General features: G+C 42.7%; 1 protein-coding gene across 1 annotated transcript; it reads left to right on the plus strand.

Moving 5' to 3' along the window:
* Nucleotides 1-33,834: 33,834 nt before the first annotated feature.
* On the plus strand, nucleotides 33,835-118,407 carry cacng3b (calcium channel, voltage-dependent, gamma subunit 3b). Its single transcript, XM_060902522.1, has 4 exons — nucleotides 33,835-34,045; nucleotides 99,728-99,811; nucleotides 113,537-113,677; nucleotides 117,775-118,407. The coding sequence occupies exons 1-4, from the start codon at nucleotides 33,835-33,837 to the stop codon at nucleotides 118,191-118,193; spliced, it is 855 nt and encodes a 284-aa protein (XP_060758505.1). The 3' UTR covers nucleotides 118,194-118,407.
* The last annotated feature ends 21,127 nt before the right edge of the window (nucleotides 118,408-139,534 follow it).

Consider the following 139,534-nt stretch of genomic DNA (forward strand, 5'->3'; position numbering starts at 1 on the left):
TTTCAAAAATGACCCTTGCGTGAGTGAAGTGACAAGTTTCAAATAGAAACGTGACAAACGGGCGATATTAAGTGTACATTACAATGTAAACGTACACTCAGAGGTTCCAGTTAGGCATTCTCCAGAGATTGTTCACATGATGTTTTGGTTTCCAAAAACAAACTTAAACACAATTGATTGTTTATTTAAACAACTTACCACTTATAAAATGATTGGAGCAGACTTTGCTGTGTTTGGAAGGCTGATAATCCTTGCGGTTGATTCTCGCAAGCCATAGATTTCTCCTTTATATGCTGAGTTTCTTTGTTTGCTCGCCTTCGTGCTCCCGTACAGTGGGAATTCCATAAAAGCTCCGCTTGACTTCATCATCTGACCTATTACGACAGCCGTGAATACAACAAGTTTGCACCATTGCTAGCTTTAAATAAATGTAAATAATATATAAATGAATGTAACTCGCGCGCTACAATGTGTGCTCAGTGACCCGTACGGTAAGCTTGCCCTCCAAGATGGCCGCCACCAGGGAATCCCCGACTCTGTGACGTCATGTGAAAACTATCTATAGTTCAAAGAAGAAGCCATATCTAAACATGATCCAGAAGCACAGACGTCTTCTCTAGGCCAAGGCTCATTTAAAATGGACTGTGGCAAAGTGGAAAACTGTTCTGTGGTCAGACAAATCAAAATTTGAAGTTCTTTATGGAAATCAGGGATGCCGTGTCATTCGGACTAAAGAGGAGAAGAACAACCCAAGTTGTTATCAGCACTCAGTTCAGAAGCCTGCATCTCTGATGGTATGGGGTTGCATTAGTGCGTGTGGCATGGGCAACTTACACCTCTGGAAAGACCTAAGACAGTTGAGCAACTAGAATCCTACATTAGACAAGAATGGGTTAACATTCCTATCCCTAAACTTGAGCAACTTGTCTCCTCAGTCCCCAGACATTTACAGACTGTTGTAAAGAGAAAAGGGGATGTCTCACAGTGGTAAACATGGCCTTGTCCCAACTTTTTTGAGATGTGTTGTTGTCATGAAATTTAAAATCATCTAATTTTTCTCTTTAAATGATACATTTTCTCAGTTTAAACATTTGATATGTCCTCTATATTCTATTCTGAATAAAATATGAAATTTTGAAACTTCCACATCTTTACATTCCGTTTTTATTTACAATTTGTACTTTGTCCCAACTTTTTTGGAATCGGGGTTGTATTTTCTACATTGCAGAACAGTGCTGAAGTCATCAAAACTATGAAATAGCATATGGAACATATTTGGAATTATGTGGTGAACAAAAAAGTGTTTTAAAAAATCCCCCAAAATATGTTTCATCTTTTAGGTTCTTCAAAGTAGCCACCATTTACCTTGATGATGCTTTGAACACTTGGCATTATCTTCACCACCTTCATGTGGTAGTCGCCTGGAATGCTTTTGTCTTGTCAGAAGTTAATTTGTGGCCTTCTTTATGCATTTGAGATTAAACAGTAAATATAAATAATATAAATAAAGTAAATAGCCCTATTCCACAATTGTATTAATCCATATTATGTCAAGAACCGCTCAACCAAGTAAACAGAAACAATAGTTCATCATTACTTTAAGACATGATGTGTCTTTTAATTCATAAAAATAAAGAAAAAAATTGAATTCGAAGGCATGTTAAAACTTTTGACTGGTACTGTACCTGTCATAGCTTGAATTGACGTGACATACATGACACTACTTCTTTTCAGGTCAACACTCTTTGTTCTGCTCGTCTGCTCTATTATTTTGTCGCCATGAAAGGAATTAATGATACTATAACTTCTAAGCTTCTCTCTGTGGCAGTGGCAAAAAAAGAGAAAGATTATGACACTTTTTTAATGACTATAATTGTACAGAATATGACCCAGTCAGACTCTGCTCTTTTCAGATTGACTTTTTTTTTAATGTGTCTTATTTCAGTCGACTTTATTAGTGCAAGTGTGAAAATGGTTCCATTCCTTTTACATAAGCTGTATGTAGCAGAGGTATGTTTGGAGGGGGTCCTGGGGTGGCACTGGCGCCCAGTGAACGTCCACTTATTTTGAGATTTGCTTTTTATCTGAATTCATTCGACATCTAATTTAAAATCTAGGAATATTTTATTCAATAGAATTTAAGCAGGGCGGCACGGTGGTGTAGTGGTTAGCGCTGTCGCCTCACAGCAAGAAGGTCCTGGGTTCGAGCCCCGGGGCCGGCGAGGGCCTTTCTGTGTGGAGTTTGCATGTTCTCCCCGTGTCCGCGTGGGTTTCCTCCGGGTGCTCCGGTTTCCCCCACAGTCCAAAGACATGCAGGTTAGGTTAACTGGTGGCTCTAAATTGACCGTAGGTGTGAATGTGAGTGTGAATGGTTGTCTGTGTCTATGTGTCAGCCCTGTGATGACCTGGCGACTTGTCCAGGGTGTACCCCGCCTTTCGCCCGTAGTCAGCTGGGATAGGCTCCAGCTTGCCTGCGACCCTGTAGAAGGATAAAGCGGCTAGAGATAATGAGATGAGATGAGAATTTAAGCAGAATTAACTTCTTGTTACAGCACAACAATAAATCGACTTGGATATCGTTATAATGCATGTGTTCATATCACAAGCATAATGAGTTTTTAATGTTGAAAAAAAAATTTATGATTTAATTCACTTTATTTCTTCATCTAAAACTGAAGCCATGTAACTTTGTGTCCTGTGAGTCTAAAATGGTACACTGAACGAAGTCATGTGAGTATGATGCTGATCTAAAACCACTTGAGAGTTTGGAGTTGTGCGACACAAAGCAAAAAAGAAGTGTTATTAACCAGTAACAGATACATTAATTTAATGTTTCTGTATCCAAACAGTTTTATTACATTTTTGGTTGTGATTTTTTTTTTTTTCGAGGGAAATGTTTGTTTCTGGTTTTCATTTTTATTTCTCAAACTAGTTCAGAGCTCTGGTGTTTAGAGAATGTGTTTAATATTTCATTCTCCATCTACATTTGCTCATGGAATTATGCAGTATTATCCATGGCATAAAATAATCCTCAAAACTCATCTCTTAAAGAAATAGAAGTTTTATAGCGGCGTTCCCCACACACAAAGTTCGTGGAGCAGAGCCCTATACTGAAGAGAATTCATCGACCTGATTTTTGATGGCTTGACCATCAAAAATCATCCATATATATGTGTACCACCACAGAGTCCCTGATTCTAAGTGCAAGGCAACGTATCTCATCAAGACTTGATGACCAGACAACGAAAATTGTATCTTTATTTACATAAGATAGATGGATTTTTACCCAGTGCTTATTTGTAATAAAAAGCTTTTTAAAAAATAGCGTGGGATTATTTACGAACACATTTTACGGAAAATATTCATGACAGTTTCATATAAAACTATATAAAACAGTTTTATTGGTCCACTAGTTTGTTGGTCAGTTGACAGTTTCTGTCATGTAAAGGCGGTAGATGGATCTAAGTGCAAGAAGAGTTTCATTGAAATCACTCGAGCAAGCAGATCCCAAATGTCAACAAAGGCAGAGTCAAAAACAGGCAGTGGTCGAGTGAGGCTCAGACAGGATATCAGAGGTAATACAAAACTCACAGTCCAAAAACACAAATAGGGTCAAAACTAGAAAAGTGATCTAATATATAAGGCTTGGTAATGTTAGACACAGGGTACAGAGCATATACTTTGTAAAGTCTGTGTGTTACTGAGAGCCCTTAAATGTATGCGCTGTGATTGTGCTCTAATCAGGAACAGGTGCATGGTAATTAGTCCTAATGGCACTACACATGCATCAACGCATGTGGACATGACAGATGTACATGACAGACAACTGTTTGATACAACCCCGATTCCAAAAAAGTTGGGACAAAGTACAAATTGTAAATAAAAACGGAATGCAATAATTTACAAATCTCAAAAACTGATATTGTATTCACAATAGAACATAGACAACATATCAAATGTTGAAAGTGAGACATTTTGAAATATCATGCCAAATATTGGCTCATTTGAAATTTCATGACAGCAACACATCTCAAAAAAGTTGGGACGGGGCAATAAGAGGCTGGAAAAATTAAAGGTACAAAAAAGGAACAGCTGGAGGACCAAACTGCAACTCATTAGGTCAATTGGGAATAGGTCATTAACATGACTGGGTATAAAAAGAGCATCTTGGAGTGGCAGCGGCTCACAGAAGTAAAGATGGGAAGAGGATCACCATTCCCCCTAATTCTGCGCCGACAAATAGTGGAGCAATATCAGAAAGGAGTTCGACAGTGTAAAATTGCAAAGAGTTTGAACATATCATCATCTACAGTGCATAATATCATCAAAAGATTCAGAGAATCTGGAAGAATCTCTGTGCATAAGGGTCAAGGCCAGAAAACCATACTGGGTGCCCATGATCTTCGGGCCCTTAGACGGCACTGCATCACATACAGGCATGCTTCTGTATTGGAAATCACAAAATGGGCTCAGGGATATTTCCAGAGAACATTATCTGTGAACACAATTCACTGTGCCATCCGCCGTTGCCAGCTAAAACTCTATAGTTCAAAGAAGAAGCCGTATCTAAACATGATCCAGAAGCGTAGATGTCTTCTCTGGGCCAAGGCTCATTTAAAATGGACTGTGGCAAAGTGGAAAACTGTTCTGTGGTCAGACAAATCAAAATTTGAAGTTCTTTATGGAAATCAGGGATGCTGTGTCATTCGGACTAAAGAGGAGAAGGATGACTCAAGTTGTTATCGGCGCTCAGTTCAGAAGCCTGCATCTCTGATGGTATGGGGTTGCATTAGTGCGTGTGGCATGGGCAGCTTACACATCTGGAAAGACACCATCAATACTGAAAGGTATATCCAGGTTCTAGACCAACATATGCTCCCGTCCAGACGACGCCTCTTTCAGGGAAGACCTTGCATTTTCCAACATGACAATGCCAAACCACATACTGCATCAATTACAGCATCATGGCTGCGTAGAAGAAGGGTCCGGGTACTGAACTGGCCAGGCTGCAGTCCAGATCTTTCACCCATAGAAAACATTTGGTGCATCATAAAATGGAAGATACAACAAAAAAAGACCTAAGACAGTTGAGCAACTAGAATCCTACATTAGACAAGAATGGATTAACATTCCTATCCCTAAAATTGGGCAACTTGTCTCCTCAGTCCCCAGACGTTTACAGACTGTTGTAAAGAGAAAAGGGGATGTCTCACAGTGGTAAACATGGCCTTGTCCCAACTTTTTTGAGATGTGTTGTTGTCATGAAATTTAAAATCACCTAATTTTTCTCTTTAAATGATACATTTTCTCAGTTTAAACATTTGATATGTCATCTATGTTCTATTCTGAATAAAATATGGAATTTTGAAACTTCCACATCATTGCATTCCATTTTTATTTACAATTTGTACTTTGTCCCAACTTTTTTGGAATCGGGGTTGTATATATTTGATCGTAACTATACAGTAATGATGTAAAGTGAAAGTGCTGATTCACTGCTGTCCACCAGGCACCCAGCAGAGTCACACCATAATAAATGCCGTGGTGTTGTTTCTGGCACATGGCATGCGGTGTCAAAGAAAGGAGTAAATACGTATTCGTAACTGTGATGCGCATCTCATTATTGATATCACTCTCACAAACCAATGCAGCAATTTATTGACGTGAAATACATGACACAACACAATTTAGTGGTTCATACGTGATAATATTCATATTATTCTATTCAGGTTGATTTTGTGCCCTGGCAGATATTTTGCTCAAACACTCATCAGGAGCTTTGCTTTTAGGCACTGCATAAATCCAGTATCTATATTTGTATCAAGGAGGACATGGAATTCATACATATAATATGTGAATGTGGGGAAAAAGGCTCAAAACATCTCATGTGTTTAAATCTGTTAATGGAAAAATTGTGCCATGATGAATAGATGAAGTAACTGATGAATGTAATTGTTGTCTTGGAGAAAAATGAGAGAGAGAATGATCTGTTCTTCACACAGCACAGGCCTGAAAGTCACTCTTAGGTATGACACATACATTTTTTATCTGCTCATTTATTTCCCAGTTCAGATAAACGTGTCAGAATTGCAAAGTGGCTCACTGTAGGTCATGCTTAATGAGGAGCACAAGAGTCTCACGGACTGTGTTGAGAAAATGCTATCAGAAAAAAAAATCTGCCACATCATATGTCATGGTAGTGCAGTGGTTAGCACTGTTGCTTTTAAGCAAGAGGGTTCTGGGTTTGAACATCATGGCTGGCTGTGAGTGTGGAGTTTGTATGTTCTTCTCATGCCTGAATGGGTTTCCTCTGGGTGCACTGGTTTCCTCCTATACTCTAAACATGCAAATTCAGTCAATGGTCTACTCTAAATTACCCATAGGTGTGAGTGTGAATTGCTGTCTGTCTCTCTGTGTTAGCCATGTGATAGACTGGTGACCTGTCCAAGGTGTCCAGATCTTGTGCAATGTCAGCTGGGATTGGCTCCAATGGATGGACCCACAATAGATAAGCAGTTTCGAAAGTGAATGAATGTCATATGTTATGTAAGGGCCAGGTTTACCAGAAGCTACACTGCAAAATTTGGTAAAATAAAAAATAGACAGTGAATATACGAATACATGTTTCATAGAGGTGGCACGGTGGTGTAGTTGTTAGCACTGTTGCCTCAGTGCAAGAAGGTTCTGGGTTCAAGCCTCGTGGCTGATGGGGGCCTTTCTGTGTGGAGTTTGCATGTTCTCCCCATGTCTGTGTGGGTGCTCCGGTTTCCCCCACAGTCCAAAGATATGCAGGTTAGGTTCAATGGTGGCTCTAGATTGACCGTAGGTGTGAATGGTTGTTTGTCTCTGTGTCAGCCCTGTGATGATCTGACGACTTGTCTAGGGTGTATCCTGCCTCTCGCCCATAGTCAGCTGGGATAGGCTCCAACTTGCCCATGACCCTGCACAGGATAAGTGATTACGGATAATGGATGGATGTTTCAGAGAAGTATACTTATCTGAAACATTAGCCTGACACTTCTCTGCTCCAAGCCCAAGTTGTAGAAGTCCATCCCTGAAGTGTATTTTGTTTTGGGTTTTTTTAAAAATGTTTTTCTGGATTTTTCTTCCATTTTTTCCAAACTTTGGTCTTGCCAATTCCTATCCACTAGCTTACTCTGCCGTTTGTCCCAAGCCATGTGAGGCCACTGACTTTACTTATCCTCTTCTTTCCGAGTGGAAAATAAGGGTTCGACACATCGATGCCATTCTGTGTGGCCTATTGCTGCCCTTTGAGCTTCACCCCATGTCAGGCCCATCTCTTGGAGCTCAACCTGAGCCGTTCTACGCCAGGTTGTTTTGGGCTGCCCAGGTTTATGCTTACCCGCCAGGGTCCAATGCAGTGCTATTCTTGGTATACATTCTTGTTCCATTCTCAGCCAGGTTTGTGGTACTCGAGTCCAGGTTTCAGATTCTAGTCCGACTTGTGCCCTAATTTTAAAGACTCGTGACTTGACTTGGACTTGAGCACTGATGACTTGGACTCAGACTCGTGCATTAACTGCATTCGGACTCGTAAATTGGAGATGAGGACTCTGATTTTTTCTTTATTTTTTTGTAACATGCCATAATAATTTGGCATAAGGTATTTATATCTATATTAATTTTTGTACTAATTTCATGCAAGAGTGTCACACCTACACGTCTTGGCACGTGCATCGGATAGACTTTTCGGTGCGTTCCAGACAGTGCATGCCAAGCAAACTCTCGCACGCGTACCTGCACAGGATTAAGACGCAATCAGCGCGCCTATATAAAAACTCTGAAAACACACAAAGTATTGAGTTGCGGTGCTGACACATTACCGAGCCTTATTTCCTTGTTTGGTTTCCTGATCCCTGATTTCCTGTTTCTCAACTTTGATTCTGACGAGTCTGTGATAGCCTGTTTGTGCCTCACTAGACCTATTGCTCATTTCACCGTTTTATGATTTTGCCTGTCATTCTGGATTGTTTACCTGTCTTCACTTGTATAAACACACCTTCTGCACTTACGTCCATCTCCCAACCATCTCTGACAAAATACTTTGCGCTCCCTGACAAAGAGAATGCACATTCACCTGTTCATACGTCATGTTCAGGAACAAACTAATGTTCATGGTGCTAAAACAGCCACCGTCAAATGGTGCGGTTAGAGTCTTGTTCTCGGACTCGACTCGGACCAAGAGTGGACTCAACTCGGACTCGACTTGGAATTTTTTTAATGACTTGGACTTGACTCAGACTTGAACACTGGGGACTCGAGACTGGACTCGGACTCGAGGTTTAGTGACTCGACTACAACACTGTTCTCAGCACATGTCCAAGCCATTTGAGGTGGCGACGCTTGATCTCCAGCACAATATTGTTGCACCTAGTCTTTTTGTATAGGTCTTCTTTTGATATTTTCTAGGGCCAGAAGATACGGCATATCTTCCTCAGGCAGCTGTTGTGAAAAGCATTGATCTTGTCTATGTCTTTTTTAACCACTCACCAACACTCTGAGCCATACAGAACTATAGATTTCACATTGCTGTTAGATAGTTTGAGCTTAGTCTTTAGGCTGTACTGTTCTGACTTCCAGATGGCTTGAAGTCAAGCAAATGCACTGCGAGCCTTGCCTCCTCTTGCTTGTATGTCCTTCTTTGCCCCGTTGTCCTTTCTAATCAAGATTCCTAGGTAAGTCAAGTCGTCTACATCTTCCAGTGGTTCATTGTCTACAGTGATGGGTGAAGGGTCGGCGGTTGGAGTGATGCGCATAACTTTTGTCTTTGAGGTATGAATGTCGAGACCTGTTTGTTTCGAATAACCATGTGAAGCCAGCCTGTGCTTCTTTCTGAACCACTGCTCCTGCAGCGTAACACACATAGAGGAAATCACTGTCTGTCTTCTTCCATATACATGAGCTCACAGATACCCATGATCAGCTAGTATCACTTTGCTTGACAGGGAAGAGAGAGTATGTCATCCTTCCCACACAGACAGCACAGACAATTTTGCTCTTTTGACTCCTGGGGAAAGATGGCTGTGGCGTTGTTGAGATCTCATTGGCTCGAGCAGACATAGTGACAAGAAAATATATATTTGTGGATTGAGCTGCACAAGACAACATGAGAAATATTTAAGAAATCCACAAATAAATGTTGGCCATTCCTCAAATGACACATAAGGGACACAGAGCTGCAAGTCACTGCAGCTGATCCAACAAATAAATGACAAGGTTATTTATTTGTGGATTTCACTTTTTTTTTATTTTTGAATCACGAACTGTTTATTATTAGCCGTCTCACTACTCACAAGTCACCAGAGTATTTTCTCCCAGTGTCACAGTAAATGTGTAAATCATTTGGTTCTATGAAATAAAGAGGATTTTTTTTTTTTTTTTTGCCATGCTTGCACAAACCGAGACACCTCTTGCCACATCTAATATTGCGGTTTGTCTCTGTGGTTGAGGTTTTAAAAGTAAGCAGCAAATGGGGTCAAATTTGGGTTTACTTACTTACTTACTTACTTACTTACTTACTTACTTAGGGGCTCCCGCGTCTTAAGACGCATGAGGCAGCCAAGGTTGTCCAGCTGTTTCTGTCTGCGGCTAGCCGTAACGCATCTCTCCATCCCTTGCCAACTTACCGGAGGTTCCTCTCAAAAAATTTGGGTTTGATTCAACTTTAATTATAGCTCCGAGGCATAAACTCCAAAGCAAAACTGCTGCCTTGTTCTCTTCTCTCTCTCTCTCTCTCTCTCTCTCTCTCTCTCTCTCTCTCGAAAAACAGTGGCTTAGCTGGTGCAAAATTATTTTGTTGATGAACATTGATATCTTCTTGACAGCCAAACTACAATGTTGAGTGTCTTGTCATTTCTCAGTAGTATTTCTATTAATTAGCACCTGATAGGTATGGAAATTGATTGAGGTCTTCAAACGGGAAAACAGTAATACCTCACTGTCCTAAAATGAGGATCTTACAACAATATGCACTCACCGACCACTTTATTAGGAACACGTGCCCACTGGTTCATTCTTGCAAATATCCAATCTGCCAATCATGCAGCAACAGCGCAATGCATAGAATTGTGCAGATACAGGTCAAGAGCTTCAGTTAATCTTCACATCAAACATCAGAATGGTGCTTATTTTGATCTCAGTGACTTTGGTTGCATGACATGATTGTTGGACACTGTCCAATTTTGGTGATCCTGTGCCCAGATTGTGCCCAGGCTGATAGGAATGGGACACAATGTGGTCTTCGGGTGCTGAGCTACTTTTCTGCTCACCACAGTTGTAAAAAGTGTCCATTTGAGTTCCCGTTGCCTTCCTTTCAGTTCTCACCATTCTTCTTTGACCTTTCTCATCAACAAGGCATTTACACCCACAGAACACCGGCTCACTTGATGTTTTGAACTGCTGCACATGATAATTCAAGAGGGTCAAGGGTTTCTGAAATACTCAAACGAGCCCATCTGCCACCAATAATCAAGTCACTGAGATCATATTTATTCTCCTTTTTCATGTGTGATGTAAAGATTAAATGAAACTCTTGACCTGTAGCTGCATGATTTGATGCATTGTGTTGCTGCCACATGATTGGATGAGTCTATAATTGCAGGACGATGCAGAAGTATAGGTGTTTCAAATAAAGTATATACAGGTTAAATGTGAAATGTAATGGTATGCACTGGCTGGATGTTTAAAGTGTTACTCGGTGTTCTTTATCCTGCCTAGCATAGTGCACATTCACACACAATGCAGTGGATCCATCCATCCATTATCCAGAACCGCTTATCCTGTGCAGGGTTGCAGGCAAGCTGGAGCCTATCCCAGCTGACTATGGGTGAGAGGCGGGGTACACCCTAGACAAGTCGCCAGATCATTGCAGGGCTGACACATAGAACCAAACAACCATTCACACCTACAGTCAATTTAGAGCCACCATTTAACCTAACCTGCATATCTTTGGACTGTGGAGGAAACCGGAGCACCCAGAGGAAACCCATGCAGACACGGGGATAACATGCAAACTCCATACAGAAAGGCCCTCATTGGCCACTGGGTTCGAACCCAGAACCTTCTTGGTGTGAGGCGTCAGTACGAACCACTACACCACCATGCCACCCACTGCAGTGGATGTTACATATTACTTTGAGTTAATTCAAATATTTCAATACTGTTCAAATGATGCCTTGAAAAGGTTATACATCCATCTATTATCTGTAGCCACTTATCCTGTACAGGGTCACAGGCAAGCTGGAGCCTATCCCAGCTGACTACGGGAGAGAGGCAAGGTACACCCTGGACAAGTCACCAGATCATCACAAGGCTGACACATGCAGACAAACAACAACCATTCACACTTATGGTCAATTTAGAGCCACCAATTAGCCTAACCTTCATATCTTTGGACTGTGGGGGAAACTGGAGCACACCCATGCAGACACAGGGAGAACATGCAAACTCCACAAAGAAAGGCTCTCGTCAGCCGCTAGGCTCGAACCCAGGACCTTCTTGCTGTGAAGGCCAATTTATGCTGACAACCCAGTCCTCGCAGATGGCGTCACAGACAGCGTCTGCGTAGCCCCCCCACCTTCGCAGACGCTCTGCGCGCACCTCCCAAAAATTGTGACCACCGCAGAAGCCTCGCAGACAGCGTCACAGACAAGAGGGCTCTGATTGGTCCACTCTACATCCGCTGTACACGCACTTCCGCTTCCCTACTTTCCCGGTTTGTTTTGTTTTCACGACCGCCATTTTTAAAAACACGAGCGAAGATGGAGCAGCACAAAGAGCGTAGTGGATGTTCATTATGTCTAACTATTACAGATATTTTAAGTTCGTTTCTTAGACAAGGATTTTTTTTTTTTTAAGCTTGTTACCTCGTTAACAGTTTCGGTGAGAATCTCCCGCCTTCTTCAGAAACAGTCACCAGATGTCGAGTGGTGACGTGCCTTATCAGCTGATGTTGCGTTACGGAGGCGTGAACGTCCCGCCCAATTTGACAGGTAGTTCACGCCTCCTGCTGTCAGGTCGCTCCTCCAGGACGGCGCTCCAGGTGTGCGACAGCGCGTACGCTCCCTCATCCCGGTTCATCGTCCTCTGCGCCCGCTTACGTATCTCCACTGCCTCTAAAATCCAACGCTGGTATCTATTTTCTTCAGCGTGAATGACTCTGGCCTCTTCCCAATTCATAATGTGATTTTGCCGTTTGCAGTGGTCTGAAATGGCTGATTTTAGGTTTTCTTGGTTTGCTTTTTCTTTTTCGGATCTTGTGAGTCTTTTTGTTGTTTCTTTTTCACACTCTATTTGGTGTTCTTTCCTTCGAGTATGGAAGCATCTGCCCATTTCACCAATATAGACTTTATTACATGAACGGCAAGGGATTTCATAGATGACGTTGCATTTATTGTCCAGTTGTATTTTGTCTTTGGGGTGAACTAGCAGCTGTCGGAGGTTCTTGTATGGTTTGACCGGGGTGTTGATGTGGTATTTCCTCATGGATCGTTGGATGCGTTCTGTGACTCCTTTTATGTATGGTAGTGTGACAAAGCCCCGGTTTGTTTTTTCGGTGTTTTTTCTTGTTTGTTTGTTTTTTTCTTTTATTTGTGTCTGTAATTTCCCTTTCCGAATTGCCCACGGTGGATATTGGCAGTTTTTTAATGCCTCTTGGATGTGTTGGTCCTCCTCCTGTCTGTCTTTCTCCTCTGTGATGCTCTGTGCTCGGTCGTATAGTGTTCTGATTACTGACATTTTGTGTGCGATGGGATGTTCAGATGTCCAGAGAAGATATTGGTCGGTGTGTGTAGGTTTTCTGTATGTTGTGATTCTAATGTTCCCTTCTTCTGTGTGGTGTATTTTTAAGTCCAAAAAAGCTATTGTGGGTGGCACGGTGGTGTAGTGGTTAGCGCTGTCGCCTCACAGCAAGAAGGTCCTGGGTTCGAGCCCCGGGGCCGGCGAGGGCCTTTCTGTGTGGAGTTTGCATGTTCTCCCCGTGTCCGCGTGGGTTTCCTCCGGGTGCTCCGGTTTTCCCCACAGTCCAAAGACATGCAGGTTAGGTTAACTGGTGACTCTAAAATTGACCGTAGGCGTGAATGTGAGTGTGAATGGTTGTCTGTGTCTATGTGTCAGCCCTGTGATGACCTGGCGACTTGTCCAGGGTGTACCCCGCCTTTCGCCCGTAGTCAGCTGGGATAGGCTCCAGCTTGCCTGCGACCCTGTAGAAGGATAAAGCGGTTAGAGATAATGAGATGAGATGAGAAAAAGCTATTGTCTTGTCCGTTTCCTCTTCGTGTGTGAATTTGATGTTGCCTGTCTTGTCTATGGAGTTTCAATGATCCGTGAGTTGTTGTGTGTGGCCTGTTTTGGTTATTTCGAGAATGTCATCAACATATCGTTTCCAGAAAATGGGTTTGCAGTCGTCCGGTGCTGTTTCTATGGCTCGGGTTTCCAGATCAGATCCTCCATAAAAAAGTTACATAGAGTGGCAGATAGCGGGTCCCCCATTGCAAATCCCTCTTTTTGTCTATAGATTATGCCTCTAAATTGGAAATATGTGGAAGTGGAAATGAAATGTAATAGTTTTGTTATGTCCTGTACTGTAAGTTTTGTGTGTTTTTTCAGGGTTCTGTCTGCTTTTAACCGGTTTTCTACTATGTTGAGAGTGTTTGTGACCGGTGTTTTTGTAAAGAGGGATATGACGTTATGCGATACAAACATTTCATCCTTTTTTATCTTGATTTCCTTTAGTTCTTTCGCCAGTTGTTTTGAGTTTTTGCAGTGGTATTCCGTGAGTCCGAGGAGTGGTTTGATTATGTCTGCCAGTGTCTTGGAAAGGTTGTAGGTAACTGATCCTATACTGTCTACTATGGGTCTTAGTGGTGCTCCGGGTTTATGAATTTTCAGTGTGCCGTATATCCGGGGGGTGATGTTTGCTGTGGGGATGAAGTGGTTGTATGTTTGTTTATCGATTTTGTTGTCGTCCAGTAACGGTTTGAGTAATAGCTTTAGTCTTTTTTTCTTTTCCTCCGTCGGGTCTTTTTTTAATACTTCATATGTGTTTGGGTCCGTGAGCATTTCATTCATTTGTTTTTCATATTGATTAGTGTCCAGGATAACCGTGGTCCTCCCTTTATCAGCCGGTAATATTGTTATTTTCTTGTTCTTTGTGAGTGTTCTGATGGCTTCCATTTCCTGTTTGGTTATGTTTCTGGGTGGCGGTTTAGCTGAGGTGAGGATACCTGCTATTTCGTTCCTTAATGCGGTCTTCTGTCCTTGGTCCTGTATCATATTGCACGCTAGTTCCGTGGCTAATATGAATTCTTCATGCGGGATTTTATTTAGTGTGATGGCATAGTTTAGTCCCCGTGAGAGTATAGTGTGTTCTGCTGTTGTTAGTGTGTGTTTAGACAGGTTGCAAATCCATTTTTCGTTTGTTTGCTTGTCCTTGCATTTATTTTGTTTCTTATTGATAAGTCTGTTCAGTTTTTTAATATGGCGTGTTTTTGTTTTTGAAAACTCTTGTTCTTGTATTGCATTCAGATGTTCTTCCATATTTTTTTCCATTTCACTGCTGAATTTGAACCGGCGTTTGAAATCTTGTTTTCTTTGTGCTATTTCTGTGTTTAAATTGTTGATTTTGTTAGTCGTGCATCTGATTCTTTCTCTTACCAGAGTCATTCACGCTTTTTCGATGGTCCTTTCTGCGTTTCTTGTTGGAATTGGATTTTTTATGTAGAGGCTTGCTGGAATGACGCCTTTGTCCCGGCAGCGGAGATTGAAGCGGAGATGGTTTCTTTGTCGCGCCAATTTTTTTCCTAGCTTTTCCAGGTAGCGTACCTCTTTGGCACAATCTTCTCCATAACTTATTTTTAATATGTAGTGGATGTTCATTATGTCTAACTATTACAGATATTTTAAGTTCGTTTCTTAGACAAGGATTTTTTTTTTTAAGCTTGTTACCTCGTTAACAGTTTCGGCGAGAATCTCCTGCCTTCGTCAGAAACAGTCACCAGATGTCGAGTGGATGACGTGCCTTATCAGCTGATGTTGCGTTACGGAGGCGTGAACGTCCCGCCCAATTTGACAGGTAGTTCACGCCTCCTGCTGTCAGGTCGTAAAAAAGAAACAACAAAAAGACTCACAAGATCCGAAAAAGAAAAAGCAAACCAAGAAAACCTAAAATCAGCCATTTCAGACCACTGCAAACTGCAAAATCACATTATGAATTGGGAAGAGGCCAGAGTCATTCGCGCTTAAGAAAATAGATTCCAGCGTTGGATTTTAGAGGCAGTGGAGATACGTAAGCGGGCGCAGAGGACGATGAACCGGGATGAGGGAGCGTACGCGCTGTCGCACACCTGGAGCGCCGTCCTGGAGGAGCGACCTGACAGCAGGAGGCGTGAACTACCTGTCAAATTGGGCGGGACGTTCACGCCTCCGTAACGCAACATCAGCTGATAAGGCACGTCACCACTCGACATCTGGTGACTGTTTCTGAAGAAGGTGGGAGATTCTCGCCGAAACTGTTAACGAGGTAACAAGCTTAAAAAAAAAAAATCCTTGTCTAAGAAACGAACTTAAAATATCAGCACGAAGAGCGGTTGATCAAGGAAGTGAGGAATTACGTACATCTATACGACTCCAGTTCTAGTCATTATAAGTAACCGGAGGATAAACACTCCACTAACCACACCCACCAACTACTCCTAGCGATTTCGCGACTTCGCGCCCCCTTGCGTTGTGGTGGTGAATAACATCGCGCACGCCTATTACTCCCCGCTCAACGATAAATCACAACTGTCTGCGAAAAGCTATCTGCGAAAGCCTTGTCGCAAGAGCATGCAGAGGCCCTGAGACGACAGCGCTAACCACTACACCACCTTGAAAAGGTTATTTAAATATAAATTTGAAAATACATATGATTTTGCCTGAAATGCCGATTCTTATTAAGAAGAGTTCTTTTTTTTTTAAACTGTAACTTATCCTGTAAACAGTGGCAGCTGTCCACCGGTAGTGATGATGACTGCTTCATTAGGATGTGCAGAACACAGATGGGCTGCGAGGCCTGCACCAAAGCGACAGAGTCACCTGCATTGGCAGCATGAACGGCCCGGCCAAGCAGCCACGGAATGTCTGGCCTCGTGAGCTCTTGCATACTATCCCCCTCTCCTAATGAAGCCCCTTACACAGTAAGGCAAAACAAACAATATCGTGCCCCACTGTGCTGTCTCTCTGGACCTCCAGACCTGATGCCGAGTGGTGCACAAAAGTGCCACAGACCTGATGGGTATGGAAGTTGCCCCGCAGTGACAACTGATTGGCCATCCGTTGGCCATTTGAGTGGCTCTTCCGCATGCCATCTGGTGGTGTGCCATTGACCCTGTTGGGTTCATCTCCCACATTGCACCGAAAAGCACCCTGCTGCCAGTGCCTTATTGATGATGTACTATTTAACCCATAGCTGGAGCCCAGGCAGGTGCTATCGCTCTGGGTCAGAGCGGCTCTGGGAGCAATGGTGATTAAGGAGTAACTCCACTTTCCCCAATACTCAGGTCCTCCCAGACTTGAGACTCACCACCGGTTGCAGTTTAAAGTCATACCCAGGACTATATCTTGTAATAACTAGGACATAAAACCCATGTTTGAGTGGGTAATGAAATATCGATGAAAAGATCTTGACACAAATCTTGTTGCTGTTGCAGCTTAAATTTTTGCTGCAAAATTTCAGTATACATTGCTACAAAAAATATGTATCAATAATCTACTAGCTAATCAAATAATTTCATTAGATATCCATTTCGATATTTTTGCAATAACCCAATTCGTCTCTCATACCCTTTTTCACCCAACAGGGAATGGGCTCCGTTCTTGTTCCTGCCACAAATTTTGAAACGTTCAGAGCATTTTGACCAAAAATAAATTGGTTTGGAACCTAAAAAGTTGGTTTCTATCTAGAACCAAAATATAGCTGGTTTTTTTCCAGTGTGAACTATGACGATATCAGTGGGCGTGGCATTAGTTTGGAGAGGAAATGGAGCGCAGCAATGGAGAATGCAATGGAAAAGGATACATCTACAGAAAAAATGGACAGAAAACAAATATCTGCAATAACAGAACAAAAGCTTGGAGGTAATCAGTGCACTTTGCCATCTTGCTACTACTGTTTACACCCACTGTGAATTGTTCAACATCCTCCATTCGTGATGCATCCTTGATTACAATGGGTCGGCTCAAAACTGGTGAAAACATGGGCCGATTCGCTAGCTGACACCAAGGTTCAAAGAATCCTGGATGGAACCGGTTCAAGAACCCGTTCCCTATTGGTTGAAAAGAGGTATCAGTGTTAAACTGGACATTCCCTGACAGTGCATTATGGGTAACGTAAACACTCCCTCATACACTAAAATTAGCACCATATAAAGATAACCATAAAATAACCATGATCACAGAAAAATGTTCGAGCAGATTTTGTGTTTTTGCAACTGCGATGGAGCCTTAAAATGGACAACGTTCTATCGCAAGAGCACGAGTTCAAGTGTTTAAAACCGAGCTGCAGTTCATTTACATCAAGCACAGTGTGTGAGTCCTTAATGTGATGGTAATCAGTGGATCAGAGAGAACAGCTGTTTGACTCACCATGTGTCACCATGTATTGATGTGTTAGATGCTGACATGCTGAGTTGCCATCCTTCAGGAATTTTTGTAAACGTCTGAGAAAATGGTCTGATGTGTCTGATTTGAATCAGCCACATGTGAAATCAGCATTCACATAGAGAATGTAGGCCTACCTTTCTAATATAGCTACAGTTGAGGTCAGAAGTTTACATACAGTGATATGAATGTCATCTTGAATATGAATGCCATGGCAATATTTGGGCTTTCAGTAATTTCTTTGAACTGTTCTTTTTCTGTGGCAGAATGATTGTACAGCAGACATCTTTAATTTAAAAAACAACAACAACACTAGAATTTGGTGCACAAGTTCTAATTTCCTTTGGGTTTTCTGAACTCAACACAGGGTCAAAAATTATACATGCAGGGTCAAAAATTTACATACACTCACTTAGATTATTTTCAGAGGTGCTGAAGCTTCCAAAATGTCTCTTATTTTGTCAAGGCTGAGGTCTCTTAAGTTCCTGTTAGTGATCATGATTGACTACAGCTGGTAGCTTCTCTGTGCCTTCATAAAAAGGGTTTGTTTACAGCACTCACTGGATTGACCAACACACAATACAATGGGAAAGTCCAAGGAGCTCAGTGCAGATCTGAGAAAGAGGATCGCAGATATACATAACTCCAGAATGTCTCTTGGATCCATTTCTAAACAACTGCAAATTCCAAGATCAGTTCAAACAATTGTATCCAAGTTATTGTGAAGTGTAGTCACTTTGCCAAGCCACTTTGCTTCAAGAAAACCCAAACTGTCACCCTCAACTGAAAGGAAATTGGTTTGGATGGTCAGGAACAACCTGGGAACCACCATGGCACAGCCCTGCCATAAACTGGAAGCTGATGGATCACTGTCTACAGTTCAGATCACCATGGACTAAGAGGCTGCTATCCAAGAAATAACCCCCTGCTCCAAAACTGACACATTCAAGCTTAAGTAAAGTTTGAAGCTGACCACACGGACAAAGAAAAAGCCTTCTGGAGGATAGCTGTATGGTCAGATGACACAAAGATGGAGTTGTTTGGCCACAATGACCACCATGTACAGAGGGACACTGTACCAGCTGGTGGTGGTGGTAGGATCATCATGCTCTGGGGCTGTTTTGCTGCCAGTGGAACTGGTTCATTGCACAAAGTGGATGGAATAATGAAGAAGGAGAACTACCTCAGAATTCTTCAGCATAAACCATCATAAACTTGAACATGACTTGGGACTTGGGCGTTAGAACAGGACAATGAACCCAAACACGCATCAGAGCTGGTTGTGGAGGATAAAGCAGGCTAACATTAAGCTTAAAACAAGTCCTGACTTCAACCCTATTGAAGATATATGGACCGTGCTTATAAGTCGAGTTCACGCCAAGAAAAAAAACAAAATTAATTTAACTCTACCAATTCTACCATGAAGAGTCATGAAATATCCAACAAGAATTCTGCTAAAAGCTTGTTCATGGTAAACAAAAATACTTGGTCAAGGTGAATCTTGCGAAGAGACATTTTACCCAAATATTAAGTGTGCTGTATGTATATTTTTGACCATGTATGTATAATTTTGACCCTGTGTTGATTTCAGAAAACCCAAAGAAAACTAAAACTTGTGCACCAAATTCTAGTGTTTTTTTAAATTAAAGATGTATGCTGTACATTCTGCCACAGAAAAAGAACAGTTCAAAGAAATTCCTGAAAGCCCAAATATTGCCATGACATTCATATCCAAGATGACATTCATGTCACTGTATGTAAACTTCTGACCAGAACTGTACATACAAGGCTTGTACAACCTCGATTCCAAAAAAGTTGGGACAAAGTACAAATTGTAAATAAAAACGGAATGCAATGATGTGGAAGTTTCAAAATTCCATATTTTATTCAGAATAGAACATAGATGACATATCAAATGTTTAAACTGAGAAAATGTATCATTTAAAGAGAAAAATTAGGTGATTTTAAATTTCATGACAACAACACATCTCAAAAAAGTTGGGACAAGGCCATGTATATCACTGTGAGACATCCCCTTTTCTCTTTACAACAGTCTGTAAATGTCTGGGGACTGAGGAGAAAAGTTGCTCAAGTTTAGGGATAGGAATGTTAACCCATTCTTGTCTAATGTAGGATTCAAGTTGCTCAACTGTCTTATGTCTTTTTGTCGTATCTTCCGTTTTATGATGCGCCAAATGTTTTCTATGGGTGAAAGATCTGGACTGCAGGCTGGCCAGTTCAGTACCCGGACCCTTCTTCTACGCAGCCATGATGCTATAATTGATGCAGTATGTGGTTTGGCATTGTCATGTTGGAAAATGCAAGGCCTTCCCTGAAAGAGACGTCATCTGGACGGGAGCATATGTTGCTCTAGAACCTGGATATACCTTTCAGCATTGATGGTGTCTTTCCAGATGTGTAAGCTGCCCATGCCACACGCACTAATGCAACCCCATACCATCAGAGATGCAGGCTTCTGAACTTAGTGCCGATAACAACTTGAGTCGTCCTTCTCCTCCTTAATCCGAATGACACGGCGTCCCTAATTTCCATAAAGAACTTCAAATTTTGATTCGTCTGACCACAGAACAGTTTTCCACTTTGCCACAGTCCATTTTAAATGAGCCTTGGCCCAGAGAAGATGTCTGTGCTTCTGGATCATGTTTAGATAAGGCTTCTTCTTTGAACTATAGAGTTTTAGCTGGCAATGGCGGATGGCATGGTGAATTGTGTTCACAGATAATCTCATCTCATCTCATTATCTCTAGCCGCTTTATCCTGTTCTACAGGGTCACAGGCAAGCTGGAGCCTATCCCAGCTGACTATGGGTGAAAGGTGGGGTACACCCTAGACAAGTCGCCAGGTCATCGCAGAGCTGACACATAGACAAACAACCATTCACGCTCACATTCACACCTACGGTCAATTTAGAGCCAACAATTAGCCTAATCTGCATGTCTTTGGACTTTGGGGGAAACCGGAGCCCCCGGAGGGGCTCCCTTCCCTTGTATTAATAAACACACCTTCTGCACTTACATCCGTCTCCCAACCATCTCTGACAGAATACTTCACACTCCTTGATAAAGAGAATGCATATTCACCTGTTCATACGTCATGCTCAGGAACAAACTCATGTTCATGGTGCTAAAACAGCCGCTGTCAAATGGTGCGGTTGGAGTTTTGTTCTCAGACTCAACTCAAAATTTTTTTTAGTGACTTGGACTTGACTTGGACTTGAACACTGGGGACTCTAGACTGGACTCGGACTCAAGGTTGAGTGACTCGACTACAACACTGCTACATCCCAACACTTTTCTTGATGTAATCTTTCCTATTAAGTGCAAAATTCCCTATAGTGATAAATACAGAATATCTGACTATAATTCATATAACTCTCCAGATGTTAATGCAATGCTGTTGCACTTTATGTAACACCGCAAGCACTGAGGTGTTGAATGAGCTCTTACGGCACTGGATCCCTACAGTGCGGAATTATTTCAGCTTTAGTAAATAAACAATGTAGGTGGTAATTCAACACCATCAGAGGTTCATACATAGAGGATAAATCTGAGTTATTTTGACACTGTTTTGACACTCGAATCATTGTAATACTTAACTGAACAAAAGTAAACACTATAAGTTATCAGGCCAAACACTTTAAAGGCTACATACATACATACATACTAATTTTCATACCAAGTGTTAATTCTACACTAAGGCTTTTGGTGTGCAATCCTGTGTTGAATTACCTCCTACAGCATTACATTACATTAATGGCATTTAGCAGACACTCTTATCCAGAGCAGCCTGGGGAGCAGGTGCCTTGCTCAAGGGCACTTTAGCTAGTCCAGGGAATCGAACTGGCAACCTTTTGGTGCCAAGAGCTGCTTCTCTTACCATTCAGCCATGGCTTCCCAAACACCTTCAGCATTAAAAATGCTTACACTCAAAGAAGCAACCTCCTGTAGGTGGTATTTCAGCAGTGTACAGTCTGAACTGCTATTTGACACTGTAGGTTCAGGCGTTGAATTAACACTAAAACGTTAATTCTTCACTGTCGGCGTTGTCATCAATGTATTTGCTGGCACTGTGGTTATTAATTTAACACAGTTTTATTTTTATTGTATTTATTTTTGTATAGTCTCTGTGTATGAGGGAAATCTTACTGGCTCTCTGAAATCCAGAGTCTGATTCTTCATGCATGAGTTCACAATATCTTTGCATATGAAGGCTTAAGTAGCACTCTGAGAGAGTGAGTGGGAGAGTCCATGTGGGATGCCAAACGGTGCGTAAACATGGCAAATCTATACACCAATTTTACAGCTGGAACTTTTTTTTTGGTATGATGTCTATATAGTACAGATCATAACTACTGAATGAGCGCAACCTATTGGCCTGCCTGATCCATCCTGATGTCCTACTTCTGGCTGGAGTTCTCATCACATAGTTCCTGTAGTAGATGGCCCCATATGGACAGTCTAAAGATACGCTTGGAAGATGGCTCTGGACACTTACAGTTTTGCTACGATGGGTGAGGACTACAATTGCCATGATAACTTTCGGACTGCAGTTGTCATGAACAGTTTTGCACTCAAGTTTCCATCAATAAACAGTTGATAACTTCAACAAAACAGACTTCATGCTAAAATTACAATGAATTTCCTGGTTACACAATTATACTTTGTGATTATATAGGACACAATTTTGAAGGAAGTTATTTAGAATCACGCCATCTGTTATCACCCAAATGAAAACGGGTTCCCTTTTGAATCTGGTTCCACTCAATGTTTCTTCCTCATGTTGTCTGAGGGAGTTTTTCCTTGCCACAGTCGCCTCAGGCTTGCTCACTGCGGACAAATAAATTTATCAGGGATAAACTTTGTTCATTTGTTTATTTTTCTGTACAGCCGCTTTGTGACAATGCCTGTTGTGAAAAGCACTATACAGATAAACTGACCTGAATTATCAATTATCTCAAACCACAGACCAAATACTGACCTCGTATGAAAGGGTCATGATTGAACAAAACACTGAACACCACAAATCACCACTCCTCAATGGCCAGTCATTGGTTAAAACAGGTTAATGACTAATCACAGATCACCTGAATCTAATGATTGTCTATTATCTACTGATTAATGTGGCCCAGTGACCAATTAGTGGCCAACACAGGTTAGTGACCAATCATGAAACAGGATCACCTAATGAATAATTCTTGATCACCACAATGCAATGACAAATCACTGATCACCACCACTGACCATTCGCCATTCATCACTGCTTGATGGCTAATCACTGATACCCACAGTAGAATGAACTTAAAACACTACTACCGACTGACAATCCAGTGACCAACTACCAATCAGGCCTGAGTTTCCCAAAAGCATAGCAGCACAAAGATCATCATTAAATAGTAGATCGAGCATCACAATGAACACTCTCTCTCCTAGTTAAGATGCTCTTAGGGTTAAGAGGCTGTTGGGAAACCCACCCCAGTACTTACCACAGATCTGATCACTGATCACGACAGAATAATGACTCACAAAACTGCTGAACAAAACGACTTAATGACTGATCACAAATGAGCAATCACTGATTATTCCCGCTCAATGTCCAATCACTGATTAACGCAGTTTAATGATCAATAACTAAGCACCACTCCCCAATCACTAATAATCAGAAAGATCCCAGATTTATGACCTTTATCCTTCACCGCCGCCAGTCTTTAAATGCAAATTTCTCCCTTGTCACTTGTCAAATGCTATAACTATAATTCTGGTTGTGATACATGGAAAAGAGAAACACATTTCAGTTCACGAAAGCATGTAGTTTTTAGAAATGTGTATAGTCGAAAATGTAAAGGGTTTTCCCAGGCTGCCAGACAAATCTACAGATTAGATAAGATTAACAATGAGGTGATTCCAACATGCAATGATTTACCATGCTTATACCACAGCACTATTGAATTAACAAATCTGATTGGTCAGAAGGTGTTGATCAACTATAACAGCACAGCTCTGAGAGCATTTCCAGCGATGATTGAAATGATAGTTAATATTAATGAGCTTATTATGCTATCATTAATTCACAGGGACCTATATAGTGGTCAAACTCTCAAGGCGAAAGCTAATGAAAAAGGACATTTTTAGAAATGTATTATTTAAGAAAATAAAAATGTTGATAATTATTGATTTGTGAGGTTTTCTATTCAGAGATGTTTGTGGAACATTTATGCAAGTAGTCTCTGGTGTCAGACCTTTGGAACAGTCAGTAAGTTTTTAAGCACAATCATGTCTTCAGGACAGAGGAGGTTTACTCTTTCTGGTTTCCTGATAACATGGCCAGCTGTTTTTTTTTTTGTCTTATTAACTTAAAGAGTGGCGGCATGGTGGTGTAGTGGTTAGCGCTGTCACCTCACAGCAAGAAGGTCCAGGTTCGAGCCCCGTGGCTGGCGAGGGCCTTTCTGTGTGGAGTTTACATGTTGTCCGCGTGGGTTTCCTCTGGGTGCTCCGGTTTCCCCCACAGTCCAAAGACATGCAGGTTAGGTTAACTGGTGACTCTAAATTGACCGTAGGTGTGAATGGTTGTCTGTGTCTATGTGTCAGCCCTGTGATGACCTGGCGACTTGTCCAGGGTGTACCCCGCCTTTTGCCCATAGTCAAAAGGATAGGCTCCAGCTTGCCTGTGACCCTGTAGAAGGATAAAGCGGCTAGAGATAATGAGATGAGATGAGAACTTAAAGAGTCTCAATATAGAGGATGTGCAGTCACGTGACCCGTCCGTGCTTACTCCGCCATATTGGACGGCTTCAGGATTGTTTACCTTGCGCGAGCGTAATGGATCCAGGGAGTAATCCCCAAGAAAATTCAGAAAATACCCCATCTACATCGCGCGATAACTCGTCTAAGTTTGTTCAGCATCTTGAAGGTGACGTGAGGCAGCGTTACGTGGAAAAGTGTTCCAGGTTGGGGATTGCAGATCCGTACAACTTGCCGCAATCCTTGTTCAGGGAAATTTGGAGCTGCGGTGCCGGTGATTTGCCCGATCTGGCCTACCACGACATTTACAATTTTCTTGTTAATCGTGAATCGTGTTACACTGGCAAAGCCCTCAAAGCTTACAAGAGCCTGGAAGCTTATAAATATTTTTTTGCAGGATGGGTATCCCAACTATACATCTGGAAGGTTCCGAAGAAGAATGTCTACTTGATAACCTCATGGGTAAGTGGCATTAAGACGTTTATCCTAAAGAGACTATGCAGGACGTTTTATCTTAAGAATGTTCGAAATCTAAACTCAGTTCCAGATAATGACAGGGTTGTAAATATGTATGTTTTTGTCTGAAAAAAAAAAATCACAAATCACCGACTATGCAGTTATCATTCAATCCGAAAATCAACTTAACAGATGTACTAGGAGTATTGAATTAGAAGATTACACCTACCTAATATGAAGTGTTCACTACAAATTCAGCTGGTAGAACTGGGGTTCCAGTTTGCTCTTCGCATAGCAGACACCCATTTTGCGCGTCTCACCTCATCTGCGGGGAATCTATAAAATGACAGGCCCTCCTTTTAGCCCTGTCTATTGGTACAACCAAATGCTGAACAAGATATAACCATTCTCGAAAGATCTACTCCCACACACTTGATAATTAGAACGGGTTCGTCTAAGTTCTATGCGCGGCCATGCTGTCCAAGATGGCAGATAAACAAATATCACGTGACCTCGTGACGTCACGTGCATGCTCTCCATAGAGAGGCTGGTGAGGTAGTGACTGTTTCTAGCTACAGTAATGTTCATGATAACAGGAACAATGTTCATGATAACAGGAACAAACTTGTCTCTTTGACTTTCAACAACATTAAAGCTAACTATTAGCAAGGAATAGCACACAACAAACGGTGCTGTTTCACAAAAATAATGTGAAAGCAGAGTGCTGCTACCAACACCCCCAACATGCCTCATTTTTGTATAACAGCACAGTCTGGAGTGTGTTATGCTGCTCATACCACAGCAATTTGCGAATGATTACAATGTTAAATTTATGAATGACACACCGCACTTTTTAACAGTTTATAGTTAGAGTTAATATTAGGGAATATCTGCAAGACAAATTAGTTCCTGCTGTTCTCAACGACATTATAGCTGTGATAAAGTTATTCCCTCACCAACCTCCCTCTCTCTCTCTCTCTCCAAAAAAATAAAAGACCCTACAGCCAGTGTTGTAGTCAAGTCACTAAACCTCGAGTCTGAGTCAAGTCCAAGTCATGAAAGAAAATTTCGAGTTGAGTTCAAGAACAAGACTCCAACCACACCAAATGACGGTGGCTGTTGCTGCCTTTATGTGAAAGCATCTCTGCTACTGTGTTGGACTAACATTACTGCTCGACTGCCCCATTTTAGTTCATAGGCTACAGATAAAAAGCTTGTTCATCGCTCAGCAAGCCCCGCCCACTATCAGCAGGGCAAATAACATGAGAGAGGGTTAACACGAGCTAGTTCATCAGGTAGCAAGCAAGTTCCGCGATCAACAGGGCAATGAACATAGCGTGTCACTTCCTTCTCTGGGTGGAGTCTTGCCAAATGACGATTGAAGTTCGAGGTTGTCCCCGTCATCTCCTCGATAGTTCTTCTACATATGGAACACACAGCAGTGCATTTTTTCCCACTGCATGAGAAGTCTGTATAAGCAAAGCGGACAATCCTAGGGGCTTCTCTCCAGGCATTTTAGCGCCATTAACGTTAGTTTGTTCCTGAACATGATGTATGAACAGGTGAATGTGCATTCTCTTGCACGAAATTAGTAGAAAAATGAATGTAGATATAAATATCTAATGCCAAATTATGATGGCATGTTACAAAAAAATAAAGAAAAAATCAGAGTCCTCGTCTGCAATTTCCGAGTCCGAATGCAGTTAATACATGAGTCTAAGTTCGAGTCAGTGCTCAAGTCCAAGTCAAGTTATGAGTCCTTAAAATTAGGGCACGAGTCGGACTCGAATCTGAGTCCTGGACTCGAGTACTACAAGCCTGCCTACAGCCTGTCATTTTTCCGAGGAACCAGAAAGCATAAACCCCTATGTTTTGAAGACTTTTCTGAGCTGGGAAACTTTGTGAATAAATAATTGCTTATGACCAAGATTCCTTCTATAAATGTGAAATAAATGTCTCTAAACACATCCCCACATCAACAATTAGACATTTTACTTTGGTAATTCTTAACTTTTTAAAATCAGTTTGTTATTAGTCTTACATTATGTGGCAGACAAGTCCCTGGGTTTGATATGTTACTATACTATACTATACTATACTATACTATACTATACTATACTATACTATACTATATATAGGACCAATCACATATAAGAATGAGCGCATTAATATGAACCTGTCATTCATGTCACACCCAGAACTACTGTCCAGGCTCTGCTGTAATACAAAAATAATGCACATTTTCCTCTCAATCAGATTCAAGCATTTATCTATGCTGTGGAATAAGTAAGGGATAATGTAGAGTGAGCCAGTTATTATTGCGAAATAAACCCTGACAGGGTGATGTAGGAGACAGAAGCAAAGCAGAGGGGTCTTGAATCATGCTGAAGAGGTTTAATTTGCAATAATGATTGGTCCCCTGTACATTATACTGCTTATTTGCCCACTTATTACATGGCTACTTCCCAAAGAAATCAATAATTTTACACAAAATATTGATTTAAAAATGATTTTATTGATTTTCAAATGCTTTTATTGCTTCCACTAAAAAATAGTCATGAGATTCTACAGTTGGAACTGCATCCATAACAACATAAAATCTGTAGCTTTCTTGAGATTAGCCTAATTAGCATTATAAGTCATCTCATCTCATTATCTCTAGCCACTTTATCCTGTTCTACAGGGTCGCAGGAGCCTATCCCAGCTGACTACGGGCGAAAGGCGGGGTACACCCTGGACAAGTCACCAGGTCATCACAGGGCTGACACATAGACAATCATTCACACTCACGGTCAATTTAGAGTCACTAGTTAACCTAACCTGTATGTCTTTAGACTGTGGGGGAAACCGGAGCACCCAGAGGAAACCCACGGGGAGAACATGCAAACTCTGCACAGAAAGGCCCTCGCCGGCCACGGGGCTCAAACCTGGATCTTCTTGCTGTGAGGCGACAGTGCTAACCACTACACCACCGTGCCGCTCTGTTATAATTCATGTTAAAGTGAATATTAAAATTAATATTAGAAAAATCTTCCATGATAGTTGGAATCTGATGGAGTAATATTTTTCCCCTGCAGGCTGTTGCAAATGAACTGATGTTGTTAATTTGATTATTAAAGCAACAGAATTGACCAGATTTCTTTCTGCTGACTGATATGATTGGATGTAGTCTTCCTGTGATCAGAATGGTGTCCATAGCAACAGTCTGTTTTTCATATGTTTCGAAATAGCAGGCCGTAGAATGCTGTAATTGACTAATCAGAATCGAGTATTCAACCAAGCTGTGTCATAAACAGTTATAATGAATGTGTTGTTGCTCTTTAATCATTTATTAATTGCAATTGTTGGCAAGTCACTGTCATATAAGATAAATAAAACATGCTGTTCAAGGAAAACAATCCATTTCAGTTTGGTATTTTCTTGTCACAGTATATGCTGTCATACAGAGCCCTGCTCATGACATGAAAGGAATATTAAAAAATCATGGCCAGGTTTGATGAATTTGTTCCCACAATATCTCTGCATTCCCTCGATTTAATCATTCATGGCCACATTTTACACATTTGTTCCGCCATTTGAGTTAAATCATGGCCACATTTTAATAACTCATTCCCTTATTTTAGTTAAATCATGACCATGTTTTAATAATTTGTGATCATATTTGATAATTCGTTCTGAATAGTATAGACTGCTCTTTATTAATGCATTGCTCTCATTTAGACCACTCTTTATTAACACATTAACTCTCGTTTAGGCCACTGAAAACATCTGTATCAGATGGTATGGATAGTACAGAGCCTGTATGGCCACAATTTAACTAAAATGGGGTAACCAGTAAAATGTGGCCACGAATTAGTTTTTTAAAAAAGGCAATAAATTGTTAAAACCTGGCCACAATTTTATGAAAATAAGGGAACGAGTAAAATGTGGCCACTAATTAGTAAAATGTGACAATTAATTATTTATATATCAGTGCTGTAGTCGAGTCACTAAACCCCGAGTCTGAATCCAGTCTCGAGTCCCCAGTATTCAAATCCGAGTCAAGTCCAAGTCATGAAAGAAAATTTCGAGTTGAGTCCAATTTGAATCCACTCTTGATCCGAGTCGAGTCCAAGAGCAAGACTCCAATCGCACCATTTGACGGTGGCTGTTGCTGCCTTTATGTGAAAACGTCTCTGCTGCTGTGTTGGACTAACGTGACTGCTCGACTGCCCCATTTTAGTGAATAGGCTACAGATAAAAGGCTTGTTCATTGCTCAGCAAGCCCCGCCCACTATCAACAGGGCAAATAACATGAGAGAGGGTTAACACTAGCGAGTTCATTGCTCAGCAAGCAAGCCCCGCTATCAACAGCGCAATGAACATAGCGTGTCACTTCCTTCTCTGGGTGGAGTCTTGCCAAATGACAATTGAAGTTCGAGGTTGTCCCCGTCGTCTCCTCAATAGTTCTTCTACATATGGAACACACAGCAGTGCTTTTTTTCCCCACTGCACGAGAAGTCTGTATAAGCAAAGCGGACAATCCTAGGGGCGTTCTCTCCAGGTATTTTAGTGCCAGTGACGTTAATTTGTTCCTGAATATGACGTATGAACAGGTGAATGTGCATTCTCTTGCACAAAATTAGTATAAAATTAATGTAGTATAAATATCTTCTGCCAAATTATGATGGCGTGTTACAAAAAATAAAGAAAAAATCTGAGTCCTCATGTCCAATTTACAAGTCCAAATGGAGCTAATTGGACATGAGTCTGAGTCCAAGTCCAAGTCAAGTCACAAGTCCTTAAAATTAGGGCACAAGTCAGACTCGAGTACTGCAAGCCTGATATATTAGCAGAGCCTTTAGCCCGCGCAAATGGAGCCCCATAGGCATAGAGTGTGGATACATAAAGAAACCCATCGAGTTGTTTTTTGATGGTTTTGGTCATGTGCGTGCCTGCCACCATACCAGTGTGAGTAATTACCCGTCCTCCACACTGCCTCGTGGCCAGTGTTATTAGTAATTACCAGTCATACACACCGCCTAGTGGCCAGTGTTAGTAATTACCAGTCATACACACCGCCAAGTGCCCTGCGTTAGCGGAGCTCTGGCCCACGCGAGCGGAGCCCCATAGGTATAGAGTGGATACATAAAGAAACCCATCGAGTTGTTTTCTGATGGTTTCGGTCGTGTGCGTGCCTTTCACCACAGGAAACCCAACAACTAGTGAAGTGAGTCATAAAGTGTGAAGTAGAGTAGTACTTGGGACAGTGTAGTCGTTTGTAACTTGTCGCTGTTGTCGCCCAATGTTTTGTACAACATAAGGAAACAGTATCATAACTATAATGGGAAAGAAATAAAACAAAAGAGGCTGGCTATGATAGAAGAAAATTCTACAACCCAGAAACAGATGGGAGCTCCTCTTTTAGCCAGTGCCTAAATCCATCCATCCATCCATTATCTGTAGCCGCTTATCCTGTCCTACAGGGTCGCAGGCAAGCTGGAGCCTATCCCAGATAATGATGGGCAAGAGGCGGGGTACATGCTGGATAAGTCGCCAGGTCATCGCAAGGCTGATACATAGACACAGACAATTATTCACACTCATGGTCAATTTAGAGCCACCAATTAGCCTAAAGCCAGTATCTCACTGGGCTGCGACAGCTTGCGAAAAATTGTGAACATCATTCGAAAGAGAGTTTCAAAAGTGTCTTGAAACATTCGTGGGGCTTCTCAATTTCCTCGCATGAGTCGCAAAGTGTTGCTCCTTCAATGCTGAAATTTTGAACATGTACAAAAAATTTGTGCGACAAAATTTCTCTCAAAATAGCCGCAAATGCGTCGCTGGTGTCACAAAGCCGTCACAAACCCTTCTCAAGTCAGTTTCCCTGAGACAGGAAGTGTAAATGTATCTCACTGGGCTGCGACAGCCTGCGACTAGTTGGAGATACAACAATTGCGATAAAATATGCGAATATCAATTCAGTGTGATTCCAAGTGAAAATTGTCGCTAATTCACATATTTTATCGCAACTGTTGTGTCTCCAACTAGTCGCAGGCTGTCGCAGCCCAGTGAGATACTACCCTAACCTGCATGTCTTTGGACTGTGGGGGAAACCGGAGCACCCGGAGGAAACCCACGTGGACAGCATGGAAACTCCACACAGAAAGGCCCTCATCTCAAACCCAGGACCTTCTTGCTGTGAGGTGACAGAGCTAACCACTACACCGCCCTGCCTAAATCGATATATTACTTGAATCCATCCATCCATTATCTGTAGCCGCTTATCCTGTCCTACAGGGTCGCAGGCAAGCTGGAGCCTATCCCAGCTGACTATGGGCGAGAGGCGGGGTACACCCTGGACAAGTCGCCAGGTCATCGCAGGGCCGACACATAGACAAACAACTATTCACGCTCACATTCACACCTACGGTCAATTTAGAGCCAACAATTAGCCTAACCTGCATGCCTTTGGGGGAAACCGGTGCACCTGAAGGAAACCCACGCAGACACGGGGAGAGCATGCAAACTCCACACAGAAAGGCCCTCGCTGGCCTCGAACCCAGGACCTTCTTGCTGTGAGGTGACAGTGCTAACCACTACACCACCCTGCCTAAATCTATATATTACTAAATTACTTGAATCCATCCATCCATCCATTATCTGTAGCCACTTATCCTGTCCTACAGGGTCACAGGCAAGCTGGAGCCTATCCCAGCTGACTATGGGCGAGAGGCAGGGTACACCCTGGACAAGTTGCCATTTCATCGCAGGGCTGACACATAGACAAACAACCATTCACGCTCACATTCACACCTATGGTCAATTTAGAGCCAACAATTAGCCTAACCTGCATGTCTTTGGACTGTGGGGGAAACCGGAGGAAACCTATGTGGACATGGGGACAGCATGCAAACTCCACACAGAAAGGCCCTCGCCGGCCGCTGGGCTCGAACCCAGAACCTTCTTGCTGTGAGGTGACAGTGCTAACCACTACACCGCCCTGCCTAAATCTCATCTCATTATCTCTAGCCGCTTTATCCTGTTCTACAGGGTCGCAGGCAAGCTGGAGCCTATCCCAGCTGACTATGGGCAAAAGGCGGGGTACACCCTGGACAAGTCGCTAGGTCATCACAGGGCTGACACATAGACAAAGACAACCATTCACACTCACATTCACACCTACGGTCAATTTAGAGTCACCAGTTAACCTAACCTGCATGTCTTTGGACTGTGGGGGAAACCAGAGGAAACCCACGTGGACATGGGGACAGCATGCAAACTCCACACAGAAAGGCCCTCGCTGGCCGCTGGGCTCGAACCCAGAACCTTCTTGCTACACCACCCTGCCTAAATCTATATATTACTAAATTACTTGAATCCATCCATTATCTATAGCCGCTTATCCTGTCCTACAGGGTCGCAGGCAAGCTGGAGCCTATCCCAGCTGACCATGGGCGAGAGGCGGGGTATACCCTGGACAAGTCTCCAGGTCATCACAGGGCTGACACATAAACAAACAACCATTCATGCTCACATTCACACCTACGGTCAATTTAGAGCCAACAATTACTGTAGCCTAACCTGCATGTCTTTGGACTGTAGGGGAAACCGGAGGAAACCCACGTGGACATGGGGACAGCATGCAAACTCCACACAGAAAGGCCCTCGCTGGCCGCTGGGCTCGAACCCAGAACCTTCTTGCTACACCACCCTGCCTAAATCTATATATTACTAAATTACTTGAATCCATCCATTATCTGTAGCCGCTTATCCTGTCCTACAGGGTCGCAGGCAAGCTGGAGCCTATCCCAGCTGACTATGGGCGAGAGGCGGGGTATACCCTGGACAAGTCGCCAGGTCATCACAGGACTGACACATAGACAAACAACCATTCACGCTCACATTCACACCTACGGTCAATTTAGAGCCAACAATTACTGTAGCCTAACCTGCATGTCTTTGGACTGTGGGGGAAACCAGAGGAAACCCACATGGACATGGGGACAGCATGCAAACTCCACACAGAAAGGCCCTCGCTGGCCGCTGGGCTCGAACCCAGAACCTTGTTGCTGTGAGGTGACAGTGCTAACCACTACACCACCCTGCCTAAATCTATATATTCCTAAACTACTTGAATCCGCACTGGCTAAATTCTCTGCATTTTTGTCCCTTTTGGCCTTCCATATGAGAGCGCTCCTAAAGCCGCTCATCCTTCTGTGGAGTCACATTTGAGGAGCAGCAGCAGGACAGAAACATCATCAGATCTAACAGCGCCGGGGTTCATAGCAGTAAACCGTTTATCACAGGCTTTTTTTTTTCTTTTCCTTTCACTGAGGGAAACATGGCAGCGCGTGAAAATGACACGGATATCATTTGTCTGTCTGAGACTCCTGGAAAGGAAAACGGCTGCTTTCGGCAGGGGGGAGAGCTTTTCTTGCTGGATTAACAAAGTGAAGGACAATTTGATGAATTAACACATATTTTTATTGAATAGTTTCACGATTTTAGCCGAAATCCAGGACAGAAAACAGCCAAACAGCAGGTCGGAGCTTCTCTGTGACTGGGATTCTCTTCTCATTACTTGAGTGTCAAATGTTCCACTAACTGCATCTGGCTTTGAAAGAACTGTTTTCCTCAAATATATACATCTATTCTTATTTATTCCGCAGCTTGGAGACAATTTGAAGCTTTTCTGACCTGCAGGTGTCCTGAGAGAACGAAGTTGAGTCCTAGAAATTGAAGAAAATACCCCAAATGATGTGAAACACATCTGTAAGAGGGTCACACAGGTCAAAAATCTCACAGACAGAGTGGACAAGTTCATCACTACTCATGACAGAGAAGCTACATCACATCATATCACATCGCATCGCATCGCATCACTGTCTGTAACTAGAAGCACGATGTTGAATTGATCTGTTCTCAAACCAGCAGCACATTGAGACGTGACGTTTGTGTATGTTTGAGTTTTGCATGCCGAGAGATGCTGCTGTGTGACCGAGGCGTGCAGATGCTCATCACTACAGTGGGCGCGTTTGCCGCCTTCAGCCTCATGACCATCGCAGTTGGCACAGACTACTGGCTTTACTCCAGAGGAGTGTGTAAAACCAAAGTCAACCATGAAAACGAAACAAGCAGGAAAAACGAAGAAGTGATGACCCACTCGGGATTGTGGAGAACCTGCTGCCTGGAAGGTAAACCATTCTGTTGACACCTTGGCAGTGCTTTCAACCATTGCCCCAGGCCAGCTCTTTCTGTTTAATAGCAATTCCATGTATTTTATTTCAATCTGTCTTCATTCCAGTACAAATCAATATAACAGTGTGTGTGTGTGTGTGTGTGAGAGAGAGAGAGAGAGAGAGAGAGAGCGTGTGTGTGTGCAGACAACATTGTTTCATATTTTCATTACAGAGATATGGGCGGCATGGTGGCGCAGCGGGTAGCATCGCTGCCTCACAGCTGCAGGGTACCCGGTTTGATCCTGAGCGCAGGTTACTGTGTGGAGTTTCTCAACATGTTCCTCCTGTGTCTGCATGGTTTTCTCCCACCTCTCAAAAACATGTGCCTGAAATTGCTCATTAGGGTGTGTGCGTGTGCGCGCATGTGTGTGTGGTGCTCTGCAATGGACTGCTGTCACATCCAGTGTATGATCCTGCTTCACGCCCAGGCTCTGGATCCACCACAGCCCTGACCAGGATAAAGCAGTTATTCAAGATAAATGACAGAGATGTTTCCAGCTCATTTGGAGTAAAAAAAAAAATTTTCACCTAAAAATGTGAAATACGAAGCAGAATAAGGATGTTCGTGCCATTCAGTTCCCTGAACTCTTATTTTCAGTCCATCCATACTCTTGAACTTGGGTGTGTATTTGAATCTGGTTGTGTATTTAATGCCAATTCGTGACTGATCCAGAACACATTTTACACATGAACACAGGACATCGTAGGTGGGGCCAAACAATTTCAGTGGCAATTGATGTATAGGGTAATAGTGCACAAATATTATCTGGGAATGTCATCAAGAAAGAATTATTGAAGATTTTTTTTATATTTATTTCATCAGTTACATAAAAAGGATGTTATATGGTATCAGGGTCAGACCTCCAGGGTGTCTGGTTTGATCCTGAGCTTGGGGTAATATTTGTATCGAGTTTCACATGGCCTCCCTGTGTCAGCATGGGTTTCTCTCCCAAAAACACATGTAGCTACAGTTGATTGGCTACGCCATAGTGTCCCGAGGTGGGAAAGAGTGCCACGCAAAGTACTGCATCCCATCCAGGGTGCATCCAAGCCTTGCTCTCAGTGTTCCCATAATAGGCTGTAGATACACTATGACCAACACCTGACTAACAACAAATGTACCAAAAATTTTGGAGTAAAGTTTATAGTATCAGGAGATACTACACCACAAATCTGTCCATTGTCAATGCTACTAAAATATACAGCGTCTTGTAAAAGTATTCATCCACCTTGGTGTTTGTCCCATTTTGTCGCATTACAAGCTGGAATTAAAATGGATTTTTGGGGGTTCACACCATTTGATTTACATAACATGCCTACCACTTTAAAGGTGAAAATAGTTATTTCATTGTGACACAAACAATAATTAACGTGAAAAAAACAGAAATCTGGAGTGTGCATAGGTATTCACCCACCCCCCAAAAGTCAATACTTTGGAGAGCCACCTTTTGCTGCAATTACAGCTGCAAGTTTCTTGGGGAATGTCTCTTTTATCTTAGCACATCTAGCCACTGGAATTTTGCCAAAACTACTCCAACTCCTTCAAGTTAGATGGGTTGCGTCGGTGTACAGCAATCTTCAAGTTATGCCACAGATTCTCAATTGGATTGAGGTCTGGGCTTTGACGAGGCCATTCCAAGACATTTAAATGTTTCCCTTTAAAGCACTCCAGTGTAGCTTTAGCAGTATGTTTCAGGCCATTGTCCTGCTAGAACGTGAACCTTTGTCCCAGTCTCAAACCTCTGGCTGACTCAAACAGGTTTCCTCCAGAATTGCCCTGTATTTAGTGTCATCCATCTTTCCTTCAGTCCTGACCAGCTTTCCTGTCCCTGCAGATGAAAAATATCCCCACAGCATGATGCTGCCACCACCATGCTTCACTGTAGGAACGGTGCTCTCAGGGTGTTGGGTTTGCGCCACACATGGCATTTCCCATGATGGCCAAAAAGATCAGTTTTAGTCTCATTTGACCAGAGAAGCTTGTTCCATGTGTTTGGGGAGTCTGCCACATGCTGTTGGGCAAACTCCAAATATGTTTTCTGAAACAATGACTTTTTTTCTGGCCACTCTTCCATAAAGCCCCGCTCTGTGGCGTGTACGGCTTAAAGTGGTCCTATGGACAGATACTCCCATCTCCGCTGTGGATCTTTGCAGCTCCTTCAGTGTTATCTTTGGTGTCTTTGTTGCATCTCTGATTAATGCCCTCCTTGCCCGGTCTGTGAGTTTTGGTGGGCGGCCTTCTCTTGTCAGGTTTGTAGTGGTGCCATATTCTCTCCATTTTGCTATAATGGATTTAATGGCGCTCTGTGGGATATTCAAAGTTTGGGATATTTTTTATAACCCAACCCTGATCTATACTTCACAACTTTATCTCTGACCTGTTTGGAGGCTCCTTAGTTTTCATGTTGCTTGCTTAGTAGTGTTGCAGAGTCAGGGTCCTTCCAGAACAGGTTGATTTATACAGACATCATGTGACTGATCATGTGACACTTTGATTGCACTCAGGTGGATCTTAATCAACTAATCATGTGACTAATGAAGTGAATTGGTTGGACCAGCTCTTATTTAGGGGTTTTGTATGAAAGGGGGGGAGCGCAGGTGGCCAAGTGGTTAGAGCGCTTGACCGCTAAGCGAATGGTCCCTGGTTCGAGCCTCGGCTCGACGGGGATCTGGGGCTCGCTCCCTGTCCATCCAGCAGTGAATGGGGACACTGGGGAAGTTAAAGGCGGCGAGGAAAGGAACTGGCCACCCTACCTCACTATGCCGATGGCCCAGGACAAGTGCGCTCTCTAACAGGCACTCCCCCAATGTACGAATCGTATATGGGACTCCCCTTTGCTTTTTTACGAAAGGGGGTGAATACCTATATACACTACAGATTTCAGTTTTTTCATCTTCATTATTGTTTGTGTCACAATAAAAACAAACCAAAAAAAACAATTTTCACCTTTAAAGTGCTAGGCATGTTGTGTAAATCAAATGGTGCTAACCCTCCAAAAATCCATTTTGATTCCAGCTTCTAATGCAACAAAACAGGACAAACACCAAGGGGGATGAATACTTTTGCAAGACACTGTAAAACACGCTTTGTTTATAAAGAGACCCGCAGCTGCACTGTTTAACTGCGTGGTATCTTGTGATATCTATGATAGAACCGTTATAGCTGAGTCATGTTGATGCATCCACACTCGAATGCGCAGATCCAGTGATCAGTCAAAGGGGCTTAATCATAGCTAATGTGGCACTCTGTCAGTGCATTTGTGTGCATGAAAGATTTTTGTAACTATATTCTGATCTGCACTACTTTGTGTAACATTCAATTCTAAAAGCATAAAGCAGTCTGGACGCCTGCTCCCTGAAACTCTACATGCAAGTAATCTGCAGTATAAGTAATGATTTAAAGTGCAGCTTCATGAAAAATGCAACCAAAAGATGATGTTAAGCTGTATTATATATTTTAGAACTCATTTCTGACCTTAAACAAAAGCAATGTTCTATTACGAGTGCATTTTACAAAAAAGTTGGCAGTCGGGTTGAGTTGTGAGTCAGTGTTGTAGTCGAGTCACTATACCTCGAGTCAGAGTCCAGTCTCGAGTCCCCAGTGTTCAAGCCCAAGTCATTAAAAAATTTTTCAAGTCGAGTCCACTTTTGATCCGAGTCGAGTCTGAGAACAAGACTCCAACCGCACCATTAGACGGCGGCTGTTTTAGTGCCATTAACATTAGTTTGTTCCTGAACATGACATATGAACAGGTGAATGTGCTTCTCTTTATCAGGGAGTGCGAAGTATTCTGTCAGAGATGGTTGGGAGATGGATGTCAGTGCAGAAGGTGTGTTTATTAATACAAGTGAAGATGGGTAAACAATCCAGAACGGCAGGTAAAACGGTGAAACAGGTAGTCGGTCGAGTGAGACACAAACAGGCTATCGGAGACTTGGCAGAATCAAAGACAAGAAATAGGAAATCAAAGCTCAGGAAACCAAACAAGGAAATAAGGCTCGGTAATGTGTCAGCAACGCAACTCAATACTTTGCAAAGTAAGTGCGTTTTCACAGTTTTTATATAAGCGCGCTGATTGCGCCTTAATCCTGTGCAGGTGCGAATCGTTTACAGCGTGCGCGCGAGAGTTTGCTTGGCACACGCGCACTGTCCGGAGCGCACCCGAGAGTCTATCTGATGCACGTGCCAAGGTGCGCAGGTGTGACGCTCTTGCACAAAATTAGTACAAACAATAATGTAGATATAAATATCTGATGCCAAATTATTATGACATGTTACAAAACATAAAGAAAAAATCCAAGTCCTCGTCTCCAGTTTATGAGTCCGAATGCAGTTAATGCATGAGTCCAAGTCCAAGTCATCAGTCCTAGTCAAGTCACAAGTTTTTAAAATTAGGGCACGAGTCAGACTCGAGTACTACAAGCCTGTTGTGAGTCAAGAACTGGAACGTCAGGTCAACCTGGGAGTAAGGGTTATTCATTCTCACGTTTTCAAAACATGTTTTAGCTGGTCCATCAGACACAAACATGCTTATCTACCTGATACTCGTGAAAGATTATAGAAAATCAGGCCTCATCGAGGTACAGTTTTCAAGACCAGATAATGCTGGGTGCTTTACCAGGAGACGATAAAATAAAGAAAGGTCCAAAACCAGTGGGGGCTGTGGAAAGTCAACAGATTATTTGTCGAAATGCAGCACTTGTTCAAAGCCAGTGAATTTGTGGCCGGTTTTTAGTTTGTTGTTTTGAGTTTGAGTGTTTTCTCATTATGAAGAAGTAAATGTATCATACAGATTGACAGTGAGATCATTCTCAACGTGCATTCCAACTGTATCTTGTCAAATCTAGACAAAACTAGAAAAGCACTCGGAGATCGCAGACCTCCGCCAAGAATCCTTTAAAAAATTTCGGGATCCAGACGGTGAACCGGATCACCGCCAAAATTTAATGGATTGTTACTTGTGCCCAGTCACACCTCTGGAAAAAATTTCAGAGCAATCCGTTCATAACTTTTTCCGTAATGTTGCTAACAGACAAACCAACAAACAAACTAACAAACCAACGCTACCGAAAACATAACCTCCTTGGCGGAGGTAATAAGTTTAATTCGCACAAAGCTTGTTTCCATGCATTGGGTTTAAAAGGATAATTTCTGAAAGTGTCAATTATAACGCTTTAATAATCTTTTTACTTTGAACTTCTTTTCATCGCTGCATCACATCGAATTTAAACCCATGCAAATCAAACACATAGACCTGACAAAGACTATACGGTATTTGTTATCGAAAACCTTTATGCCATTAAATCTTGTCAAGGGAACGAACGCAGTGGGATTTCTAAAGTTGTGATCAGCTCCTTTAAATTTATGGGGCTTTCTTATTTGTCAAGAATTTGAGCTATTAAAATGACCAAAGTACACACCTCTAGCTTGTACAGGCAAATAAATAACATCGGCTTGTCTTTGGATTGGTGACCTACTGTCACCAGTGATTAGGATTATCAGGTCAGCACTCAGCTGGTCATGTTTGAACATCAGGACGTGAAAACAGGGGGAAAACGCTGCAGGAGTAGGCAGTTTTTCATCGTCATGAACCACTGAACAAATATTCACTGGCGTCTCATTTATATCAGTATACAACCCATGACAAGGACAGAGATGACAGCCTGCCGCCATCACGTCTGAGACATTTGGATAATGAGGCAAAGGAAGCTTATAGAAAAAGCTCATATTGAAATGTGCATCTTTGCTCGAAGTGTCTGCTTCCTGACAGATGAGGTCTGGATGAATTCATTGACAGCCTTGTTTAGAGAAGTGCAGGATGCAATACTCATTTATTCTAACATAAGCCAAAAGCATGACATGGCCAGTGTATTTTTCAAATCAGATAGTCAGTGCTTGTGACGGCATATACAGTCCACCTCCCACCTCTGAATGAGACTCACTGTTTGAAAAGCCTGAGCTCTTGCCCCAAAACAGCAAAACCAAGTAAAGATGTTCACATCACTCAGACTACGTGTTATATTATCCAGGCTTGTCGAGACACACCTTGTCCGACTCGTGCAGTAAGGACTCGTGACTTGACTTGGATTTGAGCAATGATGACTCAGACTCATACATTAACTGCATTCGGACTTACAAATTGGAGACGATGACTTGGATTTTTTCTTTATTTTTTTCTAACATGCCATAATAATTTGGCGCAAGATATTTATGTCGACATTAATTTTTACACTAATTTCATGCAAGAGAATGCACATTCACCTGTTCAAGCTCAAGAACAAACTAACGTTAATGGTGCTAAAATGCCCGGAGAGAACACCCCTAGGATTGTCCGCTTTACTTATACAGACTTCTCGTGCAGTGGGGAAAAAAAGCACTGCGATGTGTTCCATATGTACAGGAACTATCAAGGAGACGACGGGGACAACCTCGAACTTCAATCGTCATTTGGCAAGACTCCACCCAGAGAAGGAAGTGACACGTTATGTTCATTGCCCTGTTGATAGCGGGGCTTGCTTGCTGAGCGATGAACTAGCTAGTGTTAACCCTCTCTCATGTTATTTGCCTTGTTGATAGTGGGCGGGGCTTGCTGAGCGATGAACAGGCTTTTTATCTGTAGCCTATTAACTAAAATGGGGCAGTCAAGGAGTAACGTCAGTCCAACACAGTAGCAGAGACGGTTTCACATAAAGGCAGCAACAGCCACCGTCAAATGGCGCGGTTGGAGTCTTGTTCTCGGACTCGACTCGGACTCGAGGTTTAGTGACTCGACTACAACCATGATGGAATCTGAAAGTATGCGAACGGCAAACATCAACAGTAGCTTAGTCAGGATGCACATAGTTTTGAACAAACCAGAAATGCTCGTGAATGAATTACTCAGACCAGAATAGGTTGCCTTTTCAGGTTTCTTCCTTATGCCATCTCAGGGAGTTTTTCTGTCCTCCTGGGAATCTCTGAAGGTAATATGAAGGTAACATGAGAACATCACTGTCATGTTGTATCAAAAGGTTTGACGACATCTCATAATCTGCAACTAGTTGTGCTTCATATGTGAAGGCCTTCAGTAACTCCTGCCGATGTACATACTGTATATCTCACAAGATTCAACAACTCAGGGCTACTTTCTACAGTTACCATTATCTCAAGCCCACTTTTGTGATATGCCCTCTCTCTGCCGACCTGACCATTATTTTATAAATATGAATCGTGAGACCGAGAATCATTTTTAAAACGTAATGATACACGATAACACATAAGTTATGGTTTTGTCTCTCTGTGTATCTGTCCTTCTCTCTGTCACTGTGTGTGTGTGTGTGTGTGTGTGTGTGAGGGAACGAGAGAGAGAGAGATGGAGAAGTGTGTGATTAATGCAGTAGGTCTCAAGGGAGTGAGTTTTGGGGAATCGAGTGGAGGGGGGAGGGTGCAGGGGAATGAGGGAGCAAAAGCACAAAGAACGAGTGAGGATAAGAAGAATCCGCCCTCGGGGAGAGCAGAGCCTGTCACACACACTCACATCACTCACTGTATACACACACACAAACACATACACACACATCACCTTGGAAACAGGCCTCTCCCGCCTAAAAGAGACTGAGAGAAAGAAAGAGAGAGAGAGAGAATCATTCATCCCCCTGGTCACCAAGGCTTATCAAGATATTGAGAAACAAATATCCTGGTTTCTTCTGTAGTGTCTTCCTCACACTTAATGTCACCTTACAAATAATTTCCAAGGGAAACACACCCATACCCATCATCAGAATGTTAGGCAGGAGTACCATGGTGTGAATGCCATGCTGTGGAGCTGCCGAGATGCATGAAGCATGATGTGGAGTGGCATGTAGGTAGGACGGACGGCAGAGAACGGGAGCAGCAATCAGCACAAACGCAGAGCTTTGGAAGAGGGCAGAGCAAACCTCTTTATCATTATCAACAGAGCATGCAAAGTGAACAGCCTGAAACATGGATTGGAAAACAGGTACACACACCAAAGAAGACTAGATGCTGTTCTTAACCCTTGCCCAAGAGACACGGGTTGGAGTGCTGCCGTGACTGGGGAAATGGTCTCATCTATTGAACAAACCAGCTTCCTGCAACAAAAAAAATCTCAGCTAGTGCTTCTGGAATGAGTACTATTAACTCTTCAAGAATTCCTCAGGGATAAGATGAAATGGATTTGAGAACGGTAACTGCAGAAGTGTTAATGGAGCTCTTTAATGGCATGTCAGTGGTCAGTCAGCCAAGGCCATTGGACTTTACGTTACAACACTTTAAATGGTGTTTAAACCAGAGATTTTCTCTTCTGGGTGGTGTAGTGGTTAGCACTATCACCTCACAGCAAAAAGGGTCTGGGTTCGAGCCCAGCGGCCGATGGGGGCCTTTCTGTGTGGAGTTTGCATGTTCTCCCCGTATCTGTGTGGGTTTCCTCCGGGTGCTCCGGTTTCCTCCCACAATCCAAAGGCATGCAGTTAGGCTAATTGGCTGCTCTAAATTGCCCAGAGATGACTTGCAACCACGTGATCAAAATGTGCTATGTCATGAGCGTCCGCCATGATGGTGGATATACAAGCAACTAGGATGGCAGCCGCTGAAAGCGTGTCTGTAAACAATGCTGAATTTTCTCAGTATTCCCACGATTTGAACGGTCAAACGAAGATTTGATACAAAGAGAAGATATATATGTGTGGTTTTGACGAATATTATTTTAAAAAGTCAGACTTTTCTGAAGATAAGACGCTTCTACCGACCATCGAGTACCCAGATATCGCATTCTATCTGGTTTGGCTGCCGAAGAATCAAGTCTGACCTTGGATGAAACATAGCCCATTTTCTGAGTGGGTGCCCAGTCTGGATTGTTTCTAGCGTATAATTTTTCTGGCGAGTGAACCACGACAAGAGAACACTCATTTTATCACAAAATTCTAGCAACACAAAATAAAATTCTTCCATGATATTATCGAGAAAGCTTTTGAATCTCACCTGAGATAAAATGATTACCGCAAACACGAGCTGTTTTGGTTTTAGCCTCTGTTAGATCAGCCCTGCCGATGTTGTTCAGCCGTGCTCATCTCCTCTCCTCTCCGTACCAGTCCTCAGGAGTTTCCTCGCCCTCTTTCTGAATCACAGACGGAATTCTAAAAAATCGGAATGTGCCACGGTCACGAGTATTGTTGTGACCACGACTGTATACAACACAAAGATATGGAATAGCTAAAAGAGTGCTTAAAGCAGTGGAAAACCAAAGAGAGTTGTGCACGTGTGACTATATTTTGTTTGGAATGTCGCTTGACCCCGCATTTGTATATCCACCAACATGGCCGACATCAGGGTTTCTATTTTGCTTTGACGTCACTTGCAAGTGAAGGAGAGGTGTGAATGGTTGTTTCCCAAACCCAGAAATGGGAGGGCTGTGGCAGGAAGGGCATCCGGCGTAAAACTCTGCTCTTATGAATATGACATGGATCAATTGGGTCCATGTGGACCTCGACGTGGCAACAGTGCTGGACAAAGCTATGTGTGGAGTCAAAGTTATTCAATCCATCTCAAGTAAGATGTGGAAGGAAGTGGATACACACTCTAGGCAGCGAAATAGCAGTCGTCAAAAATGTTTTCACAATGCATAAGGCAACATCTGCTGGCAAAATCCCCAGTGTGTCTCTCTGGAGGGGCTGAAATTTATCATACAATTACAGAGTACATAAATTGGTTTGTATACAAGGACAAAAACCCAGACATGGACAGGTATTTAATTCTGGACAGAATAAAATCCCAAATTGAACACTGTGGCAGCGGGGGCGTGGTCAAGTGTCGGTCTGTGACCGGAGGGCGGAGTCAGGGAAGGTAAGTGGCAGAATCACTGCACCTGACGTCAATTAACCTGTGTTTGTGTGTCTTCCCCAGTGACCGCGCCCTATATAAGTAGGGAGAGAGGAGGAAGGGAGCTCTCTCCCAAACCAGACAACTAATGTGTGTGTGTCTGGGAGTTTGTGTGTGACTGAAAAGTAACACAATAAAGAGTTTTGACAACTCAGTTCTGGCCTGCCGTACTTCTGTGCTCCACCCACCCACTCAAACTCTTACAGTGGTGCCGAAACCCGGGACGGAGCACAGAGGAGAACAGCCCCATGGAGTCCTCCCCCTTTGCAGACCTGGTCCACACCCTCACCACGGCCCAACAGAGCCAGCATCAGGCGTTGGTCGCCCTCCGAAAGGAGCTAGAGCAAAGGTTTGAGGCCCTAGTGCTGGCGCAACAGGAAGATCGTCAGGCGTTCCAGCACCTTCTCGCGTCGGCGGGGTCCACCACCTCCACCGCCGCGGGCTCTCCCCACCTCACCCTAACGAAGATGGGCCCGCACGACGACCCCGAGGCCTTTCTCACGCTATTTGAACAAGCAGTAGAGGCCTCGGGCTGGCCGGTGGAACAGCGCACGGCGCGCCTCCTCCCCCTGCTAACGGGTGAGGCGCAGCTGGCCGCGCTACAGCTTCCCACTGACAGCCGGCTGGTCTACGCGGACCTGCGCTGGGCCATCCTCCAGCGTGTGGGGTGCACCCCCGAACAACATCGACAGCGCTTCCGTGCTCTGCGCCAAGAGGAGCTCGGCCGCCCGTTCGCATTTGGCCAGCAACTCCGGGACGCCTGCCGGCGGTGGCTGAGGGCTGACAACCGCAACGCCGAGGGAGTCGTCGATCTGGTGGCACTGGAGCAGTTCATCGCACAACTTCCCAAAGGGACCGTGGAGTGGGTCCAGTGCCATCGCCCGGCGTCGCTGGATCAGGCCATCGAGTTGGCGGAGGATCATTTGGCGGCTGTTCCCACGGCAGGCTCACAGATCCCCTCTTTGCTTCTCTCCTCTCTCTCTCTCTCTCTTCCCCCCCTTCTGTATTTCATCCTCGCCTGGTTCCCCCACCGCAGAGGCGGGGGCTGGCTCCCTCACAGCCGGCCCGCCGCACCCGCAGTGCCCTCCCATTTCCCGCTTTCATGTCTGTCTCCCCCCCCCCCCCCCCCCCTCAGGTGAGTGAGCCACAGAGCGCCGGTGCAGAGAGAGAGCCCGGGCCAGTTTGCTGGCGCTGCAGGGAGCCAGGGCACCTCCGGCATCAGTGCTTGGCAAAGGAGGTGGGCGTGGTGGTCCAGATCCCCGACGCGCCAGGAACTGCCCTCGATCGGGCTGGAGCGTATCGCATACTGGTGAGTGTCCAAGGGGATACGTATCAGGCTTTGGTGGACTCTGGCTGTAATCAGACCTCAATCCACCAAAGCCTGGTGCAAAACGAGGCATTGGGGGGAGCACAATTGGTGAAGGTGTTGTGTGTGCACGGGGATGTTCACAACTACCCTTTAGTGTCGGTCCACATTCTATTTTGAGGGGAGAAATTTAGTGTAAAGGCGGCGGTTAATCCTCGCCTTACCCACTCGATAATTTTGGGGACTGATTGGCCAGGATTTGGGGAGTTAATGACTCATTTAATAAAGAGTGGGTCCTGCCGTAGTTCAGCAGGGGGAGGTCCCAGTGTGGCATTGGCGGGAGCAGCTGTCACAGAGCCATCTACTTCATCTCCACGTCAGAGTGAGGAGCAGCAGGCTCCTCCTCCCTCTCTTGGGGAATCCCTCGCGGATTTCCCGTTAGAGCAGTCACGAGACGAGACTCTGCGGCATGTGTTTGACCAAGTGAGAGTAATTGATGGTCAAACGCTCCAGCCAAATGCCACACCGTCCTTCCCCTATTTCTCTATTATGAAAGATAGATTATACCAAGTGACGCAGGACACTCAGACTAAAGAGCAGATCACGCAACTTTTGATCCTAAAGAGCCACCGGGAATTGGTATTTCAGGCAGCTCACTTTAATCCCATGGCTGGACACTTGGGGCAGGATAAGACACTAGCCTGAATAATGGCCTGGTTCTATTGGCCAGAGATTTGCGGCGATGTCTGTAGGTGGTGTACGGCATGCCGTGAATGCCAGTTAGTAAATCCTGTGGCCATTCCAAAAGCGCCTTTGCGCCCTCTACCATTAATCGAGACCCCGTTCGAAAGAATTGGGATGGATCTCATCGGGCCATTAGATCGGTCAACATGAGGGTATCACTTTATTTTAGTCCTGGTGGACTATGCAACGCGATACCCGGAACCAGTGCCTCTTCGCAATATCTCAGCACGCAGTATTGCAGAAGCACTCTTCCACGTCATCTCCCGAGTCGGAATCCCCAAGGAGATTCCGACTGATCAAGGCACTTCGTTTATGTCACGCACACTGAGCGAACTGTATGGGTTATTGGGAATTAAGCCGATCCGTACCAGCGTTTATCACTCGCAAACGGACGGTGTAGTCGAAAGGTTCACCCGCACACTCAAGAATATAATTAAAAAATTCATGGGGGCATCGTGGCTCAGGTGGCTAAGGCGCCATACCATAAATCCGGGGACCCGGGTTCGATCCCGACCCGAGGTCATTTCCCGATCCCTCCCTGTCTCTCTCTCCTGCTCATTTCCTGTCCTGTCTCTACACTGTCCGATCCAATAAAGGTGAAAAAAAGCCCAAAAAATATCTTTTAAAAAAAATCGTAAGCGAGGACGCATGCAATTGGAATAAATGGCTCGAACTCCTGTTATTCGCAGTGCGAGAGGTCCCCCAAGCCTCCACGGGGTTCTCCCCATTTGAATTATTATACGGGCGTAAGCCGCGCGGCATCCTAGATGTACTGCAGGAAAATTGGGAGGAGGGACCTTCACCGAGCAAAAATGAAATCCAATATGTTATTGACCTGCGCGCAAAACTCCACACACTCGCACACCTAACCCAGGAGAATTTGCGGCAGGCCCAAGAACGGCAAATCCGCCTGTACGACAGGGGTACGTGCCTTAGGGAGTTCACACCGGGAGATAAAGTACTCGTACTGTTGCCCACGTCGAGCTCCAAATTGATCGCCAAGTGGCAAGGACCCTTTTGAACACGGCGAGTTGGGGACGTTGACTATGAGGTGAGGCGAACGGACAGGGGTGGGGCGCTACAGATTTACCACCTCAACCTACTCAAACTCTGGAACAAGGAGGTCCCCATGGCGTTGGTGTCGTTGGTTCCAGAGAAGGCAGAGCTGGGGCTACAGGTTCAAAAGGGAACATTGACATCGCGTACCTCTCCGGTCCCCTGTGGAGACCACCTCTCCCCGACCCAACTCACAGAGGTTGCCCAGTTGCAGACTGAATTTTCGGACATGTTCTCGCCCCTGCCCGGCCGCACCCGCCTCATAGAACACTACATTGAGATGCCCCCGGGGGTGGTAGTGTGCAGCCGCCCTTACAGGCTACCTGAACACACACAAAAGGTGGTTCGGGGAGAACTCGAGGCCATGCTCGAAATGGGCATCGTCGAGGAGTCCCACAGTAACTGGAGCAGCCCGGTGGTCTTGGTTCCCAAGGCCAACGGGTCGGTCCGGTTCTGTGTGGACTACAGAAAAGTCAATGCGGTGTCTAAATTTGATGCGTACCCAATGCCTCGTATTGACGAGTTGCTGGATCGACTAGGCACGGCTCGCTTTTATTCGACACTGGATTTGACAAAGGGTTATTGGCAGATCCCCTTGACTCCACTATCCCGAGAAAAAACGGCCTTTTCCACACCTTTTGGCTTACACCAATTCATCACACTTCCTTTTGGGCTGTTTGGGGCGCCCGCTACGTTTCAACGGCTTATGGACAGGGTCCTCCGCCCCCACGCCACCTATGCGGCCGCATACTTGGATGATATTATAATCTATAGTAATGACTGGCCGCGGCATCTACAACACCTGAGGGCCGTCCTTGGGTCGCTGAGGCGAGCGGGTCTCATGGCCAACCCGAAGAAGTGTGCGATTGGGCGGGTGGAAGTACAGTATCTGGGCTTCCACTTGGGCAATGGACAGGTGCGTCCCCAAATTAATAAGACGGCAGCGATTGCGGCCTGCCCGAGGCCCAAGACCAAAAAGGGGGTGAGACAGTTCCTGGAGCTGGCTAGCTATTATTGTAGGTTTATTTATTTATTTATTTATTTATTTTTTACAAAACTTTATTTATCCCCGAAGGGCAATTAGAAGGGCGAAGAGCAATACATTAAAATAAGAGCAAGAGAATAAAATCACAAAAAGAATAAAATCACAAAAGTGGGCAAAAAACCAAACAAACAGCATATAATGTACAATGGCAGGCCTGCTGCCAGTACCAAAGTAAAAAAAACCCAGCAGATAAAATATGGCAAATAAATAAAAGGAAGCGTGGATAAAATTAAAGTGACAATATGATTAGAGTGACATTGTAGTTAAAATGACAAGGTGATATTGTAATATGTGGCAGATCACAGAATCCATGGACACATGTCTGCCCGGGGGCATTTTGAGTTATTGACAGATTCAGAAAGTACAGTTTCTAAGCTTTCCAATGATGCCTTCCATGTGGAGATCTGACAATATTTGAAGAATGTGTGGCCTTTTGAAAGTGTATACTTCTTAAAACAGAAAAGGGAGAAAATCGCCCTCAAAGTTTTCCATCTCAGCTACTCTGGGTGTAGGGCGGGCACATAATGGTGCTCATTTGCATGATATTAAGGAAAGCCCTACCCCCTACGAGCTAGCACGATACTACTTTCATGTAAACAAAGATCACCACGTCAATTTTCCTTCCATGCAAAGTATGCCCAACACAATTATGAAGTACAAAAATAAGTCCTAAAGTATACTTTAACGTTTTGTGGTTGAAAAATTACTCACACTGTAAGAAAGAAAGATAGCACGATGATGACACAACTAACACAACACTATTCATGTAAAGCCTCGGTCACAACCGGCCGTATGTGCTCCTACAGCCGGTCTACACGCAAAAAACCCAAGAAACACACGGAGAGCGCGCATGAAACGCACGAGAGCGCGCGTGTGAAAAGCACGAGAGCGCGCGTGTGATGTGCTGATTTTCGAGCCGCAGACCGGCCACAGAGGTTCTTTGTCATGTCAAACAAACTCTACGGGCGCTTACGTTTTTTTCAGGTTGCAAGACAAACTTACGGCCAACGCGCGTCTTTCTCCGTGAACAAAAAAAAACGCAGCGATTTGGGAAACGCCAAAAATCACACGGCCAAAAAATCGTACGTCCGGTTGTGACCTAGGCTTAACCAAACCACAACACTCTCCGTTACATGCAAAAATAACCACACAGCCTTAGATTAATAAACTTACCCCATCAGAAAGAGAAACGTCACCTTGCACACACCAATGCCTCCGATGGAATGTAATCCTAGAACGGTCCGTGTATCATCCGATCATTCAAGTATTCCATTCAATCTGGAAAACGAGGTTGCGTTTTTTTTTGCTAGAAATGGTTATCTCCGATGTAAATACCGTGTGTCTGTTTGCTTCGCGGTGTTTCAGCTCCTCTGCGCTCTGTTTAGTAACTCATTCCATAGTGAAATCACACGCCTGTATGCAGTTAAGTAGCCATGCGCTCAGCTCGGATCATACAGCTGATTCGCGGAAAAAAAAAACAAATGACTTAAATCATCATGCGAATGGCCCATATGGTAATTTACCCACACCCCCCAGCAGGCTACAGTCCTGACAAAAACGAGATAATTTGCAACAAAAAATGTATGCTTTTCCAACAAAACAATCTATTATCTGAAATACTGATTGCATTCTTCAAGATCTCAACTTGCACATGATGGAAAAAACCAAAAATCACAAATTTCGAGAAAAAAAAATGCTTCTTTTGCGATTATCTCGGATTCGTTTCGGCCGACATGTGTCCCTGGATTCGGTGAGGGGTCACATATTGCACATCAGGACATGTGATATTGCACTAGAGTATTGTACAGAAGACTTAAGTTATTGTAACTGTCTTAGATTTCTTAGAGTTCAGGAGGAGAATAACACTTGGAACAAAGGTTGCTCTCCTCCTCTGGGTCTTACAGGCCGGACAGCGGAACTTGCGACCAGATGGCAGCTGCTCAAATGCCGGGAACAAAGCATGAGTCGAGTCCTTAAGAATTCGACAAGCCAGGCCGCTAGCCTGCTGCTCGTACACAGCACTCAGGTGGCGAGCAGGAAGTCCAATAATTTTAGAACGCACCTTGACAATGTTATGCAGGCGGTTCCTATCCTGTACAGTAATGGAGTAATACCAACAGCATATAGAAAAAGCTAAAACACTTTCAATGAATGTGTAATAGAATGTCAGCAAGATGTTCTGACTGACAGAAAGAGTTCAGTTTCCTTAGTAGGTACATCCTCTGGTGGCACTTCCTCAGGATCCCTTCTGTGTTGGAAGAGAACCTCAGTTGGCAGTCCAGAATGGTTCCCAGGTATTTGTATTCCTCAACTGTCTCAACCGGAAAACCGTGGACCATAGTGGTGACAGCCGCCGCCAGTTCCCTTTGGCTGCTGGAGAAGGTCACCACCATCTCCTAAGTTTTGCTAACATTCAACTCCAGGCAGGAAGAGTCACACCACTCTACAAACTGCTGAAGAGCGGGTCCATGATGGAGGGAGGGGCCGGACAGGAGAACTGTGTCATCGGCAAACTTAACCAGGTGACAGTTGGGGTACGTTGATCTGCACTCATCAGTGTACAGAATGAAGAGCAGCAGAGAAAGCACACAGCCTTGTGGGGAGCCAGTGGAGGTGGTGAGGAGATCAGACAGGTTATTGTTAATCCGGACACGCTGGGTACGGTTGGTTAGAAAGTCCAGGATCCAGAGAATTATACCTAATTATTCGGATGCCACCAGCCCGCTGACTGATCTCACTAAAAAGGGGGCACCAGATCCAGTCCAGTGGACGGAGCAATGCCAGCGGGCTTTCTCTGAGGTGAAGGCTGCATTGTGTGGGGGGCCACTGTTACACTCCCCTGACTTTTCTCTCCCCTTTATGTTGCAGACGGACGTGTCGGACAGAGGGCTGGGGGCTGTTTTGTCCCAGGAGGTGGAGGGGGGAGGATCGCCCCATGCTGTACATCAGCAGGAAGCTGTCAGTGCATGAGGGGCACTACAGCACAATAGAGAAGGAGTGCCTCGCCATCAAGTGGGCGGTCCTTGCCCTCCGTTACTACCTGCTGGGACGCCCTTTCACCCTCTGTTCAGACCACGCGCCCCTCCAGTGGCTCCACCGCATGAAGGATGCCAACACGCGGATCACCCGTTGGTATCTGGCACTCCAGCCCTTTAACTTCAAGGTGATCCACAGGCCGGGGGCGCAGATGGTCGTGGCGGACTTCCTCTCCCATTGGGGGGGACACTCGGCTGCAGGCCGGACAGCTGCCCGGCCTGAGTCGGGCGGTGGGGGTATGTGGCAGCGGGGGCGTGGTCAAGCGTCGGTCTGTGACCGGAGGGTGGAGTCAGGGAATGTAAGTGGCAGAATCACTGCACCTGACGTCAATTAACCTGTGTTTGTGTGTCTTCCCCAGTGACCGCGCCCTATATAAGGAGGGAGAGAGAGGAGGAAGGGAGCTCTCTCCTGAACCAGACGACTAATGTGTGTGTGTCTGGGAGTTTGTGTGTGACTGAAAAGTAACACAATAAAGAGTTTTGACAACTCAGTTCTGGCCTGCCGTACTTCTGTGCTCCACCCACCCGCTCAAACTCTTACAAACACATTTTAAACTACTCCAAGTTCCGATGCAAATTTAATCCTTCCCAATTAGGGTTATGTACATTCATTCTTATGAGCATCAATGCTATTTGCTGCTGGTCACTAGAAAAATCTATATTTACACACACACCAAACACATTTTCACACATGCACACACCCTATACTCACGTACAGTGTTTGTATAAGTGTGTGTACAAGGTGTAGTACAAGGTGACTGTGAAGTGAGGGCCTTTCTGTGCGGAGTTTGCATGTTCTCCCCGTGTCCGCGTGGGTTTCCTCCGGGTGCTCCGGTTTCCCCCACAGTCCAAAGACATGCAGGTTAGGTTAACTGGTGACTCTAAATTGACCGTAGGTGTGAATGTGAGTGTGAATGGTTGTCTGTGTCTATGTGTCAGCCCTGTGATGACCTGGCGACTTGTCCAGGGTGTACCCCGCCTTTCGCCCGTAGTCAGCTGGAATAGGCTCCAGCTTGCCTGCGACCCTGTAGAACAGGATAAAGCGGCTAGAGATAATGAGATGAGATGAACAAAAAACCCGAAAAGATCTAAAAGGTTTCCTTCTGGTAACTGTGGTTAAGGATAACGTTAGATTTAGGTGTTAGCGTATTATTAATTAGTTGTATTAATAACTCTGTCACTGTCAGGTCCTTACAAAGATAGTAAGACATGTAGGTGTGTGTGTGTGAGATGTGTGTGTGTGTGTGACTTTAGTAATGGAAAAATCATGTCTCTTCTTTGTAGGATATTGCAGAAACTCAGTTTTTATCCATAATGCAAGTTAAGTGTTTTATTCTGTCATTGTTTTAAACTGTAGGATTGGATGAATAATGAATATTTATAATGTATTCAAGCCATGTTCTATGGTACAGGAGTTAAACATATTCACTCATTTCATCGAGTAGCTTGACACTTGTGTTTTCTGGAAAATAAGGACAGTGAATTTACCATGCTCAGAATACAGCTAATGGCAAAAGGGCACAATTTGTTAAACACAATACTGTTAACATGAACACTTCCAACATTTTCTGCTCCCTTTTGGCAGTAATAGAAAGACTGAACAGAAAGGCATCATGGGATAAAGCCCATCCATCCATTATCCATAACTGCTTGTCCTGTGCAGGGTCACGGGCAAGCTGGAGCCTATCCCAGCTGACTATGAGTGAGAGGCGGGGTACACCCTGGATAAGTTGCCAGGTCATCGCAGGGCTGACACATAGAGACAAACAACCATTCACACTCACATTCACACCTACGGTCAATTTGGAGCCACCAATTAACCTAGCCTGCATGTCTTTGGACTCTGGGGGAAACCCACACAGATACAGGGAGAACATGCAAACTCCCCACAGAAAGACCCCCATCAGCCACTGGGCTCAAACCCAGAACCTTCTTGCTGTGAGGTGACAGTGCTTACCACGACATCACCGTGCCTCCAGGATGAAATCCATCTCATTTGGAATGCAAATTATGGACAGATATGAAGACAACTTTGGACAAATGTGAAGTGGCATTTGTAGTTCTTTATTGAAGACAATCCTATAATTCTGTTCACCATGAGTGCATCAGAAACATGGTAGAAAGTCCTGCTACTCCGACCGTGCAGTGGAAGTTAACTATCTCATCGAAAACATTTTCTTTCCTGTTCTGATTAACACTCATATTTGTGACTGATTGCGAGGTCATTGCTATCATGGTTATATTTAGCGAAGCCAACATAATGCTAGCTATTCCAGCAGGACCAGATGTTCAAAAAACCTGGCAGGGAATTACAGTGCAAATGAGAAATGGACCAATATTACACTCCTAGACTTTCCCTTGAAACACTTGTTCCAGTTCAGTAGGTGCACTTATAACATCCAGATAAGTTGCATCATCTCAAGCAAACTTTGAATTGTTGGCCTTTGGCCTTACTTATTGTACTGCTTACTCTGTCTGGCCACAGCATCATCAGGATTCATACAATTTCCAGATGATAGGGCAAACATATTTCTGCTGTGCCACTCGAAAACCCAATGATGATGATCCCTTTTAAATGGATAAGGTAGTGATCTGAAATGGCTTTAACCTGGACTAGTTTTCTATATTTAAGCCAAGTGTCAGTATTAAATCAAGGGTGTGTCCACCATAATGAGTGGGTCTGATTATATTCTGATTGACCACTACTGAATCTAGAATGGACATGAACGTTATTCTCAGTGGGTCTTGCAGATTATCAAAAGGAATATTTATTTCTCCAACTATGACTGCTTTATCCACAGAAACAACCATATTTGAAACAAAATGTGCAAGTTTATACAGAATTCAGAATAAGGCCCTGGGTAACACAGGGCCTCAGTGGAAATGACTGAGTAGACTTGTTTTATGTGGCTGTGTATGTAATGTTAGTATAAAGAACTTTAAAATGAGTTTAGCTTGTTGGTCTACTGCCTGGCACTGGCTCTGCATTGTCACCGATTTACTAGGACAGATCTCAGACTATGTTCTCTATGCTGCAAGTAATGAGAGCGGCACCTTCCTGAGTGGGATGGATACTGTCCTGCCCTGAAAGGCCAGATTTGCCCTCAAAAGTACAATTATACTGCTGCTGCTGGCTATACAAGTTGAGAGAACAGGCTTGGTTCACTCAACAACTAGTGTGTATAGGCTGACTGAATTGCATAAGCCTTTGTTTCCAGTTACCACAGGACTGGCCCCCCACTGTAACCTTAGTTATGTAATAGGCAAAAGGCCGAGGGCTATGGAGGACTTTCCTGTGACGTCATCGTAACTGCGGATTTGTTGACGCGGCCATGTTGCTGGCCAAGCTTTGTGCTGGATAACGACCAGCACAAGTGTATGTGAGTGACTGGAAGCCCAATTCAGTAAATATCTACAGATCAACTTATAGAAGTTACATCTCAAAGAACAATGCCAGAGACCTGTAGTGCTTCTGGATGTAATAAAAGACATGGCGATAAGCCTGGTTTAACTTTTCACTGCTTCCCGGTGAACCCAGAAAGACAAGGAAAATGGCGAGCTGCAGTTAAAGGAAGATTGGATAACAACAAAGCATTCCTGTGTGTGGCGAACATTTTATATCAGGTTAGTGTGAAAGCTCTATGCAGCGTTATGCATATATGGATGTGGGCTTTGGACACGATATATTTTATGAGACCAAATGCTTGGCTCGACTAGCAGCATGTTTGTTTTGTATTGATAATGTAGACTTGCCTAAACACCATTAAATATGCTAGGTATTGGTTTTGGCTTGTTTATTGATCTTAGAAGGCCACATTTGAGCTTACCTTTATCATAATAAGGTATTTTTCTTTATCGGGAATTTCCCATCACATTCCGGCATGCACGAAACCTGCCTCAAAATATTGGGAGGCAGCTGTACTTTCATGTGCCTTCAGCATCTCCAGCGTAGAAGTCCCAAATGCTAAATAGTTCAGGATGTCGTAGTGTCCCAAATCCGGTAGCTGGTTTACTGTACACTTTTTTCAAGTGGAATAAATACATCTCATCTCATTATCTCTAGCCGCTTTATCCTTCTACAGGGTCACAGGCAAGCTGGAGCCTATCCCAGCTGACTACAGGCGAAAGGCGGGGTACACCCTGGACAAGTCGCCAGGTCATCACAGGGCTGACACATAGACACAGACAACCATTCACACTCACACCTACGGTCAATTTAGAGTCACCAGTTAACCTAACCTGCATGTCTTTGGACTGTGGGGGAAACCGGAGCACCCGGAGGAAACCCACGTGGACATGGGGAGAACATGCAAACTCCGCACAGAAAGGCCCTTGCCAGCCACGGGGCTCGAACCCGGACCTTCTTGCTGTGAGGTGACAGCGCTAACCACTACACCACCGTGCCGCCCGGAATAAATACATTTGTGGATAAATTAAGAAGAAGAAGCCTTTATTTTTGTCACATGTACACTCAAGCACAGCCAAATTCCTCCTCAGCATTTAACCCATCTGAAGCAGTAAACACAGAAAGAGAGAGAGAGAGAGAGAGAGAGAGAGAGAGAGCTCAGTGGGCAGAATAAATCAATACATTTGTGGGTAAATTATCTGGATCTGTGATGCCTGCATGTTTCAGCTTTTGATCTGCTGGTACAATATAAATTTTTAATCGTTTTAGAGAAATCGTACTGACTGCAGTCATTTCGATTTTCATTCTTAACTGTCACAGATGTTTCTTTGTTTGCCTGGCAATATGGCGAATGTTCTGTGACAAACAAAAACCTGTGATGTCAGTGAAAGACCTCTACAGAAACGAAGATTGGCACCACCCAGTGTGCCTTAAGGGCCTGGTTAGTACTAGGACAGGAGACTACCTGTGAAGACTAGGGCCTGGCACGAGAGGGACTTTGACTTCTTTTGTTTCCAGTGACCATTGGTTCTCAATAACCAAACACTTATTGACTTTGTTCCCAACAACCAATTATTAATCACCATTGTTCCCAAATAGCTGATCACTAATCACCATTTTCCCCAACAACCAGTCATTGATTACAGTCGTTATTTGTCCGACCACTTCTTTGTTCTTCATGTTAAACTTTCTTCTTTTTTTAACAGTCAGTAAGTTTAAGGCCCTGTCCACACGGCAATGGATTCAGGTGAATCCGATAAAATTGTTTATTGTTTCGGCCTGGCGTCCACATGGCACCGGAGTTTTGGGTGCCCCAAAACGAAATCTTTTGAGAACGGGTTCCAGAGTGGAAAGATCTGGCAACGGCGCCGTTCCGAAGTCGTCTGGATGAGTAGAACGGATTTGTTTACGATGACGTCACAACCACATGTGCTTCACGCCGGGTAGAAGTGTAACGAACTCGATGCGAGTTGTCAACAAATCCTATAACTTGGTTCATGAAACGCGCTTACAAAATATTTTCACTGTGAATATTTATTGTGTAATGGTGCAAAGTGAGAGAGAGAGAGAATAGCCCTTAGGGCAGAGTCAATCCCGCCAGCAAAAATAGGGAAAAAAAGGAGCGATCTCACCTCTTCAGATGTTGGTTTAAGTCCTACAATACATTCCTCAAAAAGGGCGTAGAAGAACAAATTAATCCATCAACGTGTAGCATTCAATTTATTCCGGACCATTAAAGACGCCGCCTTCCGCGTAGAATCATACATCATCCTCGCCGCCATATTGGATGGGTCAAAGCGGAGAATAAAGATGCCTCATTCATGTGCTGCGTTTAACTGTACCAACAGGTTTGCCGTCCAAACGAGATCACATGGGATTACCTTTCACAGGTGAGACTGGAAAAATACTTTTCATTGTACAGTGGTGCTTGAAAGTTTGTGAACCCTTGAGAATTTTCTATATTTCTGCATAAATATGACTTAAAAACATGATCAGATTTTCACCCAAGTCCAAAAAGTAGATAAAGAGAACCCAGTTAAACAAATGAGACAAAAATATTATACTTGATCATTTATTTATTGAGGAAAACGATCCAATATTACATATCTGTGAGTGGCAAAAGTATGTGAACCTTTGCTTTCAGTATCTGGTGTGATCCCCTTGTGCAGCAATAACTACAACTAAACGTTTCTGGTAACTGTTGATCAGTCCTGCACACCGGCTTGGAGGAATTTTAGCCCATTCCTCCGTACAGAACAGCTTCAACTCTGGGATGTTGGTGGGTTTCCTCACATGAACTGCTTGCTTCAGGTCCTTCCACAGCATTTCAATTGGATTAAGGTCAGGACTTTGACTTGGCCATTCCAAAACATTAACTTTATTCTTCTTTAACCATTCTTTGGTAGAACGATTTGTGTGCTTAGGGTCGTTGCCTTGCTGCATGACCCACCTTCTTTTGAGATTCAGTTCATGGACAGATGTCCTGACATTTTCCTTTAGAATTCGCTGGTATAATTCAGAATTCATTGTTCCATCAATGATGGCAAGCCGTCCTGGCCCAGATGCAGCAAAACAGGCCCAAATCAAGATACTACCACCACCATGTTTCACAGATGGGATAAGGTTCTTATGCTGGAATGCAGTGTTTTCCTTTCTTCAAAGATAACGCTTCCCATTTAAATCAAAAGGTTCTATTTTGGTCTCATCCGTCCACAAAACCTTTTTCCAATAGCCTTCTGGCTTGTCCACGTGATCTTTAGCAAACTGCAGACGAGCAGCAATGTTCTTTTTGGAGAGCAGTGGCTTTCTCCTTGCAACTCTGCCATGCACACCATTGTTGTTCAGTGTTCTCTTGATGGTGGACTCATGAATATTAACATTCGCCAATGTGAGAGAGGCCTTCAGTTGCTTAGAAGTTACCCTGGGGTCCTTTGTCACCTCGCCGACTATTACACGCCTTGCTCTTGGACTGATCTTTGTTGGCTGACCACTCCTGGGGAGGGTAGCAATGGTCTTGAATTTCCTCCATTTGTACACAATCTGTCTGACTGTGGACTGGTGGAGTCCAAACTCTTTAGAGATGGTTTTGTAATCTTTTCCAGCCTGATGAGCATCAACAATGCTTTTTCTGAGGTCCTCAGAAATCTCCTTTGTTTGTGCCATGATACACTTCCACAAATATGTGTTGTGAAGCTCAGACTTTGATAGATCCCTGTTCTTGAAATAAAACAGGGTGCCCACTCACACCTGATTGTCATCCCATTGATTGAAAACACCTGACTCTGATTTCACCTTCAAATTAACTGCTAATCCAAGAGGTTAACATACTTTTGCCACTCACAGATATGTAATATTGGATCATTTTCCTCAATAAATAAATGAGCAAGGATAATATTTTTGTCTCATTTGTTTAACTGACTTCTCTGAATCTACTTTTAGGACTTGTGTGAAAATCTGATGATGTTTTAGGTCATATTTATGCAGAAATATAGAAAACTCTAAAGGGTTCACAAACTTTCAAGCACCACTGTATTTGGTCATTATAATGTAATTTTACGAACAGATTTTTCTGACTTTGTGGCTAATATGAAGTCTCGCGCATAATAGTTTATGCGCATGCGTCCTTACTTCTTGTACATCCACACAACAACGGCAACGAGATGTTATTAAAAAAAATATCGCGTCCACATGGGCAACGGATCAGCAAAATATCAGGTACATATGGCAACGCAACGCTTGCTGAAAACGATGCAATACACATGCCACACCTCTACGTGCGCTGTAAGACGGTCCCATCGGAGACACCAGAACAATAGAAGAAGTAGGACGCATGCGCATAAACCCCTTCCTCTACCCGGCATGAAGCACTCACAGGAACAAGCACACAACAACAAGAAGAAGATGGCTGCGACTACGCGAGGAAATCGTGCCTTCTGTGTGTACAAATTAGTTTTATTAGTGTGCATAGTTTTATATAACTTAATTTTCTTATTGTGTGTAAACATTTTGAAAAGCGTTTTTATATAATTTATATAAATTTTTATATTGTGTGAGAACATTTTGAAAAGCAGTCTTATCCAATAAAAAAAAAGAAATTCAAGAAATGGTTTAGTTACTTGTTTATTTAAAAGAAAAGCTGTATACAAAAGTGAATGCAATGCAGTGGTTCATACAAAACAGCGAGAGTGCTGCTTGTTCTAGTCATGTGGTTGTGACATCATAGTAAACAAATCCGTTCTACTCATCCAGACGACTTTGCAACGGCGCCGTTGCCAGATTTTTCCACTCTGGAACCCGTTCTCATTTTGGGGCACCCAAAACGCCGGTACCATGTGGACGCCAGGCCGAAACGATAAACAATTTTATCAGATTCACCTGAATCCGTTGCCGTGTGGACAGCCTCTAAGTAAGTTTGGAAAAGTCTTCAGAAAATAGGAGTGTTTTTCAGTAACATGACAGCTCTGTTTTGTTTTTTGGGTTTTTTTTTGTCTTTTTAACAACACAGAGGCTGTTGTGAGAAGAATATTGCTCTGGTACAAGATGAATAAAATGTCTGGGACATACAGTTATAGGAAAATAATCCACTTCTGAGTGTTTATAGTCACTCTGTCAATCATGACACACAATCTTGTCATGGAAAATTTTCCTAATTTTAACAGTATGCCCTGTCATGTTTTATTCATTTTTTATGGTCCAACCATGCAAATTAGTGATGATATTCTGCAATTCATGACTTTTTTTTTAATTGTGTGTTGTAGCAGCAATCATTTTGATGATTTTGATCCAAAAGTTTTATCATTGCCAGAATTTGCTCATCTGGGTATGCACTAATCCACACATGTTGATCCCTTTATGCTAATAAATCGGCAGTGCTGCATGCTGATTTGAAAGTTGAGGTCTTGATTCATCAGAATGAGGGGGGAAAAAAGGTTTTTTTTACCCACAAGGCTGGGATTCAGCTTGTAGCTGATGAAATCTGGCTTGTGACACCAAAAAGCTGTACCCATTACACTCTCCGGTAGCTTTGACATAAAATGTTATGCATGAAATAACTGCTAGGCAGTGCGGTGGTGCAGCAGGTCGCGTTGCCACCTCATAGTTCCAGGGTCCCAGGATTTATCTTGAGCTTGGGTGATCATTTTGTGGCATCTTTGAATGTTTTCCCCATGGTTTTCTGTGTGTTCTCTATGTAGCTAAGATAAAATGGCCTAGAGAGGTGTGTGTGTGTGTGTGTGTGTGTGTGTGTGTTTGCGTGTGCACATGCATGGTGCTCTGTGGTGGATATCCAGGGTCCAACCCCAGATCCCCAGAAAAAGATGGGACAGTCTTGAAAATGCAAATAAAAAAGCAAGCAGTGATTTCTAAATTTACTTTGACTTGTATTTCATTGCAGACAGTATGAACCCAATATATTTTGTGTTTTGTCTGGTCAGCTTCATTTCATTTTCAAATATGCATCCATTCCTACATTTGAGGCCTGTAAGACATTTAAAAAAAAATTGGAACAGGGCAAGTTGTGACTAGTTTAGGGCTAGTAATGAGGTAAACAGTGAAATAATTAGATTAGATAAAACTTTATTGATCCCTTTGGGCGGGTTCCCTCAGGGAAATTAAGAATGATGTGATTTGAAACAGGTGATGTCAACAGGTGATTGTAATCGTGATTTGGGGAAGAAAAAAAAATCAGTATCCAGGAAAGGCCTAGTCTTTGAGGAGCAAAGATGGGCTGAGGATTTCCAGCTTCTCATCAGATGTGTGGGAAAATACTTGATATGTTTCAAAACAGTGTTCCTCAAAGAAAGATAGGAAGGGATTTGGATATTTCAACCTCTATGGTGCATGATATCATTAAAGGAGAACTGAAGTCATTTTTAAACTTGCTTTATTTCTCAATTAATGTGTTATTCAATTACGTTTTCGGTTTTAGTAACCTTATACCGTGACTCGTCTTGGCAACTAATTGCAATTAAATATAATACTTATCAGTCTCTTCGGTTTTTAGCCATGTTGAATTTAGTTCATTTGGTCCACGGCAGGCGTCGCTTATCCGCGCGATCTTCACGAGACTTGTGAGAGACTTCGAAACGTGTAGTGTCAGCCAGGTGTCAGTGCCGCCATTTTGAAAGCTGTTTTCCAAACGATATGTTGCACAAAAACGAGTTTAAATGACGATTACTGCCTCATCTCATCTCATCTCATTATCTCTAGCCACTTTATCCTGTTCTACAGGGTCGCAGGCAAGCTGGAGCCTATCCCAGCTGACTACGGATGAAAGGCGGGGTACACCCTGGACAAGTCGCTAGGTCATCACAGGGCTGACACATAGACACAGACAACCATTCACACTCACATTCACACCTACGGTCAATTTAGAGCCACCAGTTAACCTAACCTGCATGTCTTTGGACTGTGGGGGAAACCGGAGCACCCGGAGGAAACCCACGCGGAGAACATGCAAACTCCACACAGAAAGGCCCTCGCCAGCCACGGGGCTCGAACCCGGACCTTCTTGCTGTGAGGCGACAGCACTAACCACTACACCACCGTGCCGCCCCTGATATATATTACATAGCATATTTCAAACACTCATAACTTGCGATAACAATGACAAAATAGCTATTGAAAATGCACTCCTATATTTAATAAAATGAGATAAATAGAATTTTGATTTTAAAAAACTGCCTTCCGTTCTCCTTTAAACGATTCAAGGAATCTGGAGGGATTTCGCTGCATAAAGGGCAAGCTCGCAAGCCTAAGCTGAACACCTGTCATCTCTGATCCCTGACACGGCACTGCATCAAAAACCATCATTCATCTTTAGCTGATATAACCACATGGGTCAGGATTCCTTTGTAAACCTTTGTCAAGTACGACAATACAGAGTTGCATCCACAAATGCCAGTTAAATTTTTACTGTGCAAAAAGGAAGCCAAAATCAGTATTCCAGGTCTTTTTTTTTTTTGGAAGAAATGGATGCCGTGTGCTCCAAACCGAAGACTAAAATGACCATCCAGACTGTTACCAGCAACAAGTCCAAAAAGCCAGGGTCTGTCATTGTATGGTGTTGTATCAGTACCCTTGGCAAAGGTAACTTACACTTCTGTGATGGCAGCATTCATGCAGAAAAGTACATTGAGATTTTAGAGCAACATATTCTGCTTTAAAGACGACGTCTCTTCCAGAGAGATTTCAACAAGACAATGCAAAACCACATTCTGCACACATTACAAAGGCATGGCTGTGGAAGAAGAGGGTGTGTCCCCTCTGTCCCCAATAGAGAATGTGTGGCGAATTTAGAAATGAAAAATATGACAATGACGACCTTGGACTATTGTACAAGTTTGCAGGAAGAATGGGACAAAAATAACACCTGCAACACTTCATCACTTGGTGTCTTCAGTCACTAAACATCTTTTAAGTGTTGTGAGAAGGAATGGTAACATTATAAAGTGGTAAATACTTTACTTTCACAACTTTGTTGAAATTTGTTCAGCATCAAATAATGTATTTGATTTTGTATTGTTTTGAGTGCAATACAGGTCAATGATTATTTACAAATCATGGTTTTCATTTTTAATTTCAATTTCAACATACCATCCCAACTTTTTCTGATTTGGGGTTGTACATCATGCCCAGGGTATAGTCATGGCAAGAGTTTCCTGGAATATGCTCCAGATTCCTCTGACAAACATCTCATCTCATCTCATCATCTCTAGCCGCTTTATCCTTCTACAGGGTCGCAGGCAAGCTGGAGCCTATCCCAGCTGACTACGGGCGAGAGGCGGGGTACACCCTGGACAAGTCGCCAGGTCATCACAGGGCTGACACATAGACACAGACAACCATTCACACTCACATTCACACCTACGGTCAATTTAGAGTCACCAGTTAACCTAACCTGCATGTCTTTGGACTGTGGGGGAAACCGGAGCACCCGGAGGAAACCCACGCGGACACGGGGAGAACATGCAAACTCCGCACAGAAAGGCCCTCGCCGGCCACGGGGCTCGAACCCAGGACCTTCTTGCTGTGAGGCGACAGCGCTAACCACTACACCACCGTGCCGCCCCTCTGACAAACATGAGGGTGATTACTGAAAGTGAGTGAGTGAATAAAATCACTGAACACCAAAGTGGCAGGTTTACAACTTTATTATTCGTATTGTCATAGAATTCATATGAGTACCTTTATGCTTTATGCACTTCATGATTCAACTGAATATAAAGCTCGATGGCCTTTCGATTTCATAAAATCTGTGAAATTTAGTTCACTCTGAAATTTGGTCATTGTGATATATGTTTATTTCTGTAATATCTCACGAAATATCAGGCCATTCTGTGGGTGGGAAGATATTTAATTTGAGGGGCAAGTAATGTGCAAGTAATGTGTATGAAATCGCTTGCTTCGTGCAGTCAAGCAGACAGAGGAAGTGCGTATGCGCAGGTTTACCTTATTTTTACAGCTTTTCTTTTTGCTTTCTTGTTTTGGGTTTTACGGCAGCTGGTATCCACAGTGTTTTATTACTGCCATCTCATTATCTCTAGACGCTTTATCCTGTTCTACAGGGTCGCAGGCAAGCTGGAGCCTATCCCAGCTGACTACGGGCGAAAGGCGGGGTACACCCTGGACAAGTCGCCAGTTCATCACAGGGCTGACACATAGACACAGACAACCATTCACACTCACATTCACACCTACGGTCAATTTAGAGTCACCAGTTAACCTAACCTGCATGTCTTTGGACTGTGGGGGAAACCGGAGCACCCGGAGGAAACCCACACGGACACGGGGAGAACATGCAAACTCTGCACAGAAAGGCCCTCGCCGGCCACGGGGCTCGAACCCGGACCTTCTTGCTGTGAGGCGACAGCGCTAACCACTACACCACCGTGCCGCCCCAGTTCCATCATTCTGTCGCTAAATAAACAGCCAATCACACCAAGGTGCTCGCTGACCGCTGATATTTGAGTTTGGTCCTGCGTTTCCTTTCCTTTGCAACATAACGTCTTTTTTTCTCGCTTTCTGTTACTGTCGTCGGTCTTTCACGTTCCATTCGCAGACTCACATCCGCCATTTTCCTCTCCTGTTTCAAACTTGTATCCCACAATGCCTTGTGCAAATGGGGAAAGCCCACTACGTGATGCATGACGGAGGATCTTGAACATAGGTCGCGTTAACCGACAATTGTCCGTCATTGACGGATTTTTTTTAGCTGTGACGGAAAAATCTGAAGGCCGTCGGTCATTTTGACGGATGTTTACCGTTACCATTACCAATACCAATAATAGCCTAATAATAACAATAATAAAACATAATGAAACACACAATTGAAATTATTGGCAAGTTGTGGCAGAGTTTTCTTACATACAGTATACGTAGTCTTCACTGCCATCACTTTCAATCTGAGCCAACGTTGCGGCAGTCTTGATGTTCAGTGCATAGGCTACTCATGTATACACTGTCACCACTGCGCAAGGCTGTTCCTCCCATCGCGCTCCTGACCGCGCTCTGACTTTTCTAACCACTAGCACAGTAAGATGTATTAATGTTTCCCTTCTCTGCAGAAGACACGTTATTTTTGCTATTAAAAAAAGAGATGCATTGGGTTGTTTGTGTCGTTTCCCTGCCTGTACAATAGCGCTCATTTAGGCTAGTTGTTTTCTTGTTTCTAAAATGAAACAAATGTCGATTTATTGTATTCTTCCCCAGCAAGCTTAGGAACATCACTGCTCGAATATCTGCTAAACTATCATTTTAATGAGAGCATGGGTAGACAAACTAACATTTAAACATAACTTCGTTTTATTTAAGACCTTCCGTGTCAGGTTCCAGGCTCCGCCGAGCCGAGACGTGGGGTGCAGCTGCACCACTGGTGCAGAAAGACCGCATGCTGCAGGATTTCCTCCCTATGAAGAGAGTACTAGCAGGGTCGGGAAATCCAACTTTCAGAGGCTCTTGCCGGCTTCTGATCACTTCCCTGGGAGAAATGTTTCCCGACTTCAGAACTTTGGCTGAAGTGGCGCTGGTTATTCCAGTCTCCAGTGTCGCAGCAGAGCGCGGGTTCAGCCTTCAGAATAAAATTAAAACGTCAATGAGAAGTCGTCTGTCCGAGGCAAAGACGCAAAATTTAATGACAATTGCCTCGGCAGCAGTCTCCATTGACGACTTTGATTATGCACAAGCGAGCTCCCAATTTAAATCCATGCGGGCCAGAAGGAAGGTTTGAGCTCACGCAAACAGGTCAAATTAGATTGTCGCTTAAATCGTTGTAGTGGACTGTTCATATTTTAACTGCAATTGTCTTGCTATGTTGTAAAATAACATTGTTCATATGCCTGTTAAGGCACAACAGCCGCAATGTTTTTAGCGGAGGGAAAATGGGTTCACAAGTGACCGAACGTCAGAATCTCTGTTCATCTTTTTGCATCATAAATACATAAATAAATGATTAAATAATACAAGCTTGTTCTGTGAATTAATTTTTAAATGAAAATGAGTCCATGAAAACACAAGTTATTAAATATATAGCATTTATAGCCTATATACATTGTCATTTAAAAGTTAAAATAAAATGACAGATAATAATGGACAATGACGGAATTTTTACGACCCTGTCCGTCAAAATGACGGACAATGAAAAAGTCTAACGTAACCACTGATCTTGAATCGGGTCATGGTGAAGCAGGAAAAAACAGCAGAGAATTCAGAGCCACGTGGCCCTAAATTCATTCATTGTTCTATTTGAAAACAAACAAACAAACAAATGAATACATTTGGAAGTCTGTGATTCAAATTCAGTAGCTTTCGGTCCACTAAACAAAAATAATTGGGTGTCAGGGAGAATTCTTTTCATGACCTAAACTTGAAAACTCTGAAAGGCAGTCTACCTTTAAGCTTCTGTCAGTGTCTTCTTTTTTTTTCATTTAATTAATGAAAGGAACATAAACATCACTGTAACACTGACCAGGATAAAACAGTTTGTGAAGATGAACGAATGAACATCAAATGTCAAATCTTTCCTTTACACTCTTATTTTGGCACTCTTTCTTTCCACAGGTTCAATTAAAACAGCTGTGCACTTTCGGCATCGTAGTCTTTGCTCTCGAATCACTTTTATGACATCTTCAGGATTTCACATAACTGTAATTTGCAGAAATTTGTTTTAAAACTGGAAAATTTTTGAATGAAAACCTAGTGACTGAAGAAATACAGTACTGTGCAAAAGACTGAGGCACCCTATTTTTTTTCATACAAACTTTGTTAGAGATTTCTATTTGATGACTTCTACATTATCAAGTCAGTCCAAAAACATGTTAGAGTTCCAAACGTTTGTTCATTTTCCAGCACAAAATTAAAATGTTACAGAAAAAAAATTTGTATCTGAGCAGCATATTCCATCAGAGAGCACTTTTCAGATTAAAAAAGAAAACATAATGAAGGCTACTGGGTTTTGTTGCACAATTAAGAAGTAAGTGTGACAGTCAAAGTGTCCAGAAGAACCGTGGCTGGTTCTATAAGATGCTCAGTAAACGAACTCGAGCTCATTTCCTTATAAAACTGCACTAATTGTACCTCAGACTACTATTTTTTTTCTTTAAAGCAAAGGGTCGTCTCACACCAAATATTGACCGTGTTTCATTTATTCCTTGTAAGTGTTGCCCATGAACCTGATTTCCTCTGAATGGCCCAGTGGAGAGTAGAGTGGACACATGTGATATATGTTTTCACTGTGTTCTGTCAAAATGAAGTCAGTCGCTCCCCGCATCTCCTCAGTGATGTTTCTGGTGGAAGTCCTCCGGCGAGGAGTGCTGATTGCGAGGTCCCATACAATCGAAACTCTCAGGCGAGTCAGGGAGGGGATTCCCACCGAGGCTGTATGCAGTGTCTTAGTGTGAGCATGTAGCCTACGGGAAATGAATAGTGTGTTGGTGTCGCACTAATCCTATGTTTTGGAAAATCGAAAATGTTGTCTTGGGCCCCTCTGGGGTGTCACCAATCCATGTGCAAAGTATGGAGTGTGTGTGTCCAGCCGTGTTGATTTGCATCGGTGAACAGGCAGAGAGACAGACAGACAGACAGCCTTCCTTTAGTAGTATAGATGGCTTACTGCTTTCTATATTATTTTTTAAATGTTGAAACATTTAATTTCATTATTTTTAAGCCATTTTTTGGTCTACAGCATTTCTTTAAATGTGCCGAAGACTTCTGTACTAAATCTACCTTGGGGTGGCATGGTGGTACAGTGGTTAACACTGGTGCCTCATAGCAAAAAAGGTTCTGGGTTTGAACCTCTTGGCTGCCCGAGGTGTGCATGTTCTCCTTGTACCTGTGTGGATTTCCTCTAGGTGCTCTGGTTTCCTCCGACAGTCTAAAGACATGCAGATTCAGTCAACTGGCGACTCTAAATTGCCCATAGGTGTGAATGTAAGTGTGAATGGTTGTTTGTCTCTGTGTTAGTGCTGTGATAGATTGGCAACTTGCCCAGGGTGAACCCCACCTCTTGCCTGAAGTCAGCGAGAATTGGCTCAAGCCAGGCTTGTAGTACTCTCGTCCAGGATTCCGACTCGTGACTCGACTTGGACTTGAGCACTGATGACTCGGACTCGTGTATTAACTGCATTCGGACTCGTAAACTGGAGATGAGGACTCGGGGTTTTTTCTTTATTTTTTGTAACATGCCATAATAATTTGGCATAAGATATTTATATCTACATTAATTTTGTACTAATTTCGTGCAAGAGTGTCACACCTGTGCACCTTGGCGTGTGTATCAGATGGACTCTTGGGTGCACTCTGGACAGCGCACGCCAAGCGGACTCTCGTGCACACGCCGTAAACAACTCGCACCTGCACAGGATTAAGGCACAATCAGTGCACCTATATCAAAACTGTGAAAATGCACTGACTTTGCGAAGTATTGAGTTGCGTTGCTGACACATTACTGAGCCTTGTTTCCTTGTCTGGCTTCTTGAGCCTTGATTTCCTGTTTCTCGTCTTTGATTCTGCCTAGTCTACGATAGCCTGTTTGTGCCTTGCTTGACCTTTTGCCTGTTTCACTGTTTTACGATTTTGCCTGCTGTTCTGGATTGTTTACCTGTCTTCACTTGTATTAATAACGCACCTTCTGCACTTACATCCATCTCCCAACCATCTCTGACAGTATACTTCGCACTCCCTGACAAAGAGAATGCACATTCACCTGTTCATATGTCATGTTCAGGAACAAACTAATGTTAATGGCACGAAAACAGCGACCGTCAAATGCTGCAGTCAGAGTCTTGTTCTCAGACTTGACTCCGATCATTTGTGGATTTGACTCGGACTCAACTCTAAATTTTTTTTCATGACATGGACTTGACTCGGACTTGAATGCTGGGGACTCGAGAGTGGATTCGGACTTGAGGTTTAGTGACTCGACTACAACACTGGCTCTAGCTTCCCCTGCAACCCTGACCGATAAGTGGTATAGACAATGGATGGACAGAAATCAGCCTGTATATAGATAGCGTCTTGCCTTCTTTATACAACTGAAGGGAGGAACTGTTAAAGAAACAACTGAGAGAAGGAGAGAGAGAGAGCAACATCATATAACAATGGTGGCTGGCTGCAATATTAGATGAAGGTAACTACCTATCTATCTATGGACTGGATGACACACACCTTCGAAGGCAGCTACATTCATGACTTTTAGCGTTTAAAATCCATAATGGTCCATGAAGAATTCGTGCTATGCTTCATCTGAATACCAAATAGATAAAGCTGAATTTGACTCCTTTGGTCAAATAAAAAAGTTAAGTATTCACCTCATTCACATTCATTACACCTGTGGCTATATTTCACATGCTCATCATTGCTGATGATGTTTCATGGTCGTGTCAGCATGGCAGGGCTGTTTCAAATCAAGTCAAGTTTATTTTTATCATGCTTTTAACAGCAGACATTGTCGCAAAGCAGCTTTACAGAAAATTAAAGACTTTAAACATCAACTAATTTATCCCTAATCTATCCCCAATGAGCAAGCCTGTGGTGACGGTGGCAAGGAAAAACTCCCTCAGAGGACATGAGGAAGAAACCTTGAGAGGAACCAGACTCAAAAGGGAACCCATCCTCGTTTGGGTGATAACAGATAGCATGATTATCAAGAACTCGCTTCTATAACCGTGTCCTATAGAGTCACAAAGTATAACTGTGAAACCAGGAAATTCATCACAGTTTTAGCATAAAGTCTGTTTTGTTGAAGTTATAAACTCTTCATTGATGGAAACTTGAGTGCAAAACTGTTCATGACAACTGCAGTCCGAAAGTTAGCAAGTCAACTGTAGTCCTCAGACATAAATGGATTACTGTAAGTGTCCAGAGCATCTTCCAAGTGGAACTTTCGACTGTCCGTATGGGGCCGTCCTCTACAGGAGCAATGTGATGAGACTCCAGCCAAACGTAGGGCATCAGGATGGATCAGGCAGGTCCGAGGAGCAGAAGAGGTCAGCATCTCGATTTCAGGACCGACATGTAACTCAGAGGGACAGACGGGGTGGGGACAGGTTGTTAGGTATGCCCAATGTCACCTAATGAGGAAGAACAGTATAAGTTTTGTGCTGAGTGCAAGCAGGGACTCCGGCAAAACTAACTATGACAACATAACGAAAAGGGGAGAGCCAGAAGGTAACACAGACATGAGGGCGCCCTGGGAAATAAAGCAGCCAGCCAGTCCACTGTCAACAAACCCATGTAATGGGTATCACTCCATGTAATCTCCTGATATGACTGTCAGTGATAGACCGCATGAATCTACATTCTGGGCTGCAATGAAATCATCTAGCCGCTTTATCCTTCTACAGGGTCGCAGGCAAGCTGGAGCCTATCCCAGCTGACTACGGGCGAAAGGCGGGGTACACCCTGGACAAGTCGCCAGGTCATCACAGGGCTGACACATAGACACAGACAACCATTCACACTCACATTCACACCTACGGTCAATTTAGAGTCACCAGTTAACCTAACCTGCATGTCTTTGGACTGTGGGGGAAACCGGAGCACACCCACGTGGACACGGGGAGAACATGCAAACTCCACACAGAAAGGCCCTCGCCGGACCCGGGGTTCGAACCCAGGACCTTCTTGCTGTGAGGCGACAGCGCTAACCACTACACCACCGTGCCGCCTGCAATGAAATCAGCCCCAGTTTAATTTCTTCGTGCCATTCTGTGCACATTTCTGCGCAATTGTGCTTGATTCCACAAAAATCCCAAATAATCTGTTTTTGGATGTGGCTGTCCATCACTAGCGATGATGACTGCTTCATCAGGATGCGCAGAAATGGAGATGGGCTGTGAAGCCCGCACCAGAGCTCCTCTCCTAATGAAGCACCTTGCACAGTAAGGTAAGACAAACAATGTCGTGCCCCCATCGTGTTGTCTCTCTGGACCGCCAGACCTGATGCCAAGTGGTGCACAAAAGTGCCACAGACCTGACGGGTATGGAAGCTGGCCCGCAGTGACAACTGGCTTGCCGAGTGATGCCATCCATTGGTCATTTGAGTGGCTTTTCCGCATACCATCTGGTGGTGTGCCATTGTCCCTGTTGGGTTCATCTGCCACATTGCACCGAAAAGTGCCCTGCTGCCAGCGGCTATTTAACCCATAGCTGGAACCCAGGCAGGTGATACCACTCTGGGTCAGAGCGGACCTGGGAGCAATGGTGATTAAGGGGTAATTCCACTTTCCTCAATACTCAAGTCCTCCCAGATCTGAGACTCACCACTGGTTGCAGTTTAAAGTCATACTCAGGATGAAGAATGACAGTATAATGCTTTATGGGTAGAAATAGAGAGAAATAATCTAACGTAAAACATTTTCGAACAACAAAAGCTGGGATGTGGATGCCAAATATGATGAAACCTTATATTGATGTCTTTGTATTATTTTCATTTGCCTTGTTTGTTTATTTGAATGTAAAATCTAATGTTAGAAAGAGAGAAGAAAATGGACAGATAAAATATAGAATGAAATTCATTTGGAACTACAGTCGTACCAATTATGTGAAACCTTTCGCAGCTCTGAGAGTGAAATGTTAGCTGTAAATCTGAGTTCCTGCAACTCGTTGTGTTCGACAGAAGCTTGTGCCATGTTTATAACGATGCTCCTTGGGAAGCTGATTTACCATACGGATAAAGCACAGCGTTCGTCTTGCTAGTGTTTAATAAGCGATGCGTGGATTAATTTTGCAATGAGCGGTGCGGGAGATAAGCGCGCCCTGTAGAGATCGTTAAGCCTGTGTTTAATGAAAGCCGATGAGTCAACAAGCCATTAGAAGTGTTATTCTCACTGTGCACTCCTCCACCTGCACCATTACATGCACACATCTTACTGATATTAACAGCCATGTCGCATCAGATATAAGAAATATACGCTGGGGTGGCACAGTGGCATGGCAGGTAGTGTTCTCGCAACTCCTCATACCTGCAGGGTCTGGGTTCTGTTTTGTTCTGTCAGTGTTCTCCGATTACTTCCAGTTTTCAAAATCACGTTAATTGGTAAACTGGTGATCCTAAATTCTCCCTGGATGTGAAAAGGAAAATTTGTGATGCCTTGCGATAGACTGGAGTCCCATCCAGAGTGTACTCCTACATTCCACTTCTTCCAGTGTTCCTGGAAGGTAAGTGCTTACTGGAGGGGAACAAATAACTTCAAAACTGGGCTTTACTGGTAATTAAGCTTCCTGTTAGCATTAATTCTGGTTAGCAATAATTCTTTGTTAATTCTTAACTATTTGGGAGTTAAAAACAAAATAGGGACAAAATGGCCAGGAACTCATTCAGGACCTTGGTTTTATTTCAAATTAAGCGTGAAAGTGAGTAAAAAGAGAGCAAGTTATGAGAGAAAGCTTCCTCCATCTCAGAACTTTCACCAAGTTTGTTACATTCGTGGATTTGAATGTAAGTGGTCATGGGAAATGCTTTACTTGTGACTTCTGAACATGGGTGCTTGTCAGTCTTTTCACGAGCTTCCGGTTACGAAAGAACGTTAATTTAAACCATTATAGACGAATCTGTAGTGAATAATAAAATGATGGCTGTGTATTCGTAGTGTTTGAACATTTAAAAACAACTAAACTAAAATAGCCTAACTACTCAGGTATCAAAATTCTGTTCCGTACTGTAATGCTAGGACAAAGCTTGGTGGCTGGGTAACTGTTAGCAATGTAACGTGTATTTGAGGAGTTTCAGTCTCAAAATCACTGGCCTAATTCCTCACTCTGTAGCCAAAAGTATTTGGTAATCTGTCTTCCTGTAATAATAAGGGAATAATATCTCATCTCATTATCTGTAGCTGCTTTATCCTGTTCTACAGGGTCGCAGGCAAGCTGGAGCCTATCCCAGCTGACTACGGGCGAAAGGCGGGGTACACCCTGGACAAGTCGCCAGTTCATCACAGGGCTGACACATAGACACAGACAACCATTCACACTCACACCTACGGTCAATTTAGAGTCACCAGTTAACCTAACCTGCATGTCTTTGGACTGTGGGGGAAACCAGAGCACCCGGAGGAAACCCACGCGGGCACGGGGAGAACATGCAAACTCCACACAGAAAGGCCCTCGCCGGCCATGGGGCTCGAACCCGGACCTTCTTGCTGTGAGGCGACAGCACTAACCACTACACCACCATGCCGCCCAGGGAATAATATGTATAATTTATACCACAGCACTGTTTCATCCATTATCCATAGCCGCTTGTCCTATGCTGGGTCATGGGCAAGCTCGAGCCTATCCCAGCTGACTATGGGCGAGAGGCGGGGTACACCCTGGACGAGTCACCAGGTCATCACAGGGCTGACACATTGAGACAAACAACCATTCACACTCATATTCATACCTACAGTCAATTTAGAGCCACCAATTCTTGGGTTTCACGTGACATCACATCTGCCTTATTAGTTATCATACATGTCAAGTTATACGGTTTCTCTGTATTTTGTACGGGAAAATGCAATTTTTTGGCTAATACGGCGTACACTGATTTTCATACGGGAAAATTACGTTTTGTGTCAGAGATTTTTTCCGTTACTCCGGGAATTTTCTTAGCATCCACCATTTATTTTTTCAAACACGCATGCCCAATGAAACGGAACTATTTTCGATTTATGTGGTTTTATAGTTGCATGTGGTTTTCTCGGTCATTTAAGTACATCGGCTTGGACTGCCCAGACTTCTGTGACGGCTGCAGAAGTCATGTTCTGCCAATTTCTCGTGGAACACAACATCCCCCCGACTGTGGCAGATCATTTTTCGCAACTAGCGAAAAAAAATGTTTCCCGATTCAAAGACTGCACCGGTAAACATTTGTGTGTGTTTTTTTTTTTTTTTACTGTTTGCATGTTGGAAAGCTTCCTCCATTATCATGATAATTTAGGGAGGCGATACTGGGACTCGCCGTTTATACAATGGCAACTGTAGTTACCCGGCAATTTCTGGTTTCGCTTCCCTAATTGCTGATAGACATTACATGTAGACACAGATGACCAACACTCGTTACTACCATCAGTCATCAGTAAACTGAAAAAGTATTGAATGAAGAGTAATGGTGGTAACGACCGTTGGTAACCTGTCTCTAAAATGTGTAGTAGGGGATGGAAGCAATTTAACACCATCTACATGTTTGCCGTGCTCTGATTTTCTTTTATTGACCAGGAAAATAACAGATGTATATTAGGGAAAGGTCTTCGATGTAAAAACTGCTCTGGGTGTTGCCAGGTTTCCAATGCTGAAATGACTTTTTACTGCTTTGCTGTGCCTCCCACATAGCAATGCAGATAGTGAGAGGGCTTTTTCATTGGTTAGGAAAATTCATACTGAGGACAGAGAAAATATGGCTGCAGACACATTAACTGCATATCTGCAAATTAAAATGAACTGTGATGGGGAGCGACGACTGCTACCCAAGCAGTGATATTATAGCTAGTGCCAAATCTGCAACATCTTTGTACAACAAAACACTCCAAAAAGGAACAAGATATAAATTCTTGTTATAAATTACTGGGAAGATTTTCAGTTTAACTTCATAATTTATTAATATTTTCACTTATCCTTGTTTACATTATATACTCGATGTGGTTCGGTCATCTTTAGTTGGATCTAACACTGCTTGCGGTGTCCACACTTTTTTTCTCAAATGGAACTTTTACTAACCTTCATTTACTGTTTGACATGATTATATAGAATTTATTACATGTAACCTACTATTTTAATTAACAGACCTACTTGGTACTGCTGTTATATTTCAAGTAATTTTCTTTGGTGGAATGTAATATTATAGGTGATGTCAACACTTGTCAAATAGAACTTTGTGTAATTTTTATGAACTATTTAATATTAATATATTTTATTTGCAAAATTTACATCAGTAATTCTGGTATTACTGATACAATGCATATTAAATAATTAAGTTTATAGTTCAGTCATTCTCTTTAGTAGATAATTGTTTACTTGACTGGACATATAGTCCTTTTTAATTCATTTGTTTTCTCTGGGATCTAAAATTTCTTTTTATTCAGTACGTGCTTATTTGATCCCTTTAACTTGATGCAGTGTGATAAATATCCCGATTACAATAGGAGTGTATAATGTGGAATAAAACAATCGGTGCTTTGGATTATATATTGGAATTTTTTCTCGTGTATAAGGGCTCATGGGTGTATGTAAGGGAAAAGTACAGATTTTGTAAGGGCATGGGTAACTCAAGGTTGACATGTATGAGTTATTCAAACCTTTAGCTGGTGGTCTACCAAAGCTCAGTTGACAAAGCATTTGTCTGAAGAAGGTGCATTGCTCGCATGAAAAATGCCTTTCACTTGCACTGTTTTAGGTTGTTCAAATCGATCAAACCATGAAACTGTTTCTTCAGGGTTCCCCATGAACTAATAAAAAAGGGTGAACAAACACAGGATTTCACAAAAAGACGTCGAGAAAGGTGGCTTTTGAACCTCTCGCTGAAATCGAAGGGAGCCGAATCGAAGCATGCTCGAGTTTGCGGCGATCGCTTGGTGAAAGGTTTGTATTTCCCTCTCAGCTATGTCCTTAGTGTTTTCCAAGTACTTTCCTTGCTATGTGTGGTTATTTTACAGTACTTTTTTTCTTCACGAAGTGCAAAAGTCCCCAGCTGTTTCTTTGTTTACTCCTCACTCGATGGCCGCCATACTGAAAACAGCACGTGTGTTGCTTTCTTTAAGTGCCATTCCACCATTGGATGTATTCTTTGGCATAAAATATAATATATTTTGACAACATATATAAATGGTATCACTAGATAGAGAAATCTTTTAGCTTCAAAATGATATATCAAACATAATTTTTTGACAACGACAAGTATATTAATTTTGCGACCAAAGTCACCTACCCTTTTAATTTCCGCGCGTGATGTCATCGGCAGGTTCCCCTTCTTGTGTACCACGTGACGTGGCACATATTATCAGCAATGGCGGATAGAACGCGATAAAAATAATGAGCAATTCCAGCGTTATGGACGTGACACTTGAACTCAAAATGGCAACAAATGACCCAGTGCATGTTTTATTGTCTCCCAGTATTTAAACAGGTGTTGCATATTTTAAGGCTGTACCATACTGGAGAAGTGATAGAACAAGAACAATTCCCATAGTACATCTAGGGCATGCCAGAAAATGCCAATAAAAGATGCGTTATGGATGTGACAGAAAAAGTATCACTTTTCTTGGGTGACTGTACATTTTTATCAAACTCTGTGAAATTGTAAACATAATGTCGAAATGGAGATATCCATTTGATAGAGGGGTCCAAGGTGAATATTAAAAAATCTTTGTTTAAAATATTTTGTATTTCATGCAGAGTTTCGGAAGGAAAAGTCAGCGTTATGGATGTGACGAAATTCCGTTATGGATGTGACGCGTCTGAAATAGACATGGCATATGTTTAGAAAATCAGCAATTTAACCACCATAACCCTTTGAAAAACTCTCTAAATATCAGCTAAAACTATCAGAGTTCTTAAATAATATTTAGGATGGCTATTGTTTTGCTGTTTTGTGAATTTTAGCATACATTTCTGTGGCTTGTGGCAATAATATAGAATTGTACATGATCAAAGTTGATTTTAGCTTGGGTTTTACATTATAAGAAAGAAAGACTGACAGTGACATATTAAGTTGGTTACAAATTGGTTCAACTTATTCACATCTGTAAAATACAGGCCTAGGTGATATCTTTGGGAGTGGTTTTGATGTATTACATGTTGCTTTATTTTTGCATGGTGAGGTTGACATTTACATGGAATTGCCCTAATACCAATAAATCTAGCTAATACCAATAAATCTAGCTAACTGAAAGATTAACTCAAAATTTTTCACAATTTTTTTGGCCCCCATATGCGAGGAGAAATGACTCTCTCACTTTGGGGGTTTCCTGGTCTAAAAATAGACCGACACGTGGTACACAAGAAGGGGAACCTGCCGATGACATCACGTTTCACTACCGCGCGGAAATTAGAAGGGTAGGTGACTTTGGTCGCAAAATTAATATACTTGTCATTGTCAAAAAATTATGTTTGATATATCATTTTGAAGCTAAAAGATTTCTCTGTCTAGTCATGTTGTCATAAAATATATTGTATTTTATGCCAAAGAATACATCCAATGGTGGAATGGCACTTTAACATGGTGTCCTAGCGGTCTTTTGAACGAGTCTTTCAGCAAGTGCATGCGATTAAAACAACCACAAATATTAAAGTCCATATGCATGAAGGTCGCGACAAAGTTCTTACCCAGCCATACAGTTACAACGCGCCATGATCACTTCTCCGTCTCGTTTAACTAAGATCCAGGTCTTTAAAGGGCTTTCTGATGATCTTTGTGAATGATTTACCTGAGAGATAAGAGCCAACACAAGTGAGAATCAAGCCAACTGTTGTTTGTTTACACTTCAACTTGCAGTGCTTTGTTGTAAAGACGCGAACGAAAAGCTTAAAAAAGCACACACTTACACGGGCAAAAACAATACAGGATTCATTCGGCAGCGACTTGATACCGAGGTCCTTTACCCAGCCACGTACAAAAAAGTTGGAAGCCTCCATACTCTTCCACGCTTTCATCTGTTTTGCGGTGTAGAAGGACGTCTGCAACACCAGATAGTTCGAGATGTCGGGGAACTCGACTGAAGGGTAGTTTTCGAGATTGTATGACAAATCCTTCTTTCCCAGACTGTAGGGGTCGATTCCATTGCACATAGCAATCTTCTGAATATATCTAAAGCGAGCAGTGGCTTCTAGATTACGAGCATACTCTGATAAGTTATCGTTAGTTGTTTGCGCTCGGGCAACCGTTTTGGTTTGCTAGACCACTGGCTGTTTTACCGGAAGTGAAACCGCTAAGAAAAGTCATGTGACTGAAACCCAAGAATTTGCCTAACTTGCATGTCTTTGGACTGTTGGGGAAACCGGAGCACACCCACACAGATGCCCACATACTCCACACAGAAAGGCCCCCGTCGGCCACTGGGCTCAAACCCAGAACCTTCATGCTATGAGGCAACAATGCTAACCACTACATCACCGTGCCACCCCACAGCACAGTTGAATTATTGAATCAATAATATGGTGTTGATAAATTTTCAAGAACAGCAGCTCTGACAATAACTCTGGCTGTAATTCAAATGATATCAGGGCCAGACTGGGACAAAAATTCAGCCTGAGACTCTCACACTGGCCCAGGCGCCCCGTACACCCACTCAGATTTTCAGACTGACCATCTGCTGTAATATACATCTGTAATGCATATGTATGCAAATATATATTTATCCTCCCGTGAGACAGCAGCGAAAGGCATGAAAACATCCAGGCATAGATTAAGAGATTCAGTTCATATTGAGAACAAACATCAGAATCGGGAAACAGCTGATCTCTTGGCATTTCTACGCACTATAGTCTCTAAAGTTTACATAGAATGCTGAGAAAACAAACGAAAAAACAACCAGTGAGCAGTAGTTATGTGAGTGGAAATGCTTTATGAATGAAAAGGTTTGAAGGAGAATGGACAGACTGCTTCAAGCTGACAAGAAAGCTATGATATCGCAAATAGCCACCCTCTACAACAGAAAAGCATCTCTGAATGATGCTTTACCTTGTTTGACAATGGGATTCTTAATAATTCTGTTGGTGAGTGTATCTCTTAAGAATAGTAAAATATTGTGAATGCTGTGAAAGTGAAATCTTTGTGAATCTTGTGTGCAGTACTAATTGCAACTACTATTACTATAACCATGCCTTTAAATTAATCTCACTTTCAGAACAAACTGCAAAAAAAAATTTATAGCTTTATCGTCTAATAATGGTAATTATTCTATCCACATTCACTGGAGGCGGCACGGTGGTGTAGTGGTTAGCGCTGTCGTCTCACAGCAAAAAGGTCCTGGGTTCAAGCCCAGCGACCGACGAGGGCCTTTCTGTGTGGAATTTGCATGTTGTCTGCGTGGGTTTCCTCCGGGTGCTCCGGTTTCCCCCACAGTCCAAAGACATGCAGGTGAGGATAATTGGTGGCTCTAAATGGACTGTGAGTGTGAATTGTTGTTTGTCTCTATTGCCGCTTTTCCACTACCAACGCGGCTGAGTTGGGCTGAGCCGTGCCGAGTCGAGCTGAGTGGGGCTGTTGGAGTTGCATTTTGACTACAACCGCGCTGAACCGTGCTGGCTGGAAATGGGTGGACACATTGGGTGGAGTTAGCGAAAGTGGGTGGACGTCAGGTGATGTCGTTAGGCAGCGCAAACAGTGACATCAGTGACCTTTTAAGCGGTAGTCTCACAACCCGGAGAGTAAACAATAAACATGGAGTCGTTAGTGTTGTTGGTCTTGGTGCTGTGGCTTGTTGTCACCGACAACGCCAACAGATACTGGCAAGAGCGTATAGATGAGGCGAGGCGCATAAGGCTTCATAATTCTCATAATTCGTAATTCTCCTTCTTCCGGGTTTACGGTGTTTACAGATCCCAGCGTGCTCGCGGGGCGTGTGTGGGCATGTGAGGACACTCCTCCTCACCAATCAGTGCACAGGGGAGTGTCTCCTCACGCCCCTAGCCTCACTCAGCTCGGTTTGGCTCGCTTCTGCCCTACTCCAAAACCGTGCGAGTTTTGGGAGCTGAGTAGGGCTGAAGCGAGCTGAGTCGTGCTGTTCTTCGGTAGTCGAAACGCGAGCCGTGTCGGGCTGAAGTGAGCTGAAAAAGGGTAGTGGAAAAGGGCCATATGTGTCAGTCCTGTGATGACTTGGCACCTTGTCCAGGGTGTGCCCCGCCTCTTGCCCATTGTCAGCTGGGATAGGCTCCAGCTTGCCTGAGACCCTGCACAGGATAAGTGGTTGCAGATAATGGACGGATGGATGGATGGACATTCACTGGATATGAGCAATCACATGCTCTGATTGGTTACGCTCCTCCTTGGCTATCAGCTCATATACCATGAGTAGAGAAAAACAAAATGGTGGAACGTGTTGCTGAACAAACTGGGGAGGGAATAAAAATTCTACTCGAAAACAAAACCCCAAAATTTGTTATCAAGTATTTAAAAGAGACAGAAATAGCTAAAAGAATATAGTTCTCAGCGGCACGGTGGGGTAGTGGTTTGCACTGTTGCCTCACATCAAGAAGGTTCTGGGTTTGAGCCCAGTGGCCGGCAAGGGCCTTTCTGTGTGGAGTTTGCATGTTCTCCCCGTGTCTGCGTGGGTTTCATCTGGTTGCTCCGGTTTTCCCCCACAGTCCAAAGACATGCGGGTTAGGCTAATTGGTGGCTCTTAATTGACTGTCTGTGTGAATGGTTGTTTGTCTCTATGTATCAGCCCTGCAATGACCTAGCGACTTGTCCAAGGTGTCCCCTGCCTCTCGTCCATAGTCAGCTGGGATAGGCTCCAGCTTGCCTGCAACCTGTACAGGATAAGCGGCTACAGATAATGGATGGATGGATGAATATAGTTCTCCCCCCCCCCCCAATATCTCCTGTTCCACACTCCAGCCCGATCGGTGGCAATAATGCACCTTTAAGTTGGTTTGCCAACCACCATAAAACCCTGAAGAAGAAGAAAAAACCACAACAAATAAAAGTATTTGATGGCAAGAACATATCTTTTTTATTTTTCAAGAATTATTATTCTCATTGCTTTTTTCACAAATTGCGACTGTCATTTCGCCGGTTTGCTTACATTCTAAGCGGAAATGATTTTGTCAGACGTTTTGGACAAAGTTTTTCTTGATTGAATTTGCAAAAAAATATGATGCTCTGTACCCTGTGATGACCTGGTGACTTGTCCAGGGTGTACCCCGCCTTTCGCCCGTAGTCAGCTGGGATAGGCTCCAGCTTGCCTGCGACCCTATAGAACAGGATAAAGCGGCTACAGATAATGAGATGAGAGATGAGATGATGCTCTGTTTCTGATAATCCAGTGAATGTGGATAGAATCAAACAGTTATTCCACTCAATCTCGTCGTACATGGATTCCAGCCAACTCAGTGCTACGTGCCTCGCCGGCTATCAGCTCATGTACGACTCGATTTCATGGAATAACTGTTACTTATGCAGGCAGTTGCAGTTTACTCACTAGCTAGAGATATTGCTATTAATCCAGACACATGTTTGCAGATCAGCCTGACCTGCACTTGTAGCATCCTCTGTTAGGGCTTTTTTTTTTATTTTGCCCTTTCCTTCAGTGCTTGACCTGGCTGTTTTTTATGCATGCTTAAGTGCATCTACATTCTGTTTCCTGTTGCTTTTATTTACATAAGCTACATGGAGATGAAGCAAATGATGACCAATAACTGCAAAAACGGTGAAGGATTTTCATGCACAACAGTCTCTAGAGTTTACACAGAATGGTGAGAAAAACAACAACAGCAACAAAAAAAAATCCATGCATGACAGTTCTGAGGTCAGAAACGCTTTATGGATGAGAGAGGTCAGAGGAGACGTTTTATCGAGTCTATCCTGGGAACACTGGGTGAGAGGCAGGAACGCACGCTGAATGGGAAGGCATAATGTACACTCTCCTTCACAGAAAGGGGCAGTTTATCATCGCTAATCCACCTACCGATGTTTTTTTTGGAGGTAGGAGGAAACGGGATAACCTCAAGAACACAGAAAGAACATGCACAAATCAGGAGATCCTGGAACTGTGAGCCACCAATGCTATCTGCAGTACAACCTTAGTACCCTCTCTACTTGAAATGGACAATATGAAATCTACCGAATCTATTAAATACAATAAACAATGCAACCGGAGTTAGTACTGCTTGTTAAAACATTCAATGTCTTGGCAATGCCTTATATTTTGTAGCTCTTATAAAAACACTCAACACAAAGGTCTTTCATCCCAGGAGTAAAGCAGTGTTCCAGAAGCAGGGAAAATGAATTTTTAAGGAAGCACTGACATCATTGCAGCATAAATAACATTGTTACACATGAAGGGTAAACCCCTTTAAGCCAATACTGAATGTGAAAGCAAATTAAGGCAAGCGGGTCTTACTGTGAAGTGTGACTAACAGTGTGTGTCAGAGAGAGAGAGAGGGAGAGAGATATGCTGTATCTAAAATGACTCCCTATTCACGATATAGTGCACTATTTTCGTGGTTTTTCAGTGAATATTCATGATACAATGTTTTGTTTATTAGTTTGATTCATATACACAGCATGCTGACATGGAAACTGACCTTCAGATTTTTTACAAAAATCTTTAAAATGTAAAGTACATACTGAATGTTGAAATAGTAAGGTAGTTTATTGTGCGCAAACTTGATACAGCTCAAACCAGGTTTGTAGTACTCGAGTCTGACTCGTGCCCTAATTTTAAGAACTCATGACTCGACTTGGACTCGAGCACTGATGACTCGGACTCGTTCATTCACTGCATTCGGACTCATAAATAGGAGACCAGGAGTCTGATTTTTTTTTCTTTTTTTTTGTAAAATGCCATAATAATTTGACAAAAGATATTTATATCTCCATTAATTTTTGTGTCGGTGGCACGGTGGCGTAGTGGTTAGCGCTGTCGCCTCACAGCAAGAAGGTCCGGGTTCAAGCCCCGTGGCCGGCGAGGGCCTTTCTGTGTGGAGTTTGCATGTTCTCCCCGTGTCCGCGTGGGTTTCCTCCGGGTGCTCCGGTTTCCCCCACAGTCCAAAGACATGCAGGTTAGGTTAACTGGTGACTCTAAATTGACCATAGGTGTGAATGTGAGTGTGAATGGTTGTCTGTGTCTATGTGTCAGCCCTGTGATGACCTGGCGACTTGTCCAGGGTGTACCCCGCCTTTCACCCATAGTCAGCTGGGATAGGCTCCAGCTTGCCTGCGACCCTGTAGAACAGGATAAAGCGGCTAGAGATAATGAGGTGAGATGAGATTAATTTTTGTACTAATTTTGTGCAAGAGTGTCACACCTGCGTGCCTTGGCTCTTGGGCACACTCCGGGCAGTGGGCGCACCGTAAATGATTTGCACCTACACAGGATTAAGGCGCAATCAGCGCACTTATATAAAAACTCTGAAAACACACTTATTTTGCGAAGTATTGAGTTTCGTTGTTGACACATTACTGAGCCCTATTTCCTTGTTTGGTTTCCTGATCCCTGATTTCCTGTTTCTCGTCTTTGATTCTGTCAAGTCTACGAGAGCCTGCTTGTGCCTCGTTCGACCTATTGCCTGTTTCACTGTTTTACAATTTTGCCTGCCGTTCTGGATTGTTTACTGTCTTCACTTGTATTAATAAACACACCTTCTGCTCTTACAGTACATCAGTCTCCCAACCATCTCTGACAGAATACTTCACACTCTCTGATAAAGAGAAGCACATTCACCTGTTCATACGTCATGTTCAGGAACAAACTAATGTTAATGGGGCTAAAGCAACCACCCTCAAAGGGTGCGGTTGGAGTCTTGTTTTTGGACTCGACTCGGATCAATAGTGGACTTGGACTCGACTCTAAATGTTTTTAATGACTTGGACTTGACTCAGACTTGAACACTGAGGACTCGAGGCTGGACTTGGACTCAAGTTTAGTGACTCGACTACAACACTGGCTCAAACTATAAGATAAGATTAACTTTATTCATACCTCGGTGGGGAAATTTACATGTTCCAGCAGCTCACAGAGAGAAAGAATCAAGAATAGACAGGAACAAAAAAAATTACAGTGCGATAAAAGTAAAAAAAAAAGTCAGTAAATAAATAAAAGTAAAAACACAGGCCATGTATGTAATGTACACAACAAAATAAGAAAGGAACTTAAATAAGAGTGGTCCTTCAGCTGAGGTCGCAATATTGCACTCATAAAATACTGGCAACTGAAATAGGAATGGAAATATTGCACTCGGTAGTGAATGTTATTGCACAGCATAATATCACTAACGAGGATGGAATGTGTGTGTAAAGTAACCAGTCACACAGGCTATGGACATAATTGTCCACAACAATTATGAGAGTGAGACATCAGTACTTGCAAATGAAAAGGATATTGTACCAAATAGTAATATTGTTGCACAGCATAAGTAGAAGATGGCAGTGAGATGTGGATAAAGTGACAAAAAGGTGATAGTGACTTTGAGAAAATAGTGCTCCATTATGCCAGGCCGTCATTAAAAAGTCTGGCAGCAGTTGGGATAAAAGACCTGCGGTAGCGTTCCTTCTTGCACCGTGGGTGCAGCAGTCTGCTGCTGAAGGAGCTGCTCAGCACGCCAACAGTCTCATGTAGGGGGTGAGAGGTGTTGCCCATGACTGACACTGGCTTAGCAAACGTCCTCCTCTCACACACCTCCTCAATGGATTTCAGAGGGCATTCCAGGACAGAGCTGGCCCTTTTCACCAGCTTGTTAAGCCTTTTCCTGTCTCTCTGAGAGTTTCCACATCCCCAACAGACCATGGTGAAAAAGACAGCAGATGCTACCATGGTGTCATAGAATGTCCTCAACAGTGTCTTGCAACTCCGCAGGACCTCAGTCTCCTCAGCAGGTGGTGATGACTTTGGCCCTTCTTGTACAAAGCATTTGTATTGGTAGTCCAGTCCAGTTTGTTGTTAAGGTGAACACCCAGGTATTTGTATTCCCTCACGATCAATGTCCGTACCCAGGATGTTCACTGGTGTGCACTGTGGTACTCTCCTGTAGAAATCGATCACCAACTCCCTTGTCTTCCTGGCGTTGATATGGAGGTTGTTATTTCCACATCAGTTGACAAAGTCATTGATGACCCCCCTGTATTCCTGTTCGTTCCCCTCTGACACGCATCCAACATTGGTTGTATCGTTGGAGAACTTCTGGAGATGGCAGGTATGTGTGTTTATATCTGAAGTCTGAAATGTACAGGGTAAAGAGGAAGGGGGAAGAGTACTGTACCCTGGGGGGCTCCTGTGCTGCAGACTACTATGTCAGACACACAGTCACGAAAGGTACTTGGTAGAGTGCATACTTCCACCAAGCCACATATCCAGATTTGCATCAAAATCTAATCAATTGTTCCTTTGCCCATTGCCCATCTTTCATCAAAATATCATCAAAATCCGTTCACTACGTTTTGAGTCATTTTGGGAACAGGCAAAAATAATCCTGGATCCAAATACATATCTGGACCTTGGATCCACATACGTATCCAGATTTGCATGAAAACCTAATCAACTGTTCCCTGATCGATGGCCCACCTTTCCTTCGAATTTCATCCAAAACCGTTCACTGCTTTTTGAGTTACCAAACAGTCTGAAGGGGGCTTCATCAGAGAAAATAACTTTACCCCAGTCCTCTGCAGTCTGCAAAAAGTCCTGCAAAAAGTTATTTTCTCTGAAGAAGCCCCCTTCAGACTGTTTGGGGCAGCTGGAAAAATGATTGTCCAGAGAAGAAAAAGTGAGCGCGACCATGAGTTCTGTGTCATGCCAACAGTAAAGCAGCTTGAGACTATTGATGTGTGGGGCTGCTTCTCATCCAAGGGAGTGGGCTAACTCACAATTTTGCCAAAGAACACTGCCATGAATAAAGAATGGTATCAAAACATCTTCCAAGAGCAACTTCTCCCAACAATCCAGGAGCATTTTGGTGATGAACAATGCTTTTTCCAGCATGATGGCACACCATGTCACAAGGTAAAAGTGATAACTAAGTGGCTCGGGGAGCAAAACATTCAAATTTTGGGTCTGTGGCCAGGAAACTCCCCAGATCTTAATCCCATCGAGAACCTGTGGTCAATCCTCAAAAAGTGGGTGGACAAACAAAAACCCAAAAATTGTGACAAACTCTAAGCACTGATTATGCAAGAATGGGTTGCCATCAGTCAGGATTTGGCCCAGAAGCTGATATCCAGCATGCCAGGGCGAATTGCAGGAGTCTTGAAAAAGAAGAGTCAACACTGTAAATACTGACTCTTTGCATAAACTTGATGTATTTGTCAATAAAAGCATTTGAAACTTATGAAACGCTTATAATTGTACTTCAGTATACCATAGAAACATCTGACAAAAGGATCTAAAAACATTCGTTTTTAGTGAAAACCAAAATTTGTGTCAGTCTCAAAACTTTTGGCCATGACTATAATGTGTATGAAATCATTTACTTCAATCATCAACTTTGTTCCCTATTATAGTCTTCCATGTCGTGTCTGATTGTTCAGTGTAGGGAACAGTGATTAGGGTACTAATCTGAACGCTGGGTTAGACAAAGCAGTAGACAGAGAGAAAAGCGAGAAAGGAAAGACGAGAGAAAAGAAAACAATGAAAGGAGGTACTGAGGGAGAAAATCAGTACAATATTTTCCCATATTTTTTTCTGTTTCCTTTATCTTCAGTATAGAAGTAACCAAATATGAATACATTATTTGTATTGAATAGCACTGCAGCAAGAATCCCAAGAATCGGCATTGAAAATGAATGAATGAATGCTAGCAAGGCTAAAAGAGCATCTGGTTAAAACTACAGGTGTGCTTTAGGCCTGGGATCCTGCTGGACTTGTGTCAAAGACATATTTCACAGACCATGCTGATAGTGCTGGCATTTCTACATTGGGGGTGTCCAAGTTTTTCAAAGTTTCTGGGGGAATAATGGTATGAACATTTCGAGCACTACACAGATGTAGGTACAGACAGTGGCATTGCATTACACCCCTTATCAACAGTGACAATATATTACTGTGTGTTATTTACTGTGATAATCGAAAACAGTTACGTTGTTAGCTTTTGTTATAAGCATAAGGTTGAAAGGTGACATTTGCTACATGGCTAAAATGTAAAGCACATGGATAAAGTAATGCCTTTTATATTGGAAGTAAGGAGTTGAATCCCAGCTGAGAAGCCTTTATTTCCGAACCGGCATAGTGCATTTCTACTTCTCTGTGAAAATAGAAGCCGTATCCAGAAGCTGTGACATATTGAAAACCTTCATATAAGATGAAAGCATTATCACACCAAAATATTTTTGCATCATTCCACCCCTACTGAGAGTGACCTGAGTAGTGAGGCCATTAATTTTCTTGCTTTATTATTATTATTATTATTATTATTATTATTATTATCCATCCATCCATCCATCCGTTATCCATCACCACTTATCCTGTGCATGGTCACGGGCAAGCTGGAGCCTATCCCAGCTGACTATGGGCGAGAGGTGGGGTACACCTTGGACAAGTCACTAGATCATCGCAGGGCTGACACATAGAGACAAACAACCATTCATACTCACATTCACACCTACAGTCAATTTAGAGTCACCAGTTAACCTAACCTGCATGTCTTTGGACTGTGGGGGAAACCGGAGCACCTGGAGGAAACCCACGCAGACACGGGGAGAACATGCAAACTCCATACAGAAAGGCTCTCGTCGGGCACTAGGCGTGAACCCAGAACCTTCTTGCTGTGAGGCGACAGTGCTAACCACTACACCACCGTGCCTCCCATTATTATTCTTGCTCTTCTGATTATTATTATTATTTTAACTGAAAGGATCCGAACGCTCCATAAAAATGTTTATGCAAAGGATTTTGCACAAAGGATTGGTGTGTTAGAGAATATTTATATTACATTCAGGGAGATGCAAACCTTTGAGCATCCATCCATTCATTATCTGTAGCCGCTTATTCTGTTCTACAGGGTTGCAGGCAAGCTGGAGCCGATCCCAGCTGACTATGGGCGAGAGGTGGGGTACACCCTGGACAAGTCGCCAGGTCATCACAGGGCTGACACATATGCCGCTTTTCCACTACCAACGCGGCTGAGTTGGGCTGAGCCGTGCCGTGCTGAGTTGGGCTGAGTCGAGCTGAGTGGGGCTGTTGGAGTTGCATTTCGACTACAACCGCGCTGAACCGTGCTGGCTGGAAGTGGGTGGACACATTGGGTGGAGTTAGCGAAAGTGGGTGGCCGTCACGTGATGTCGTTAGGCGGCGCAAACAGTGACATCAGTGACCTTTTAAGCGGTAGTCTCACGACCCGGATAGTAAACAATAAACATGGAGGACATGGAGTCGTTAGTGTTGCTGGTCTTGGTGCTGTGGCTTGTTGTCACCGACAACGCCAACAGATACTGGCAAGAGCGTATAGATGAGGCGAGGCGCATAAGGCTTCAGAAATTCTCGTAATTTGTAATTCTTTTTCTTCCGGGTTTACGGTGTTTACAGATCCCAGCGTGCTCACGGGGCGTGTGTGGGCATGTGAGGACACTCCTCCTCACCAATCAGTGCACAGGGGAGTGTCTCCTCATGCCCCTAGCCCCACTCGGCTCGGTTTGGCTCGCTTCAGCCCTACTCCAAAACCGTGCGAGTTTTGGGTGCTGAGTAGGGCTGAAGCGAGATGAGTCGTACTGCTCTGAGGTAGTCAAAACGCGAGCCGTGTCGGGCTGAAGTGAGCTGAAGTGAGCTGAAAAAGGGTAGTGGAAAAGGGCCAATAGAGACAAACAACTGTTACCTTTGAGCTGATTTTTTTAAATTAATAAATCAATTTATTGGTATGCAAACCTTTGCATATATAAAGAGAAATGGCTTGACTGGATGAAATCGTGAATATGTAAGCAATATGTTTTCCTTCATAAATGATAAACGTCTTTCAGAAAGTTCATTTCCTTGAAAGGAAATGCTTTATTGTTGATATGTCTCTATTTTAACCAGAGTTTATACCTTGTTCTGTCAAATGCAATACTTGGATTATTATTTGTTTAAACTTAACTGGATATGTTATCAACTTTCACTTTGTGCTATTTCAGAATACGCGGCTAATTTAGTTCATTTGTGTACTTGTTGCAATTGCCGATACAATATTATCCCATCCAGGGTATATTCCCACCTCATGCCCAGTGTTCCCTGGATAGGCTCCGGATCAGGATGAAAAAACTTACTGAACATGAATGTGTTCATTCGTTCAACAAATATCATTGATTTTAAGGGTGGTTTTGAGAAAATACTGCGAGCTGACTTTATTTTTCACACACGTTGGCCTTTGTATTCACATATTTGATAATAATAAAGACATAATGCCATAGTTTTGTACTGGAGATCATTTCAAACAGACTTTATCAGGTCCAGCTGTGGAGAATAATGACTTATAATCATACAATTGGGTGTCACTTGCAAGAGAATGGTTCCCTTTTGAGTCTGGTTCCTCTCAAGTTTTCTTCCTCATGCTGTCTCAGGGAGTTTTTCCTTACCACTGTTACCTCTGGCATGCTTATTAGCGATCTAAAGCTACAGTACTTCCAGTGACTTCCCTGATTATGTCTGTGTCAGCGGAGCGAAGTATTCTGTCAGGGAAGGGTGGAGACGGATGTAAGTGCAGAAGATATTGATGAAGAAAAGTGCAATCAGCCAAACAATCCAGAACAGTAGGCAAACATGGTGAACGGTAAAACAGGTCGAGTGAGGCACAAACAGAATATCGTAGACAAGAGCAGGGTCAAAAAGAAGGAACAGGAATTCGAAAGCAGGATATAAACACAGCTCGGTAATGTGTCACAACAACGCAGTACTTTGCTTCATGAGTCTGCATTCAGAGTCCTTATATAGAGGATGTGCAGTCACGTGACCCATCCGTGTTTACTCCGCCATATTGGACGGCTTCAGGATTGTTTACCTTGCGCGAGTGTAATGGATCCAGGGAGTAATCCCCAAGAAAATTCGGAAAATACCCCATCTACATCGCGCGATTACTTGTCAAAGTTTGTTCAGCATCTTGAAGGTGACGTGAGGCAGCGTTACGTGGAAAAGTGTTCCAGGTTGGGGATTGCAGGTCCGTACAACTTGCCGCAATCCTTGTTCAGGGAAATTCGGAGCTGCGGTGCTGGCGATTTGCCCGATCTGGCCTACCACAGCATTTACAGTTTTCTTGTTAATCGTGAATCGTGTTACACTGGCAAAGCCCTCAAAGCTTACAAGAGCATGGAAGCTTATAAATATTTTGTTGCGGGATGGGTATCTCAACTATACCTCTGGAAGGTTCCGAAGAAGGAAGTCTACTTGATAACCTCACGGGTAAGTGGCATTAAGACGTTTATCATAAAGAGACTATGCAGGGCGTTTTATCTTAAGAATGCTCGAAATCTATAGTATATCTTTAGTAATTTTAATACAGAATTTACTCTGATGAAATTATTCAGACACTCCAACACCCCCCCAAAAAAAAAAATCGGATCTGCGTGATTCAGCTGTGGAAAAGGCGGCATCCGCCGTTTGCATCCCTGTTTAAACTCATAGGTTAACCGACTTTAACCGGCTAATGAGGCTCGGTGGTCGGTCAAGATTTTTTTTAGTTTTCGCCATCCCTACTATGGATTGGCCTTTCAAAGGCATATATGAGCCAAAAAGATAAAACATTGTCATAGACTAGGCCAAGGTAGTAGGGCTAGGCATAGCCATTTTAAACGTTAGAGACTGTCTAGTTTCTAAGTATGCAGCTATCATTCAATCCGAAAATCAACTTAACAGATGTACTAGGAGTATTGAATTAGAAGATTACACATACCTAATATGAAGTGTTCACTACAAATTCGGCTGGTAGAACTGGGGTTCCAGTTTTCTCTTCGCACAGCGGACACCCATTTTGCGCGTCTCTCCTCGTCTGCGGGGAATCTATAAAATGACAGGCCCTCCTTTTGGCCCTGTCTATTGGTACAACCAAATGCTGAACAAGATATAACCATTCTCGAAAGATCTACTCCCACACACTTGATAATTAGAATGGGTTCGTCTAAGTTCTATGCGTGACCTTGCCGTCCAAAATGACGGATAAACAAATATCACGTGACCTCGTGATGTCACGTGCATGCTCTCTATAGGCGCGCTGATTGCACTTTAAACCAGTGCAGGTGTGTGTCATTAGCAGCGCAAGTGTGTGAGTCCATTCAGAGCACGTGCTGGCCGGAGCGCACCTGAGAGCCCGTCTGTTGTGCGCACCAACGCACGCAGGTGTGACAATCTGTCTGTATAATTAGCCTTGTTATTACTGTGAAGAGGGTAGAGATGAGGACGTGATTATTTTAAATTTTGAAGTTTTTACTTAAAATACACAATGTTTAAATCAGGAGCTGGTTTTCCTAAATTTTGAAATTTCCTCAATAATATGTTCATTTTTTCAACAGCATGAAAGCCTTTACAAAAAAAAAGCAGAGGCTGTGGTTTTGACAGCCATGGTCTAGGTTGTGTTTTGCATTAATGTGATACATCAGTCATACAGCTTTCATAAAACGCTTGACACAACATTTAATTTGTCTCAAAAATGAATGACTCCAGAACCTGAGGTTCTAAGTTGTTCAGGTTAAAAGATTTGATGCTCGATTTTAATTTATAACATAGCTATAATTTTGCATGATCCTATGACAGGAAAGTCAGTACTCCGTCCTTTAGCCATAACCACCTATCCTGTGCAGGGTCACAGGCAAGCTGGAGCCTATCCCAGCTGACTATGGGCAAGAGGCGGGATACACCCTGGACAAGTCACCAGATCATCACAGGGCTGACACAGAGACAAACAACCATTCACATTCACACCTACAGTCAATTTAGAGCCACCAATCAACCTAACCTGCATGTCTTTGGACTGTGGGGGAAACCCAGAGCACCCCGTGGAAACCCACATAGACATGGGAGAACATGCAAACTCCACACAGAAAGGCCCCCGCCGGCCATTGGGCTCGAACCCAGAACTTACTTGCTGTGAGGCGACAGTGCTAACCACTACACCACCGTGCTGCCCCAAAGTCAGTACTGTGTTCACGCAATGCTTGTCTTTGCTTGAGAGAAGAAACAGTAACCATCTCATCTCATTATCTCTAGCCACTTTATCCTGTTCTACAGGGTCACAGGCAAGCTGGAGCTTATCCCAGCTGACTACGGGCGAAAGGCAGGGTACACCCTGGACAAGTCACCAGGTCATCACAGGTTCTGACACATAGACACAGACAACCATTCACACTCACATTCACACCTACGGTCAATTTAGAGTCACCAGTTAACCTAACCTGCATGTCTTTGGACTGTGGGGGAAACCGGAGCACCCGGAGGAAACCCACGCGGACACGGGGAGAACATGCAAACTCTGCACAGAAAGGCCCTCGCCGGCCACGGGGCTCGAACCCGGACCTTCTTGCTGTGAGGCGATAGCGCTAACCACTACACCACCGTGCCGCCCTGTCATAAAGATGTCATGTAATAATCTATTTCAGTACCTTTCATGGGATGTCGTCATTTTTAAAAATCAAATCATTGCTTGGCAACTGTTATCCTCCATTACCTATGTCAGGTCTTAGCAGTGTGCCAGAAATTCCTCTGTACATCTACCAAACTTAAAGCTTTGGAATTCTCTAGACACATAGTTCATGTTAGCATTGTGCTAGCCATGCTTTTGACAAATAAATATTAATTAGTTGTTATTAATTAACAATTCATCCGAATAGAATACATTCTTCTTGAACCGAATTAGCATTTGCATCCGCTATCAGCCCTGCCTCGAAACATACACTTATTATTTAGACCTAAATCTTTATTCTTTCCAAGACTGTTTTTGTTTTTGAGGTAGCCAGCAATGTTGCAACACAGATTAAATGCATTCAGGTTAACTGGGTTCAAATGATCACTCAGTGATATTCCTTATTCAGTATTACACATTCTTAAATTGGTCATTTTGGATAGAACCATGACTTGAAAATTTAGTTTTGGCCAGAGTTATAATTGCAACATAGATATCTTTGTTGACCTCCTTGCCTGCAAATCTTTTGTACATCTGGAGGAATACAGTGGTGCTTGAAAGTTTGTGAACCCTTTAGAATTTTCTATATTTCTGCATAAATATGACCTAAAACATCATCAGATTTTCACACAAGTCCAAAAAGTAGATAAAGAGAACCCAGTTAAACAAATGAGACAAAAATATTATACTTGGTCATTTATTTATTGAGGAAAATGATCCAATATTACATATCTGTGAGTGGCAAAAGTATGTGAACCTCTTGGATTAGCAGTTAATTTGAAGGTGAAATTAGAGTCAGGTGTTTTCAATCAATGGGATGACAATCAGGTGTGAGTGGGCACCCTGTTTTATTTAAAGAACAGGGATCTATCAAAGTCTGATCTTCACAACACATGTTTGTGGAAGTGTATCATGGCACAAAGAAAGGAGATTTCTGAGGACCTCAGAAAAAGCGTTGTTGATGCTCATCAGGCTGGAAAAGGTTACAAAACCATCTCTAAAGAGTTTGGACTCCACCAATCCACAGTCAGATTGTGTACGAATGGAGGAAATTCAAGACTATTGTTACCCTCTCCAGGAGTGGTCGACCAACAAAGATCACTCCAAGAGCAAGGCGTGTAATAGTCGGCAAGGTCACAAAGGACCCCAGGGTAACTTCTAAGCAACTGAAGGCCTCTCTCACATTGGCTAATGTTAATGTTCCTGAGTCCACCATCAGGAGAACACTGAACAATAATGGTGTGCATGGCAGGGTTGCAAGGAGAAAGCCACTGCTCTCCAAAAAGAACATTGCTGCTCATCTGCAGTTTGCTAAAGATCATGTGGACAAGCCAGAAGGCTATTGGAAAAATGTTTTGTGGACAGATTAGACCAAAATAGAACTTTTTGGTTTAAATGAGAAGCGTTATGTTTGGAGAAAGGAAAACACTGCATTCCAGCATAAGAACCTTATCCCATCTGTGAAACATGGTGGTGGCAGTATCATGGTTTGGGCTTGTTTTGCTGCATCTGGGCCAGGACGGCTTGCTGTCGTTTATGGAACAATGAATTCTGAATTATACCAGTGAATTCTAAAGGAAAATGTCAGGACGTCTGTCCATGAACTGAATCTCAAGAGAAGGTGGGTCATGCAGCAAGATAATGACCATAAGCACACAAGTTGTTCTACCAAAGAACGGTTAAAGAAGAATAAAGTTAATGTTTTGGAATGGCCAAGTCAAAAAGTCCTGACCTTAATCCAATGGAAATGTTGTGGAAGGATCAGAAGCGAGCAGTTCATGTGAGGAAACCCACCAACATTCCAGAGTTGAAGCTGTTCTGTACGGAGGAACGGGCTAAAATTCTTCCAAGCCGGTGTGCAGGACTGATCAACAATTACTGGAAACATTTAGTTGTAGTTATTGCTGCACAAGGGGGTCACACCAGATACTGAAAGCAAAGGTTCACATACTTTTGCCACTCACAGATCTGTAATTTTGGATCATTTTCCTCAATAAATAAATGACCAAGTATAATATTTTTGTCTCATTTGTTTAACTGGGTTCTCTTTATCTACTTTTAGGACTTGTGTGAAAATCTGATGATGTTTTAGGTCATATTTATGCAGAAATAAAGAAAATTTGAAAGGGTTCACAAACTTTGAAGCGCCACTGTAAATGCAATCTCCACTAGAGGTATGCCTGTGAAGGTTCTCAGTCATCCAGGTCATAGTAAACCGTAGGTGTGAAAAAAGGCAACTGGACTTGCTTGAAAATCTTGAAGACGTTTCAAATCTCATCCGAAAGGCTTCTTCAGTTCTGTCTGACGAGTGGGGAGTTCCAGGTATTTATCCTCTAATGGACCAAAAGCAACTAGAAGGAGAGTCGTTGAGGTCACCTGGGTCGTTGAGTCATCCTGTAGGTGTAGGTCACTGGGTGCCGGGTGTGAACGGTGGTAGCAGCCCAGAGGGTTATTCGGGTGATCTGTGAATTGCCGTCTCTCTCTGCCATCATGCGAGTCATTGAAGTTAGCTGTGTCTTGGTGTGGATGTGTATTCAGTTTTCTGGGAAGTGTGCCAAGGACTGCACTGTAGGTGGCTGACAAGTGGAGTCTCAGACCACCTCCTCTGTTTAGATTTATTAGGTTTGTCATATATAATTATAATTATATAGTTTGTAAATTTTACATTTACATCAAATCTTTACATTATAATTATATAATTTGTAAATTTTATATGGCAAGGAAACTGCAGCAGCATTAAGCCAATTACTGCAGGCCCAAATAAAAGTCTTGTCACAACTAAATGTAGAGATATTGATGAATAAAGACAAGTATAAATAGAATATATTGAACACGGTAAATTTTACATTAAATAACTCACAACAAGAAGTAGCTAGGGCGGCACGGTGGTGTAGTGGTTAGCGCTGTCGCCTCACAGCAAGAAGGTCCGGGTTCAAGCCCCGTGGCCGGCGAGGGCCTTTCTGTGTGGAGTTTGCATGTTCTCCCCGTGTCCACGTGGGTTTCCTCCGGGTGCTCCGGTTTCCCCCACAGTCCAAAGACATGCAGGTTAGGTTAACTGGTGACTCTAAATTGACCATAGGTGTGAATGTGAGTGTGAATGGTTGTCTGTGTCTATGTGTCAGTCCTGTGATGACCTGGCGACTTGTCCAGGGTGTACCCCGCCTTTCGCCTGTAGTCAGCTGGGATAGGCTCCAGCTTGCCTGCGACCCTGTAGAAGGATAAAGCGGTTAGAGATAATGAAATGAGATGAGAAGTAGCGAGAGCAAGGCTTCTGCAAGAGTTACATTTCAAACAAACTGTCTTAAAAGTACGTGGATTGTTATAATTGCAGTCGTCCAGTGACGTAAAGCAGTAGCATAGCATGACGTGTTTAAATGAGTTCATTTTGTCCATGTTCAGGTTTAGTTCATCAGCGAGAGCATTCCATATTCTAGTTGTCCTGATTAGGTCTAATTTCTGGTATGTAGAAGTCTTGCACTGACGTACTGTGTACTTGACAATGTTGCTGCTTGATAATCTTGTTGGTCATGTCCAACAAGGAACAGGTAATAGGCTGGACTTCACGTGTACCAGGCCATGAGTCATTTTAAAGAAAAAAAAAACATGTCTAGGTATTCGTGCCAGTCAGTCATTCATGGCAAAGATAGAGTTTTCAGTCTTGAGCTGGAAGAGACTGTGGATAAGAATGGTAGCTTCAGGAGATATTTGGTGACGTCATTGTGTCCTTTCTACTCTTGATATCAGTTCAGTAGACTGTGGTGCCCATATTTGTGCTGCGTATCCGAAATGAGCACAAACAAGAGTGAGATACAGCGTTCGCCTCCCAGAGACACTTTGAATGTAACAAGTGTTTCTTCTGATGAAACCTAGAAGTCTATTAGCACGAACTGTTTGTTCCAGCACCTGCTTGCTCCAAGTTAAGTTGTTAAGCTGTTCAGTGATGGACGTTCCAGGTTGACAAAGACGGCTTCTTTTACTGCTCTTTCAAATCACTAGAGGGCATGTCAGAGTCAAAACGTTAAGGACGCATATGTTTCTGGCCAGTGGCATGGAGATGCCAATCTCATTGACAAGCTCTGTTATTATCCCCCCTCCCAAACGAAGTTTGGCGGGGGATATAGAAACAGGTTCTGGCCAGCTGTCCATCCATCCATCCATCCATCCATCCATCCATCCATCCATCCATCCATGTTTTAGTTTCCGGGCCATATCTTTCCAGTGCATAAATTCAAAACTATTCATGATACGGATTTGAAACTTGGTATACATGTTAACAAGGTGATGATGTGCCTTTTCATACTAAGAAATTTGAGAAACTTTAATTTTTCATGTTTCCATGGAAACAATTTCAGACTTAGTCTCTCAGGTTAGTCTTTGGGGTAGGTTTTGTTTCCGGAGCAGAACTTGAAAACTATGAGTGGTACGGTCTTGAAAGTTGGTATATGTGTTGATTAAGTACATATCAGGCAACATGTGAACTGGTGCCTTTTGCTATTTTGGATTTTTGGAAAAAAGTATTTTTCAAATTTTTACATAAATAGATTTTGACTTAGTTTCTAAGAGCAATGTTCGTTTCCAGTGCATAAATTCAAAACTATTCATGATACGGATTTGAAACTTGGTATACGTACATGTTAACAAGGTGATGATGTGCCTTTTCATACTAAGAAATTTGAGAAACTTTAATTTTTCATGTTTCCATGGAAACAATTTCAGACTTAGTCTGTCAGGTTAGTCTTTGGGGTAGGTTTTGTTTCCGGAGCAGAACTTGAAAACTATGAGTGGTACGGTCTTGAAAGTTGGTATATGTGTTGATTCAGTAATGTATATGTGCCTTTTGATACTAATAAATGTGAGAAATTTACATTTTTAGCTCACGTGGACCAACGGTCCAGTGGGCTTATGCCATAGGCTGCTGAGGTCAATGTCAAGAGGTGGGGTTGGTTTTCTGCAGCAGAACTTGAAAAATGTGACAAATAATATCTTGAAACTTGGTATATAGTTGGTATATAGGGCGGGGGATATAGATGACTCTGTCTTCTTGTTTTATTTTAAAAACTTTACGCCATCGTGACACTGCATATCAAATTGCTACTATGAAAAGTAGTAAAGCTTTTGTAGACTACATGAGTTTTTTTTTTTTCAAATTGTCACCACAAACAGGAAACCAGTTACTGTTTGCAGTAAATAAGTATATATTGTACATCTGTCTGTACATCGAACTGCTGCTGTCACTGCGTCACATCACATTATCCTGCCCCTGCTACCTATGTTGACATCGTAGATGTCCATGTGGCACATAAATTTTGGACATACACAATCTACACCATGTAAGTATGAAAGGATATGTTTGGCAGCTTTCATATGACTTTCAAAAGCAAGTATAAACCCAGCTGGATATTCACCTTTTTCAGAGAGCGTAGTTCAGATTGTTTGTTTTCTCTTCATCACCTTGACACATTAAAGGTCCCATGGCATGAAATTTTCACTTTCTGAGGTTTTTTAACGTTAAAATGAGTTCCTCTGACCTTCTTAAGTCGCCCCAGTGGCTAGAAATTTCATAATGTGTAAACCAAACTATGCCCAACATTTGAGAATGGCGCGTCAAAACGGCACGTTGATAAGCTCTTCCCTTTACTACGTCAGCAAGGGAGATGATCCCCACGCCCCCCCTCTGGATTCCCACCCACTGTATGGATTGCCCCACCCAGTTGTAGTGAGGAGACCACAGAGGACACAACAACATGGTGAGCGAAACATGGAAATTGCGCTGTACGTGGATGTGACAACACAGAAAAGAGTCTGTTTTTACTGCCGACGGGAGAGCCCCTGAAGACGCAGTGGCTTAATTTTATTTACTCCAATAATACGCCGTCGAGTCTACCTAAGATGGTGTATGTTTGTCGGAAGCATTTTCCTGAGGAATGTTTCCACAATTTGGGACAGTACAGGGCAGGTTTTGCACATCAACTGTCACTGAAGCCTGGGTCCGTACCAAGCATCCCTGCCGCATCAGCAACAAACACCGAACAAGTAAGTGTATAACTGGTCGTTTTGCCGTGTTTTAAAATCGGTGCGTTAGCCTAGCAATGGCTACATTAGCTGTGCAGCTAACCGCTTCCTGCAGTTAGCCAGGTAATCTGCGCTACAAAACTAAAGAGCATGCAGCATGCTCTGTTAAACTGAGTTTAGTCTGGAAATTGACTGTAACTTACGAGCTTATGTTTGACTATTGCTCCGCAATGCATGTCTTCTGTTGGATAAGTGCTATGTTGCTGTAGTTGCTGCTTCTATCCTCTTTGGTTATGGAGTGCGTGTTCAAGCCTAGGGTATTATACGTTCGTAAACTACCACTCCGAACACTCTCACTCTCTGTTCTCTGTGTCACGTTGAGTTTACGAAAGGAGTCCGAGGGAGAACGAGGTTTTGTCTTAGCAGCGTGGCTACAAGCGCTGATAGCAGCGAGTATGTGTGTGCACGCAGCTTGGTCAAGCTCCTCCCCCTCCCCCCATGGCCCGCCCCCACCCTCTACCCTTCCCCGCCTCCTGCTTCTCATTAGCAAAACGACGCACTGGGAAAAGCGCTGAAATGGGGCTTTCTCCCAGGAGGCTATATTTACGTGCCGAGGGTTCATTTCGAGAAAGGCTCCGGATATAACATCCGGAAGCCTCCACGAGCCCGTTTAAAGCATCAACAAACCACCATGCCATGGGACCTTTAACCTCCTAGGGCTTAGCGGTCACATGCGTGGACAGCACTTTATGGAAATTCGGAACAAGAATCAACATATGTGGACATACTTTTTCTCTAAAAGTACATCTTATCAAAAGATGATGCTTAGTTTTTATTCTAATCAGGTTCTAATAAGCCCAAATAGCAAAGAGAAATAAAAAATGCATGTAAAAAAACCAGCTTGGGCCTTAGGAGGTTAAAACACTTCAAAAAGGCAAAGTCACAAAACTGTACTGTTAATGTTTTTAGTGAGGGAATCAGACATTGCAAATTATGTCATGAATCATTTTCTCTTCACTCTCAGGTTATTGCACAAACTCCCCCGTCCTGTGCTTCCATATCATCGCCAGTTGTATGCTTTCGTATTGATGGGCATGTTGTGTCGTTGTTCGAGCATGGTTGAGAATGATATTTTACAGTTTTAACCAAGCTTTGAAGCAGTGAGCTATACTGCAGTGTTCTCGTCATGGTGTTGTCTCTTGCCCCAGAGACTTCAGGAGCTGAGTGGGCGTTCACATCTCAGCTCTTTTTTTCATAGTTATGGCATCTATGGGAGTGGCAGCTCTGATTGTTGAGTCTAGGATTGTGGGTAAACACAATTTTTCAGGAACATGGTTGAAACCATACTGACTTTCGGACTCTAAAGTAGTGTATACCTGATATGTAACAATCTTTTAGCTTCTTAGGATCTTGAAAAGTTTAAACATATGGATTTTTATATTCTGATTGATTCAATTGGATGATTGTGCTGAATAAGTGTATGATGATTAGTGTAACGTGTGTTTCTGCTGCGTGATGTGTTTACCCTGTTAGTACACACAGTGTACTAATTAGTACACAGTGCACTATCAGGGCCACTAAACCTCATTCGTGTGTGTGTGTGTGCTCTGCCTGGGGGCAGTCGTGTTATTTTTGTTCATTTGTCATCTTGAGCGCGAAGCGAAGCACACACACACACACACACACACACACACACACACACACACACACACACACACACACACACAGAGCACTCAGTCTGACCATCCATACTAATAACACAAAGGAAAACAAATGTGTAAAACTGAAAGATATGAAATATTAAATATGCACACTGCATCTGTCTCACTGGATCTCTGTCTCTCTCACTATTTCTCGTTGCTGTCTCTGTCTCTTTTCTTTAAATCTGACTCTCCTCTCTTTGCCTTTTCTTCTCTTTATTCTATCTCTTTTTCAAATCTCTCCCTTTGTGTTTTTCTATAGGGACATTTCGTGGAATGTGTAAGAAGATTGATCACTTTCCAGAGGATGCTGATTATAAACAGGACACAGCTGAGTATTTACTGCGTGAGTCTGCTCTCTCTCTCTCTCTCTCTCTCTCTCTCTCTCTCTCTCATATATACAAACTCCTGCTGTATGTATCTACCGAGACAGTGCTCAGGTTCAGACAGAAAGCGTTGGATGAGACACATTTTTCAGACATCTATTGATATCTGTTGTATAATAAACATGTATTGTACAGAATTTAAAAATGTTATATCCCAAAAGCTAGCGTTTGAAGAAAATAAGCCATTTTCATGCCAACAAGTAATTCCAGCCAAACCTATTGGTTTGGGTTACGTTGTGCTTTATATAAATTCGCAAACAGCTAAAGACAGAGGACATACAGTAGGGACACCAAACACGTTACCTTAAGCACAACACAAATGACATAGCCAACATTGTGCCTTATTTATCATGATTACCCTTATCTGAAGGTTATTTGTATTTTTTTTGTAAAGTTGTCGAGTAATTTCAAACGAGCTTCCTTATTTTGTTTCTGACACAATACTACAGATTGTTAGACATAAAAACAGACAAAAGTATTCCACAGAGCTTACAACACTGGGTCAGTTGGGTGCTTTTCAGTTTCATGTCCAGATATCATTTATTTGTCATTTTAATTGAACAAAAAATGTATTATGATGTTTGAGTGATGTGAGTTTTTATAATTAGATATAGTATAATACAACGTATACTTCAAGAGTTTGTGTGTATTCCTTTAATGGTTTTCCATACTGTCAAACTTGGGTATTTGCCTCTTCAAATGCCTTCTCCAGTGACAGCTGTTAGCTAGGTAAGGAATTATTTGGAACAGCAGGTGAAGCATCAAAATAAGCACTCGGAAACGACAGCTAACTTGCACACTGTCAGTGGAAGAGTGGACAAAAATGTACACATATCATTACCTGACTGGATTGGTGATATTATTAAGGCAAGTGGGGCAAAAAACAAGTATTAAGCAAGAAATAACACGTGTCTATTTTGGTGTTCCAAATAAACCCCAAAATATTGTACGGAGCTGAGGTCTGATGATTTTACAGACCAGTCAAAATGTGGCAGTGTTCCATCATGCTCAGTGAATAAGTCACACATAGATTTGGTCCTATGCACCCTGCAGGTTTCATCCTGAACATGGGATTGTCCATGTGTTACGTCTGCACTGGAATCCCCCCAAACTTCACTTGTCAGAACACACTGCAGCCTACTAACATGGCCGCCATGGACTACAGCACCCAGTCATACCACACATTGACATCCTCACATTTACTCAATTTCTGATTATGCGCACTTGTTGCCATTACATTCACAGCCGACATATACAGACCTTAGACTTGCTCTCATTTGTGAAGTAAAGGCAAAATGTTCCCTATCTGAGTTTATCAAGCCTTGATCATTCATGCTCTGGTTTTGACTTTGTTTCCTGGTTCTTGCCCTTTTAATCTTGCCCTCATTCATTCCTGTTTGCACATTGCCTGACCTTTTGCCCACCTTTGACTTTGCGTATGGTTAACATTTTGGATTTGTCTGCCTGGGTTGTTAATAAAAGAGCTAACCTGCATCTGTATCCATCTCAGAACTGTTCCTGACAGATTACTTCACCATCCCCATGGATGCAAGCTGGAGAAACGCCATTTTGGCTCAGGGAAAGCTGGTGAGAGAACAACAGAAGCATTTGGGTGAGCTTGATGCCAAAGTGAACCTGCTCATCAATGCAGTCTCCCAAAACCTCGTTTCATACCAAAACCCGGCTGTACCTCTAAGCTTACTCGTTTCTTATCCCAACAATATTTTAGGAGAAACTGGACTGTACAAGGGCTTTCTGCTGCAGTGTTCCCTGCATTTGTCTGCCAAGCTGATTTCTCAGATTCGCAAAAATTGCACAGTTCTTCAGTCTGCTCACTAGAAAAGGGCCACAGCGGTTTGGGAGCTAGCCAGGGAACCCCTGTCCTCATATGACCACTTTTTCAAATTGTTCAACAGAGTTTTTGACCACACCTTGTATTACACAGAAATCAAAGAACAACTGCTGGCAGTCACACAAAGGAGAAGAAATACCAGAGAGTATTCACTTGAATTCCATATGCTTTCAGCAGGGAGCAGGTGGAACCAGCAAGCACTGAAGGCAGCTTTTCACCAGGGCCTTAACCCTGAAGTGCTCACAGAGCTTGCTCGTCACAATGACAGAATTGCCCGAGACATGCTTGTTGACCTGGCTATTCACCTTGACCAGCTCATCTGCAATTACCAAGCTTATCAGGGAGTGGCAAGTCCCATCCCTGTGTTTGACTACCCATCAACCATGTTGGAGATCCCCAAGGAATATCACAAATTTGTGGAAGTGTTTAGCAAAACCAAGGCCATTAGCCTACCACGGCACAGATCCTATGACTACGCCATAGATCTCCTTCCTGGTACCATGCTTCCCGTCAACTGTATCTACCCACTATCATTAACTGAGCAACAGGTGATGAAGAACTATCTTCAGGTTCTAATATTCACCCACCCACCTCTGCTGCCTCAGCAGGCTTCTTTGTGGAGAAAAAAGGGGAAGGACTTCATCCGTGCATTAACCAGATCGCAGTAAAATATCCTTACCCCCTCCCACTGGTTCCTTCAGCCCTTGAACAGCTCCAATCAGCAAGACTGCTCACCAAGCTGGATCTATGCAGTGCCTACAATCTAATGCACATAAGAAAAGGTGACAACTGGAAAATGGCCTTTCGCTCCACCTCTGGCCACTTCAAGTACTGTGTGATGCCTTTTGGGCTCTCTTGCACCCCCGCTGTATTCCAGTGTCTGATTAATTATGTGGTGAGTGACATACTGGGCAAATTTGTCATGGCATATTGATTTCCTCCCCTTCCTGAAGAGCCAAGTTATTCACATCAAGCAAGTTCTGTCTCATCTCCTAGAACATCAGCTCTACGTAAAAGGGATCAGCAACGGAGACCCTTGAAATGCTTCAGCAATCTTTCGGCAATGAAGCAATCAGCCAAGCAAGGCGATTTTAGTGCCATTTGATCTTCAGGCAGGGTAAGACATTACTGGAGGAAGTCATTTTACCCCTCTTGACAAACAAATACCACTCAAAACACCGCACCAACTCATTGCTTTATTGCTGTCGGCTTGCTGAAGCAATTCCAGGGTCTCCGTTGCTGATTCCCTGAGTTTGACACATAATTTGAGGTTTGCTCTCTGGTCTATAGTAAAAATGTGCATATGCACATTGTCACAAAAACAAGTATAACACAGGTCCTAATGCTGATAGTGTGACATCACACAGCATACTGACTCACGAGAGTTACAGCTCACTCCTTCTGCACATGTATGACCTTACCATACTCCCTTTGTCCATAGCAGGACCAGACCCGGAATCTTTTGATTGGACCTTGTATAGATTTTGGGTTACAGTACCAGGCATTTACTATCTCCTCTCCTCAAACACCCAGACCCGTCCAAGCCATTCATCGTAGAAGTGTATGCCTCTGAATCAGGAGTGGGAGCCATTTTGTCACAGCAATTCAAAGACAAGACAAGCTCCGCCCAGTGGCCTTCTTTTCTAGAAACTTTTCACAAACAAAGATGAAAATTAAGACATTTGCAATAATCAGCTGCTGGCAGTGAAGCTTGCTTTGGAGGCGTGACACCACTGGCTAGAGGAAGCAGCATACCCCTTCACAATCTTCACCAACCACAAAGTTCTTGAGTATTTTAAGACTTCCAAGTGCCTTAACCCACGACAATCCCAGTGGGCATGCTTCTTGACCCACTTTCATTTCAAGCACTCATATTGGTTAAGATCTAAGCATACCAAGGCTGACTCTCTGCCCCGTATTTTCCCCACTGTTAACAGTGACCAAGACCCAGAACTGATACTGCCTCCATCCTGCTTTATCAGAGCCCTAACCTGGAACATTGACAGATATGAGATGGCCAGCACACCAGATCCCCACTGCATGTCCCCCCAAACTAACCTTCATGCCACAAAAATAGGGAGAAAGACTCACGACCTGGGCACACACATCTCCTGCCACTGGCCACCCCGGTACACAAAGAACTTATAACATGCAAAAAGCCAAATACTGGTGGCCCAACATGGTTACTAACATCCAGAGGTACAGCTCATCATTGTACTGTGTGTGCCAAAGCCAAGGTACCCCACCTGCTACCAGCTTATAGACTCATGCCACTACCCACATCCCAATGCCCATCGTCCCACATAGCCATTGATTTTATTTATTACTGATCTCTCTGAGACCAGAGGAAACACAGTGATCATATCATTGCATCTTCTCCCTCTGCTTGGCTTACCCACTGCACTCAAACTGCAGAGCTCTTCTTTTACCATGTATTTGGCTACTTTGGAATCCCAGAGGACATTGAAAGTGACCTGGACACAAAATTCACATCCAGGTGATGGGCAAGCTTCATGGAAAAATTAAAAGTCACTGTAAGGCTAACCACTGCACAGCAGTGCAGTGGTTAGCACTGTCGCCTCACAGCAAGAAGGTTCTGGGTTCAAGCCCAGTGGCCAATGGGGGCCTTTCTGTGTGGAGTTTGCATGTTCTCCCGTGTCTATGTGGGTTTCCTCCGGGTGTGCTGGTTTCCCACACAGTCCAAAGACATGCAGGTTAGGTTAATTGGTGGCTCTAATTTGACCGTAGGTGTGAATGTCAGTACGTTTACATGCACGTCCAAATTGAGCTGCTGTCGGTAATCGAGCAAAGGGTCCCAGCAGGGGTGCCAGAGAAATCCAATCCTACATGCACAAGTGAAATCGGGCTATTGTGCAAGGTGCATTGTGCACCCGAGCCACACGTGGCGCTACACGCCCCATCGTGTTGGTACACTTCCAGTTGTCGTCATGAAGAAGAGCTATAGTGTTGCCAGATACTGCTGATGTATTCCAGCCCAAAACATGTTCAAATCCGCTAAAATGCACTTAAAACCCCCAATCTGGCAACACTGGCAGTTCCGTGTTCAAGCTGTTAGGCTTGCTCTAACAGACTGTATGGCTACAAACTGTCCGGCGCAGACCACTGTTTTGTAAGACAACTTATTTTGCACAATAATATTTTTCTAAAGTCCATTTTTTGCTTACAAAAAAATATTTTTTTTTGCTTACAATTTAACTTATGTCTTAATAAACACACAAAAAGTTCAATTGTTTTGCTTTTATTGACATTCTTCAGATGTTGGACATATATATATATATATACATATATATATATATATATATATATATATATATATATATATACACACACACAAATACAGTGACTTGTTTATGTACACAATTCACAGCTATGCAACAGCTGTACAGATGTATTTGGTGATACAGTAAGTGAGCTAAATTTTAACAGTGCAAACAATGCCACAAAAAGAAAAGATTCATGCCATTGTCATGATTCGTTGTCATGCCGACCGAGGCTGTTGTGTTTCCCTTGTGGTCTCGTCACTCGTCACTTCCGGAAGGGGCAGTGCTGAAGTAAGTAGCTCGAATACGTAGCTCAATAGGGTATACATGCACTAAGTAGCTCGGCAGAAATCGCATAATCTAGGTCGTGTAGCTCGATTCCGAGAAATCAAGTTCGGTTCAATTTCAGCCGAATTAAGGTGTATACATGGCATTTTGAACTTCGATTTCAGTCGAGCAACAGCAGAAATTCGATTCTCTCTATGTGCATGTAAACGCACTGTGTGAGTGTGAATGGTTGTTTATCTCTACGTGTCAGCCCTGCAATGATCTGGCAACTTGTCCAGGGTGTACCCTGCTTCTCACCCATCGTCAGCTGGGATAGGCTCCAGCTTGCCCACGATCCTGCACAGGACAAATGGTTATGGATAATGAATGGAATGGATGTAAGGCTAATCTCTGGGTATCATACACAGTCAAATGGACAGGTGGAACAAGCCAACCAAGACATCAGATGCTGCTAAAGAACTTTCTGCTCTGAGAATCAGGATGATTGGGCACAGTTTATCCCTTGGGCCAAATATGCCCAGAACTCTCTGCACCATTCAGCCAAGCTCTGGACTCAGTCATAGTTCTCAAAGGTGTCAGTGTTACCCAGAATAGAATACAAAGAAGATATCAGAAATTGTGGGGCATGTAAGAAAAAATCTTGAGTTTATAATTGATTCAGTAAAAGTATATGATCTGGCAAAACAAAAAACAAGCAGTAGGTCCCTCTGCTGTTATTAGCTATCATACTGTCAGTTAATTTGAAGTTAAGCGGGAAAACATGGAAACTTGACAGTAGACTGTAAATAGCAGACTGATATCACAGCTGTCTTTTTTTTAATGGATGGATGGATCTGTAATATGGGCCCATATGGTGTGAGATGCACTCAATACCAAATTTGTTAAGTTAATGTACAATACTTGCAATGTTATATTTATGATATATGTGCTTTGCAATGTGTGCATCAGCTGGGCTAATAGAAATGTGGCAGCACAGTGGTCCAGTGGTTCTTATCTCATGGCTGACTGTGTTCTTTCTGTGCAGAATTTGCAGGTTCTCTTTGTTCCTGTCTTGGTTTCCTCTGCAGACTGATTCCTTCCACAGTCTAAAGACATGCGTTCAACTGGCTACTCTAAATTGCCTATCGGTGTGAATGTAAGCATGAATGGTTGTTTGTCTCTGTGTTAGCCCTGCGATAGTTTGGTGACCTGCCCAGGGTGTACCCTGCCTCTCGCCCAAAATCAGCTGGGATCAGCTCCAGCTTCCCCTGCGACCCTGATGAATAAGCAGTATCCAAACCCAATTCCAAAAAAGTTGGAACACTGTAAAATATAAATCAAAACAGAATGTGAAGATTTGCAAATCATGGAAACCCTATATTCCATTGAAAATAGTCCAAAGACAACATATCAAATGTTGAAACTGAGAAATTTTATTGTTTTTTCAAAAATATATGCTCATTTTGAATTTGATGTTAGCAACACATTTCAAAAAAAGTTGGGACAGGGGCAACAAAAGACTGAAAAAGTTGTGTAATGCTGAAAAAAACTAATTTGGTTAATTGGCAACAGGTCAGTAAGATGATTGGGTATAAAAAGAGCATCTCAGAGAGGCGGAGTCTCTTAGAAGTAAAGATGGGGAGGGGTTCACCGCTCTGTGAAAGACTGCGTAGGCAAACAGTGCAACAATTTAAGAATAGTGTTCTTCAGTGTAAAATTGCAAAGAATTTGGGGATCACATGATCTATGGTACATAATATAATTAAAAGATGCAGAGACTGGAGAAATCTCTGTATACAAGAGAAAAGACTGAGAACTGACACTGGATGCCTGGGATCTTCAGGCCCTCAGGTGACACTGCATTAAAAGCAGACACGTGTCTGGAGTGGAAATCACTGTATGGGCTCAGGAACACTTCAGAAAACCATCGTCTATGAAAACAGTTAATTACTGCATCCACAAATGCAAGTTAAAACCAGATATAAACAATATCCAGAAACACCGCCACCTTCTCTGGGCCCGAGCTCTTTTACGATGGACTGAGGCGAAGTGGAAAATTGTCCCGAAGTCTGACGAATCGAAAGTAGAAATTCTTTTTCAAACTCATGGACACCACGTCCTCCAGGCTAAAGAGGAGAGGGACCATCCAACTTATTAGTGCACAGTTCAAAAGCCGGCATCTGTGATGGAATGAGGGTGCATTAGTGCACATGACATGGGTAGCTTGTACATCTGGGAAGGCATCATTAATGCTGAATGATATACATGTTTATATACATGTTTCAGAGCAATATGCTGCCATCAGGCAAAATCTTTTCCAGGGAAGGCCTTCCTTCTTTCAGCAAGACAATGCCAAATCGCTTTCTGCACATATTACAACTGCATGGCTCTGTAGTAAAAGAGTCCAGGAGCTAAACTGGCCTGCCTGCAGTCTAGATCTGTCTCCCGTTTAAAACATTTGGCGCATTATGAAGCGCAAAATACGACAAAGGACACCCCGAACTGTTGAGCAACTGAAATTGTATATCAGGCAAGAATGGGACAACATTTCTCTGTCAAAACTACAGCAATTGGTCTCCTCAGTTCCCAAACGTTTACAGAATGTTGTTAAAAGGAGAGGTGATGCAACACAGTGATAAACATGGCCCTGTCCTGACTATTTTGAAATGTGTTGCTGACATCAAATTCAAAATAAGCATATATTTTTCGAAAAAAACAATAAAATTTCTCAGTTTCAACATTTGATATGTTGTCTTTGGACTATTTTCAATGAAATATAGGGTTTCCATGATTTGCAAATTATCACATTGTTTTTATTTCCAGTTTACACAGCGTCCCAACTTTTTTGAAATTGGGATTGTAAATAATGGACCGATGGATGGAAATAAGAAAATGTAATTAGTGTCAGACTTCAATTCACTGAAACATGCACCTGTGTTCAGCTTCCTGTCCAATCACTATGGAGAAAAAAGCTGATGCCACCAATGCTATTGTATTCCCACTGCCTACAGCTACGTCATTTCTGTCAGTGTGAGAGCTGGGGTTAAATATCTCATCTCATCTCATTATCTCTAGCCGCTTTATCCTTCTACAGGGTCGCAGACAAGCTGGAGCCTATCCCAGCTGACTACGGGCGAAAGGCGGGGTACACCCTGGACAAGTCGCCAGGTCATCACAGGGCTGACACATAGACACAGACACCCATTCACACTCACATTCACACCTACGGTCAATTTAGAGTCACCAGTTAACCTAACCTGCATGTCTTTGGACTGTGGGGGAAACCGGAGCACCCGGAGGAAACCCACGCGGACACGGGGAGAACATGCAAACTCCACACAGAAAGGCCCTCGCCGGCCACGGGGCTCGAACCCGGACCTTCTTGCTGTGAGGCGACAGCGCTAACCACTACTCCACCGTGCCGCCCGGGGTTAAATATAAGGACAGTAAAGCCTGTTATAACCTTGAGCGCTAACCAGTCAGCTTACAGTTCAGTCCTTTGTTGAACAGTGTAGCTTTTTAAACTAGCTAGATGCAAAGTAGCAGTGCTCAATACAGTAGCTTTTGTAGCACTTAATCATCTATTTTGAGTTTAAGAATTAATTTGGAAGTTTATATTTTGTGAATCTACCATTGGTAAGTGCTTTTTAAATGACAGATCCGTAGTATCACAATTTTTTTTCTTTTTTTTTTTTTTTGAAACTATGTTGACAGGTTGTGAATAAATATTGTCAGACCTCAACAAGCATGTTCCTCTTCCTCTGTAATTAAACGCTGTGACTGATCCATTCTTCAAAAACGAAAGGAGTACTGGATGATGGACGAGTGTTTGTTCTTCCCCTGAGCGTTAATAGATGAATGAGTTCTGTCACTGCAGTTTGCCGACTCCTCTGAAGATGCTGATGAATGGATAGCTCTTGGTGGGTGGGTGTGTGTGTGTGTGTGTGTGTGTAGAGGAGTCAGTATGAGATGTTGGTTGCTAACGTGTTAAACATGTATACAACTATTTCACCATTTTTGACCTCTACAATATTTAAACTCTTATTAATGATATTTCACACTACCAGAGGTGACAGAGTGTGACATTTCTTTGGCTTTTGCTGGAGCTACAGGTGACCTGTCCTTCAAAGCTGTTTTTTTTTTTCTAATATTACAAGCATTATTTTAAAATCCTGCTGGGGTACCATTTGCTATCCTTGAGTCAGTTTTTATCCCTTGCATGCTCTGCTGCTCTGCACTGAATTTTTTTTTTTTGTATTCTGCACATTCACCCCTACAGGCTCAAGGGAGCTGAACACCTTTCTCCATAGTATTAGTGACCACACTACTGAGATATTATTCACTGTATCCTGTCACTAAGTTCACCTTGGATAGTCTCTAGTGTGTTGAGAGATTCCTTGTCGTGCGAATGGGACGACATTGCTCATGTTCCCAGCATTTTATCATCTTCCCTGTTGTTTTTCTCCCTTAAAGTTTTTCCATTTTGATGGGTTCTGCTAATTAACTGGCTAACAGAGCTTGTGGCTAAGATGTGCTGCTAAGCATCGTCAAGTTGATACTTACTCTACATACCATAAACTGTTAACTGCTGGGACTGCTATTCTTAGCTGGGATTCCTGTTTATTCAAAGCGCTTCCTTTTGGAGTGGGTTTTCCGTCCACGCTAACGTCTCTTTTTCTTGCCAACAAGATTTTCTCGTTTTAATGGGGGATGTGGCCAGTTCACACATACCCGTGTGGCAGTCTTGACAGGGACATATGCCTTCTGTTGATATTTGCATTGTGTGTAGCATGCATTCTCCATACATTTGGTTTTCCTCTTGCTAGCACTGGAGCAGTTGATCGAATCTGCAGGTATTGGTACATTCTTAGTTTTCTGGTAAGCATTGAGTACACCACATATATCTTGTAGATACAACCCTAAAAAAAACCCTCTTCCTGAGCTTTCTGAAGGGTGTGAGCTGGTAATCAGGACCACTGAATCTGATGTGGTCAGTGTTCACTGAGAGGTGGCTATTTTACTCCTGAGAACATTATTTAGTGAGCAGTGACCTCATCAGATTCAGTGGTTCTGATGATGATATATTGAGGATGCATTGTTCAATAGTGTTGTCCCAAGACTTATTAAGGTCAACGAGTCATCTAGTTTAGACCCGAACAAAGTCATTGCTGTGTCTCAAAGGTTTTGGCCCTCTTGGGTAGAGCACTAGAGAAAAAGTAGACAACGCAGTTCTAAACAAGGGGTTCTGTTGGTAGTTCCCATCCCATTTTAGATATGAGAGGATGTAACTGGTTCCTCAACAATTTCCAATTTCAAATGGTACAAGTAGCAGATATTCAAACTGTGCAGCCACAGGACTGCTTCACAAACTTGGACATGTGTAACACATATTTTAATATTTGTTGGCTTAAGATGGCTGGCAAGACCTTAGTATCTACTGATGCTTCACGAACAGTCAAGGTACTCTGGACAGATTCGTCTCTGGCAAGATTTAGGATCCCTATCCAGGTTAACTGAGTCTGCAGGCCTGGCCCCACTGACTGCAAATTATATTCACCGTTGTGCATTGTGCAGTCCCTAGGACCTTGACCTTTCTTCAAGGCTCTATCTAGCCTACCTGTGTAGGACCCCCCTGTTGTTTCGTAGTCTTAAAGATTGTCCTGATAAGCCTATTGTGTGAAGTTGGTTTGATGTGGGTCTCCATGAAATCTGCCTTAAATCACTTCAGCTAAGGCCAAGTTTACATTAGACCGTATCTGTCTCGTTTTCTTTGCGGATGCACTGTCCGTTTACATTAAAACGCCTGGAAACGCCGTGAAATGGGAATCCGCCAGCGTCCACGTATTCAATCCAGATCGTGTCTGGTCCGGTGCTGTGTAAACATTGAGATACGCGGATACGCTGTGCTGAGCTCTAGCTGGCGTCGTCATTGGACAACGTCACTGTGACATCCACCTTCCTGATTCGCTGGCGTTGGTCATGTGACGCGACTGCTGAAAAACGGCGCGGACTTCCGCCTTGTATCACCTTTCATTAAAGAGTATAAAAGTATGAAAATACTGCAAATACTGATGCATATACTGCCCATTGTGTAGTTAGGCTTGCCATCCTTCCATTTGCAAGTGGTAAGTGATATGCACTGGGATCACACACACAGCGGCTCAGTCCCGAATCACAGCTTGTGCACTCCACTCGCGCGCTCTGTGAGCTGCGCAGGGCCGGAGTGCGCACCCTCCAGAGGGCACTCGCTGTTCAGGGCGGAGTGATTTGGAGCGCAGGATGCCTGCGGAGCCGAGCGTATCCGTGTATTGGTGTTGCTGTGTGCACGCGAATCGTGTATTGGTGTTGCTGTGTGCACACTAATCGTTTTAAAAACGTTAATCTGATGATCCGCTGATACGGTCTAATGTAAACCCCACCTAAGAGTGTTGGGGAGTTGCATGCTTTTCAGCAGTAGTTGATGTTGAGTACGTTGTTAAATTTGCTAGCAAGTTAGCTGACATAAGATAAACTCTTTTGGTGATGTGATCTGATCAACTTTGTGATTGCCTGGTTAAATTAAACTTAATTCTTGCCCTTGTTAACCCCGGGACATCCATCAATCAGCAATCTCTGGATGTGCAGGCCACTTTAATCAAGAGGACAAAACAATTAAAAAAAAAAGTGACAGAAGTCATGATGTGCACCATTAAAACAAGCCCGATAATACAGAAAATACACAAAGGGAAAAACAGCTAAGCACGACCGTAAACTGCAAGTGGCAGAGAGACAAAACAGCAAGCTTCCACACTCCATAGAGTCGAAGTGAAGTTTGAAGAATCTAAAATATGAAACATTTGGGGGGTTTAAATACATAATTGCATATATGTTTTGTATGTTATTTCATTGTTCTGATGGCTGTAGTATTGTTCTACAAGGTAGAAAATAGTCAAAATACAGAAAAATCTATGAATGAGTAGGGGTGTACAAACTTTTGACTGGTACTGTATGTCATGCTAAAATAACATTGCTGCAATGCTAATAAACTTACTTACCAAACACAAGCTGTCTAGCTTTACCAAGCAGTTTCTTCTTCTTTTTCTTCTTCTCTTCTTCTTCTTCTTCTTCTTATTATTATGACCTTAAATCAGAAAAAGTTGGAACATTATGTTGAAATTGAAATTAAACCTTTTAAAAAATTATTTGTAAATAATCTTTGAATTGTATTTCACTGCTGCAGTTACACAAGTCGAAGTTACCTTTGCCAAGGGCATTGACACAACCCCATACCATGACAGACCCAAGCTTTTGGATTTGTTCGTAACTGTCTGGATGGTCCTTTTCATCTCTGGTCTGGAGCACATGACGTTCATTTCTTCCAAAAAAAGACCAAATACTGATTTGTCTGATGACAGTACACGTTTCCACTGTGTGATGGTCCATTCCCGACGCCTCCAAGCCCAGAGAAATCGATGGCGCTTGAGGACACAGTTCAATAAGGCTTCCTTTTTGCACAATAAAGTTTTAACTGGCATTTGTGAGTGTAACTCTGTATTGTAGTGCTTGACAAAGGTTTGCCAACGTAATCCCGCACCCATGTGGTTATATCAGCTGTAGATGAATGATGGTTCTTGATGCAGTGCCGTCTGAGGGATCAGAGATCACGAGTGTTCAGCTTAGGCTTGCGCCCTTTACTTTTACACACCAAAATTCCTCCAGATTTCTTGAATCGTTTAAGGATATTATGCACCGTAGAGGGTGAAATATCCAAATCCTTTCCTATCTTTTTTGAGGAACATTGTTTTTAAACATTTCGGTCATTTGCTCACGCATTTGCAAACAAACTGGTGATTCTCTGCCCAGCTTTGCGTCTCAAAGATGAGGCCTTTCCTGGATACTGATTTTGTACCAACCAAATCATGATTACAATTACCTGTTGACATCACCCGTTTCAAATCACATCATTATTTCATTGTTTGACCTCATTACTAGCCCTAAATTGCCCCCCTCCCAGCTTTTTTGGAATGTGTTGCAGGCCTGAAACACAGGAATGGCTGTATAAATAACATGAAGTTGACCAGACAAAACATCTTGAATTCAAACAGAACATCAGACAAAACATCTTGAGTTCATACTGTCTGCAGTGAGATACAAGTCAAAGTAAATTTAGAAATCACTGCTTTCTTTTTTATTTCCCATACTGTCCCAACTTTTTCTGATTTGGGGTTGTATCATCCTGTTTAATACAGATTTGTAGGTATGGACTCACAGTCTGATTCTGTTTGTGTATGTGTGTGTGTTCTCAGGTGCACTCCGAGCCTCCAGTGTGTTTCCAATCATGAGTGTAGGTTTGTTGTTTTTGGGTGGGTTGTGTGTCGCAGCGAGTGAATTTTACAGGAGCAAACACAATGTCATCCTCAGTGCCGGAATCTTCTTCGTCTCTGCTGGTAACTCTCTCTCTCTCCCTCTCTCTCTCTCTCTCTCTCTCTCAAACACACTCACACACACAAACTGATTCTGCTTTTGCATATTAAAAATCTTTCCGCCTGTGTTAGCATCCAGTTCGAAGCCTGACAGTGTCTGTTTTTGAATCCATTTGTCCCCTTTTGTCTGTTTCTCAATTTCTGATGCTCAACACTAATTAACAAACTGCTAATTGAGCCAGGCGTTGTATTCTCGAGCTTTTTTTTTTTACTTTTTCTTTTTTTACACCTTCTTATTCTTTTCCATTCCGAACCCCGCCTCACTTCCTCTCTCTCTCTCTCTCTCTCTCCCTCTCCATTTATCATTTATTCTGCTCCACATATTTTAAGTCTGAAATCGCTTTCCCTTTCTTTCATTCTTTTTCCATCCTTATTTTTTGTTTTTCCCATTCTCTTTCTGCATTCTCCGACCCTACTTATTTATCCCCCTCTCTGTCATTCTTGGTCTTTCACCAACCTTCTACTTCTCCCACGTGCATGCCCTCTGATTCCCATTTTTCTCATTCTGTCTCTGTCACTCTCGAACTTGAAATTCCCTGCTCCTCAGTTCTTATCTTCATCTAGTTTTCTTAAATCTGGTGTCAACATCATACCCAACATCACTCCTTCCTGGGCTGGCTAGTTTGCGTAATATAAGCAAGCCAAGCTTCATTCAAATCCAAGCCAATACCAAAGATCCAACTCAATGTATATTTTCGGCCATTGGTGACTTCAATACTGTATTTACACTGTGTACAGAGTCTACACTGCCTTTAAACATAAACACTTGATTTTGAATCAGGAAAAATGATCACCTTTTCTTTGCTGCCAACTGCGATACCACATAGCATAAAAGCAAGAGACATAATATGATCATATATATAACTGAGAAGATGACAAGCCTTCAAATAAACATCTAATAGAAGTCTAGTATATCGCCGTTATATTGTATCATGTTAATTACAGGAAACATACAAAGTAGTTTATAAAATAGTACTTGATCCTGCACCGCATACTTTTTATAACTGATAATCAATTCGTGTCATATTTTTAGATTTCATATTGACATTGAACAGTGTTGTAGTCAAGTCACTAAACCTCGAGTCCGAGTCCAGTCTCGAATCTCCAGCGTTCAAGTCCAAATCAAGTCCACTATTGATCCGAGTCGAGTCCGAGAACAAGACTCCAACCGCACCATTTGACGGTGGCTGTTGCTGCCTTTATGTGAAAGCGTCTCTGCTCCTGTGTTGGACGAACGTTACTGCTCGACTGCCCCATTTTAGTGAATAGGCTACAGATAAAAAGCCTGTTCATTGCTCAGCAAGCCCCGCCCACTATCAACAGGGCAAATAACATGAGAGAGGGTTAACACTAGCTAGTTCATCGCTGAGCAAGCAAGCCCCACTATCAACAGAGCAATGAACATAGCGTGTCAATTCCTTCTCTGGGTGGATGATGATTGAAGTTCGAGGTTGTCTCCGTCGTCTCCTCGATAGTTCTTCTACATATGGAGCACACAGCAGTGCATTTTTTCCCACTGCACGAGAAGTCTGTATTAGCAAAGCGGACAATCCTAGGGGCGTTCTCTCCAGGCATTTTAGCGCCATTAACGTTAGTTTGTTCCTGAACATGACACATGAACAGGTGAATGTGCATTCTCTTGCACGAACTTAGTAGAAACATTAATGTAGATATAAATATCTTATGCCAAATTATTATGGCATGTTACAGAAAATAAAGAAAAAAATCCAAGTCCTCGTCTCCAATTTACGAGTCCGAATGCAGTTAATGCACGAGTCTGAGTCCAAGTCCGAGTCATCAGTGCTCAAGTCCAAGTCAAGTCACAAGTCCTTAAAATTAGGGCATGAGTCGGACTTGAGCGCAAGTCCTGGACTCAAGTACTACAAGCTTGACATTGAATGGCATTCCATTGTCTTTGAGGTTATGTCCAGGCCAAATTATACATTACAGGGTGACATATTGTATTGTGGTTCCATCAAACTGTCAGACAGTGGCACTGGACTTACACTGATCTTTTCTCAAACCGGTATTGTGCAAGAAAACTGGGCTTAAGTTCACAATTAAAACTATCTATAATTGATACACACCTCTGTTTTTGAGATAATGTGCAACTTACGAAACTGTCCGAGTCGATTATAAGCCTGAAGATACGCTTGAGGTCTGAATACAGATGTGCTATTTTAATTCCTTACTACTTACTTACACATAACTCAACTCAGTAAATTAAATCATCAAGTACACAGATTAGATGATAAAACACTGGCTATGCAAAGATTTTGAATTCATTGCAGCTTTCAGGTGAACTGTTGATATGTACCAGGGCTTCGAACCAGAATTTTTTTCCTATTGGTTCGTTCCAAACAGAAACGGAATTTTAACGTTTTCGGTTTTGGGTTCCACCATTAAATAGACGTTCCCGAACCGGTTAGAACAAAAAAATTTCGTTCCCGGAACGGTTAATTACGTTCCCTGTCAGCTGTTTAACAAATGGCTATAAAATTATGTCTCTGTCTCATCCAGCTTAAGCCAAATGTAGGCTAATTCTATTACAACCTTCATTAAATAAGACAAGAAATAATTCAAAACAATTATTATTTCAAATGTTGGCGATTTGGATTCTCAGTATGTCTTCCCATCTACACAAACAGAAAAAGTGCCAAAAATGAAAGATAATTCGTTTAGTGTGTTACCAAAGGCTAGTCAGGCCCTATGCATTGATAGGCTAACAGAGGTTAACGTCATTTAATGTTCGCGAGCCTCTCATTAACGTGGACAAATATATTGATATCGTGTTTGAAATTGACGTTTTTGAATAACAATAGACTGCAATATTTACCTCTTATTTAAGATGTGGAGACATGATAGTAGTCCACCCTCCCGCTCTCTCCATTCAGTCAGCAAACGTCACACAGGAAGTGAACCCCAGCGGGTCATAGAAACTTGCGCAGGAGAAGAATGACTTTATTTGTAGGCTACGGAAACTTTGAGGAACGAAATAAAAACCGGTATTAACCGGTTACCATTATTTTTAATAAGCGTTTCTGTTCCGGAACATAAAAAATAATAAAGTTTCTGGTTTCATTTCTGTTCCATGTGAAATAGAAAAAGTTCCCGGTTTTCGTTTTCGTTCCTTGAACCGGTTCAAAGCCCTGATATGTACCCTAAAAAAAAACAACCTTCATTTTTCCCTCCATTACTCGTCACTACCAGTACACACATCAGCGCTATCCATTTATGATCGGCTCACTCAAGACAAATATGAACACCGTGTCTTAACATTGCCTAAGACTTTCAAACTACAGTATAAATTAATTTCTCAATTTATTCCATCTCTCATTTTTCTCATGTGTCTTTCATAAACCAATGGCGATAACTAAATCCATTTCCTGAGGTGTTATCCCAAATCTTCAGTCCTGACGTTTCTTAACATACACAGCAGTGAGTTGGGCTTTCATGCTAGGAAAATAGTAGATAGCATCTAGCAGTTAAATCGAGCAGTGTAGCAGCATTTTGAGAAGTAATTATCCATTTGTACAAATATTAATACGATTTGTCATATATAAATACACTCTATGGCCAAAGGTTTGCGGACACCTGACCATCACACCCATATGTAGGCCTTCCCAAAACCCTTGCCGTACAGTCTGTTCAGGCTTTAGAATTTCCCTTTACTGGAACTGCAAACAGGTTCCAGCATGACAATGCCCCTGTGTACAAAGTGAGTTCCATGGAGATGTGTTTTACCAAGGTTGATGGAGAAGAATTTGAGTGGCCTGCACAGCACCCGAGATATCAACTCCACTGAACACATTTATGTTGGATGAACTGGAACACTGTCTGTCTGTGCACCAGGCCTTCCCGCTTGAAATCAGTGCCCAACCTCATTAATGTTTTTATGGCTGAACGAACACAAATCCCAACAGCCACTTTACAAAATCTAGTGAAGACCTCCCAGAGGGAGGGTGGAGACTGCTATAGCAGCAAACAGGGATCAACTCACTTTTAATGCCATTTTCTCTCTCTCTCTCTCTCTCTCTCTCTCTCTCTCTCTCTCTCTGCAGGTCTTAGTAACATTATTGGAATAATTGTCTACATCTCAGCTAACTCAGGTGACCCAGGTCAAAGTGACTCAAAGAAGAGTTACTCGTATGGTTGGTCCTTTTATTTTGGTGCTCTTTCCTTCATCATGGCCGAGACAGTGGGGGTACTGGCTGTGCACATGTTTATCGAAAAACATCGCAAGCAGCAACGTGCCAAGACACTCATCAAAAAGTCTAGTCTCGGCTTTGGCCGCATCCCTACATACCGTTACAGTTTTGGGCGCCGCTCCAGCGAAACACCATCACGTGATGTCCCCATGTTCACACTCTCACGCGACTCTGACAAAACTGCTGCAGGGAAGCTGCTTGACTCTGACAGAGACTTCCTGCACAACTCTAATGCTAAGGATGCAGCCAATCGGAGAACGACACCAGTGTGATATAGATGGATAGAAAAACAGGACCCAGGAAGTGGCGTCAAGACACACAACTCTCCAGAAGGATAGAAAACACATGATCAGCAGCAACAAAGCACACAGGAAGTGACATCAAAATAACTTTACAAGCCTTCTCTCTTAATATGAACCTTCTTCCTATGATAATAGAAAAGCCTAGCTCGTGATTGTTAGATCTTTTAAATTTGTTGACTGATTTCGAGGGGAATACAAGCACACAGGAAGTGACAATTTTGCCACAGCTAGAACACAGGCCTCACAAGAAATCTTTGATTTGAACAGAATACAAAGGATAATAATTCTATATCAGTTTATGTTACAATCAAAGCAAGGGAGTGATTTTTTGGTGCTTCCTTTTATTCCGTGTTTCTTTTCAGTCCAACTCATTAATTCCTCATTGGAACAAGTGTACACTCTTCTTTAAGGGTTTTAAGGGTGAATCCCAGCATCCGAACAAGCAAAAAAGGCAAAAACAGGCTGGTTTCCCACAGAGACCTCATGTAAAACTCTGTGTGTGTGTGTGTGTGTGTGTGTGTGTGTGTGTGTGTGTATATATATATATATATATATATATATATATATATATATATATATATATACAGGGTGTTTCAAAAAATTCGATATCATTTCACAATCTAATAACTTTGCCAATTCTCGTTCAATTGACCTCAAATTTTCACAGCATGTCTGGAAACAGGTCAAAATTTTATGTTTAATGTTTTTTGTTTTTCTCATTTTAGCTATATAAATGCCATTCACTGGAAAAGAAAAGGTGTGCATTTATGAGAGAATTCTCTAAAAATGCGCTGTTACCAGAAAAGACTGTTTGACAGGAGCTGGACGACCAACTTGACGTGTGTCCGTGTCTCAGGCGGCGCACATATTGAAAATTTGTGAAAGCGTTCATGGACTCCACATACCTTTTGAATTTCTCATTCAAGTTTTGAGGAATAAATCTTATTTAGCTCAACATTAAGCCTGTTCAGTTTCATTTGCCGAGACTATGTAGTTTCTGGGATATTTACATCTCAAATAATATCAGATTTTTTGAAACACCCTGTGTGTGTGTGTGTATATGTATATATATATATATATATAAAATCAACACAGGAAATGACTCCACCACAAGTCACAAATAGGAAACTGAGACTGAGCTAGATCATTTATGTCTCCTTTTGTTTTTATTTTTATAAGGTACAAACAATTTAAATATAGCCTCTGGGATGTTCCTTTACAATTGTGTTCCTCTAAGTGAAGGTATAAAGCATGTACCCTTAACATTCCCACCCCACCACCCCATTCCCAATTCCACTGGTAAGCAAACCTTACAGTTCCATGTTGTTGTTGTTGTTGTTTTTTACCTGATTTGAAAATATTCTCTCTCTCTCTCTCACACACACACACACACACACACTGAATACAAGCAGGGTGTTTTTTTTCTTTTTTCTTTTTTTTTAACAAAGCTTGTTATTAAATGTCATGTACAGTCCATTTCATTCCCTGGTGTTATGTTTCTCCATTACTTTTAGTACTACTCGAAATTATAATAGCAATTGTATATTTATTTATTTATTTATTTATTATATTGTATTGGAGGACAGATTAGCCAGCGGCTGCTGAGCGTAGGCTTATTTAATTTGTAGAGTTTAAATGAAATAGAATATATTAGATATGTCCTGTCCGTATTCATAAACTAAAGCAGTTGATAAATTTAAAAATATTTAAAAATAAGAAAAAAACGTTGATACAGTTGATACAAAAGAACCTTGTGCTTTCAACAGAATAAAATACATAATTAGAACTTTTTAAACTCTATTCTAAAATCATGCGGTATTATATACATACACCTATATAAATGTGATGTAAATACATAAATAGTATTATAATACAGTATTTTAGTGGTTATATTAACATCACATTTCCAAGGGCTTTTGATTTTTTTTAATTATTTAAGCTTACAAGGGCTTTGAAGAAGTTTCAATTGAACATATAGAAATGCCTGAGGAAATAACTGAATCACATTTAAATATGGCACATTTACATATACGTGTATTAAAATGGCCAGATGAAATACTTTACTGCCTTCTACTGTTATCTTTCTGAAAAAAGATAAATAAACTACAAAGCCATGCATATATACAGTATATTTTATCATGTAAAAATACATAATTTGTCCATTTTCTGTCTCATCATGTCCAAATGTACATCTTTCACTTATCTAAAGTTGTGGGGCCCACATGCTCAAAAATTAGAAGTCATACTGATAACCATTTTGGAGGTTTGTAATAAGTGTTATACTCCACTATTTACCATTTTAAGCTATGTTCCATACACACATACCCGTATGTGAGGGAATGTTTTTATTACGAGTAGTAATGCACTGCGAGCATACATCAGGCTTAACACTAACCCTGCGTTCACACTACCAAGTGAGAAGTCGTTTGTGTTGCTTTAATTTTTCTCTTGTAGGCATGACGTAGTGACTACATACGCTGCTGGTGTCACTTGTGGGTGTGCACTGTCTAGTAGCAGTAGCTATATCTGGCGTCTAAAGCTATTTACAACCCCAAATCAGAAAAAGTTAAAATGGTATGGAAAAAGCAAATAAAAAAAGAGAAAGCAATGATTTCTAAATTTACTCTGACTTGTATTTCATTGCAGACAGTATGAACCCAAGACATTTCATGTTTTGTCAAGTCAACTTCATTTCACTTGTCAATATACATCTGTTTATTAAATGCCCGACCGGAGAGGAGAATATTTTGGATCACTGCTACACGACAGCCAATAATGCCTATGGCACCGTCCTCCACGCTGCACTGGGCCACTCTGACCACGTCATGGTCCACCTGCTTCCTGCATACAGGCAGAAATTAAAGCTGAGGAAACCTGTAGTGAGGGCAGCTAAGATGTGGAACAATGAAACTGTGGAGAACCTTCAGGCGTGCTTGGATGGAACAAACTGGGATGTGTTCAGGACCGCTACCAATAGTCTGGATGAGTACACAGAGGCTGTGACGTCCTACTGTGAGGACTGCTGCGTTCCATCACGAACCAGGGTGAATTACAATAATGACAAACCCTGGTTCACAGATAAGCTCAGACAGCTAAGGCGGCAAATGGAAGAAGCGTTCAGAAGTGGAGACAGGGACAGGTTTCAAGAGTCTAGGAACAGGTTTAGCAAGGCAGTGAGAGAAGCTAAATGTCTGTATTCTGAGAAACTCCAACACCAGTTCTCAGTCAACGACTCTACGTCTGTCTGGAAAGGGCTCAGACAGATCACTAGCTACAAACCTTCAGCCCCCTACTCTGTTAACGACTTGTGCCTGGCCAGCCAACTGAATGAGTACTACTGTCACTTTGAAAAACAATGGGACTGTCCTGATAACATCCCCCATGACTCCACACTCCAGCTCCATCCTCACCACCTCCTCCACCTCTACTGCTGCCAGGGCCTCTCTACAACTTCACACCTCAGAGACCTATCCATCCGCCACCACAGCCTCAACTCTCTCCATTCTAGAGAGAGACGTTAAGTTATTTAAGAAACTGAACACCTGCAGCAGGTCCTGACTCAGTCTCACCATTTATCCTGAAGCACTGTGCTGATTGGCTGTCTCCAGTGTTCAAAGACATCTTCAACACCTCACTGGAGACATGCCATGTGCCAGCCTGCTTCAAGTCCTCCACCATTATCCCTGTCCCCAAAAAGCCAAGGATCACAGGATTAAATAACGACACACTCATCACCCTGACTTCTGTGGTCATGAAATCCTTTGAGCGCCTTGTGCTTTACCACCTCAAAGCCAACACTGACCCGCTCCTGGACCCCATGCAGTTCGCCTACAGACCCACCAGATCTGCCAACGATGCTGTCAACATGGCTCTTCACTTCATCCTCCAACACCTGGACTCCCCAGGAACCTATGCTAGGATCCTGTTTGTGGATTGCAGTTCTGCCTTCAACACCATCATCCTGGCTCTTCTGCAGGACAAGCTTTCCCAGCTGAACGTGCCTGACTCCACCTGCAGGTGGATCACTGACTTGCTCTCTGACAGGAAGCAGCACGTGAAGCTGGGGAAACTTGTCTGACTCCCGAACCATCAGCACCGGATCCCCCCAAGGCTACATCCTCTCTCCTCTACTCTTCTCCCTGTACACCAACAGCTGCACCTCAAGTCATCAGTCTGTCAAGCTCCTAAAGTTCCCACACGATACCACCCTCATTGGACTCCTCTCTGATGAGGACGAGTCTGCCTACAGGTGGGAGATTGACCATCTGGTGTCCCGGCGCAGGCAGAACAACTTGGAGCTCAATGCTCTAAAGACAGTGGAGATGATTGTGGACTTCAGGGGGAGCTCTGCCACACCCTACCCCATCACCCTGTTTGACTCCCCAGTAACCTCTGTGGAGTATTTCCACTTCTTGGGCACTATAATCACCCAGGACCTTAAGTGGGAGATGTATACCTGCTCTCTCACAAAGAAAGCACAGCAGAGGATGTACTTCCTGCGGCAGTTGAAGAAGTTCAATCCGCCAAAGGCAATGATGGTGCACTTTTACACCACCATCATTGAGTCCATCCTCACCTCCTCCATCACCATCTGGTACGCTGCTGCCACTGCCAGGGACAAGGGCAGACTGCAGCGCATCATCCGCTCTGCCGATTGTCTGCCACCTTCCATCTCATCACGACCTGTACGAGTCCAGGACCCTGAGGAGAGCAGAAAGGATTGTGGCCGACCCTTCTCATGCTGGGCACAAACTTTTTGAACCACTCCCCTCTGGTAAGAGGTTGTGGTCTGTTAAAACCAAAACCTCACACTTCCAATCTGTGACATGAATGCACTTTGTCAGCTGCAATTTTTGCACATTTCAAGGCCATGTCATACATCTCCATTTTCTCATCTCATCTCATTATCTCTAGGCCGCTTTATCCTTCTACAGGGTCGCAGGCAAGCTGGAGCCTATCCCAGCTGACTACGGGCAAAAGGCGGGGTACACCCAGGACAAGTCGCCAGGTCATCACAGGGCTGACACATAGACACAGACAACCATTCACACTCACATTCACACCTACGGTCAATTTAGAGTCACCAGTTAACCTAACCTGCATGTCTTTGGACTGTGGGGGAAACCGGAGCACCCGGAGGAAACCCATGCGGACACGGGGAGAACATGCAAACTCCGCACAGAAGGCCCTCGCCGGCCCCGGGGCTCGAACCCAGGACCTTCTTGCTGTGAGGCGACAGCACTAACCACTACACCACCGTGCCGCCCCATCTCCATTTTGTGAACCTTTATTGCACATTCCAGCTCACACTGTACAGCTTGGCTATTGACTTAGCCCACTACACATATTCTCTTCCTCTCACGCACTCTTAACATGTCTCTTCTCCATCTTCATCATGCGACCTATTTTTGCACATTCCGGACATACTGTACAGCTTGGACTCCAACAACTCATGCACATACCCCTTAAATATGTTCACTTTTCAAATTTGTATATTTCAGATTCTTCTGTTTCTTATTCTATGGATATAGCTACTTTTATCTTTGCTAAATTCTTCTATTTTAACTGTTCATGTACCAATCACCAAAGTAAATTCCTTGTATGTGAGAACGTCCTTGGCAATAAACTTGATTCTGATTCTGCATTTTTAGGCCTGCAACATATTCCAAAAAAGTTGGGATGGGGCACGTTAGGGTTAGTAATGAGGTAAAGCAATTAAATAATAGTGTCGTTTGAAACAGGTGCTGTTATCATGATTTGGTACAAAATCCAGGAATGGCTTAGACTTTGAGGAGTAAACATGGGCTAAGGATCTCCAGTTGAAAAGTATGCACGAGAAAAGTATTGAAATGTTTAAAAACAATGTTCCTCAAATAAAGATACAAAGGGATATTTCACCCTCTAGGGTGCATAATATCATTAAACAATTCAAGGAATCGGGAAGAATTTCAGTGCATACAGGGCAAGGGCGCAAGCCTAAGCTGAACACCCATGATCTCTGATCCCTCAGATGGCACTGCATCAAGAACCGTCATTCATCTACAGCTGATGTAACCACAAGGGCTCAGGATGACTTTGACAAACCTTTGTCAAGCACTACAATATGGAGTTGCATCCACAAATGCCAGTTAAAACTTTACTGTGCAAAAAAGGAAGCCTTATATTAACTGTCTAGAAATGCCATTGACTTGGACATGGCCCATCACACAGCGGAAACGTGTATTGTGGTGAGACGAATCAGTATTCCAGGTCTTTTTTTGGAAGAAATGGACTCTGTCTGCTCAGTACCAAAGATGAAAAGGACCATCCAGACTGTTACCAGCAACCAGTTCAAAAGCCAGGGTCTGTCAGGATATGGGGTTGTGGCAGTGCCCTTGGAAAAGGTAACTTACACTTCTGTGATGGCAGCATTAATGCAGGAAAGTACATTGAGGTTTTGGAGCAACAAATGCTGCTTTAAAGATGACATCTTTTCCGGAGATGTTTCAACAAGACAATGCAAAACCACATTCTGCACACATTACAAAAGCATGGCTGTGGAAGAAGAGGGTGCCTGTCCCCTCTGTCTCCAATAGAGAATGTGTGGTGAATTTTGAAACAAAAAATACGACGACTCCGGACTGTTGCACACCTCAAGACCAGTTTGCAGGAAGAATCGGACAAAATAATACCTGAAACACTTCATCACTTGGTGTCTTCAGTCACTGAACATTTTTGAGAAGGAACGGCAACATTACAAAGTGGTAAAAGCTTGACCGTCCCAACTTTTTTAAAAAATGTTGCAAGAATCAAAATTGAAATATTTATTTTGAAAAAACAATAAAATTCATGAGGCAAAACATCAAATAATGTGCTATTGTATTGTTTTGAGTGCAATACAGGTCAAAGGTTATTTACAAATCATTGTTTTCAGTTTTAATTTCAGTATCAACATACCATCCCAGCTTTTTCTGATTTGAGATTGGAATTAAACATGTGAAATAGTGAATTAATCAGTGTGAAAACTGGTTAATTATATGATGTGTGCTAGGCTTCATTATTTGTGGGTAGATTAGCGAAGCAAGAAAACTGTACTAGCTACATACACTCACCAGAGGCACCCGCTATCTCTGCTACTTCATATATGACAGGATGAAATCATGTTAACTTTTTCTTCTTTTTTTTTTTGTCAAGCACATACATGTCAACCTATACGGAATGTCCGTATTTTATATGGATTTGATTCAATAAACGTAGTATACGGGTGTATAAATAAAGTTATATGGATTCTTTAAAAAAACTTCAATATTTATTTAGAGCTATAATCAATTCCCACGATGATAAAACAGTGCATATTTACAAACGTACTGTACACCACAGACAGCCAGTAAAGAGTCTTATGAAATTGCGCGTTATCTTGTGGTAGCGAGACTTCGTTCCACTTTTGATCATGCGCACACCGCATCGCAAGAATCCCGCCAACCATGAAGTCATAGACATATAAACATAGACACCGCCTTCTGCGTAGAATCATACGTCATCCTCGCCGCCATATTGGATGTGGCAAAGTGGAGATTCTTCAACCGTCTCTAGTATAGCGTCTAGACAGTAGCCGAGAATAAAGATGCCTCATTCATGTGCTGCGTTTAACTGTACCAACAGGTTTACCGTCCAAACGAGATCACATGGGATTACCTTTCACAGGTGAGACTGGAAAAATACTTTTTATTGTATTTGGTCATTATAACGTAATTTTACGAACAGATTTTCCTGACTTTGTGGCTAATATTAAGTCTCGTGCATAATAGCCGCTCGGTGAAACCTGTCTCCAAACAACGAAGTATTTCCGTCGTAACTACGCTGATAACACTTTGTGTTTTTGTCAAACATTGGAGCTTTGTATTCATTCTGAAGGTTTATTGTTATTAATATTGAATAAAAAGTAACTGGGATATATCATTGTTAATTATCATTCAAATTTTAGGTAAATTATTTTAATTTGCATCTTATACGGATTTTATAAGGGAAATACGGATTTTGGAGGTTGGTTATACAGGTTTGATTGACCAAAGGTTGACATGTATGCAAGCAGTAATTGCAGGTAGGAACTAAACTTGTGAGCGAGGGACTGAATAAATTTCAAACCACACAAGCCATAAGCTGAGGAATCATTCAAGCGAATTATTTGGATTTTTCATGGTGTCTTAATCAAATTTGCATAGAATTGAGACAGTCTCTTGTCACTGAAATCACAGCTCCATGTTGGAGACATATGTAGAAACATAGTCACCTGTCACTTTGTCACTTTCTAATGTGAACACAGGGTAATAAATATTACAAGTCGCGAGTTGTTTTCGAAATATGTAACATTCAGATGAGTGTGAAATGAAAAGTTTGTGACAATATCTGTAACGTCAAGCTAACGGCCATATACTGTATGTTTAGTGCAACCTGAGAGTGCTATCTCAGATGCTAATCTTTAATTACTATATTAGCTAGCTACTACAGCATAGGAGCTCTCAAGCTTTCTCTTTTCTACCAACAATTTTTGTGTCGCAGTGTCTGTGTCCACCATCTAAACCAGACATCCAGACATCGTTTTTATCCCCCCCCCCCCCCCCCCCCCCAAAAAAAAAAAAACATCCTTTAGGTGATAGAGTTCTGTTAAGTAATCTGATAATCAAAAATAATTTGGGGTATAAACTCTGTTCTAAAGCTTGCCATGACTATTTGGGTTATTGTTGTGCACTGTTGGACACTGATGAGATGATTTTATTTGTGTTCTTAAAGTTGTGCTGTTCTATATGTAACCTAATGAGTGTGTAACGAGTGTGTTTAAAACCTCCTGTAGTGTGCACTTCTTAGCAAAAGAAAAAAAAGGATTTTTCGCTTTACACTTTTCAATTGTTATTTTGACCTGAGCAATACAGGTTAAAACGCATCATGTTCATCATGTCTAAACCTGTGATAGGACTGTTATTACTACTGTAAGCCCCACCCCACTTTCCCTGGCTCAACCAATCATGAGTTTGTGCCATGCATGTGACACTTTCAATGAAATTTCAGTTTCAGTTTCAACATGCTGTAGAAAAAGCACACCTTTTAAATACTGTAGTTGAAATAAAATTATTATAGCCAGAGATATTTAAAAAATAGAAAATAAAGTACATTTTAAAAATTGCACTTTATTATTTGTGCTTCTTTTGAGCTTTTCAAGTTCAAGCCCAAATATCAGGTATGTTGTGACACAAAATGGATTGTTTGGAATCAGATCAGGAAAGCACAATTGAGAACAATCTCAAGCAAAGAATACTGAAACTTTATTATTCGTCTATATACGAATAATATATAACTCAAGAGTTATAACGTCAATGAAACTGACTTCATGTTAAAACTGTTAATGTTATAATCATGTTGTCTGTTATCGCCCAAATGAGGATGGGTTCCCTTTTGAGTCTGGTTCCTCTCGAGGTTTCTTCCTCATGTCGTCTGAGGGAGATTTTCCTTGCCACCGTCGCCACAGGCTTGCTCATTGGGGATAGATTAGGGATAAAATAAGCTCATGTTTTAAGTCGTTCGAATTCTGTAAAGCTGCTTTGCGACAATGTCTACTGTTAAAAGCGCGATAGAAAGAAACTTGACTTGACTGTATGCATATTAAAACTTAATAATAACTAAGTTTAAGAATTAATATGTGAGTAATAACTTGGGCAGGGACCCTAGAGCACAAGAGGTGGCCTGACAACCTTTATTTCATCTCCTGCTCCATTATTCTATCCTGTAATACACTTCAAATTTTATTAAACTTTTTCTAATCAGATCAGTCTGAGGGGAAGGAATTCATCTCATCTCATCTCATCTCATTATCTCTAGCCGCTTTATCCTGTTCTACAGGGTCGCAGGCAAGCTGGAGCCTATCCCAGCTGACTACGGGCGAAAGGCAGGGTACACCCTGGACAAGTCGCCAGGTCATCATAGGGCTGACACATAGACACAGACAACCATTCACGCTCACATTCACACCTACGGTCAATTTAGAGTCACCAGTTAACCTAACCTGCTTGTCTTTGGACTGTGGGGGAAACCGGAGCACCCGGAGGAAATCCACGCGGACACGGGGAGAACATGCAAACTCAGCACAGAAAGGCCCTCACCGGCACGGGCGCAGATAGAGGGGGGGACGGGGGGGATTCGTCCCACCCAGATTTAAATTCACCTCAATCGGTCCCCCCCACTTAGAGGGAGGAAAAAATGTCTATGCTGTCTTTCTTTGCATAAGGCAAACCTCATGGAAAAATCAAAAGACTAATTACCATTCGGTTTATTGAGGTGCACAGCAGTACATACATAGTTGCAACTGCGCAGACTGCACGGGTTGCAAGCTCGAGCTTGGTTGCTATGGTTACCCACAAGTTTGACAGGCATATCGGGGACAGCGCCTCCTAGTTCAGGACCCCAACACGGCATGATGAAGGGTGCCAAAAGGCAGAAAACGATTGCATCGTTAAAAAAAAAAAAACGACTGTAAGTAAACTGTGCCTTACTTTATCATATCACCTTGCAATTTTTTGATAGTCTGTTCAAAGTAATGTCGTAGTGAAAGTAAAATCGTACGGAGTAGAGAAGCCTTTCTGGTAGCCTCCTTCTTTCGGTGGCAGCCTGTAGACACAGTGCTCAGAAGGCAGTTTTAATGTTTAATCTGGCGTTCCCTGCCATAATTTCAGCGAGCATATTGTTTCATAAGGAAACTTTGCGAAGAGTTGTTGACTGACTGCCGCTCACGCAACACACAGGCATAGTTAGAAAGTCAGTATGCACTGGTTTACACTTTACACACACACACGTAGCCCAGCCTCTCGCTATGTTTAACAGTTGGAACTTAGCGGTTTTAAAACTAGTTTTGCAGTTTTGCAATTTCTGTGCGTGATGATAATGTGCAAACTTTGGATTTCCATAGGCTATGTTAAAATGTTATGTCACACTTTTATTTACCACCATAAGTTGTAAAATGAATAGAAAATATAGTCAAGACATTTTTCTGGCCATTTTGAGCATTTAATCGACCCCACAAATGTGATGCTCCAGAAACTCAATCTGCTCAAAGGAAAGTCAGTTTTATAGCTTCTCTAAAGAGCTCAACTGTTTTCAGCTGTGCTAACATGATTGTACAAGGGTTTTCTAATCATCCATTAGCCTTCTGAGGCAATGAGCAAACACATTGTACCATTAGAACACTGGAGTGAGAGTTGCTGGAAATGGGCCTCTATACACCTATGGAGATATTGCACCAAAAACCAGACATTTGCAGCTAGAATAGTCATTTACCACATTAGCAATGTATAGAGTGGATTTCTGATTAGTTTAAAGTGATCTTCATTGAAAAGAACAGTGCTTTTCTTTCAAAAATAAGGACATTTCAAAGTGACCCCAAACTTTTGAACGGTAGTGTGTGTGTGTATATATATATATATATATATATATATATATATATATATATACACACACACACAAAATGGAATCATTTGCTGACAGCTCAGTCCCCCCCAGTTCAAAATTCCTATTTGCGCCCCTGCTCACCGGCCTCGAACCCGGACCTTCTTGCTGTGAGGCAACAGCACTAACCACTACACCACCGTGCCACCCGGGGAAGGAATTGCCTGCCAAAAATTGATACTGTAACAGGAATCTTTACTTCAGTCAAGTCAAGTTTATTTTTATAGCGCTTTAAACAACAGACATTGTCGCAAAGCAGCTTTACAGAAAATTAAAGACTCTAAATATGAGCTAATTTTATGCCTAATTTATCCCCAGTGAGCAAGCCTGTGCCGACGGTGGCAAGGAAAAACTCCCTCAGACGGCACAAGGAAGAAACCTCGAGAGGAACCAGACTCAAAAGGGAACCCATCCTCATTTGGGTGAAAACAGACAATGTGATTCTAAATAACTTGCTTCTATAACAGTCTCCTATATAGTCACAAAATATAACTGTGAAACCAGGAAATTCATGATAGTTTTAACATGAAGTCTGTTTTGTTGAAGTTATAAACTGTTCATTGATGGAAACTTGTGTGCAAAACTGTTCGTGACAACTGCAGTCCTAAAGTTAGCAAGTCAGCTGTAATCCTGAGCCATAAAAGCATTACTGTAAGTGTCCAGAGCGTCTTCCAAGTGCGACTTTCGACTGTCCACATGGGACTGTCCTCCACAGGAGTGATGTGATGAGACTCCAGCCAGACGTAGGGCATCAGGATGGATCAGGCAGGTCCGAGGAGCAGAAGAGGTCTCAGGATCTCGATCTCAGGATCGACATGTAACTCAGATGGACAGACAGAGTGAAGAGGGGGAGGGGAGAAAGAGAGAGAGAGGTTTTTAGGTTTGCCCAATATCACCGAATGAGTAAGAACAGGATGCATTTTGTGCTGAGTGCAAGCAGGGACTTCGGCAAAACTAATGATGACAGCATAACTAAAAAGAGAGAGCCAGAAGGTAAGGCAGATGTGAAAGCAGCCAGCCACGACACCGTCAACAAACCCGAGTGAACATGTGAGTGGGGGACTGACGGCATCCATACATCCTAGTTTACCAAAACACTCTATGCCTGAGGATCCTCCAGATCTCCTCCTTTACCTAATAAAACTATTCACAAAAAGCTTGACGAAACAGATATGTTTTTAGCCTCGACTTAAACACTGAGACTGTGTCTGAGTCCCGAACACTACTTGGAAGGCTGTTCCACTTAATTTTCAATACAGGGGGCTGCAAAAGTAGGTATACAGTAATGAAAAACAAAACGTTTGCACAAAATGTTATTTTATTGATTATACAAACATATCAAGAATAACATATCAATAATAAACATATTAATCCCTCAAATGTTCAAACTGTTTGCCCCCGGCATTCCACTAGTCGAGTGGCACAAAGGTCTTTATCAGCATCAATTTCCTGGCAAGCCTCCCATATGAACTGAATCATGACATCAATAGAGCATGGCTTGCGTGCGAAAACCCTATCTTTTACATGCCCCCAGAAAAAGAAGTCCAGAAGGGTGAGATCCGGCGAACGTGGTGGCCAGTCAACGGCTCCCCGACTTCCAATCCACCTGTTGGGAAATTCTTTGTCAAGTAGCATACGCACATCGAGTGCGAAGTGCGGTGGCACCCCATCCTGCTGAAAGTAGAAGTCGTCCTGCTGCTGTTGTTCGCATTTAATCCTGACTGTATACCTACTTTTGCAGCCCCCTGTATTGAAATCTACAAAAGAGCTTGTGTAAAATAGCCAAAAAATGTTCAAGATCCACACAGGGTTTTAAACTGGATTCTGATGGAAGCGGCTTGGAATTACGTGCAGTCCCCTCCAAAAGTACTGAAAGGGCAAGGCCGGTTCTTTTGCTATCCACTGAAGATGTTATGTCGTTGGATCTTGGGCTTCCTTGCGAACAAATCGCAGTTTGTTGACAACCACACCTCCTCCATACTCATACTAAACACTGGCGTTTCACAAGGCTGTGTACTGATGAAAATTCATCCATTCATCTTTTCCTGTCTGTCCTCTCTGAGTGTTTCATTTATCAAGACAAAATTCCTCCACAAACCCCTCAACCAATAAAATACATTCTTCAGAAATAAAATCAGTGACTGGACAGCTGAAAAATAATAACAAGCAATAGGAGCCAAATGACTGTCTGTATACATTAAAACCTGGAATGGAACACAAACCTGCAGCAGAGGTAAATCATTGATCGCATTCACGACACGTACAGAAAGATGAGTGAAAGGCAATTTATCAAGCCCCTCTAGAAAGGGCAAGAATTTAGTATGCTAGAGAGGGCACAGCTTAGCACCAAACTGAGCTGTTAAATCAATAAGGGTCCTATTTACACTGCATGAACTGTGAAGTCCACATCTTCATCATCAATAGGGCATTAGTGTTTAAATCAGGACTGGACTGCGGATTAAAAAACTGAGAAGTTACACACCTCCGATTCTGTTTACATTAATCTGACCTGGGAGGAATAAAGGGTGATAAAAGTTAATGAAAAATGATTTGTGAGCTGCTGAGCATGTGTTGTTGAAAAATCAATCGAGCTGCATACGGTCTGGGACAATGTGATACAAGTTGTGTTGCACATTTTAAAAAATGTGTTCTATCATTTCATCTCAACAGCGCAACTGTATTCATTTTGGTATTCAAAGTTTTTGATTCATTTCTTTCAGAATTTTATTGATATGAACTAGTATTTGTTTATTTGGAAATAATAGATGCTATTGTGCCTCACCTTTATAAGTAAAGTCTTCCTTAGAGGGATCCTCCAGTGGATTGATTTTCAAACTTATTTTATGTAAAATTAGTCATCAATTTCAAAAATCAAACTTTCATTTTCAGAGACCAAATAATTGTCGAGAAAAATGCTTTTTTTTTAAAAGAATACTGGATGGGCTTCCTGTACTAGTGATGTATGCGATGACATCAGTTGACTGCAGTTGACTTGCTGACTTTGGGACTGTGGTTGTCGTGGGCGGTTTTGCGCTCGGGTTTCTGTCGGTGGGGGGTTTGTGGCATCAACGAGGCTGGCTTTGTGTTAGGACTGTTGATGTTGTGGTCGTGTTGTCTATTGTTGCCCAGGTGAGGATGGGTCCCCTTTTGGGTCTGGTTCCTCTCAAGGTTTCTTCCTCGTGCCGTCTGGTTTTTTTTTTCCTTGCCGCCGTCGCTCAATGGAGATGAAATTGGCTCGTATTTTGGGTCGTTCAAATTCTGTAAAGCTGCTTTGCGACAATGTTTATTGTTAAAAGCGCTATACAAATAAACTTGACTTGACTTGACTTGACATCAGGTAGTGGTTGCTTGGATCCAGTTTCTGTTGATGAGCCTCTGCTCCAGCTGATCAAGCACACTTTGCATTTTCTCTGTGGAAATGCAGTCTAGTTCCAGCTTGTGCTTTTTTTTAGTATCATTGTGACATTTATATGCTGTATAATGTGGCATACTTATTTAAAAACTGATACATTTGGTAAAAATGCTTGCAAAACTAGCAAAACTATGATGTCAAGAGAGAATATAAAAAGCTGAATTGCTCCAAGCGACTATTACCTGACATCATCGCATACATCGCTGCAAGAAGCCCATCTGATATTCTAAATATATATATATATATATATATATATATATATATATACACATTTTTCTCGACAACTATTGGGTCTCCGAAAATGAAAGTTTGATTTTTGAAATCTATGACGAATTTTACGTAAAATAAACTTGAAACTCAACCTGCTGGAGGATCCCTTTAAACCTAACTTCAGTGAAATCTGACCTCTTCAATTTCTAAAATCTCAAAAAGACTTAAAAATACAACTAGCTTAAATGGCATAAGTGCCTGCAAAAGTGACTGACAAGCAGAAAGACATTTTCGACTGCTGAGGTTCTCGAAATGTATTTTTGTGGCAGTGAACATGATGAGGATGTGTCTGAATGTGATGAAAATGTGGAACTCAGATTATGAGGGGTTCTTCTCGAATGACAGTCACTCTACTGAAGAATCTCAAACCCATCAGTTGCTTGTTTCTGAGTTATACAGACTATTTGACTTTCATATCTTAAAATAGAGATTTTTCACAATCTCTTCACACCTGAAAGATTAGGCAAATGTGATGTGGAAAGCACAATCAAAATGCTTTGAAATTCCACCAGATATGCTGCCATCCAGATCACAGATATCAAATTAGCTTTTAAATTGTACATCTCACATCCTGTAGTGAACATCATTCTTAAGATAAACAGAGAGAGTATGTTGATCTTAATAATGGTAAAGGAGAAACCTATTCAGGAGAAAGCAACAGTAGAACTCATTCAGTTGGTTGGCCAGGCGCAATTCGTTAACAGAGTGGGGGGCTGAAGGTTTGGAGTTGGTGATCTGTCTGAGCCCTTTCCAGACAGACGTAGAGTCGTTGACTGAGGCTACATCCACATGACAACGGCAACGAGATTTTTTTTTAGCGGGTAAAAAAAATATCGCGTCCACATGGGCAACGGATCAGTAAAATATCAGGTACATATGGCAATGCAACGCTTGCTGAAAACGATGCAATACACATGCCACACCTCTACGTGCGCTGTAAGACGGTCCCATCGGAGACACCAGAACAATAGAAGAAGTAGGACGCATGCGCATAAACCCCTTCTTCTACCCGGCATGAAGCACTCACAGGAACAAACACACAACAACAAGTACTCTGCCGCTCGCCTAGTTGGTATAACACCTGTAAATTTTGCTTCAATAATGCGAATAAGGGGTGGCACGGTGGTGTAGTGGTTAGCGCTGTCGCCTCACAGCAAGAAGGTCCTGGGTTCGAGCCCCATGGCTGGCGAGGGCCTTTCTGTGTGGAGTTTGCATGTTCTCCCCGTGTCCGCGTGGGTTTCCTCCAGGTGCTCCGGTTTCCCCCACAGTCCAAAGACATGCAGGTTAGGTTAACTGGTGACTCTAAATTGACCGTAGGTGTGAATGTGAGTGTGAATGGTTGTCTGTGTCTATGTGTCAGCCCTGTGATGACCTGGCAACTTGTCCAGGGTGTACCCCGCCTTTCGCCCGTAGTCAGCTGGGATAGGCTCCAGCTTGCCTGCGACCCTGTAGAACAGGATAAAGCGGCTACAGATAATGAGATGAGATGAGATGAGATGAGATAATGCGAATAAACTTAGCAGCGACTGCAGCACTGAAACTACTACTACTCTGGGGTCCGCCATTGTTGCTGTTGTTACGAATGATGCGTGCGAGAGTGCTGCTTGTTCTAGTCATGTGGTTGTGACGTCATCGTAAACAAATCCGTTCTACTGATCCAGACGACTTCGCAACGGCGCCGTTGCCAGATTTTTCCACTCTGGAAACCGTTCTCAAAAAATATCATTTTGGGGCACCCAAAACGCCGGTGCCGTGTGGACGCCAGGCCGAAACGATAAAAAATTTTATCGGATTCACCTGAATCCGTTGCCGTGTGGACAGGGCCTGAGAACTGGTGTTGGAGTTTCTCAGAGTACAGACGTTTAGCCTTTCTCACTGCCTTGCTAAACCTGTTCCTGTCTCCTCTTCTGGACGCTTCTTCCATTTGCCGCCTTAGCTGTCTGAGCTTATCTGTGAACCAGGGTTTGTCATTATTGTAACTCGCCCCGGTTCGTGATGGAACGCAGCATTCCTCACAGAAGCTGATGTTTTACGTCACAGCCTCTGTGTACTCATCCAGACTATTGGTAGCGGTCCTGAACACATCCCAGTTTGTACAGTCCAAGCACGCCTGAAGGTTCTCTGCAGCCTCATTGCTCCACATCTTAGCTGCCCTCATGACAGATTTCCTCAGCTTTAATTTCTGCCTGTATTCAGGAATCAGGTGGCCCATGACGTGGTCAGAGTCACCCAGTGCAGCACAGGGGAGAGAGTGATAGACATTCTTGACTGTAGTGTCCATCCATGCATCCATTATCTGCAACCACTTATCCTGTGCAGGGTCGCAGGCAAGCTGGAGCCTATCCCAGCTGACTATGGGCGAGAGGCAGGGTACACCCTGGACAAGTCACCAGGTCATCGCAGGGCTGACACAGAGACACAAACAACCATTCACACTCACATTCACACCTACGGTCAATTTAGAGCCACCGATTCGTCTAACCTGCATGTCTTTGGACTGTGGGGAAAACCGGAGCACCCGGAGGGCTCAAACTCAGAACCTTCTTGCTGTGAGGCAATAGTGCTAACCATTACATCACCGTACCGCCCTCTTTGTGTTGTGTTCAACTGATTATAGGTCGAAAAGGATTTGCAAATCATTGCATTCTGTATTATTGACATTTTACACAGTTTTTTAAACTCAAGGTTGTACATCAAAATCAAGAGTTTTGAGTTGCAGGATCTTAAAATCAGTGTTTGAACTGAGAATTTTGGTCTCAGTATTTGAACCCAATTAAAGGAGAACTGAAGTCATTTTTAAACTTGTTTTATTCCTGAATTAACGTGTTATTCAATTACGTTTTTGGTTTTAGTAACCTGATATCATGACTCATACTGGCAACTAATTGCAAATAGATATGATACTTATCAGCCTGTTCGGTTTTTAGCCATGTTGAATTTATTTCGTTTGGTCCACGGCAGGCGTCGCTTATCCAAGCGATCCTCACAAGACTTGTGCGAGATTTCGAAATGTGAAGTGTCAGCCAGGTGTCAGTGCCACCATTTTGAAAACTGTTTTCCAAATGAAATATTGCACAAAAACGAGTTTCACTGATGATGATTCCTGCCTACTTTTTACAAACTTTCCTGATTGCTATCAAAACAAACAAAATTTCCGGCTTGATTACGTTAGCGTTCGAAAGAGGGCGCGCGCGTCTTTTGACAACATTGGCAAATGTTGGTCGCTTTGATTTCCGCTGTACGTTTTACTTCCGTCCTACGACGTCTCGCACAGGTCTCAACGAATCTCGTTTACGGGCATTGCTTTGACATATGGACTGATATATTACGTAGCATATTTCAAACACTCGTAATTTGCGATAGCAGTGACAAAATAGCTATCGAAAATGCATTCCTCATCCCCCTCATTCTCATTATCTCTAGCCGCTTTATCCTGTTCTACAGGGTCGCAGGCAAGCTGGAGCCTATCCCAGCTGACTACGGGCGAAAGGCGGAGTACACCCTGGACAAGTCGCCAGGTCATCGCAGGGCTGACACTTATGGTGATGATACACGGGGCAACTTTTTGGGCAATGTTGCCGAGCAATGTTGCTGGCAACGGGCAACCAGGTGAGACACAGGGCAACTTTTCAGGGCAACTAACAATGGGCAACAACAGTTAGCAATGGCAGTTTACAGTTAGCTAAAAAAAAAAAAAATCGATGTCTTAATTTTTGCTGTGACCATTTAATCAAGCTGTCTGTTGTTTTTTAGAGCTTTGGTGAGGTAAATTCCTCCATATAGAATATTAAAATAACAACTTACTGGTGTAAAAACAGATGAGGAGTCTCTCCATCTCTTTACTCCACTGACACTGAGCGGCCGCCATATTTGTTTGAAATTTCTGATCCGAACCTCACCGGAGGTCACATGACTCGATACTCGCATTCTGATTGGCTTATCTCAAAAAGTTGCCAGATATTATCAAAACCATTCAGAAAGAAACAATGTTGCCCAATCTCAATAGAAAAGAGTCAAAACGCAATTGCCCAGCAAGTTGCCCCGTGTATCATCACCAATAGACACAGACAACCATTCACACCTACGGTCAATTTAGAGTCACCAGTTAACCTAACCTGCATGTCTTTGGACTGTGGGGGAAACCGGAGCACCCGGAGGAAACCCACGCGGACATGGGGAGAACATGCAAACTCCGCACAGAAAGGCCCTCGCCGGCCACGGGGCTCGAACCCGGACCTTCTTGCTGTGAGGCGACAGCGCTAACCACTACGCCACCGTGCCGCCGAAATGCAGTCCTATATTTAATAAAATGAGATAAATAGAATTTTGATCATAAAAAATTTGCCTTCGGTTCTCCTTTAGAACCTGCAGTAGGGCTTTTGGGATAGTCTTCACTGCTATCATGATCAGGACAATTTTGCTGATGATGAATGAATTAATTACATTAAGGGCTGAAACACATGAGAACCATCTCCGATCACTAATTGTGTCGATATCTAAACAGACAGACGGCTCATTTTTATGCTGTAACAGAAAAAGAAGTGTTCCACATTCCACAGCAGAGTTACTGAAGTGACGCCAGATCTAGGGAAAAAAAATATTTTTATTGTTGCTATAAAATAAGATTTATTTCAAATGCCAAAGTTAAAGGACGTCTTTGATGTCGATTTCACTGAATAAATACCGCTATAGCCTTCTCCATCTGTTTGTCTGACTAGCAGCTGCAGGGGTTTTTTTTCAAACCCCTCCCCCTTTTTTCTTATTTATTTATTCAGTTTCTTTATCAGCTGCCACAAAAAAAAAGCTGAACATGAATTTCATTTCAAATGCTTCCTCCTGCAGTACGAGGGAAACACTCAGAGCAGCTTTTCATAATGTCATTCACACTCTGCGTGAGGAAGATAGGGGTGCTAGTAAGTGCCAAAGTCAATTGGTGGGAACAGATAATGAGAGAGCACACAACCCGCTTAATACACAAATGAAAGCATGCAAGTGCTGACAACACACTTTCTCGGATTAATAAAAACATCACAGAAAAGACAGCATTGCTCCAATCCTGCTCACACACTGTTTACTTCATCAGTACATGGCAAAATGTATTCGTGAATGACAAAAAGTTGAATTAGTTTCTCATAACTGAAATAAAAACAGCTCTTCGCAGTGCACGTAAAATGTCGGACCTGGCTGTACATGTTTGGGTGCACCTGAAATGTTTGAATTTGAAGCAGACGTGGAGGTTCAAGACTGCCTGGTACTGTTTCGAACGTAGGAAACTCTCTCAGTTTGAGGAAAAAAAGCTGTAAAAAAGATCTAAGAAATGAACTGATGAAAATTGTACCTTAGGAATCTCATCTCATCTTATTATCTCTAGCCGCTTTATCCTTCTACAGGGTCGCAGGCAAGCTGGAGCCTATCCCAGCTGACGACGGGCGAAAGGCAGGGTACACCCTGGACAAGTCACCAGGTCATCACAGGGCTGACACATAGACACAGACAACCATTCACATTTATGGTCAATTTAGAGTCACCAGTTAACCTAACCTGCATGTCTTTGGACTGTGGGGGAAACCGGAGCACCCGGAAGAAACCCACGCGGACACGGGGAGAACATGCAAACTCCGCACAGAAAGGCCCTCGCCAGCCACGGGGCTCAAACCTGGACCTTCTTGTTGTGAGGCGACAGCGCTAACCACTACACCACCGTGCCGCCCCTTACCTTAGAAATGTGTTTCTTTATTCAAAATAACTGGAACTGTCAAAGATATTTAATGCACAATAAAATTCTTCAACTCTCAAAGAATGTATTTTCCTTGTGAATTTTATTCAGGTTAACTGAAAGGCACTGTGGATTCGCATCAATTTGTTAAGCAACAGCATGCAGTGACAATTTTCTCAAGAGTTGGGATTTCATTGCCTCATGTCAACAGGTCAGCAATTGCTGGGTTTCACGTGACGTCACGTCCGCCTCATTAGTTATTCAAAACTTTAGCTGGTGGTCTATCAAAGCTCAGTTGACAAAGCGTTTGTTTGAAGAAGGTGCATTGCTCACATGAAAAATGCCTTACGCTTGCGTCGTTTTAGGTTGATTGAATCGATCAAACCGTGAAACTGATAAAAGTTTCTTCAGGGTTCCACGTGAACTCATAAAAAAAGGGTG

The sequence above is a fragment of the Neoarius graeffei genome, chromosome 20 (assembly GCF_027579695.1).
Source record: "Neoarius graeffei isolate fNeoGra1 chromosome 20, fNeoGra1.pri, whole genome shotgun sequence".
NCBI classification, from domain to species: Eukaryota; Metazoa; Chordata; class Actinopteri; order Siluriformes; family Ariidae; genus Neoarius; species Neoarius graeffei.

Coding starts and splice junctions, on each gene's coding strand:
- cacng3b (XM_060902522.1), top strand. CDS start 33,835: ATGCTGCTGTGTGACCGAGGCGTGCAGATGCTCATCACTACAGTGGGC. Junction 34,046..99,727: donor GAGAACCTGCTGCCTGGAAG/GTAAACCATTCT, acceptor GTTTTTCTATAG/GGACATTTCGTGGAATGTGT. Junction 99,812..113,536: donor CACAGCTGAGTATTTACTGC/GTGAGTCTGCTC, acceptor GTGTGTTCTCAG/GTGCACTCCGAGCCTCCAGT.